This window comes from Dendrobates tinctorius, unplaced genomic scaffold, assembly GCF_039654945.1.
Source record: "Dendrobates tinctorius isolate UK_male_01 unplaced genomic scaffold, ASM3965494v1 ptg000054l, whole genome shotgun sequence".
Taxonomy (NCBI): Eukaryota; Metazoa; Chordata; class Amphibia; order Anura; family Dendrobatidae; genus Dendrobates; species Dendrobates tinctorius.
The window spans coordinates 18921277-19065455 of record NW_027361722.1 but is presented as its reverse complement, the minus strand read 5'-3'; the positions used below and the strand labels follow the sequence as shown (position 1 = coordinate 19065455).

The following is a 144179-nucleotide window of genomic DNA, read 5'->3' as shown; positions in this document are numbered from 1 at the left end:
ACAGGGAATTTAGATTGTAAACCCCAATGGGGACAGCAACGACATTGTATGTAAAGCGCTGCGGAATAAGATAGCGCTATATAAGCAAAGCATAATAACTAAATAAACCGCAAAAACAATGAACAGGTTTATTCTTTCCATGGATACAGTAATTATTTTACACGATGCAGCAAACAAAAAAAAAAAAAATAGGCACAACACTCCACGCCACGCAATCAGCGGAGAGGCGGTGCTCTGCAGACCCTGCAAACTGCTGAGTCAGAGGCAGGGCTGTGGAGTTGGTAGAAAATGGAATAAATGTTTTCATTTCCTGTTCTGTCCAGATGTCACCGTATCCCAGAATTCCAAGCGGAGGAAGTTCACCGACCGCCATATTGGGACACCCAAGTGATGGATGTCTCAATATGGAAACTGCTGCTGGTACCAGTCTATTGCGTGGTACCACCAGCGGAACACCGTCGCACCACACACACACTCACACAGCCTCTTGCGTGGTATCACCAGCGGAACACCGCTGCGAATTCTGCGCAGTGAATCATTCGGCTGATCCCGGCGGCAGATGCGTGATGTGTCTACAGGCAGAGGAAACCGGTCACATTATAGGGGCATTCCCACGAACAAAAGTTGATTTTAAAAATTGTCTGTGTCTCACCGTGTATGGAGCATACCACATCTCCTGGGAAGGGGAGGAAACAAAAGACAATGCTGATATTACAGCAGGGGATCACAGAGGATTCAGTTTGTGAGGTAAAATATTTCACTGACTGTTTTTAAACAATATTTTACCTCACAAAATGAATCCTCTGCGATCTCCTGCCGTAATGTCAGTATTGTCTTTTGCTTCCTCCCCTGCCCAGGAGATGTGGTATGTTCTGTACACGGTCAGACACAGGGGTGAGAGACAGAGCACAGGGGGGAGACAGCTCAAATGGGACAGCACATGAGGGGAGAACACAGCACAGGAAGGAGAGAGACAGCAGACAAGGGGGACAGCACATGGGGTAGAGAGGTCAAAGAAGAGAGCGCAGACGGGAGAAGTCAGCACATGGGGAAAGAGAGAGTGGATAGGTGGGTGAGCACATGGGGGGAGAGATTCTCAACGCTGCAAACCCTGCCCCCATCGTGACATTACCGCGCTCCCGATGCGATAGCATCCGGCCTCCATCTAGTGTATATATATCAGTCACCTCTTTAGACAGTCTACGTTTCTTCTGGGAACCTAATGTGAATCCTCTCCTAGACTAAAGTCTATAGACTTTATAAATATAATAAATTAATATATTTTTTATTTTTTTTTTACGTTTGCAAACAGAAAAAAAATATTTCTACACAACAAGGTGTTTTTCCACTTATACTATTAATTCAAAGAAAAAATATTTTTTTTTTCTGTCACTGGTATAGCTGAGAAAAAAAAAACAACCTTTTTATGGTTTCAAAGATTTAAAAAAAAAATTACATTTTTTTAAATTATATATATTTTATATTTTTTACTCTTTGAAACCCTACAGAGGGCTTTTTCTCAATCATGCTAAGAAAAAAAAAAATTAAACTTTTTATTTAGTATAAATTTTAAAAAAAAATACCCTTTTCATGGTTTCAATATAATGTATATATATATTAAAATAATTTCCATCCCAAATGTAATTATACCTATATACTTGTAACTTAGCAGTACTATACAAAACATCTGCAAAAAAAAAAAAAAAAAAAATGGCCATTTTCTAGTATTGTGTAGCTGTCCCTTTAAATACATGTGCGCTCCATACGAGGTCTATAGAATTGTCTAGAAGCCCCGCCTCGTTCTGGAAAAAACTGTGGCGCTTTACAACTTGCTGATCTAAAACAACAAAAAAAAATCATCTTACATCTAGCCGCCATTTTTTAGAAGACAAAACGTAATAAGAACATAAAAGGAACAGGCGTCGCCAAAATGGCACCGCAGCCGAAAGCCCGTCCAATCAGAACACAAGATTAGTGTCACATGACCAAAGAATGGCTTCCAGTAAGCGCCCACAACGACCTAAGGCTCATGCGCAGGCGCAAAAGGCAGACTTTTTTTCCCCTTTCGCCAACAGAAGCTACGCATGCGCAATAACTGTTCTAGCAACAGAAGGGTGTGAGGTGGGGGAAAAGGAGGCTGGCGAGCTGACGGTTGGTGGAGGAGGGCGGGAGGAGCTCAGGCAGCTCGGAGAGAGGGGAGAAGAAGAGGCAAGATGGAGAAACCACCTCACAGTTACGTCAGGGAGACGACCGCAGCGTGAGAAAGGGTGTAGCTAGACTTACCGTTACTCCGCGGCTCCGGAAAAGCCTGTGTGCGGCGGCTCCGGACCTTCCAAGTCGCAAAATGTCATCGGCGCTCTCCTGCCGCCGTGATTCCATCCATCTTGAATTTGACGTCATCCCACACCAGAGATGAGGTCATCGCACGGAGCGCTCGTCACGTGTGCGGCGCTCTGATTGGCTGAGGCCTCCGTGGGCGGAAGAGAAGGAGGCGGGGCCAGCAGCGAAGTGGGCGGGGCTGCACGCTGCTGTGAGGAGAGTGATGATTGTTATTGTCATCGGCGGCCGCCATGTCTGCGGGAGCGGAGGAGGAGCTCCGGCCTCAGGAGCGGGAGTGCTGGGACTTGTGGTCCTACCAGACCCCTCCATGTGTGCGGAGGGGGAGCTCCGGCCTCAGGAGCGGGAGTGCTTGGACTTGTGGTCCTACCAGACCCCTCCATGTGTGCGGAGGGGGAGCTCCGGCCTCAGGAGCGGGAGTGCTTGGACTTGTGGTCCTACCAGACCCCTCCATGTGTGCGGAGGGGGAGCTCCGGCCTCAGGAGCGGGAGTGCTTGGACTTGTGGTCCTACCAGACCCCTCCATGTGTGCGGAGGGGGAGCTCCGGCCTCAGGAGCGGGAGTGCTGGGACTTGTGGTCCTACCAGACCCCTCCATGTGTGCGGAGGGGGAGCTCCGGCCTCAGGAGCGGGAGTGCTGGGACTTGTGGTCCTACCAGACCCCTCCATGTGTGCGGAGGGGGAGCTCCGGCCTCAGGAGCGGGAGTGCTGGGACTTGTGGTCCTACCAGACCCCTCCATGTGTGCGGAGGTGGAGCTCCGGCCTCAGGAGCGGGAGTGCTTGGACTTGTGGTCCTACCAGACCCCTCCATGTGTGCGGAGGGGGAGCTCCGGCCTCAGGAGCGGGAGTGCTGGGACTTGTGGTCCTACCAGACCCCTCCATGTGTGCGGAGGAGGAGCTCCGGCCTCAGGAGCGGGAGTGCTTGGACTTGTGGTCCTACCAGACCCCTCCATGTGTGCGGAGGGGGAGCCCCGGCCTCAGGAGCGGGAGTGCTTGGACTTGTGGTCCTACCAGACCCCTCCATGTGTGCGGAGGGGGAGCCCCGGCCTCAGGAGCGGGAGTGCTTGGACTTGTGGTCCTACCAGACCCCTCCATGTGTGCGGAGGGGGAGCTCCGGCCTCAGGAGCGGGAGTGCTTGGACTTGTGGTCCTACCAGACCCCTCCATGTGTGCGGAGGGGGAGCTCCGGCCTCAGGAGCGGGAGTGCTGGGACTTGTGGTCCTACCAGACCCCTCCATGTGTGCGGAGGGGGAGCTCCGGCCTCAGGAGCGGGAGTGCTTGGACTTGTGGTCCTACCAGACCCCTCCATGTGTGCGGAGGGGGAGCTCCGGCCTCAGGAGCGGGAGTGCTGGGACTTGTGGTCCTACCAGACCCCTCCATGTGTGCGGAGGGGGAGCTCCGGCCTCAGGAGCGGGAGTGCTTGGACTTGTGGTCGTACCAGACCCCTCCATGTGTGCGGAGGGGGAGCTCCGGCCTCAGGAGCGGGAGTGCTGGGACTTGTGGTCCTACCAGACCCCTCCATGTGTGCGGAGGGGGAGCTCCGGCCTCAGGAGCGGGAGTGCTTGGACTTGTGGTCCTACCAGACCCCTCCATGTGTGCGGAGGGGGAGCTCCGGCCTCAGGAGCGGGAGTGCTGGGACTTGTGGTCCTACCAGACCCCTCCATGTGTGCGGAGGGGGAGCTCCGGCCTCAGGAGCGGGAGTGCTTGGACTTGTGGTCCTACCAGACCCCTCCATGTGTGCGGAGGGGGAGCTCCGGCCTCAGGAGCGGGAGTGCTGGGACTTGTGGTCCTACCAGACCCCTCCATGTGTGCGGAGGAGGAGCTCCGGCCTCAGGAGCGGGAGTGCGGGGACTTGTGGTCCTACCAGACCCCTCCATGTGTGCGGAGGGGGAGTCCCGGACTCAGGAGCGGGAGTGCTGGGACTTGTGGTCCTACCAGACCCCTCCATGTGTGCGGAGGGGGAGCTCCGGCCTCAGGAGCGGGAGTGCTGGGACTTGTGGTCCTACCAGACCCCTCCATGTGTGCGGAGGGGGAGCTCCGGCCTCAGGAGCGGGAGTGCTGGGACTTGTGGTCCTACCAGACCCCTCCATGTGTGCGGAGGGGGAGCTCCGGCCTCAGGAGCGGGAGTGCTTGGACTTGTGGTCCTACCAGACCCCTCCATGTGTGCGGAGGGGGAGCTCCGGCCTCAGGAGCGGGAGTGCTGGGACTTGTGGTCCTACCAGACCCCTCCATGTGTGCGGAGGAGGAGCTCCGGCCTCAGGAGCTGGAGTGCTGGGACTTGTGGTCCTACCAGACCCCTCCATATGTGCGGAGGGGGAGCCCCGGCCTCAGGAGCGGGAGTGCTGGGACTTGTGGTCCTACCAGACCCCTCCATGTGTGCGGAGGTGGAGCTCCGGCCTCAGGAGCGGGAGTGCTGGGACTTGTGGTCCTACCAGACCCCCTCCATGTGTGCGGAGGTGGAGCTCCGGCCTCAGGAGCAGGAGTGCTGGGACTTGTGGTCCTACCAGACCCCTCCATGTGTGCGGAGGAGGAGCTCCGGCCTCAGGAGCGGGAGTGCTGGGACTTGTGGTCCTACCAGACCCCTCCATGTGTGCGGAGGGGGAGCTCCGGCCTCAGGAGCGGGAGTGCTTGGACTTGTGGTCCTACCAGACCCCCTCCATGTGTGCGGAGGGGGAGCTCCGGCCTCAGGAGCGGGAGTGCTGGGACTTGTGGTCCTACCAGACCCCTCCATGTGTGCTGAGGGGGAGCCCCGGACTCAGGAGCGGGAGTGCTGGGACTTGTGGTCCTACCAGACCCCTCCATGTGTGCGGAGGGGGAGCCCCGGCCTCAGGAGCGGGAGTGCTGGGACTTGTGGTCCCACCAGACCCCTCCATGTGTGCGGAGGGGGAGCTCCGGCCTCAGGAGCGGGAGTGCTGGGACTTGTGGTCCTATCAGACCCCTCCATGTGTGTGGAGGTGGAGCTCCGGCCTCAGGAGCGGGAGTGCTGGGACTTGTGGTCCCACCAGACCCCTCCATGTGTGCGGAGGGGGAGCTCCGGCCTCAGGAGCGGGAGTGCTGGGACTTGTGGTCCTACCAGACCCCTCCATGTGTGCGGAGGAGGAGCCCCGGACTCAGGAGCGGGAGTACTGGGACTTGTGGTCCTACCAGACCCCTCCATGTGTGCGGAGGGGGAGCTCCGGCCCCAGGAGCGGGAGTGCTGGGACTTGTGCTCCTACCAGACCCCTCCATGTGTGCGGAGGGGGAGCTCCGGCCCCAGGAGCGGGAGTGCTGGGACTTCTGGTCCTACCAGACCCCTCCATGTGTGCGGAGGAGGAGCTCCGGTCTCAGGAGCAGGAGTGCTGGGACTTGTGGTCCTACCAGACCCCGCCATGTGTGCGGAGGGGGAGCCCCGGACTCAGGAGCGGGAGTGCTGGGACTTGTGGTCCTACCAGACCCCTCCATGTGTGCGGAGGAGGAGCTCAGGAGCGGGAGTGCTGGGACTTGTGGTCCTACCAGACCCCTCCATGTGTGCGGAGGGGGAGCTCCGGCCTCAGGAGCGGGTGTGCTGGGACTTGTGGTCCTACCAGACCCCTCCATGTGTGCGGAGGGGGAGCTCGGGAGCGGGTGTGCTGGGACTTGTGGTCCTACCAGACCCCTCCATGTGTGCTGAGGGGGAGCCCCGGCCTCAGGAGCGGGAGTGCTGGGACTTGTGGTCCTACCAGACCCCTCCATGTGTGCGGAGGAGGAGCTCCGGCCTCAGGAGCGGGAGTGCTGGGACTTGTGGTCCTACCAGACCCCTCCATCTGTGCGGAGGGGGAGCCCCGGCCTCAGGAGCGGGAGTGCTGGGACTTGTGGTCCCACCAGACCCCTCCATGTGTGCGGAGGTGGAGCTCCGGCCTCAGGAGCGGGAGTGCTGGGACTTGTGGTCCCACCAGACCCCTCCATGTGTGCGGAGGGGGAGCTCCGGCCTCAGGAGCGGGAGTGCTGGGACTTGTGGTCCTACCAGACCCCTCCATGTGTGCTGAGGGGGAGCCCCGGACTCAGGAGCGGGAGTGCTGGGACTTGTGGTCCTATCAGACCCCTCCATGTGTGCGGAGGTGGAGCTCCGGCCTCAGGAGCGGGAGTGCTGGGACTTGTGGTCCCACCAGACCCCTCCATGTGTGCGGAGGGGGAGCTCCGGCCTCAGGAGCGGGAGTGCTGGGACTTGTGGTCCTACCAGACCCCTCCATGTGTGCGGAGGGGGAGCTCCGGCCTCAGGAGCGGGAGTGCTGGGACTTGTGGTCCTACCAGACCCCTCCATGTGTGCGGAGGTGGAGCTCCGGCCTCAGGAGCGGGAGTGCTGGGACTTGTGGTCCTATCAGACCCCTCCATGTGTGCGGAGGGGGAGCTCCGGCCTCAGGAGCGGGAGTGCTGGGACTTGTGGTCCCACCAGACCCCTCCATGTGTGCTGAGGGGGAGCTCCGGCCTCACGAGCGGGAGTGCTGGGACTTGTGGTCCTATCAGACCCCTCCATGTGTGCGGAGGTGGAGCTCCGGCCTCAGGAGCGGGAGTGCTGGGACTTGTGGTCCCACCAGACCCCTCCATGTGTGCGGAGGGGGAGCTCCGGCCTCAGGAGCGGGAGTGCTGGGACTTGTGGTCCTACCAGACCCCTCCATGTGTGCGGAGGAGGAGCCCCGGACTCAGGAGCGGGAGTGCTGGGACTTGTGGTCCTACCAGACCCCTCCATGTGTGCGGATGGGGAGCTCCGGCCCCAGGAGCGGGAGTGCTGGGACTTGTGCTCCTACCAGACCCCTCCATGTGTGCGGAGGGGGAGCTCCGGCCCCAGGAGCGGGAGTGCTGGGACTTCTGGTCCTACCAGACCCCTCCATGTGTGCGGAGGAGGAGCTCCGGCCTCAGGAGCAGGAGTGCTGGGACTTGTGGTCCCACCAGACCCCTCCATGTGTGCGGAGGGGGAGCTCCGGCCTCAGGAGCGGGAGTGCTGGGACTTGTGGTCCTACCAGACCCCTCCATGTGTGCGGATGGGGAGCTCCGGCCCCAGGAGCGGGAGTGCTGGGACTTGTGCTCCTACCAGACCCCTCCATGTGTGCGGAGGGGGAGCTCCGGCCCCAGGAGCGGGAGTGCTGGGACTTCTGGTCCTACCAGACCCCTCCATGTGTGCGGAGGAGGAGCTCCGGCCTCAGGAGCAGGAGTGCTGGGACTTGTGGTCCTACCAGACCCCGCCATGTGTGCGGAGGGGGAGCCCCGGACTCAGGAGCGGGAGTGCTGGGACTTGTGGTCCTACCAGACCCCTCCATGTGTGGGGAGGAGGAGCTCAGGAGCGGGAGTGCTGGGACTTGTGGTCCTACCAGACCCCTCCATGTGTGCGGAGGGGGAGCTCCGGCCTCGGGAGCGGGTGTGCTGGGACTTGTGGTCCTACCAGACCCCTCCATGTGTGCTGAGGGGGAGCCCCGGCCTCAGGAGCGGGAGTGCTGGGACTTGTGGTCCCACCAGACCCCTCCATGTGTGCGGAGGGGGGAGCTCCGGCCTCGGGAGCGGGTGTGCTGGGACTTGTGGTCCCACCAGACACCTCCATGTGTGCGGAGGGGGAGCTCCGGCCTCGGGAGCGGGAGTGCTGGGACTTGTGGTCCTACCAGATCCCTCCATGTGTGCGGAGGGGGAGCTCCGGCCTCAGGAGCGGGAGTGCTGGGACTTATAGTCCTACCAGACCCCTCCATGTGTGCGGAGGGGGAGCTCCGGCCTCAGGAGCGGGAGTGCTGGGATTTGTGGTCCTACCAGACCTCGCCATGTGTGCGGGAGTGCTGGGACTTGTGGTCCTACTAGACTCCTCCATGTCTGGTGGAGCGAAGGGATGGGAGTGCTGGGACTTGTAGTCCTACCAGACCCCCTCAGTTTATGCATGAGCAGAGGGGGAGCTCCGGCCTCAGCAGCGGGAGTGCTGGGACTTGTGGCCCTACCAGACCCTTCCATGTTTGCGGAGGATGAGCCCCCGGCCTCAGGAGCGGGAGTGCTGGGATTTGTGGTCCTACCAGACCTCGCCATGTGTGCGGGAGTGCTGGGACTTGTGGTCCTACTAGACTCCTCCATGTCTGGTGGAGTGAAGGGATGGGAGTGCTGGGACTTGTAGTCCTACCAGACCCCCTCAGAGTATGCATGAGCAGAGGGGGAGCTCCGGCCTCAGCAGCGGGAGTGCTGGGACTTGTGGTCCTACTTAGACCAGTAATGTCTGTGGAGGGGGCAGAAGCCGGCACTGCTGGGCCTTGTGGTTCTCTCCCTGTTCATCATGGCTGCCCAGTCTTGCATCACTTATAATGTTATACATTTTGAAGATCTCTGCAGCCAATAAGTGGAGTCCGTTCAGGGCGCCGTCTTCGTTCCCGGTAACGTTTCTTATTTTTTGTCAGACGCCGGCTCCGTGTTGCCCGACGAGCTGTGCTCTTGATCGGTGTCGTCCTGATCTTGTTACGGTATCTGTTGGACGCTTTTAGATTTTTTTTTTTTTTATTTTCCTATGACTGTAAAAACGCTTTTGCTCACTGACCGCAAGCAGAGATCCTGACTGAGGCCCGCAGGGAAAAGAAATAGAAGATCTGCTTCAACCAAACCACTCTTTCCCCCCCCTCCCCCCCCATGAGACGGTGGATGTTTGCAGCCAGTGTGAATGGCGACATGTTAGTAATGTGACCACAACCCGGAAGGTTGGAGGGGCAGCACCGGCGCTACCCCCACAGCCGAGCCCTGGCGATGATGGCGGCACATCAGCTCTGACATGATGACATTGTGTGATCGAATGATTCAGGGGGTGACAAGGACCCCGACTACAACTGTACTGATGATGAGGGACTACCGACCAAGAGCTGTACAGTATGTATACATATACACAAGCATTTCCTGCATGTACTAGCGTCTCATCACTTATTCCAGGTATCACTATGACATCATATTAGTGGTAACATGACTATGACATTTATTCCCAGAATAAATGACATCATGACGCAAGTGAGGGGTCGCATGCATCTAGCAAAGCATCGCATTAGCTAAGCATCCAGCAAAAGACAGTTACTCCATGACAAGGAATTAACATCCACCTTCTCTCTTCACACAGGTATCCATATCATTCAACTTCTGATCTGAATCATCCTGCATGTATTTCACTCCATTCAATGTTAGCAAGCAGTGCGAATGGTAACCGTGAAATTCAACTTCTTTGCTATAATTCATCTGTTGCATTGTTCTCAGAACACATCACAGCGAGATCGCTGCTGAGTCACAAGTTTTGTGACGTAACAGCGATCTCACCAGCGAGATCGCTGTGTGAGACACTGACCAGCGACCGGCCCCCCTGCCGGTTATCGCTGATCGTCCTGGAATGGCCAGAACATTTTTTGATCGCTGGTCTGCTGGCCAGCACGCTTCGCTGCGTGTTACAGGCTGGAGACCAGCAAGCTGGCGCTGGTAACTAAGGTAAACACAGGGCTTCTAAGCAGCTCCCATGCACTTCTCACCTTCCTGAAAAACCTCAGCCCATCTTGCCCAAACACATTGCACAAAAAACCTTCTAACATTTCAAATAACTACTTGCTCTTTATGTTCCTACTGATTTCAGGGGACATCTCCACCAACACCGGTCCACCATCTCCCAACCTCAACCCTTACTCTTCACCATATCAAAACCATAATAATCTTATTAATTTTACTTGCACTCCTTCATCTCATTCTTTTAATTGTGCCCTCTGGAATCCGTGGTCTGTATGTAACAAGCTTCCTTTCTTGCACAACTACTTTATGACCAACTCTCTTATAATCTGTTGGTCCTCACTGAAACCTGGATTCAGGATTCTGACAGTCTCCCCTGCTGCCATTTCCCATGGTGGCTTACAATTCTCCCATTCCCCGAGACCTACAAACAGACATGGTGGTGGAGTTGGCATGCTCCTGTCCCCACAATGCACCTTCCAGGTCATCCCCCCCCAGCTCCATCACTCTCATTCCCTTCTTTTGAGGTCCACACCATCAGGCTCTTCCGTCCCCTCTCCCTCAGAGTAGCGGGCATATACCGGCCCCCAGGCTCACCCACCCACTTCCTTGACCACTTCTCAGCCTGGCTGCCGCACTTCGTGTTCTCAGAACTCCCAACCCTTGTCCTGGGAGACTTCACCATCCCCATTAACAGCCCCACTTCCACAGCTGCATCCAAGCTTCTATCACTAACCACTGCTCTCAACCTCTGAGACACACAAAGACGGTAACACCCTTGACCTGGTCTTTGTCCGGCTCTGCTCAATCTCCTACCTAAATAACTCACCGCTTCCCCTCTCTGACCACAACATTCTCCTTCACGCTCACAAATCCTCGCCCACCCCAGCACACTCCTACGTATCACACATTCAGAAATCTACAAGCCATTCACCCTCAGACACTTTCAGATTCCCTACAATCTTCCCTGTTCCCAATCTCCTCTTTTTCCTGTCCTGATCTGGCTGTTCATCACTACGACACTCTTAGAAGCACCTTTGACCAGGTAGCGCCCCTCACCCTCAGAACCTCCAAGCACAGAGTAAAACAGCCCTGGCTCACATTGCAAACTCGACTTCTCCAGCAATGCTCTAGGAGTGCTGAACGCCGATGGCGAAAAACCCGCACAACTGAAGACTTCATCCACTACAAATTTATGTTAAGAACCTATAACGCTGCCCTTTACCTCGCCAAACAGACCTACTTCATCACGCTAATCTCACTATCCAACAACCCCAAGAAACTCTTTGACGCCTTTCACTCCCTGCTCAGGCCAAAAGCACAAGCCCCTATCACAGACATTTGTGCTGATGACCTGGCCTCCCACTTTATAGAGAAAATAGACAATATCCGTCAGGAAATCGGCTCCCAGCCACCAAGTGCCATGAATGCCATCCCTCCCTGCATTTCTCCTGGCTCACTTCTCACATTTGATCCCATCACAGAAGAAGTCTCCAGACTCGTCCGACTACATGCACTACCGACCCCATTCCCTCACATCTCCTCCAGTCTCCCTCTCCAGTCGTCACAACTCACATAACTACTGTACAATCTTTAACCCTCTCCTGGGGCATTTTCCCATCCTTCACTCTATCGTTACTCCATTACTAAAGAAACCCGCTCAACCCATCTTGCACAAACAACTACAGACCAGTCTCCAATCTCCCCTTCATCTCTAAACTTTTGGAGTGCCTAGTCTACTCCCGCCTTACCCGTTACCTCTCCACTCACTCTCTCCTAGACCCTTCACAGTCCGGCTTCCGCCCCCTACATTCGACTGAAACTACTCTCATCAAAGTTACCAATGATCTTCTGACAGCAGAATGTAATGGTGACCACTCTGCTCATTCTTCTCGACCTTTCTGCAGCTTTCGACACTGTTGACCACCGTCTCCTACTCCATAGGCTCCAGTCACTAGGCATTAAGGACGCTGCTCTCTCCTGGTTCTCTTCCTATCTCTCTGACCGTTTTTTCAGCGTTTTGTTCTCTGGCTCCACTTCATCTTCTCTTCCTCTCGCTGTTGGGGTACCTCAGGGCTCAGTCCTTGGCCCCTTTCTACACGGCCCCAATTGGACAGACCATCAGCAGATTTGGGTTTCAGTACCATCTTTATGTTGATGACACACAACTATATATGTCGTCCCCTGACTTTACCCCAGCTGTACTACAGAACGCCAGTGACTCTCTGCAGTCTCCAACATCATGTCCGCCCTCTATCTGAAACTTAACCTCTCAAAAACTGAATCATTCACTCCCGGTATTACATGACTATGACATAATTTATTCCCGGTATCACTGACATCAGTGGCAGGAGTGTGACCTCACATGACTATGACATCATTGACTCCCGGTATCACTATGACATCATTCACTCCCGATATCGCTGACATCACACTCCCAGTATCACTGACATTGACTTCCTGTATCACTGTGACATCATACACTCCCAGTATCACATGCCTATGACATTGACTTCCTGGTATCTCTGACCTCACACTCCCGGTATCACTATGACCTCACACTCCCGGTATCACTATGACCTCACACTCCCGGTATCACTATGACCTCACACTCCCGGTATCACTATGACCTCACACTCCCGGTATCACTATGACCTCACACTCCCGGTATCACTATGACCTCACACTCCCGGTATCACTATGACCTCACACTCCCGGTATCACTATGACCTCACACTCCCGATATCACTATGACCTCACACTCCCGGTATCACTATGACCTCACACTCCCGGTATCACACTCCCGGTATCACTATGACATCATTGACTCCCGATGTTACCATGACATCATTGACTCCCGATGTTACCATGACATCATTGACTCCCGATGTTACCATGACATCATTGACTCCCGATGTTACCATGACATCATTGACTCCCGATGTTACCATGACATCATTGACTCCCGATGTTACCATGACATCATTGACTCCCGATGTTACCATGACATCATTGACTCCCGATGTTACCATGACATCATTGACTCCCGATGTTACCATGACATCATTGACTCCCGATGTTGCCATGACATCATTGACTCCCGATGTTACCATGACATCATTGACTCCCGATGTTACCATGACATCATTGACTCCCGATGTTACCATGACATCATTGACTCCCGATGTTACCATGACATCATTCACTCCCAGTATCACTTGCCTATGATATCATTGACTCCCGGTATCTCTGACATCACACTCCCGGTATCACTGACATCATTCACTCCCGATATCACTATGGCATCATTCACTCCCGGTATCGCTATGACATCTTGGTTCCTGGGATCACTGTAACATTGACTCCCGGTATCACTATGACTTCAGTGGTAGGAGTGTGACCTCACATGACTATGACATCATTGACTCCCGGTATCACTGACATCATTGACTAACTTCCTGTATCACTATGACCTCATTCACTCCCGATATCACTATGACAACACACTTCCTGTATCACTATGACCTCATTCACTCCCGATATCACTATGACAACACACTTCCTGTATCACTATGACATCATTCACTCCCGATATCACTATGACAACACACTTCCTGTATCACTATGACATCATTCACTCCCGATATCACTATGACAACACACTTCCTGTATCACTGACATCATACACTCCCGATATAACTGACAACACACTTCCTGTATCACTATGACATCATTCACTCCCGATATCACTATGACAACACACTTCCTGTATCACTATGACATCATACACTCCCGATATCACTATGACATCACACTCGAGGTATCACATGCCTATGACATAATTGACTCCCGGTATCTCTATGACATCATTGACTCCCTGGTATCTCTGACATCACACTCCCGGTATCACTATGACATCACACTCCCAGTATCACATGCCTATGACATCATTGACTCCTGGTATCACTGACATCATTGACTCCCTGGTATCTCTGACATCACACTCCCGGTATCACTATGACATCATTCACTCCCGATATCACTATGACATAATTGACTCCCGATGTTACCATGACATCATTGACTTCCTGTATCACTATGATATCATACACTCCGAGTATCACATGCCTATGACATCATTGACTCCTGGTATCACTATGACATCATACACTCCCGATATCCCAATGACGACATTGACTCCCGATATTACCATGACATCATTGACTCCTGGTATCACTATGACATCATACACTCACAGTATCACTATGACATCATACACTCACAGTATCACTATGACATCTTGGTTCCTGGTATCACTATGACATCAGTGGTAGGAGTGTGACCTCACATGACTGACATCATTGACTCCCGGTATCACTGACATTGACTTCCTGTATCACTATGACATCACACTCCCAGTATCACATGCCTATGACATCATTGACTCCCTGGTATCTCTATAATATCACACTCCCGGTATCACTATGACATTGACTCCTGATATCACTATGACATCATTCACTCCCGATATCACTATGACATAATTGACTCCCGATGTTACCATGACATCATTGACTTCCTTTATCACTATGACATCATACACTCCCAGTATCACATGCCTATGGCATCATTGACTCACGGTATCACTATGACATTGACTCCCGGTATCACTATGACATCATACACTCCCGATATCCCTATGACATCATTGACTCCCGATATCCCTATGATATCATTGACTCCTGGTATTACTATGACATCATACACTCCCAGTATCACTATGACATCATTGACTCCTGGTATCACTATGACATACACTCCCAGTATCGCTTTGACATCATTGACTCCTGGTATCGCTATGACATCATACAGTCCTGGTTTCACTATGACATACACTCCTAGTATCACTTTGACATCATTGACTCCTGGTATCGCTATGACATCATACACTCCCAGTATCACTATGACATCATTGACTCCTGGTATCACTATGACATCATACGCTCCCGGTATCACTATGACATCATTGACTCCCGTTATCACTGACATCTTGGTTCCTGGTATCACTATAACATTGACTCCCGGTATCACTATGACAGTGGTAGGAGTGTGACCTCACATGACTGACATCATTGACTCCCGGTATCACTGACATCATTGACTTCCTGTATCACTGACATTGACTTCTTGTATCACTATGACATCATACACTCCCAGTATCACATGCCTATGACATCATTGACTCCCGGTATATCTCTGACATCATTGACTCCCGGTATCACTATGACATCATTGACTCCTGGTATCACTATGACATCATACACTCCCGGTATCACTATGACATCTTGGTTCCTGGTATCACTATAACATTGACTCCCGGTATCACTGACATCAGTGGTAGGAGTGTGACCTCACATGACTGACATCATTCGCTCCCGATATCACTATGACATCACACTCCCAGTATCACTGACATTGACTTCCTGTATCACTATGACATCATACACTCCCAGTATCACATACCTATGACATCATTGACTCCCGGTATCACTATGACATCATTGACTCCCGGTATCACTATGACATCATTGACTCCTGGTATCACTATGACATCAGTGGTAGGAGTGTGACCTCACATGACTTTCATACCACAATTACTAGTGACAATAAACTCATGTGTAGAACAGACTTCATCATTGTGCGGTTTTTGTAGAATGTGAATCTTTAGTTACAGGTCTACAATGTTTTTCCGATGCTTTTGGGTTGCGCCCAGGACCTGGCACCCCTCTGGAGTCAGTGGGACATTCTTGTGTGTCTTCATGCACCTGTTCTAGTCCGGTTAACCTTCTGCAGTATCCATTAATGAACGTGACGCCCACTGGCCGATGACCCAGGGGAGGGTCCCATCCCACTAAATGAAATGTTCTCATTTGTTTCTGAGGTTCACTGCCTCCCACAAGATCGGCACACGGCTCTCCTGAAAGACTCTGTGCTGCCGGGGGACCCCGCGCCTTCCGCTTTGTAATTCAGTCTGTGATCTTCCACTTGTCCCCATTACGTCGCGTTGTCGTCATGTACCGTAATTAACCCCTTCTTGCCCCAGTCAATTTTCATTATTGTACTTCAGTTTTGTTTTCTTTTATTACTTCTCAGAACCATAAATGTTTTTTTTTTTTAAATCTGTCGCCATATGATGATGAGTTGTGTTAGGATCAATGGGGGGGTAAATATATAAGGGGGCGAAATTATTCAAAAAATGCCTTTGTCAAACTGTGGGATTAGAGCGATACTGAATTTACTTTTTTTTTTTTGTCTATTTTATTGTTTATAAAAATTCAGTTTGAGGTCGTCTTGTGGAACTAAAACTGTAAAAATATTTAGGCAGGTAAAAAATAAAATAATTGTAATTTTATGAGGTTATAGCTCCAGAGTTATAACCTCATAAAATTACAATTATTTTATTTACTGATTCACTGATTCTGAGAATGTTTTCTCGTGACATATTGTACTTCATGATAGCAGTAAAATGTCTTCAATTTGACTTACGTTTATTTGTGAAAATTTGGCAAAAATTTTGCAGTTTTCAAAATTTTAATGTTTTTATGCCCTTAAGACATGTCACACAAAATACTTAATAAAAAACATTTCTAATATGTCTACTTTACATCAGCATCATTTTTTGAAACATTTTTAAATTAAGGGTTAAAAGTTGACCAGCGATTTCTCATTTTTCCAACAAAATTTGCAAAACCATTTTTTTTTTTTTTTAGTGACCACATAAAATTTGAAGTGACTTTGGGGGGGGGCAATATGACAGAAAAATACCCAGAAGTGACAACATTCTAAAAACTGCACCCCTCAAGGTGCTCAAAACCACATTCAAGAAGTTTATTAACCCTTCAGGTGCTTCACAAGAACTAAAGCAATGTGGAAGAGGGAAAAAAAATGATAACTTTTTTTTTTTTTTTTTTCACGAAAATGTTACTTTAGCCACAATTTTTTTTTTCTATTTTCACAAGGGTAACAAGAGAACATAGAGCGTTCAATTTGTTGTGCGATTTACCCTGAATATGTCCATACTCAATGTGTGGGGAAAAACTACTGTTTGGTGCATGGCAAGGCTCGGAAGGAAAGGAGCGCAAACTATGAGAAAAGAACTATGTACCGACAAGGGTCACTCCAAAAAATTATTGTATTTGAATAATTAAAAAACAGGTGTCTGATGCAGAAGGGAAATGCGCAGACGTTGTCAAGGAAATATGCGATTGGCGCAGAGGAATATATGGTCTAAAGACTATCTGTGATGGCCACTTATGCACCTGCTTTCTACTTAGTAAGCTTCCACGCATGGTATATGACATATAGAATTGGCGCAAACATTGGGAGGAATAACGATGTCAGTAGAATTGAGTATATGGCTATAGCAACTTAAAGGTATGTGCCCACAGTCAGGAATTGGCAGCACTTTGAACACAGCATATGTCCGCTGCCGGCTTTTGAATGCAGGTGATTCCGCATGTGATCACTGAACCGTGCGTAATCACCGCGTCCTATACATTGTACGGGTGAGATTTATGTTGCGTCTCCACAAGAGAAATGGACATGCTGCAGTCTAGAAAGAAGTGCCGCATGTCCGTCTCCGCAGGTGAGCCACGAGAGTCTGAGCATGCATAGTGGAGATGGGATTCCATGAAATCCCATTCACTATGCTGTACTATCTGGCCGCTGCGGATGTACGCAGCGTCCAACCTGCAGCGTTTACTGACCATGGGAACGTACCCTAACACTATTCAGTACATTCAGATTCAAACACACATGCAAGTGGACTTTTCTCTAAATATGACCCTAGCAAGAGTGGACAATTCCAGTTGCAAAATCTTTATTACATAGTGGAATGTGTTGAGAACAATAAAACATAAAAATGATCAATGTAAATCAAAATGAATATCCCATGGAGATTTGGAAAGATACTCAAAATCAAAGTGCAAAATCAAATTACTGGCTGAACCAACTTCAGTGGAAACGTGTCAAGATTTGTGCTGAGCAAATTTGTTCGGAAAACGATCAAACATAAATTCGACGTGGGTATGGCACATACGGATTCGTGATCGGAAACGCAAGCAAAATTTTATAAAGTCGGAAAAATTCAGTAAAAGTGCGGGAAAATATTTGCGTTGCCACAAAAGTATTTTCTACACTTTAGCATCGGTAATGGTGGTGTATCATGAGCGTTTGTCACGTGTTTGATGAGGGGAGAGGGTTTTGCAGAGCTCAGAGGCACCAAGAGGCATTAAGCTGTAGAGGCCTGATCCACAGGCCACCAAAACAATGATTGAAACCGCACTTGAGTAGATAAGTAAACAGGTATGCGAGGTTATGCCAAAACGTCTGCTCAAAATATGTAATACGATTAAAAGGATGTGACTCCTTTAAATACGGCTAAGCCGTCTGATGCACCCCCTGAGGTGGGTAAACACAAATAGAAATAGCAGGGGTGCAATAGAGATTCCAAACTGACTAAACAAAAAGATCCGTTTAGCACCACTCAATGCTATGCAAATAGGGCAACATCACCCGATACCGTTAAATGCTTTAACTGGGGCCACTCAGCCAAAATAAGAAATGCCCAGCATCAGCTGTAGGGAGACATGCCTGGACCAAAGCGGTTCCTCACTTACCGGGTATGATGAGATGCCTCTGGAAAGTGGCAAAGTTGCTTGCATTGAGGTGGGTTGTCACCGGAGGGGTGTACTGCTGCAGGTTGTGAGCAGCGGGAGTGCAGGGAGGCTGTGTAGAGCTAGGGTGGCCCCGGCCGTTGGCGTCCCTGGATACCAGTTTGTAATATCTGGTGTGTTTTAGAGGCCTTATCCAGAGGCCTTCAAAAAATTCTTGTGTTCCTAGTGACATACAGTAGGGGACCTGACTTTCAAATTGTTTGGAGCATATTTTTGTCATACAGGCCTCATCCACACTCAAACAATTCTTTCTTCCGTGACTAACACGATACAGCACTCTATATTTCATCTTGGAATTTACTGTCGTTGAAATTCAGCTGTTTGCAGAGGTGGTGCAGAGTTTAAAATCTAATTTTTTGTTGCTAATACTGTACTCCTACCACACTAACTGAGAAACATGACTGGGAAAAAGTGAGGCCGTGGTGGAACGGGAATTAGGTTTGGTGTACGTGGCGTAGGCGGTAATGTTTGTGAAAGCACTAGTGAAGCAACGTCACATCCTATGCAAAGACAACTGACAACTTATGTTACTGGACAGGCTACTCCACTATCTTTCTTTGGCAGATGCACAGCGGTACTCCTTGTTGATGAAGCCCAGAAAGAACTTTTGCTCAAGTAGATGGCAAGTTCAGCTTCAAGTGTCCTCTCCGCGTTTTCCTCAACATCACACTCGGCACAGTCCACAGAGCTGGCACCCAAATTCCCTTTGCTTCCCTGTGTCCCAACTCTCCAACCGTACAACTGACGGTAGGGAACCACAGATGGGTGATTCTAAAGAGCTGTTCACACATTCTATGCCATGTTCATCAGAAGTGTACTCAAAAGCTTCACGGTCAAGAGGAGGAAATTTGCACCGATGCCCAAATTTTTTTTTTAGCTTGGATCTGGGGCAGGAAGAAGTGCAGTCCCAACAGCAACCTGACCCTCGTCATCAGACGTTAACCCTTGGGGGGGAGGTGATCCTGATGAGACTCAGATATCTGAGGCTCATGTGAATGGTATTGTGCTGTTAGGTCAAGAAGAGGAGGAGGGTAACTCCAAGGGTGAGGAATGTGATAACAGGGTGATGATGTATTAGATCCCAGTTGGCGTGAACATAGAGGCACACAGCTGATTAGGTCATCTGAGGAGGAAGACAAGGAGGTTACGTTGTGCCGTCCGTCGCCGACATTTAGTGATGCAGCAACAAGGAGCGATGCATCCTCAGCCACAACTGTGCCTGTGACCAGCAGCGTCTATGGAGCTGCAGCTCGCAGGGGTGGCAAGGGTTGCCTAGCCTGGGTCTTTTTTTTGACACTGCAAAGGATGAGCAAACTCAATTTGCCACCTTTGCAAAAAAAAAAAATGAGTCATGGTAAAAAGTGCAATAATTTGACTACTACATGTATCAACCTTTACATGAACAATCAACATGCATTACTGTGGGAATCCTACTGAGCAAAAATGCGGACCAGTGGATCTCAACCATCAGCTGCCCCATCAATCGCATCTGATGTTTCTTCCTCCTCTGTTACCGTTCCAACTATTCAGACTCAGGTCTTCGACCGCAGAACCTCAGGTTCTTTACCCACTCTAGTCACACTGACTGAGAGCCCTCCATCAGCTGTAACAGAAGCGGACATGCCTGCTGTTTTTGACCGATCTCAGAGAACGACCACACCACAAGTTTCTCAATCCACAGTAACATTTCTGCCTGCACCTCACTCACGGTCCAGCAGTTTGTCCAGTTCACCGTACTCTCTCAGCACTGCAGCCAGCCCACGATTCCGCAGTTGTGGTCATGTAAAGATTGTGTCCTACACATGACAAAGCTAAGAGGTTGAACTCCACCATCTCCAATCTGTTGGCCACGGAAATGCTGCCTTTCCACCTGGTAGATACAGATGGTTTCTGAAAGCTGATGGACAGCGCAGTCCCCCAGTACCAATTGTCCAGTCGCCATTACTTTTCCAAGAAAGCTGTGCCTGCTCTACACCAGCATGTCACGGACAACATCACCCATTCCTTGACAAAATCTCTGCCAGGGTGCATTTCACCACAGACACTTAGACGAGTAAGCCTGGCCAAGGGCGTTACATCTCGCTGACTTGGCTGTGGGGACGGGCGCCACTCCACAAGTCTTGGAATCCCCAAGGCTTGCAGGCCAAACCTCTATATTTAACACTTCCTCCTCTATTTCATCTAGGGCCGCCTCTTGTGCTCTCAATCTCTGCCTTAATGAGACACATGTTTCAACAGTGCATAACGAACCCCACCACCTCCGTAGTGTGCAGCTAGGGCTCACCGCAATTAGGCAGGATTAAAATTGATATGCCTTGGAGATCACAGTCATACAGCTGAAGAGTTGCAGACAGCTCTCCAGGCTGAGTTTGATCAATGGCTGTCTCCGCTGAACCTGCATCCAGGGAAGGCAATGTCCGATAACGGTGCAAACCTGGTGACGACCCTACGGCGAGGGAAACTCACACACATGCTGTTAGGCATCAGGTTCCTGTCGCTGCACAGCGGGAATCCCGAGCCTTCCGGCGGTCTCCCATTCCTCTCCAGCTGCAGAGGAGGTTGCTCAGCAAACTCGTCGGTCCCGACGCTCTGCCCAGAACAGCTCCGTGGGTTTGCTTGCTGCTGCCACCTCTGGCACAGCTATGGCAATGCATGCTGTTCAGCAGCGAGATTCTCCAGGGACTAAGTCCCCATGTTGGGCCACTGAGCATGTCCGTGGAGTGATCTCCCATTGGAGATCAAGGGTCACGTGCTCAGGTCCTGCTCGTGTTCGGATTGGCCCATCCGAGAAGCCAAGAAGGTCCCGGACGCTCGTGGCTATAAAAGGTTCGCATGGCCGCTCGGCCATGCGCTAGGATAGACTATTTTCAGACTATAAGGAGTGAGTGGTGTATGCATGTATGAATGTCTCTGGTGACTGACTCATGAAACCCCTACCCTTGGTACGCATGTGTTGTGCAGCCTAGCCTGCTAGCGCCCAGGCTTAGGTAGGTCAGAGTTTCAGTCAGGCATTAGCCGTGATCAGTGACTCGGCATGCCTCAGTGCCCCGTGCTCCACACTCCATAGTCAGCGTCTATAGCGGCGCTCGTGGCAGCGACACCGTGTGCTCAGTGGGCCTAGAAGGACTTTAACCCTGTGTCCTTGGGGTAGAGTTCTGTGGCCGCTTGCTGTGCGCTCTTTGGCTGGGCTCTGTGAGTTAAACAGGCTCCGGCATCCACGTTCAGCGGCTCTGTGAATTAACAAAGTCCGCTCCTGTTCACATTGGGTGACGTAACCCACATGTGACTGTTTTTACGCCGCTCTATTCTTCCGCCATTACCTAGCAGCAGTGTACCACCTCTGCACGGTGGACCCCGGGCTGTGAACACACCTACTATTATTTTATAATTTGGTGCGTTCCGCCAGTCCTAACACAAGCCTTGCATGGCTCACGTCTTCAACCCGATGGTACAGCATTTTCTCCGCCACTATCCTGGCCTGGGTGAGCTGCTCCAGAAAGTACATAAGCTGTGTGTTCATTTCCACCATTCGCACCCCTCTGAACATCAACTTGCATCGATTCAGAGGTCTTTGTCCATGCCAGTTAACAGCTTGATATGCGATGTGCCGACATGGTGGAATTCCACTCTGCACATGTTGTAGCAACAGTGGCAGCAGCAACGAGCCCTGATGCAGTATGTCATGACGTATAGGCTGGGCCAACGCAGTACGGACGGGGCACATATCACGTTTACAGAGTGGGCACAGATTAAGGACCTCTGCACCCTTCTGCACAGTTTCGAAATGGCTGCTAAGATGGTTAGCGCTGACGATGCCATCAGCATCACTATTCCGGTCATCTATATGCTGGAACACACTAGCCTGTGAAAGGAGATGTGGTTCCAGAAGAGGAGGATGAGGAAGGGATAACTTTGCGTCGAAGTTCAAGACTGTCGTCGCAAAGGCGAGTGCCATGATGATTTTGTGAGTGATTGGGAGAAGGTGCTGTGGTCAGATGAGATGACCTGAAACATACAGCCAAGGCAACAAAGTAGTGGCTTAAAAAAAGGACATTAAGGTCATGGAGTGGCCTAGCCAGTCTCCAGACCTTATTCCCATAGAAAACTTATGGAGGGAGATGAAGCTCCGAGCTGCCAAGCGACAGCCTCAAAATCTTAATGATTTAGAGATGATCTGCACAGAGGAGTGGAACAAAATTCCTCCTCATGTGTGCAAACCTCATCATCAACTACAAAATACATCTGACTGCTGTGCTTGCCAACAAGGGTTTTTCCACCAAGTATTGTCATTTGCCAGGGCGATCAAATACTTATTTCTCACTGCAAAACGCAAATAAATGTATATAATTTATGCAATGTGATTTTCTGGTTTTTATTTTTGATATTCTATCTCTCAATGTTAAAATTATGTGGGCAGCAATAAAGGACAATATACTTCAGTACCAAAGTATTGAAAATCACAGTCGATGGTTCAACTATGGTTGAAGTCTATGGTCAGCAACCTGGGTGCTTAAAGGTAGGTCCTCAACAGGGATCCTCAGTAGGCTCTCAACAGTGGTTCTCAGGCCCCCAACATGGGTCCTTAGTAGGTCCTCAACAGGAGTCCTCAATAGGCCCTCAACAAGGCTTCTCAGTAGGCCCTCAAGAGGGGTCCTTAGTAGGTCCTCTACAGTAGTCCTCAGTAGGTCTTCAACATGCGTCCTTAGTAGGCCCTCAAAAGGGGTTATCAGTAGATACTCAACAGGGGTCCTAAGTAGGTCCTCAACAGGGGTCCTTAGTAGATCTTCAACAGGGGTCCTCAGTGGGTCCTCAACAGGGGTCCTTAGTAGATCTTCAACAGGGGTCCTCAACAGGGGTTCTCAGTAGGCTCATGGCTGCTACAGTGTCACATCAGTAATCGCGTTGCAGAGGCTAATAAAAGCCGGTGCACACGCACAAATATGTCTGTCAGAGATCAGAGTTCAGCTTTGGTGCATGCTGTTAAATGCAGATGCATATATATGACATGAGTGTCACACACATTGAAAGAGAATCTGCAGCATCATCTCCCTCCTCCCTCTCACACCATGAGGGTCACACACAAAGAAAGCGAATCTGCATCATCATCTCCCTCTCACAGCATGAGGGTCACACACAAAGAAACCGAATCTGCATCATCTCCCTCTCACAGCATGAGTGTCACAATGTGAAACAGAGTTTGCCGCATCATTTCCCTACTCCGGTGTCCTCTCAGTTACTGTAGAGAAGCTATTACTGTTTTAAGCCCCATAGTTGTAATATTAGTTTTGCTTTACAGTCACACGTCCTTTTAACCCTTTGCTGCTTCTCTGCACCCTGTTTCTAATTCCGTTCTCCTTTTCTCGCGCCCGCTGTCCTCGCCCTTTGTTCTCTATTTGCCCTGATTATCTCCACAGCTGCCTTCAGACCTATACAGGTGGTGATTATACCCGCTCCACTACCTGGTCCCCCCAGGTAACGGATCCCGTCATTACACACGAGTCGTGCATGAAGGAGGAAAAACAAGTTAATAGGGAGCCCAGGGACCTGTCTTTATAAGGTGCGTGGAAAGGCTTGTCACAGCTTCTCAGCACCGAGATCCACACACTCTCCTGAAATACTCTGTGCTGCTGAGAACCCTGCTTTTTCCACAGTGTAACTCACTCTGTGATCAGCCTGCTCTTCTCTTTAAATACCATACAGTGCTGTTCCTTTCCTCTTTTTGACTCTCAGTCTGCAGCTTCCCCATAATGTTCCTCTCCTGAAATACTTTGTGCTGCTGTGGATCCAGTTCCTTCCATCATGTAGCTCCAAGTTGACATATGAACGCTTACATTGAGTATTACGCGGGCATGGAGGTTAATAGACCCTCTTGGTGGAGCCTTTGATGAACTATGAGGGGCGAAACGGTACTCCTGCTACTTATTATAAACCTGTAAATCCAAAGGGAAGACAAAGAATAAAAAAAAAAGAATTTAATTAAGAAAGTCCTCAGGGAGCCATGAAGCCAGGTTGCCTAAAACACTGCCGCTCATCGGAAGTGTCAATCTCCGAGCTGTCCGTGTCCGACATCTATAAGACACGCTGCTGTCAGCTTTGAGTTGAGCAACGGAGTCTTTTACATTATCCTGGTTGCTTTGGAGACGCCGAATAAGGACCAAATTTTGTTTTCTAGGATTAGCATGTCCCTATCAACCAGGCCGGCTTCAATTACTGGGGTATTCAGAAAAAATGTACAACTTTGTAGAAAGATGATTGTGCTATTCACTGCTCCAGCGTCAAAGTGTAACAGTCGTTTCAAAACTTGCAGCGGAATGTCTGTGTGTTCCTCTATATCCTCCCCCTCCATAGAATGTCTCTGTGTTCCTCTAGCTCCTCCCCCTCCATAGAATGTCTGTGTGTTCCTCTAGCTCCTCCCCTCCATAGAATGTCTGTGTGATCTTCTACCTCCTCCCCTCAATAGAATGTCTGTGATCTTCTACCTCCTCCCCTCCATAAAATATCTGTTCCTCTAGCTCCTCCCCCTCCATAGAATGTCTGTGTGTTCCTCTAGCTCCTCCCCTCCATAGAATGTCTGTGTGATCTTCTACCTCCTCCCCTCAATAGAATGTCTGTGTGATCTTCTACCTCCTCCCCTCAATAGAATGTCTGTTCCTCTAGCTCCTCCCCTCCATAGAATGTCTGTGTCTGTCTCTAGCTCCTCCCCTCCATAGAATTTCTGTGTTCCTCTAGCTCCTCCCCTTCATGGAACATCTGTGTGTTCCTAGATCCTCCTCTACATAGAAGTCTGCGTGTTCCTCTGGATCCTCCTCTCCATAGAATGTCTGTATTCCTCTAGCTCCTCCCCTCCATAGATGACATCTTGTGGGGCGTCAAACTCGTCAGTGATGTTCACCCAAGTGACGCAACTGTCCTGAAAAGAAGATCGAAGACAGAGAATCAGAGGCCCGACGGTGGTAGGGGAGATAATGGAAGGGGACTCACATACTGTACACCTCTCCCGTTAATGGAGGAGCGTGCGACCAGACCTGTCCATAACCCTTCGCCAAGTCAGTGACACAAATCACGTCCTCAACACATCTGTCATCCTAAAACATAAAGTGTCCAGCCCCCTCTCAGGAGCAGATGACGACTTCGGAATCCGACTACGCTTACTTTGTTCGTAGTCTGTTACCATGAAGAGGCATCATTCTATATTAAAGTTCTAAGAACATCTTTAGGACATTTTTTTAAAAATAAATTCTACTTGTAAAGTAACTTAATTTTTCATTTTAGCTTCACTGGAATAATAAGAATAAACTGATCAAGGAGGACAACAAATGGCTGAAAACAAAATTCAACAGAAGCCACCGGGGCGGACTGAATAATGACGTATCCCACCATATACTGACAGATGTCCAAGGGCTCCTCTACCTTATGTGATGACATGGGGTCCCTACTACATATGCCCATTGGCTCCTCTACCTTATGTGATGACATGGAGTCCCTACTACAGATGTCCCTGGGCACTACTACAGATGTCCATGGGCTCCTCTGCCTTATGTGATAACATGGGGCCCCTACTACTGATGTCCATGGGCTCCTCTACCTTATGTGATGACATGGGGCCCCTACTACAGATGTCCATGGGCTCCTCTGCCTTATGTGATGACATGGGGCCCCTACTACAGATGCCCATGGGCTCCTCTACCTTATGTGATGACATGGGGCCCCTACTACAGATGCCCATGGGCTCCTCTACATTATGCGATGACATGGGGCCCCTACAACAGATGTCCATTGGCTCCTCTACCTTATGCGATGACATGGAGCCCCTACTACAGATGTCCATGGGCTCCTCTACCTTATGTGATGACATGGGGCCCCTACTACAGATGTCCATGGGCTCCTCTGCCTTATATGATGACATGGGGCCCCTACTACAGATGCCCATGGGCTCCTCTACCTTATGTGATGACATGGGGCCCCTACTACAGATGCCCATGGGCTCCTCTACATTATGTGATGACATGGGGCCCCTACAACAGATGTCCATTGGCTCCTCTACCTTATGCGATGACATGGAGCCCCTACTACAGATGTCCATGGGCTCCTCTACCTTATGTGATGACATGGGGCCCCTACTACAGATGCCCATGGGCTCCTTTACCTTATGTGATGACATGGGGCCCCTACTACAGATGTCCATGGGCTCCTTTACCTTATGTGATGATGATGACATGGGGCCCCTACTACAGATGTCCATGGGCTCCTCTACCTTATGTGATGACATGGGGCTCCTACTACAGATATCCATAGGCTCCTCTACCTTATGTGATGACATGGGGCCCCTACTACAGATGCCCATGGGCTCCTCTACCTTATGTGATGACATGGGGCCCCTACTACAGATGTCCATGGGCTCCTCTACCTTATGTGATGACATTGGGCCACTGCTAAAGATGTCCATGGGCTCCTCTACCTTATGTGATGACAAGGGGCCCCTACTACAGATGCCCATGGGCTCCTTTACCTTATGTAATGACATGGGGCCCCTACTACAGATGTCACAGTCGCTCCTTGTCATACTCCTGCTTCCTCGCTGTGACTCTTCCTCACTTCCATGCTCGTTATTATGGCGCCGCGTAGAGCGAGAGCCTCAGGTGTTTGGAGGGGGTTGGGCCAAGTACATGAAATTAATGAGACCTCACGGTATGCCCAGTGGATCTCCCCTGCTGACTCCAGTCTTTCACATCGGCAAGGCAAGAAACACAAAGCTCCGTCCGTTCCACCGAACTGTAGGATTTAGTTTCTAAATTTCATTATTTCCATCAGTGAGGAAGTGCGAAAGGTCGGATGGACGAGAAGACTATCCTCTACCTGGCCCTCGTGGGCATGGCCGCAGGACTGGGCAGTGCACAGATGCTCGGTGAGTCCTCAGCCACTCGTTACATTGTATCTCTGAGTAACAGTCATTGGGGAGGGTCATTATTAAGCACATACAGCGGCGCCTATCTCAGATTCCGGAGCTGGAGGGTTTTGGGATCCTTTTTTTTCTTTATAACTTATTGGAAATTAGGGTGAAAAATTATGGTAATATTTGTTCCCTAGCCGAGAAATCCTGCCTCATCCTGCCTTGTATTTCTTCTTAAAGGTGTTTCTCTCTTTACATGGACCCAAAATGGTGTGGGCCTAAAAGGGGTGCGGGACGGCTCCAGGTTTATATGGTCTCAGTGAGACCCTCTCTTTGCTTTTGAGCTCTTCTCCTCCTCACCTTTCATGGTCTATCATTTTTTAGTTATTCCCCTCGGGGACTCAAAACTGTGTCGTTTGTAAGCTATGTTCACATGTTGCGTTTTTGGTGCATTTTTTTCCCCCAGGAAAACCTGCTCTCTTGGCAGCAGGAAACTTTCTGCAAAAAAGAACAGGTTTTGCTTCGTTTTTGTTGCTGTTTTTGGTGCTTTTTTCCCTTTCTTTTTTACGTTTTTGGCATGCTATAGTTGTCTCTTGTGCATGGTCATAAAGTTTAGTGCCCCCCCCCCCCCCCAAAAAAAAAAAAAAAAAATCTGATTCTACTTTATTAGGTTTTGGCACCAAAAACGCAGAAAAACCTGACACCTGTGTTTTTTAAGCGTTTTTTCACCACCCATTGGAAATATGCTGAAAATTTCTGAAAGAAGTGACATGCTGCATTCTACAAAACCTCAGGTTTTCCATAAAATACTGAGGACAAAAAAAAAAAAACAAGCTGTGTGCATGAGACTTCTGAAACCTCATAGACACAGCTGGTACTGTAGAACGCAGCTAATATTTGCATTAAAAAAGCACCAAAAACTCAACGTGTGAACATAACCTTAAATGTTCCATTTCCAACCGCTTAAATGCCGTTGTCACAGTTGTCAGAGGCATCTAAAGGGGTTAATGCCTGCAATTGGAGCAATTAGACGTACAACACGGACGGCACCTGTGTTATATGATGCTGAGCCCGATCCATACATTGAATGCACATAAGGCTGAGTGGGCCCCCCAGATATAGGGGGCTCTGGCCCTAACCACGGTGGGGGGCTATTAAGCACACATTTGGTAAGTAATATCTGAGTGTTACCCCGATCTCGAGCACTCATTGGTTCTACAGGTTAACTTGGTTTTTGTTCTATGTAAAATCTGCACCCTGGGAAGGGACCCCAGACCCATCCTTATGTTAGACCTCCTTTAACTCCATAAAACCCATACGGGCAGGAGCATTAAAGGGGTATTCCAGCCAAAACAATCCTCTATGCACTGCATAGGGGTTACTTGTTAGATTTGTGTGGGTCCTATTTCTAGGACCCCCACCGATTATTAAAACGGTGGACTTATGGCCAGGCGGAGTTGAATGGTGCCGATAGGTCGCGCATGCTCCCTCCAGGCTAAGTCTGTGGCACTGCAGATACTCGGAGACGGCCAAGGAGTTTCTTTATCGTTGTCATAGTCTTGATTGGAAAGATGGTACAAATGCACAGAAGAGAAGACCCCCAGTCTGGGTCTCAGTGGGCTCTCAGAGGTAGGACCCACATCAAACAAACCTATCCATTGGATAGGTGATAACTTGTTTAGGCTGGAATACCCCTTTAATGACCATTGGAATTTTCCCCAATCCATGTACTGGTGCAATGGCTATAACTTTTTTTAAGGTTATTACAGTAATTTTTCAGATTATTTTTGTTTTTTCTTTTGTTCATTATCGGTGACAATTTGGTCTGTAGTTTTGTAAACTTTTTTTTTTTTACAAGAAAAGAATAAAAAAATTTGTTTTCATGTTTTAAACAACTTTAAATAAAAAGGCAAGAAATATATATATATATTTTGCATATTGTGTGATTTATACTTTTAGGTAATACTTCAACTTGCCAGTGCTTTGTATATGATTAGCAGGCTTTGTAAAAGTACCCAAAAAGAATAATTAAAAAAAGTTAAATACAGTATGTTAAATTACTGATAAAGCATGACTGCTTTTCTCTGGAAAGAGCGCCACACTTGTGGACAGGTTGTGTCTGGCATTGCGGCTCAGAAGATGTAAACTTACTGCCTTGATGTTTTGCATCATCCGATGGGGATTTATCTAACTGGTGGATTGTCAAGTTCAGTTTTTCTCCCTAAAGTACCAAAGCTGCCAACTGTTACTATTTTCCATGATGAAATAAGGCTGCGGCTCTATTAATCCCTCTCCCTATAATGGCATTCGCATTGTGCAGACTTAACAGTTGAGCCAACACTTGAAGGAGTGGATTTATGCTATAACATACAGCTAACACACCTCTTGTTGCTTGAGATTCCCAAGGTCAAGGCCAGTATCGTTCCAGACCTCTTAACCGCCTACATGCTACGGTCTGTAGTGACTGCAACATCTAAGTGGCTGACAGAGGGAGGTAGCTCCTTCGGTACACACTTCTGGGGTGCAGATGGTTGCTTTGGCACCCAGAGACCTAACAGCAGCAAGATATAAAAGGCTGGGTGTTAGTGTAAAACTTCTATATTACATTGATCGGACCCTACGGTCTATAGAGACTGCAGCATCTAAGTGGTTGACAGAAGGAGGTAGCTCCTTCAGTACACACTTCTGGGGTGCAGATGGTTGCTTTGGCACCCAGAGACCTAACAGCAGCAAGATATAAAAGGCTGGGTGTTAGTTTAAAACTTCTATATTACATTGATCGGACCCTACGGTCTATAGTGACTGCAGCATCCAAGTGGTTGACAGAGGGAGGTAGCTCCTTCCGTACACATCTCTGGGGTGCAAATGGTTGCTTTAGCACCCAGAGACCTAACAGAAGCAAGATATAAAAGGCGGATTAAACTGAATGCGCTGGTTTGTTTAAGTGACTCCTTTATTGAAGATAGTAGTTTAACACAAAACACTTTATATGTAAATGAGCTGTTAAGATCTATGGGCTGGACTTAGATCTTCCTGGGAATCTGCCTCCAGAGATTATTATAAATTAAAATGGACACTACCAGTGTGAGACATGTAGATCAGAAGAGTGGACTGTCAGTTATTACATGTCTCACACTGGTAAACCTTACTTTCATTCAAAATAAACTCTGGAGGCAGATTCTCAGGAAGATCTACGTCCCACCCATAGATCTGAACAGCTCATCTACATATTAAGAAAAATGTGGATTTCTCTGGAATAACACATCGTATCGTGGATATCACAGTATCATTTTATTCAGCTTCCTATGACCTACATGGCCATAAAGATGACCTAAGGAGTTGATCCTATTGATAGATTCCCTTTAATATCTTTATCTTTGAAAAAAATAAGGTAAATAATTTCTCCATTATTATAGCGGTGGTCTGTTTGTTATTTCTGTGCACTTCTTCTATGTCTGCAGTTGATTTTGTTGCAACATTTGTTGTCTTCGTCATGACATTTTTTGTCCAGTAGGTGTCGATACTGGACCATTTTTCGGAGAATAGCTTCTGTTATTTCATTTAGACTGCGTAGACAAATTGTTTCAGCTTTACATCCAATAAATTTCTCTTTTTTTTCTTTATATTTGATCTGTGGTTCTTTAGTCTGTTATGGCGTGTCTGTATGGTTCTACCTATATATCACATGGCACAGCAGCCATAAATGTAGCCCGCTGCTTAAAGGGAATTTGTCAGCAAGTTTTGCTTTGTAATCTAAGAGCCCTATAATGTAGGGGCAGAGACCCTGATTCCAGCGATATGCCACTTAATGGAGAGGTGTCAATAGGACACCTCTCCATTATTAATCCTATAGTAGTAAGGGGTTAAAAAAATACACACACACATTAATTAAAAATTATTTTAATGAAATAATCACACAAAGTTTTTGACCAAATGTGTTATTCTGCTATTCCAACAGAATCCCTTGTTCTCCGGAAAAAAAATAAAAAAACAACAATATACATACCTCTTCGTTGTTCAGTCAGGTCCCCCGCTGCAATCCATCACAAGGGGTTAACTAGTTTACAACGGGGATCGGTGCTAATGCTACCGACCCCGCTGTAAACCACTGCCGAATGAATGAATTCATCTCTGTGCAGGCGCCCCGGCTGACCGGAGATAAACTAATAAGCGTGGGAAAGTTTCTGATCTTTTTCCCATGCTCCTGAGTTCATCTCTGGTCAGCCGGGGACTCCGCGCAGCCTCACTGACGTCACTGAGGCTGCGCGGAGTCACCGGCTGACCAAACGCGAACTGACAGCATGGGAAAAAGTTCAGAAACTTTCCCACGCTAATCAGTTCATCCCCGGTCAGCCGTCAGTGTGATTTTACTGTATAGCACACTGAACTGCCGGCTATTGTTAAAGGACACCGGTGCGTATTTCTCACAAGTCACACTTGTCCGTGTGTAATCCGATTTTTTTCTTGCACCCATAGACTTGCATTGGCGAGTCTTGGCCAATAATCGGTGACAATCGCAGCCTGCTGCAATTTTTTTTCAGCCCGTATAAAACGGGCGAGAAAAAAATTGGATGATGGGAGCTCAAAACTTAGATTTGAGATTACGTTTTAACATAGCCATGATGCATGTTAAGGATTGCTACATGTGTAGAAGATCAGCACCACCGTCAGTACATGAGTGCAGTGCCAGAACCACCATCAGTATAGGAATGCAGCACTAGAACCACCATCAGTATAGGAATGCAGCACTAGAACCACCATCAGTATAGGAATGCAGCACTAGAACCACCATCAGTAGATAAATCTGCATCAGAACCACTGTCAGTATGTGAATGCAGTGCTAGAACCACTATCAGTACATAAGTGCAGTGCCAGAACTACCATCAGTACATGAATGCAGCATCAGGATCAACGTCAGTACATGAATACAGTGCCAGAATTACAGTTAGTACATGAATGCAGCACCAGAATCACCACAAGTACCTGAATGCAGCTCCAGAAACACCATCAATACATGAATGCAGTACCAGAACCACCGTCAGTGTAACATTATTTGCCGGCACCTCTGAATGGTTCAGATCCCCCCCCATGCAGGGACGTCAGCATACCCACTGCACTTGCTACGTGGCGTGGTCCCAGGTGTGCTCCCTGCTTCTTTCCTGCTTCTGAGACCCGGCAGCATGCCGACGGGTCTTATTCTCATTTGCATGTGGAAACATTAGAAGCAATGGAATGAAACTGAAAGGGAGAAAATACAGATTAGATATTAGAAAAAACTTTTTGGCAGTGAGGGTCATCAATGAGTGGAACAGGCGGCCACGAGAGGTGGTGAGTTCTCCTTCAATGGAAGTCTTCAAACAGAGGCTGGACAGACATCTGTCTGAGATTGTTTAGTGAATCTTGCATTGAGAGGGGGGTTAGACACGATGACCCTGGAGGTCGCATTCAACTCTAACATTCCTCTGCTCTTAAAGGGGCAGTGTGCACACATAGTAAAATGCCCCCAGCTGGGAGGCATTTAGTAACAGAATGCACCTGCAAGACAGCTCCCAGCCAATAGCTGGGAGGCATCTTGTTTACAAGGCACCCTCTCCATTAGAGAGGGGCCAAGGAATCATTAGGTAGTCTGCTAATGAGTTCTGAACCCTATGTCTGGCTGTTGTTCGACCATGTCCTGAACATGAAATCCCTGGTCCTTGTGCGGCCAAGTCCTGAACCAAATAATCCCTGGTCCTAGTGTGGTCGGTGCCTGAACCAGTATCTGAGATAAGTGTGTCTGAACGTGTGACTATCTGAGTATTCCGTGTATCTGAACTGTTCTATCAGTCTCCAAATCAGCCCAGTCTGAGACTCTGTGTCAGTAACCATTATGCAGTGGGTCTTGAACCTTGTGGTCTGAACGGAGGCCGAGGCTGTGTCCGTGTCAGTAACCGTTCTGCAGAGGATCCAGAAACTATTAGTATGAATGAAGCTCTAGTTCTTTCCTTGTCAGCGTACCTGACCCATGGGGTCAGCAGCTGCAGTATCGGGGACGACCTAGCAGTGGTGCCTGGTACCTACTTGCAGCCAAGCCTAACTCCACCATCAGGAGCTGCAGTAAACACCAGATAGTCGCTTAGCTATGCCTCTCATAGGTAAACCTGGCCCCCGTGGCACAGTGGGACCATGAACCACTTGCGCCACCTATGTGCGTAGCAGTCAGTACATGTATACAGCACCAAGCATAGTGCAGTTAGATGTAATGTCAGGTCAGCCCCATATATAATTGTATTGCTTGAACCCACAATTCCAGAATGCCCCTAACAATGGTAAGGAGATGCACTCTGCTGACTTCCCTCTTCCCGACTTGGTGCCCTTAAAAATAAAAGTATCATTATACTGCCCCATAAATATAAATATCTCCTATGCTGCACCCCTCACTGTGCTTCCTGTACCCACTCACAATGTCCCTCTCCATAATGTCACCCCACATAATATCCCCCCCCACACTGCCCCTTTCCATAATACTCCCCACACAGCCCTTCTCTATAGTATCCCCCCACACTGAGCCTCTCCATAATATACCCCTCCATACAGTATCCTTCTCAATAATAAGCCCTCCTAACACTGAGCTTCTTCTTAATATTCCTTTCATATAGTGCCCCTCTCCATAATACCCCTACCCACAAACAATGCCCCAATCCATAATATACTCCCTGACACCAATCCTCTCCATAACATCCTCCCCCCCACAGTGCCCCTCTGCATAAAGTCCCCCCTCACCCCACTGCCGCTCGCTATACTATGACTCTTTCACAATTCTCCCCTCTCCCCCATAATGTGCCTTGATAGTAAAACCCCAATCCTCCCTTTCCCTTGGCCCCCTCATCTAAAACGATTATACATTTTATCTTCATCTCCTCCATGGAGCACTTATGTCACGTCGCTGTCAGATTCGGGGCCTGCTGTTCCGGCTTCAGCCACTAGGGTGAGCTGGTCTGGCACGTCGCCGCCAGACTCGGGGCCTGCTGTTCCGGTCTCGGCCACTAGGAGGCGCCGGACCGTCGCATCGCCGTCGGACTCGGGGACGGCCGTTCCTGCCTCGGCCACTGGGAGGCGCTGTGGTTCGCCCCTGGGTGAGGGTGGTGACAGAGAAGAGGCTCCTGCGCAGGGCTTACTGCATCGCCATTTGGCCTGGTCCTGGGGGCGGTCCTAATTACATCATCAGTCCGGGAACCTGTGAGGGATGATCTGATCCCTCAAATACCTTGGGACTGGTCTTGCAAGCCGCTGGATATATTCTTGGTTCCCCTGCGTGTTACTGTGAATTGCTATAGTTAACTCTGACCTCAGCCTGGATTTCTGATCATTCTATTGCCTGCCGTTTTTGTACCTCTGCCTCTCTTTCGATTCTTTGACGCTGACCTTTGCTTGGATTTCTGACCCTTCTGTTGCCTGCTGATTCTGTACCTTGCTGCTCTCCTGGTTTTACTGACCTTGGCCCGGACTTTTGACTCTTCCTCTGCCTGCTGATTTTGCACCTCTGCTGCCCTACGGCCTCCGACTGCTGCCTCCTGACCACGATTACGGGTTTTAGTTTTAACCCCTTGGCGGCCATCCTGCTCTGGTCAACTGCTCCACCAAACAGCTACCCCCTGGGCCTTGCTAGAATTCCAGATCCCTGTATAGGGGTTAAGGGTCTCGGGGTTACTCGGTGTGCTGTTCCTACTGCAGCCCAGATTCGCAGATGGCCGTCACATTATATCCGGCCCAAAAAACTGCTTTTTGTATATATGTCCATCATATATAAAAGCAGTCTCCTGAATTTTTTTTTCTTCCTTCTTCTTACTGAGCTGATTTCCTGGCCTAACACCTGCTCCAGAGCACAGCCTGAAGGAACACTCCCATCTTCCTATACCAGCATGCTGCAGCCTGGAGACTTCAAGGGAATTGCTGAGCATCAGAAATCCACATTCCTGGGACATCGGCCTCTGGGCAGCTCTGGTCGTGCTGGCCCAGAGGCTCAGGCATTGCCCGCAAATGCAGCTAAACTTTTGTTACTTGTCTCTCTCTCGTTTTCTAAGAAATCTCTGTGTGTGAAGGCTTATGTGGATTGTGGTTCCGCTGGCAACTTCATGGATTTTTTGCTTCCAAAGAATCTTGGTGTACCTTTGCTAAGACTTAATGCCCCTATTCACACCACTGCAATTAATGGTACATCCATTATCCAGGGTGGAGTGGAATTTGTTACTACAGAAATTGCTATGTCAGTGGGGGCATTACACACAGAACAGATGTCGTTTTTTGTTATTCACAATTTATCACATGCGGTTGTTTTAGGTATGCCATGGTTCTGCCAGCATAAACCTGTTATTGACTGGCACCTAGGGGATATCGAGCGCTGGAGTCCACAGTGTCAGAATCACTGTATGTCGCTGTCAGTGAACCAAATTAAAATTAAAACCCCCTTTATACCATATGCATTCAGGGACTATGAGGATGTTTTTTCCATAGTGGAGTCTGAGAAATTACCTCCTCATAGAGAGTATGACTGTCCTATAGACTTGGTCCCAGGTGCTGGTCTCCCTAAGGGGAGAATATTTAATCTCTCTGGTCCAGAGTGTGAAGCCATGAATGACTACATAGCAGACAGCCTACGAAAAGGTTTTATTAGACCCTCCACTTCACCTGTAGGGGCTGGGTGTTTCTTTGTGGAAAAAAAAGATGGTGAACTCAGACCTTGTATTGATTATCTTGAGCTGAACGCTATTACTGTAAAGAATCAGTATCCGCTTCTGTTATGAATGAGTCACCGTAGGAGGCAAAAACAGAAATACTAGCTAAGTCCAGAAAAACCAGAGAGGTTGGCAGCAATCGGATTGCAGACCCCTGAACCTATCCACAACAACTAGCAGTAGCCATGGGGGGGTTCCTACGGTGCCCTAGACCCCTCGATCACAGCCGGAGAACTACATAGCCTAAAGACAGAAAGGGGAAAAACTAAACTGCCCCAGAGCAGACCCCAAAGCAATAGGCAGCCCCCAACATATAATGACGGTGAAGCAAGATGAAAACACTAACACAGATAGAAAGATAGGTTGAGCAAATGATTGGGCCCAAGCTAACTAAAATAGGACAGGATAGGAAAGCTGCTGTCTGCCATCCGCAAAAACCCTATCCAAAATGTGCCAACCGACTGATAGGAAAAACAGGCCCTGAAGTCGCTAGGCTTCAAAAGACTAAATCAGCACTCAGGTATATTCTTAAGACAGAGCAAAAGATCAACAGATCAGAGACAAAAATGGAATTCAGCTCACCCCCGGCCGGGGATGGCAGAACTCCCAAAAAACAAGGAAAAACAAAAACAAAACTGAAGTGTACAAAGCAGAGCAGAAAAAACTTAGCTTTGAGACGTAGGAATCAGACTGGTCTCCAAGAATCCAGCAGGATCACCAGCAAGGCAGAAGGGCGTCGGCTGCCTTATATCTAGTCCTCAATTCCAGCCACCTAGTCATTATCTAGCTGCCCAGGTGTTTGGTAATCAGCCTCACTACCTTCCTTCACCAGACCTCAACGGTGAAGGGAAAAATAAACTCACAACAGCTCCCTACACACTTCCCCTCTCCATAATTCTCTCCACACACAGCCCCTTTCCATAATACTCCCTACACACAGCCCCTTTCCATAATACTGCCCACACACAGCCCCACTCCATAATACTCCCCACACACTGCCCCTCTCTATAATACTCCCCACACACTGCCCCTCTCCATAATGCTCCCCACACACTGCCCCTCTCCATAATGCTCCCCACACACAGCCCCTCTCCATAATACTCCCCACACACAGCCCCTTTCCATAATACTCCTTACACACAGCCCCTCTCCATAATACTCCCCACATACAGCCCCTCTCCATAATGCTCCCCACACACTGCCCCTCTCCATAATGCTCCCCACACACAGCCCCTCTCCATAATACTCCCCACACACAGCCCCTTTCCATAATACTCCTTACACACAGCCCCTCTCCATAATACTCCCCACATACAGCCCCTCTCCATAATGCTCCCCACACACTGCCCCTCTCCATAATACTCCCCACACACTGCCCCTCTCCATAATGCTCCCCACACACAGCCCCTTTCCATAATACTCCCTACACACAGCCCCTTTCCATAATGCTCCCCACACACAGCCCCTCTCTATAATGCTCCCCACACACAGCCCCTCTCCATAATACTCCCCACACACAGCCCCTCTCCATAATACCTCCCACACACAGCCCCTCTCCATAATACTCCTCACACACTGCCCCTCTCCATAATGCTCCCCACACACAGCCCCACTCCATAATGCTTCCCACACACTGCACCTCTCTATAATACTCCCCACACACTGCCCCTCTCCATAATACTCCCCACACACTGCCCCTCTCCATAATGCTCCCCACACACTGCCCCTCTCCATAATGCTCCCCACACTCAGCCCCTCTCCATAATACTCCCCACACACAGCCCCTTTCCATAATACTCCTTACACACAGCCCCTCTCCATAATACTCCCCACATACAGCCCCTCTCCATAATGCTCCCCACACACTGCCCCTCTCGATAATGCTCCCCACACACAGCCCCTCTCCATAATACTCCCCACACACAGCCCCTTTCCATAATACTCCTTACACACAGCCCCTCTCCATAATACTCCCCACATACAGCCCCTCTCCATAATGCTCCCCACACACTGCCCCTCTCCATAATACTCCCCACACACTGCCCCTCTCCATAATGCTCCCCACACACAGCCCCTTTCCATAATACTCCCCACACACAGCCCCTTTCCATAATGCTCCCCACACACAGCCCCTCTCTATAATGCTCCCCACACACAGCCCCTCTCCATAATACTCCCCACACACAGCCCCTCTCCATAATACCTCCCACACACAGCCCCTCTCCATAATACTCCCCACACACTGCCCCTCTCCATAATGCTCCCCACACACAGCCCCACTCCATAATGCTTCCCACACACTGCACCTCTCTATAATACTCCCCACACACTGCCCCTCTCCATAATACTCCCCACACACTGCCCCTCTCCATAATGCTCCCCACACACTGCCCCTCTCCATAATACTCCCCACACACTGCCCCTCTCCATAATGCTCCCCACACACAGCCCCTTTCCATAATACTCCTTACACACAGCCCCTCTCCATAATACTATATAATGTATTCCCTGGTAGTCTGGAGTATAACATGGGGTTAATACCTAGTGGTCTTAGTAATCTAAGTTAGAAAAGAGGATTTATACCTGGTGTTCAGTGGTACAATTAGGATTAATAATATATACCCTGGTAGTATAGGACAAAAAAAGAGAATCACTAGTGACACTTTTGGAGATACTGATGGAAGATATTGAGGCAAAAAAGACCTAACAGGCTCCCTTTAAAGGGGTTGTCCGGGATTTATATTTCCCCATGGATTGCAGACAAAGACGATAATAAGCACCACAATACTCACCTTCCCCAGGTACAGGGATGCCTCTTTGTTACTGCTGCAGTTTCTTCTTGACTTAGCAGTGAGTCCAATGTAGATAGCACATCTTATTAGGGGAAAATACCTCTTTCTCTGCCTTTATTGTGGGAGGAACGGCCCCATCGAGTGTCCGGGCCGGAACCAAGGGAGCCGTCATCTGGGTTCCGGGGGAAACTGTTCCCGAGGGACAGAGTTCTAGGACGGCCTGTTGTGACAGACAGATGGGCTGGGGGAGGGACCAGTATAAAGGAGGCGGGGAATCCCCGGGACAATGAGCTAGTAGACCGACACAGAAACAGCAGGAGACCGTGGGAGCAGCTGAAAGCGAAAGCAACTCACCAGTGCCAGGGAGGGCGCTCACCGAGGACCCCAGAAGGACGGTACCGAGGCAGTCATCTGGGACTTGCTGCCCCGCTCCAGCCCGCGGCCACTGTGGCCCCAGCTCAGCCCGCGGTTGCGGCCTACCCGCGGTCACCCGCGGCCGCTGAAATCTCGCTCGAGCCTGCGGCTGCGGCATGTTCCCCGCCACCCGCAGCCGCCCTGCTCTCACCAGTGGCCGCGGCAAGTACAGTGCCGCCGGCGGCCACCACTGTCCCGCTCCAGTCCGCAGCAGGGGCCGAGCCTCTGCTGGCCACGGACTCCCCGTCGCAGCCGTTAGCTGCGCAGGTGGTCTGTGATTCACCATCCTACATCGCTGCCGCTTGCCCCAGTCCAGGGACTGCGGCCCACCCATCCAAGGACTCCGCCGGGGCCTGTGGGGCTTCAGTGTCATGGCGAAGACTTCGCCAGCGCCTCAGCAACTGGGCCCAGCGACTACTACGCCGAAAGACCACCATCACGAACGGCGAGGGGCGTCTGGATGGCTAAGTTGACTATATATTTATGGACCCGTAGTCGGCCATACCGCGGCCCTATAGTGACCGGCTATTGCCGGAAGTAGTCGTGTTCTACCCGTTTGTGTTTGCTTGTTTAGAGCCCCTGCGAGGGCAACCTGTGTTACCCCTTTTGGTGATCAAGCCGTCACTGAGGAAAGTTCCCTCTAGTCTTATAAACGTTATTATAGAAAGCATCAAATTGTCTCGCGACTCGTCACTGCATCCTGCGTACCTGCAAATACCACATTATGACAATACTTCTCCTCTCTCTGACTTTTGAACCTCCTCAATAACAATAGCTAAAATAATTTTACTAGAAACAAGGGTGTTATGAATGGATCACCGAGGAGAAAAAAGCAAAACAAGCTAAGTCACAGAAAACCAGAGAGGTTGGTAACTATGCAGATTGCAGATCCCTGATCCTACCACACAACTAGCAGCTGTGGAGCGTACCTACGATGATCCTAGACACTTCGTCATGGCTGGAGGACTAAATAAGCCTAAAGCAAGAAAAGGGGAAAACTCACTGCCCCAGAGCAGACCCCAAAGGAAAGACAGCCCCCACATATGTATTGACGGTGAAACAAGATGAAAGAAAGCACAAACACAGGCAGGAAAATAGGCTGAGCAAATGATGGGGCCCAAACTAACTAGAAAGGAAAGGAAAGGAAAGACACTGCAACCTGCAAAAAACCCTACAAAAATAATGTCCAACACTTCTGATAGCAAAATTAACCCTGAAGTCACTAGACTTCTCCCACTATATCAGCACTCTGAAATATTCTGAGACAGAGCAAAAAGAGATCAAACTAGTAAGGGACAAAAAGCAAATTGGCAAATACAGATAAATAAGAGTGGAAATTCAGCACGGCCCCCAGCTGGGGCCGGCTGACCACACAAAAAACCGAATAGACCAACAAAATCAAGTGTGAACATTAGCAGAGAAACTTAGCTTTAGATGACTGGATCAGAGCTGAAAACCAAGAGCTGACAAGCCAGAAGGAATCACCAGCAGCAGAATAGGGCATCGGCTGTCTTAAATCCAATCTGAGACTCCTGAGGTCCAATCGTCATCATCATTCTCAGGTGGCAGATCTCCACCGATCAAATCAGCCTCACTACCTCCTGTTACCACCAGAGGGAGTCTGGAAGGAGAACTCACAACTGGTGAACCAGAGAATGAACTCACAACACAAGGGATTGTAATCTCACTGAAGGACCAGATTATAGCTTACTTTAAAAGTATATGGAAGGGGAAAGAGGGTGACAAAAAGACAGGTCATGGTGTCCTTTTTTTGTGTTTTATCTCACTCCGGTGCTGGATTCACAGCTACAATGCTCAGTGCTGCTGTATAATGTCCTCCATGCTGTTGCTACTTCTGAATCTACTACATAGAGACAGAGGAGAAGGAATCCCTCACCTCTCTGTATACTGTGTATGGGAGACATCTTGGCAGCTAGTCTCCACCTAGCAGCTCAGAGACAACTGAAGATTAGCAATAAAGCCTGCAAAGGGGAAAAATACAAATAATGACCATAAATAGTGTTATTCCTCATACACACACTGTGTACTTACCATTGTGAATCACAGGGAATTATAAGCACCCCAAAATTTCAGACACACCCACTGTAATACTAATTACCATCAAATTCTCCCTTTTGTGATCCATATTGCAAGAAAAAATTGTCTCTCCTGTAGAAAACTTTACATTTGATCTTTTTTTTCTCTTCTTATCTTTCAGGCGACATTATTTCTTCCTGGAGTTATCACGTCTGCAACCAAACAGTGACGGTAAACGTCTCCAAGATGGTGGAGTTTCAGAATCCGCGAGAAGAGCCGACCTGGTGCATGTCCTGGATCCCGTGGAAGCTCTGTACCAGAACCACGTATCAAAGCGAATACCGGACGGTCTATGTAGCAGAGACCTCTACGGTGAGGCGCTGCTGTGAGGGGTACCAGCCTGTGGGACACTACTGTGCCCTGTGTAAGTAATACTTTTTTTATTATTTTTTTCCTCCATCTGCTCAGTTGAATGCAATCTATTGATCCCTGTTATCAGCCAAGACCATAGCTGTATTACTGACTGTGGGGAAGTATCTAATTTATCTTCCTCTTCTGGGTTTCTCACTTCGGAGGACCCTTGCGACTGATTTCAGTCGTACCATTGTAATTCCTCATTTCTCCTGCGGGAGTGCTGCAGGGAGAACTGAAAACTTGCTGTTCCTGTACAGATTACAGCTGATCGCTGGGATTTATTTGTAATGAGCTTATAAACAAAGGTTTCTTGCAAGGCTTGGTTCACACCTTACATTATTTTGCTCTGACTACAGCTCTGAAGGATTCCCGTGTCGCACGACCAGGGATCTGTCCTGAAAGAGAAGACAGAAAGAACAGCTCCAAGTGTACATTCGACTATGACTGTCCAGGACTGCAGAAATGCTGTTCATCTTCCAATGGATCTTTGTGTGCCTCTCCTGCTCCTCCAGGTCAGTGCTGATTCTATAATACCAAACTCCACGACGATGACAAAGCAATAACCTCCTGCCCGGACATTGCAGCTTAAGTAGATGGGACTGAGCTGCAGTACCAGGCACAGCCACTACAGCAATATGGCGCTCTACCTGGTCAACAGCAAGGCAGTTAGGTTGTCCAGTGGTAGGAAAAGGGGGAAAGTTGGACGCCAACCAGTCTGATATTGGTGGTCTGTCATAAGGATAGAGAAACAGTATTATGTTCCTGTAAAAAAATTAAAGTAATTTATGTGCAATCATTTATAAATGTCTAACCTCAATTTTTTTTATTCTAGCTCTAATCAGGAACACAATGAAATACTGGTACAATGGTACAATCGTCATAAAAATGGGCTACGATCAGTTGATCCGGTTGGATGAAGATCTCGTTAATCACACCAGATTGTTACACTCAATGGTTTGTACAATAAAATGACTGCTATAATGCTGCTCCTATGCACAAGAATATAACTACTATAATACTGTCCCTATGTGCAAGAATATAACTACTATAATACTGCTCCTATGCACAAGAATATAACTACTATAATACTGACCCTATGTACAAGAATATAACTACTATAATACTGCTCCTATGTACAAGAATATAACTACTATAATAATGACCCTATGTACAAGAATATAACTACTATAATACTGCTCCCTATGTACAAGAATATAACTATTATAATACTGCCCCTATGTACAAGAATATAACTATTATAATACTGCTCCTATGTACAAGAATTTAACTACTATAATACTGCCCCTATGTACAAGAATATAACTACTATAATACTGCCCCTATATACAAGAAGATAACTACTATAATACTGCCCCTATGTACAAGAATGTAGCTACTATAATACTGCCCCTATGTACAAGAATATAACTACTATAATACTGCCCCCTATGTACAAGAATATAACTACTATAATACTGCCCCTATGTACAAGAATGTAACTACTATAATACTGCCCCCTATGTACAAGAATGTAACTACTATAATACTGCCCCTATGTACAAGAATATAACTACTATAATACTGCCTCCTATGTACAAGAATATAACTACTATAATACTGACCCTATGTACATGAATGTAACTACTATAATACTGCTCCTATGTACAAGAATATAACTACTATACTACTGCCCCTATGTACAAGAATATAACTACTATAATACTGCCCCTATGTACAAGAATATAACTACTATAATACTGACCCTATATACATGAATATAACTACTATAATACTGCTCCTATGTACAAGAATATAACTACTATAATACTGCCCCTATGTACAAGAATATAACTATTATAATACTGCCCCTATGTACAAGAATATAACTACTAAAATACTGCCCCTATGTACAAGAATATAACTACTATAATACTGCCCCTATGTACAAGAATATAACTACTATAATACTGCCCCTATGTACAAGAATATAACTACTATAATACTGCCCCTATGTACAAGAATATAACTACTATAATACTGCCCCTATGTACAAGAATATAACTACTATAATACTGCTCCTATGTACAAGAATATAACTACTATAATACTGCCCCTATGTACAAGAATATAACTACTATTATACTGCCTCCTAGCTGAGAGGTTGTGTGTCAGTGGTTCTCCTCATGTCTGGAGCAAGCCCAGGGAAGGGCCACCCTGGGCGGGGAAGCTCCCCTGGCAAGGCCCAGGCTTCCTGGCCTACACTGGGACAAGCCTCCCAGGTTTATACTAATGGGAATGTTAATCCCAAAGCCACTGTGAGACCAGTGAATGCAGCGAGTCAAAGCTGCAGCAGTTCTGTAAAGGAGGAAAAGGCTTTGACTAAAGTTTTGGGAGGAAAGCCAGCTCCAGTTCCAGCAAAGAAACAAGAAGGCAATGTGTCAGTGAGTGATGGAAACCAGCTGAATGTGAAGTCTTGTAGCTCTCCAGTCAGTAAGCAGCTCCTGCCAGGTGCACAGGTGAGATCGGCCCCAGCTGTGCAGATCACCTCTCCTGCTTCCAGGCAGAGACGGACGTCTTTGGAAAGGCAGACAATGCAGGAGAACCTACAGCAGCATGGCAGTATGGCGCGGTCAGGACGCACACGGTCACAGTCAGGTGGCAGCGATAAACCTGCTGCGGAGCCTGCATCCAGCCAAGGGGCCACAAAACCATCCGTGGTGGACCCGCACAAGACTGTGTTCAAAACCCCTGTACCCGTGCTCAAGACTAAGCCTGTGGAGCCGGCGCGTGCACCCGAGCTGCAGCTAGCGGATGAGATACCGGGACTTGTCCGAAAACTGGGTGAGTTACAGCAGCAAAAAAAAGCGCTGCAAATGGAGGTAGACTTCATCTATAGTCTAAAGACCACTAATCCTGCCAGTAATGACGCCTATGACCTATCACTGAACACACTGGGTGTACAGCTGGCGAGTGTTGTGCAGGACACTGAATCTGTGCTGGAGAGCATGGGGCCCCTGGCAGAGACCTACAGGAACCGCGAGCGGTTCGCCTCCTATAAGCAGGACTGTGCTGTAGAGGCCAGGACCCCTGATGTTCAGGACGGGACCCCCCAGCAGTGGACACGGCCAGTGTTACAGGCTGCCCGCTTCTGCTTCCAGGAGGGAAAACAACTGCAGCAGCAGGCAGCTCAGTGTGAACAGGAGCATACACTTCAGACTGCAGCAGAGGCACCACAGGTCCCAGAATGCCCCACACAGGAGCAGGACAGTGTATGTGAGACTGTTTGTGTTGATGAGGCAGCCGAGTGTGAACAGGAGCACACACTGCAGACTCCAGCAGAGGCACCACAGGTCCCAGAATGCCCCACACAGGAGCAGGACAGTATGTGTGAGACTGTTTGTGCTGATGAGGCCGAGGCTGAGGCTGAAGCACAGACTGTGGCTGGGGATGCTGTGCCCATGGGGTCGGAGGTTGGAGGGGTTTCACATTCTGTATTGGACGTCGCACTGTCTGATAATGATGCTGCTTATAATAATGTGCATGATATGTGTGACTATCCCCCTTTGCCATCCAGTCCACAAGGTGTGACAGCCCCCCCTGCTGCAGGCCCTCTCCCTGTCACTCAGCCCAGTGTGACCCGGCAGGTGCCCCCCAGGAATGCCTGGAGCCGCGGCGCCCCATCCTTCACTTCCAGCGCCAGGTATACCGGCCAGACATTCAAGCGCATTAATGTGGTGCGGTTTAAATACATAGGTGCCAAGGAGGATCTGCCACAACGCAGGTATGTGGTGAGAGAGCTGCTCTGCGGCCAGATGGGGTTTGTGGCAAATGAGATACTGGCGGTGTCTAATCTTCAGGACAGGCAGGGCTACGAGGTCAGCTTCAAGCTCATGTCTGACCTGGATAGATTCTGGGCCAATTACCCCAAGTTCAGAGATGCTGAGGGCTGGAATAAGTTTGTGTTGGTTCCTATCTCCAGGCCGGACACTGTCACAGTGAATATCACCTTCTGGAATGAGGCCGTTCCTCCACAGGACATCGAGGTGTGGCTCCGGAGACACTGTGACCTCGTCTCTGGACTCACCAAGGTCAGAGATGAGGATGGTATCTGGACAATGGGGTGGCGGGTCTTGGTGAAACTGCGGCAATGTGATAACATCACTGACCACTTACCCAACTCCTTCATTGGGAGGGAGCAGGGAAGGTGTTATTATCCCGGGCAACCCAGAAAGTGTTTCAGATGTGGTGGGAAAGGTCATCTGGCTAACGCCTGTACTGTGGTGAAGTGCAGTCTGTGTGGGGCAATCGGCCATGTCGCTGCAGACTGCCGGGATGTCAGGTGCAACCTCTGTGGTAGGATGGGCCACCCTCACAGGGACTGTCCAGACGCCTGGCACAACATCTGCAGAGTTTTCCCTGATGAGTTAGTAATGGCAGGGGCAGAGGCTCAGGAGGATGAGGATGTGGTGGCAGGGACACGTGAGGAGGAGTATTTAATGTCAGGAGAGATGTTGACCAGCTCAGATGCCCACCAGGAGTCCACTCAGGCAGCACCAGAGAAGCAGGGTGCAGAGGGGAACATGGATGTCGTCCATCAGGTCCAGCAGCCTCAGATAGCCCCCCCTTCAGCATCGCTGTCTGTATCTGATGACTGGAACCTTAATAATAAAAGGAAGAAAAAGAACACATCCTCCCGTAAACCTGAGGCAGAATATGACACTGGTCAGATTGCTAGTAAGAAGGTTCAGAATTCTGCAGGAGTGATGGTCGTGTCCAACAAGTATGGAGTTTTATCTGACTCCAATGGTGACGATTATGAGGAAGAGTTGAGGAAAGTTGATGCTGAGTGTGACAGGGACATAGAGGACCATCCCCCGCCAAAGCGGAAGCCCTTATCTGTGGACCCTCAGGTAGAGTCTGGCATGGACACCAGTGGTGGACAGAACATCTCTGACTCATGATGATGGCTGTTACTCTGCTCCTTCTATATTGTGTTGTGATGGCGGGGTTCTCATTGACAGTGACCTCGAGCAATGTGAATAGCATTAAGCTGAGGAGAACTAGACACGTGGTGTACGAACATCTCAAATATCTGGACACAGATGTCATCTTCCTGCAGGAGACACGACTGACATCTCTGGGGCTTATGAGAGAGGCTGAGAGGGAATGGCGGTCCGGTCCTTCTTTCTGGTCACTGGCTGTAGAGCCTTACGCCGGGGTCGCTGTCCTGTTTAACACCAATGATGTGACTGTGCATAGGATGACGGAGGTGGCCATGGGAAGATGTCTGGTCCTGGAAGTCACTATCCATGGGAGGCGACTCCGACTTATTAACATCTATGGGCCACAGACAGTGACTGACAGGATCCAGCTGTTTAATGACGTCAAGCCTTACCTCTTCACTTCTCTTCCAGTGGTGATGGCGGGGGACTTTAATGCCATAATGACATCAGGTGACAGCTCCTCAGGCAGGGCAGTGACCAGGGACGGTAAGGTCCTGCATAACGTCATAATGCAGGCAGGACTGACTGACGTTTTCACGCAGGGTGGGCGACAGCCAAAATTCACATATTCATGTTCCAACAGGAGCAGTAGGATAGATTTTGCTTTTGTCAGTCCTACTGAGGCTGTCGGCGCCCTGAGTGAGAAGGTCGTCCCTTACTCTGATCACCTTGCCTTGTGCTTCTCTTTGGGTTCCTCTAACCGTCCGGACATTGGTAGAGGGTTGTGGAAGCTCAATTCCAGTCTCCTGGATGATGCCTATGTTCAGAGCCGTGTTCACTCCCTTATTCAGCTTCATCTAGACAGGGTTGACTTCTATGACAACATGACCGACTGGTGGGAGGACGTCAAGGAGGATATCAGATCCCTCTTAAAGAGACTGTCAGTTAATAAAGGGAGGAATAAGTACAGCCAGTACCTAAAGCTGCGCAAAGAATTGGAGTCACTGTATTCGGTGGGCGGGGATGACAAAGTGAAGATCGACCGGCTGAAATCTGAGATAAAGCAGTATCAGTATAGCAGGTATACCTCCCTGGTTCTTGGACGGGATTATGGGTCCTTAGGGGCCCCTGATCCCTTTGAGAATTGCAGGGAGAGGGTGGCCAAAAAAATGGTCACGGGTCTCACAGACTCCCAGGGTGTATTGCAGGATTCACGGGAGGGTATCCTGGAGATGGTGAGATCTTACTATGCTGACTTGTTTCAGAGGAAAGTTTTGGATAAAGATAAGATGGCTCAATTCTTGGAGGCAACTCCAGTGCCTGATACTAATGATCTGGACTTTTCTCCTTTGACAGCAGAATTAACGGTGGAGGAAGTTAAGGAGGCTATTGATAAGTTATATCTGAAGAAGGCCCAGGTCCAGATGGTATAACGACAGAATTTTATAAGAAATTCAGAGACCTCCTGGCTCCAATTCTCGTGGATGTGTATAGAAATTGTCTAGAAAATCACCTGATGCCTCCATCCATGAGAGTGTCCTCGTTAATTTTGCTGTCTAAAGGTAAAGAGCCGAGCGACATCAAGAACTGGAGGCCGATTGCCCTCTTGAATGTGGACAGGAAGATTCTAGCAAAGATCCTATTTTCTAGATTAGTCTGTTTGTCCCCGGCACTGTTGGCAGGATCTCAGTTTGGCACAGTAAAAGGGCAGAACATCTCTGGAGCAGTCATCTCGATACGGGAGATGTTTGAGAGATGTAAAGCTCTGCGGTGTGGGAGATATGTTGTTAGTCTGGACCAGGCTAAAGCCTTTGACAGGGTTGATCATGACTATCTGTGGGCCACTTTGTCAAAGTACGGTATTCCGGGACAATTTGTGGATTGGCTGAAGACGTTGTACAGAGAGGCGGTGAGCTTTCCTCTGATTAATGGTTGGCAGGGTGACACTTTTGGAGTTGGGGCGGGGGTGAGACAGGGCTGCCCAATGAGTCCGCTCCTGTATGTTTTTGCCCTAGACCTGTTTCTGAGGTCACTGCAGGAGTGCGATTTTCAGGGGGTGCCGGTCCCCCACTGCCCGCCTCTGAATGTTGTTGCCTATGCAGATGATGTGACGCTGGTGATCTCCAATCCTCGTGAGGTGCAGATGTTATCTGCGTCCATCAGAAGCTACTCAGAGGCCTCCGGGTCTCTGGTTAACCTTGAAAAGAGCCAAGCTCTGTGGACATTAGATACTGAGCCCAGCTTTGATCTGCCGCAGTTTTCCAAAGCCTCCACCCATATTAAGATCCTAGGGGTTAAATTTGGGAGGGATGATAATGCCATGCTAAATTGGGAGGAGAAATTGGAAACCGGAAATGCAAAGGTTCAGCGATGGAAGAACTGGAGGCTGACCTACAGAGAAAGGGTCACAATGTTGAAGACGTACCTGGTCCCCGTTTTCTTGTATGTCTCTGTCGCTTTCCCTTTGCCAGAATCTTTCTCAGCGAGGCTCTTCAGCCTGTTCTTCCAGCTCTTGTGGGGGAATAGGTTGAACCTAATAAAGAGGGGAATAACGTACCTACGGCGGAGAGAGGGTGGGCTGGATATGTTGAATCCAAGGGTTTTCTTTGACTCCTTGTTTCTAAAGGTGAATTTTGGGAACATGGACTCAAACAGTAGCTCCCTGTGGGTAAATAGTATCAGGTACTGGATATTGCCTTTTGCAGAATCTTGGGTGCGAGGCGGCAGTCTCAAGAGGAGGAGATGGACAGGTGACCACCTCCCCCAGTATCTGGAATATGGTCTGAAGTGTGTTAGGAGGTGGGGACTGGAGAAGTCTTACATTGAGAGCAGTACGAGAAGAGACCTGTATGCTCGTGTATGTAGGACTTTCTTCTACTCTCCACTGGCCCTGAGAGATTGTGTCACCACCACCCTGCAGGAAAGCCTTAGGTTCCTAAACGGGAAACGACTTCCTCCTAAACTGTTTGATGTCACTTGGCTTTCACTGCATAGTCGGCTCTTTGTCAGAGGGAACCTGAAACATCTGTGTGTCTCTGATCGGAATTGTCCCCTTGGTTGTCAGCAGGAGGAAACTATGGAGCACTTTATATGTGATTGCTGGGGAGGGAGGAAGATCTGGGAGGAAGTGTCAGCTAATCTAAAAATCCCCAGACTGCGGACCCTAAAGTATCCCGACATTATCTATGGTGTCCCCTCCACTGTTAGTGACATCAACAGAGAGACGATGTACATTATAATCAGTGTCATCAAATATTATCACTGGCACATGAGAACCCGGGTGTCACTACACAATGAGCTGTTCGATCACACCGCTGCCGCCAATCAGGTTATGTCAGAACTCCGGTGGATAAAATCACTGGAAGTTGGAAGGAGTCCGAGAAACATAACGTTATGGAGAAACGTAAAATTCAGTTAGAAAAATATGATGTTTTTTTTTTTTTTTTTTTCTAACTTTCTTTTTCTATCCCCAGGTGTGGACACTTTAATTTATTTATGAATATGATCTGATTATGTAGTGCTGTGTATATATTACCTAAGTGGTTTGTGTTTTGTAATACTGGATGATTTTTGTTTTATTATAATTGTTTTATGTTTGGTTTATAATAAAAATTGCCCCTATGTACAAGAATATAACTACTATACTACTGCCCCCTATGTACAAGAATATAACTACTATAATACTGCCCCCTATGTACAAGAATATACAGTCATATGTAAAAGTTTGGGCACCCCTATGAATGTTAACCTTTTTTCTTTATAACAATTTTGTTTTTTGCAACAGGTATTTCAGTTTCATATATCTAATAACTGATGGACTCAGTTATATTTCTGGATTCAAATGAGGTTTATTGTACTAACAGAAAATGTGCAATCTGCATTTAAACAAAATTTGACCGGTGCAAAAGTATGGGCACCCTTATCATTTTCTTGATTTGAACACTCCTAGCTACTTTTTACTGACTTCCTGAAGCACTAAATTGGTTTTGTAACCTCATTGAGCTTTGAACTTCATAGCCAGGTGTATCCAATCATGAGAAAAGGTATTTAAAGTGGCCACTTGCAAGTAGTTCTCCTATTTGATTCTCCTATGAAGAGTGGCATCATGGGCTCCTCAAAACAACTCTCAAATGATCTGAAAACAAAGATTATTCAACATAGCTTTTCAGGGGAAGGATACAAAAAGTTGTCTCAGAGATTTAACCTGTCAGTTTCCACTGTGAGGAACATGGTAAGGAAATGGAAGAACACAGGTACAGTTCTTGTTCAGCCCAGAAGTGGCAGGCCGAGAAAAATATCAGAAAGGCAGAGAAGAAGAATGGTGAGAACAGTCAAGGACAATCCACAGACCACCTCCAAAGACCTGCAGCATCATCTTGCTGCAGATGGTGTGACTGTGCATCGGTCAACAATACAGCGCACTTTGCACAAGGAGAAGCTGTATGGGAGAGTGATGCGAAAGAAGCCGTTTCTGCAAGCACGCCACAAACAGAGTCGCCTGAGGTATGCAAAAGCACATTTGGACAAGCCAGCTACATTTTGGAAGAAGGTCCTGTGGACTGATGAAACAAAGATTGAGTTGTTTGGTCATACAAAAAGGCGTTATGCGTGGAGGCTAAAAAACACAGCATTCCAAGAAAAACACTTGCTACCCACAGTAAAATTTGGTGGAGGTTCCATCATGCTTTGGGGCTGTGCGGCCAATGCCGGCACCGGGAATCTTGTTAAAGTTGAGGGTCGCATGGATTCAACTCAGTATCAGCAGATTCTTGACATTAATGTGCAAGAATCAGTGACGAAGTTGAAGTTATGCAGGGGATGGATATTTCAGCAAGACGATGATCCAAAACACTGCTCCAAATCTACTCAGGCATTCATGCAGAGGAACAATTACAATGTTCTGGAATGGCCATCCCAGTCCCCAGACCTGAATATCATTGAACATCTGTGGGATGATTTGAAGCGGGCTGTCCATGCTTGGCGACCATCAAACTTAACTGAACTGGAATTGTTTTGTAAACAGGAATGGTCACAAATACCTTCATCCAGGATCCAGGAACTCATTAATAGCTACAGGAAGCGACTAGAGGCTGTTATTTTTGCAAAAGGAGGATCTACGAAATATTAATGTCACTTTTATGTTGAGGTGCCCATACTTTTGCATCGGTCAAATTTTGTTTAAATGCAGATTGCACATTTTCTGTTAGTACAATAAACCTCATTTGAATCCAGAAATAAAACTGAGTCCATCAGTTATTAGATATATGAAACTGAAATAGCTGTTGCAAAAACCAAAATTGTTATAAAGAAAAAGGTTAACATTAATAGGGGTGCCCAAACTTTAACATATGACTGTAACTACTATAATACTGCCCCTATGTACAAGAATATAACTACTATAATGCTGCCCCTATGTACAAGAATATAACTACTATAATACTGCCCCCTATGTACAAGAATATAACTACTATAATACTGCCCCTATGTACAAGAATATAACTACTATAATACTGCCCCTATGTACAAGAATATAACTACTATAATACTGCCCCTATGTACAAGAATATAACTACTATAATACTGCCCCTATGTACAAGAATATAACTACTATAATACTGCTCCTATATACAAGAATATAACTACTATAATACTGCCCCTATGTACAATAGTATAACTGCTATAATACTGCCCTTATGTACAAGAATATAACTACTATAATTCTGCTCCTATGTACAAGAATATAACTACTATAATACTGCTCATATATACAAGAATATAACTACTATAATACTGCTCATATGTACAAGAATATAACTACTATAATACTGCCCCTATGTACAAGAATATAACTACTATAATACTGCCCCTATGTACAAGAATATAACTACTATATTACTGCCCTTATGTACAAGAATATAACTACTATAATACTGCCCACTATGTACAAGAATATAACTACTATAATACTGCCTCCTATGTACAAGAATATAACTACTATAATATTGCCCCTATGTACAAGAATATAACTACTATAATGCTGCTCCTATGTACAAGAATATAACTACTATAATACTGCCCCCTATGTACAAGAATATAACTACTATATTACTGCCCTTATGTACAAGAATATAACTACTATAATACTGCCTCCTATGTACAAGAATATAACTACTATAATCCTGCCCTTATGTACAAGAATATAACTACTATAATACTGCCCCTATGTACAAGAATATAACTACTATAATACCGCTCCTATGTACAGGAATAGAACTACTATAATACTGCTCCTATGTGCAGGAATATAACTACTATAATACTGCCCCTATGTACAAGAATATAACTACTATAATACTGCCCCCCAATGTACAAGAATATAACTACTATAATACTGCCCCTATGTACAAGAATATAACTACTATAATACTGCTCCTATGTACAATAATATAAGTCCTATAATACCCCAACTATGTCTAAGAATATAACTACTATACTACTGCCCCTATATATAAGAAAATAACTACTATAATATTGCCCCCTATGTACAAGAATATAACTGTCATGATCCAAGCTGGGTTTTGTATCCTGTTTCTCTTTTCCAGTCTGATCATGTCAAGGGTTAACTTTTCTCTGCCTCGTTCTGGCTCCAGGCCGGCTATATCTCTCCACTGCATCCTGCAGGCGGTGTCAGTTATAGTTTCTGCCTACGGCATGTGTAGCTGACTCTGCTTGCCCTGATTGGTCGTGCTGCTTTTGCTGACTGTACCCGTGTCTGTTTATTCCCCTGTTCCGTTCCCAACTCTGTGTTCCCCTTTTCGTGTTTAGACTCCCTAGTATTTGACTTGGCTTGTACTCTGACCTACTGTTTGTCTTTTGTCTTTGACATATCTGCTCCTGACTGGTATTGACTCATTTTGCTTGTTTCTGAATCTCTGCTTGTTTATTCCTTTGGTACTGTGCTACAGTCTAATATAGACCCGGCATGTTTTACTTTTCTGTGATGGTAGCCTCGCTGCTGCGCTGCAGGTCTGCTCTTGCTGTGTGCTATCTTCCCTCCACTCTATTGCCATCTAGTGGAGCTTGCATCTGCCTGCATAGCAGCAGTGTGACATTATTACTGACTGCAGACAGCTTTGGTCAGGGTGGCAGAGGACACTATCATGGGTCTCTCCCAGGGTAAACTCACTGCCGAACGGTATTGCCCAGAGATTAGGCGATCGTCCACCGACGTGACCTGGGATGACTCTGCGCTAAGATGTCAGTTCAGGAGGGGACTGTCAGATCATCTTAAGGACGCGTTGGCTCTCCATTCGTCACCCTGCTCCTTGGAGGAGGCTATGACTCAGGCCATTTGTATGGATCTGAGGTTGCGGGAGAGAGGTGTAATACAGGGAGAGGTTCCGTTACATTCGGCTAACTCTAATGTGGTACCTCACATGGAACCTATGCTTTTATAGTGGAGATCACAGACATTGGATAAAGGACTGCCCCTCTTGTCCACCGACTAAAAAGCCGCAGAGTCTGGGTGATTGCCGAGGAGGTCACCCAGACTCTCAGGTACCTTTTTCCTCATTTCAAAAAATATTGTTGGAGGTGGAACGTTGTTGTGGGAGTTGCTACACGCCCACTTCAGCTTTTTGTGGATTGTGGGTCGTCCATGAACTTTATTTACTCTAACTTGGTGACCAAGTGTAAGTTAGGGACAGTTAGGCTTGAGACTCCAATTCATATTATTGCCATTGACAAAACTTCTCTGTTTAAGAATGTTGTTAATTTTGTCTCAGATGAGTTCCTCCTGAAGGTGGGTTCCTTGCATCAGAAACGTATCTTATGTTATGTCTTGGACAATCTTCCAGTGGGACTGGTGTGGGGATTTCCTTGGTTACACAACCCTGTTATAGACTGGGAATCTCAGGATATTGTAAAATGGGGTCCTAATTGTTCTAAGGGTTGTCTTTCTACTGAACTTGTGTCTTACGTTAATCTGGAGGGTATTCCGGACTACCTGAGGGATTTTGAGGATATATTTTCCAAAAAGGATGCTGAGGTTTTACCACCACACCGCCCTTTTCATTGTACGATTAATCTGATTCCGGGTGCTAAATTGCCTAAGGCCCGTCTCTACAACCCCTCCGGCCCGGAGCGGACCGCGATGGAGGAGTATATCTCAGAAAGCCTGTGTAAAGGTCACACCCGTCCCTCTGTCTCTCCTGTGGCGGCTGGATTCTTTTTTGTAAAAAAAAGATGGTGGTTTGCGTCCATGCCTTGATTTTCGGGAATTAAATAAGATTACGGTGAGAAATGCCTATCCCCTCCCACTCATTCCTAATCTGTACTATCAATGATCTGGGGCCAAGTGGTTTTGAAAATTGGGAGCATATAACCTTATCCGTATTCGGGAGGGGGATGAGTGGAAAACAGCATTTCTCACCTCTGAGGGTTTATTTGAGAATTTGGTCATGCCCTTTGGTCTCACGAATGCACCAGCAGTTTTTCAGAATTTTATTAACCATGTCTTTGCTGACTTCATTGGGCACTTTATGGTAGTTTATTTAGATGATATTCTCGTGTTGTCATCTGACAAACAAGCTCACATGGATCATCAACGTGCAGTTCTCCAGAGATTATGGGAGAACTCTCTGTTTGCTAAGCCTGAAAAATGCTCATTTTTCACCCAAGAGCTGTCCTTTCTGGGGTTTATCTTGTCTGCCAAGGGGTTTCTTATGGACCCTGGAAAGGTATAGGCCATTGTTGATTGGGTGCAACCCAGAGACCTTAAGGGTCTTCAGCATTTTTTGGGGTTTGTCAACTATTATCATAAATTCATTAAGGGGTTTTCTCAGGTGGTCTAACCCCTCACTGATCTCACTCGGATGGTTGCTGATCTCAAAAACTGGTCTGCTCCAGCAGTGGCGGCTTTTTCTTCATTAAAATAATGTTTTATGTCTGCCCATGTATTGATCCAGCGCGTGATCCGTCTGAACCATTCATTGTTGAGGTGGATGCGTCGGCGGTGGGAGTGGGGGCAATATTGTCCCAAGGACCCCTCACTTTAACTAACTTAAGACCATGTGCCTTTTTCTCGAATAAATTTTCTCCTGCTGAGAGAAATTACAATGTCAGGAATTGGGAGTTATTAGCCATAAAACTGGCTTTTGAAGAATGGAGGCACTTTTTGGAGGGGTCTGTTCATCGGATCACGGTGATTACGGACCACAAGAACTTGTCCTATATTGAGTCTGCCAAACGTTTGACTACTATACAGGCGAGGTGGTCACTTTTTTTTTCACGCTTTCATTTTTCCATCATCTTCCGACCTGGTTCCAAGAATATCAAGGCTGGTGCCTTATTTCGCAGCTTGGATTCAATATCACCACCGAATCTCCTTCCTCCATTCTTCAGCACGGGGTGGTCATTGCTGGGGTGTCCTCAGAATTGGAGCAGGAGATTCGTGAGGCTCAGGCTCTTGCTCATCCGTCTTTGACTGATAATAAGCTCTTCGGTCCTGTTCAATACCGGTTGAGAGTGCTCCGAGAGTTTCATGATTCTGCTCTCAGTCGGCATCCTGGAATCTCAGCCACCCGGAGAGCTATTGCTAGGCTGTTTTGCTGGTCCTCTATGGCCTTTGATGTTGCCGTGTTTGTGTCTACTTGTGATACGTGTGCTCGTGCTAAAGTCTCCAATAACCGGCCGGCCGGGGAATTGGTGCCATTGCCAATTCCGGATAGACCTTGGACTCATTTGTCCATGGATTTTATCACTGATCTCCGTCCTTCCCATGGTAAAGGGGTGGTCTGGGTGGTGGTTGACAGATTCAGTATGCAGGCGCATTTTGTACCAATGGCAGGACTGCCGAATGCAGAGACACTATCTAAGTTGTTTGTGGAGCACGTTGTGCGGTTACATGGCGTGCCTCTGAGTGTGGTTTCTGATAGAGGGGTACAATTTGTGTCCAAATTTTGGAGGGCTTTTCGTAAAAGGTTGGGTGTTAGCTTAACCTTCTCCTCGGCCTATCATCCCGAGACCAATGGTCAGACAGAGAGGACCAATCAGTCACTTGAACAAATTTTGCTGTGTCTTGCCACGTCTCAGCAGGATGATTGGTACTCTTCATTGCTCGTGGCTTAGTTTGCATTTAATAATCAGATTAAAGTGAATCTGTCACCTCATTTTTCCGATATGAGATGCGACCACCGCCATCAGGGGCTTATCTACAGCATTCTGCAATGCTGTAGATAAGCCCCCGATGTAACCTGAAAGATAAGAAAAATGAGTTAGATTATACTCACCCGGGCTCCCATCTTCTAGCGATGACGTCCTCCTCCTTACTTCTGCCGCGGCTCCTGCGCAGGCATACTATATCTGCCCTATTGTGGGCAGAGTAAAGTACTGCAGTGCACAGGTGCCGGACCTCTCTGACCTTTCCCGGCACCTGCGCTCTGCAGTACTCTGCTCTGCCCTCAATAAGGCAGATACAGTACGCCTGCGCAGGAGCCGCCGCAGAAGTCAGGAGGAGGACATCATCACTAGAAGATGTGAGGCGCCGGACCGGACACCCATCGGAGCCCCGGGTGAGTATAATCTATCTCGTTTTTCTTATCTTTCAGGTTACATCAGGGGCTTATCTACTGCATTACAGAATGCTGTAGATAAGCCCCTGATGGCGGTGGCCGCATCTCATATCGGAAAAATGAGGTGACAGATTTCTTTTAATCGGTCCACTGGTACCTCTCCCTTCTTTTGTAACTACGGTTTTCACCCACATTTTGGCGAATTTTCCAGGCTGGATGCAGGATGTCTGGGGGCAGAATCGGCAGTTCAACAATTGGGTAAGGTTTGGAGGGAGGTCCAGAGGAACATTGGGGAGGCTCAGGGCAAACATAAACTTTTTGCCAATAAGCGACGGTTTTTGGGACCTGTATTTCTGGTAGGCGATAAAGTGTCGTTGTCTACCAAGAACATATGGTTGAAGGTTCCTTCTGTTAAGCGGGGTCCCAAGTTTATTGGTCCTTATGAAATCTTTAAAGTTGCCAATCCAGTTGCCTTTCGTTTGCGCCTACCTCCGTCGATTCGGATCCCCAATGTGTTCCATAAGTCCCTCCTTAAGTCATTTGTACCTTCCTCTGTTGGGTCACCATCCCTTCTGCCACCTGTCTCTGTGGATGGCCAGACTGAGTATGAAGTGGAAAGGATTGTGGATTCTCGCTTGGTCCAACATTCACTTCAGTATTTTGTTCATTGGAGGGGTTATGGCCCTGAGGATCGATCATGGGTCCCTGCGAGATCTGTCCATGCTGATCGCTTGATTTGGACCTGGGAAGCCTAGGGGTCCGGTGGCCCCTCCTTTAGAGGAGAATACTGTCATGATCCAGGCCGGGCTTTGTATCCTGTCACTCTTTCCCGGTCTGATCATGGTTTGGGTTAACTTTTCTCTGCCTCGTTCTGGCTTCAGGCCGACTATTTCTCTCCACTGCATCCTGCAGGCGGTGTCAGTTGTTTCTGCCTATGGCATGTGTAGCTGACTCTGCTTGCCCTGATTGGTCCTGCTGCTTTTGCTGACTGTACCCGAGTCTGTTTATTCCCCTCTTCCCGTCCCGACTTTGTTCCCCTTTTCGTGTTTGGACTCCCTGGTATTTGATTTGGCTTGGACTCTGACCTGCTATTTGTCTCTTGTCTTTGACATATCTGCTCCTGACTGGTATTGACCCATTTGGCTTGTTTCTGACTCTGTGCTTGTTTTATTCCTTTGGTACTGCGCTACAAACTAATGTCGACCCGGCTTGTTTTACTTTTCTGCTGCCATATGATGGTAGCCTCGCTGCTGCGCTGCAGGTCTGCTCTTGCCGTGTGCAGTCCTTCCTCCACTCTATTGCCATCTAGTGGAGCTTGCATCTACCTGCATAGCAGCAGCGTGACAATAACTACTATAATTCTGCCCCATATGAAGAATTATCCAGTACCCAGGAAGTGTTAGAGAATTTCCGATTCCTAACTAATAACTGTCATCACATAATACCAATATTAATACATGAATGGTTTCAGGTAACTGGGGAATTTTGGCCACTAGAGGCAGAAGTTTTCCACATTTCCACCAAGTCTGCAGGGACCTTCTCCATTGTGTCCTCCGTCCTCATTGGGATTAATGAGTCGCTTCCACTGATGAATATTGCTGCAATGCTTGACAACATTGTCATTCGTTTACCAGAAGTAATCAGCATCAAGATAAATGGTAATTACTATGATTACTATTACTATGAGACATTCAGTTATGAACAATCTTCTGTAGATTTTGGGTGGACGTAGATATAGAGTTACCTAATCCAATTCTGACTGCCTGCAGCCACCACTAGAGGGAGCTAAAGACATAACATGTTCAATAATAAATTGTACGCAGGAAGGTCCTGAGCTCCCCCTAGTGGAGGCTGCAGGCAGTCAGAATTGCATTATCTTAGTCTATTAATGCTGGGGATTTGGAGCTTTGTGTCAGAGCAGTGGCGCTATGACCACTATCCAGTTTATGTCACATTTTCACTTCATTTCATTGTCTATTACCAGAAAACGTTTTTTTTGTGGGGGGGAGGTTATAATATGTGCAGATGGGCAAGTATTACACACAACAGATTATATATATTGTGTACTGTCATTGTCTCACCAGACTTGAATGAATGCCTTCATCCAGAGTTCAGCAGCTGCTTATCCTATCAGGAGTGTATTAATGTGGAGGGTTCCTACAACTGCACAAACAAGAATCATTCAGAGTCCGTGCAGCAAATTACAACACAACCAGGTAACTCCGAACCGCGAAACCGGGGATAAATATAAAGAACGATAGATAGATTGTGTGAGGCAGTGCGGGGAATTATAGGCTAGGGCTGTTATGTATCCCCTAGAACTTGCTCAGAAGCTGGAGAGCATTATAATTACAACCACATTTGTGGTTACAATGCAAAATAAAAGTAAGTGTGAACTTGGTCAAGTTATTTTACCATGTCAGATTTAGGAAAAAAAATGATATGGGCTTTTATTTTTGGAGAGACCTATAGGATTGGTAGTGGGGCGGGTCTCTCCCTCCACTCACGGTTTTGGAGGTGGCCCATATCCACGATCGCCATTTAAACTCTGTTGTCGGGTGTCCCAGGACAAGGGGCTCGTTCCCTGTCCCTAATGCTGTTCACTGGATTACTTCTGATGGTGAAGATGCCGGCACCACATACCTTGCCTTAGCTCCTGAATCTGCCCTCAGTCTGTACACTTACCCCACCCAGGGAAGAGGGCAGTAGTAGTGTACCATAATACACCAACCAAATTAATAATAATGAATATTTTTATATAGCGCTAACATATTCCGCAGCGCTTTACAGTTTGCACACATTATCATCACTGTCCCCAATGGGGCTCACAATCTAAATTCTCTATCAGTATGTCTCTGAAATGTGGGAGAAAACCGGAGAACCCGGAGGAAACCCACGCAAACACAGGGAGAAAATACAAACTCCTTGCAGATGTTGTCCTTGGTGGGATTCGAAACCAGGACCCCAGCGCTGCAAGGCTGCAGTGCTAAACACTGAGCCACCGTGCTGCCCCATTATCAAAGTAATATGAAAAGGGTTAGTGAAAAATACCAAATATGCACACATCAATAGCAGAAGAATGCACAGGGGAGTGGAGAATGGAGTTAAACCAAAGTATGAGAAAAAAGAGAATTATCACACACTCAAAACCTATCAACAGTCACAGATAAATCCACCAAACACCTTATCTAATAACCACCAACAACCTTCAGCCATGCAGCATAAGCTATCTCTGACAATGAGTGCTAGCTAGGACCCAGATTATATAGGAGTTGGGAGTGGCTAACAGTGCGCAGCTGAGAGCCTTAATGTAGGAAGTCTTCCAGGAGCTCTCAACTGAGCAGATTAAGCCCCGCACTGCTAAAATAAATTTACACCATTTAATATGAAGATGAAGTGCTTCTAATCCATGCAGGAGTGGGATAAATCAGACGCTACTGTCTTCTGGCTTCTCTCTGTCACAGTAAACCCATGACATCAGTGTTTTGGTTTGCAAGCTGGGGAGCAGGAGCTCTGTGCAGCACAGGTCTGTGTGACACTGAACACAGGGTAGAGCCAGAGAAAACAAAGCCACCGACGCATCCACGAGAGACTCACAGCACCGGAGTGTTATGGACAATCTGGCTTCGAACTGGAGGATAACGTTTGCCTTTTTGTTGTGAGTTGCCAAAATAAAGACTGTTAAGTTGGACTATCCTGGATCACTGCCTCTGCACCGCTCTGTGTGAACACAGCTGCACTACAATACATAGAGGGATGGATAGGCAGAAGACTTGCAGTCTACAGCAGCTGCAGGCTTATGCACACTGTTTACTTGCAGGTAGTTCCTCTCTAGTCTGCATTGTATGATATCTCAGTTATTTCTTGAAACCCTCCATCTTGTGATGATGCAGATAATGATTTCTGCTTTTCACAAGTAAGAAAACATTAAATATCCCTCAATATCTGAGTGCTGAATGATTGTACAGAAAGCTGAAATCTGCAGCAGGTTACGGATGCAGATACAAATAGTAAGAGCACAGTCAATGTAAAGTCTGTCTTCTCTAATATTCATCATGTACCAGCCTGCAGTGGCGTAACTGGAGACCGATGGACCCCTGTGCAAAATGAGGACTTGCCCTCACCACCCCCTGCATGTTGGTCAGACATATGGGCTCTTGTGTTTTAAATCTTATAAGGACATACGTGTCCCCCCATCCTGGGTCCATTCCTGGTATATATGTCAACCAACTTCATATATGTCCCCCATCCTGCTCTATATTGCCCTCATCCTGGTATATATGTCCTTCTTCCTGGGTCCCATCCTGGTATATATGTCCCTCATCCTGGTATATATGTCCCCCATCCCGCGCCCCATCCTGATATATATGTCCATCATCCTGGTATGTATATACCGTAATTAAAGTTTCTAGAAAACATCATTACTCATCACATTGTCCGTGTGTGATCATTTTGAGCCCTAGGTCCATCCCCAGTCAACAAACAGAAGGATCAGAGGGGATTTCCTGGTTCATTGTGGTTCTCCATTTTTCTCCAAGTTTAGGCCATCAATTTTATATTCTGGAAAACCCCTTTAAATGTCACACCTCCATATTAAGCCCACCATGGAAGTAATTGTGCACTCTGTCTCCCTTCTTATTTTCAGGCCCTATCCCTCTCTCTCGACCATCTCAGCCACCGCCGTTCTCCAGCCATCCTAACTTCTCATCTATAGACCCTGGCTCTCATCCATCTCACCCGCTGCTGTCCTCCAGCCATCCTACCTCCTCATCTATAGACCTTGGCTCTCATCCATCTCACCCGCTGCCGTCCTCCAGCCATCCTACCTCCTTATCTATAAACCCTGGCTCTCATCCATCTCACCCGCTGCCGTCCTCCAGCCATCCTACCTCCTCATCTATAAACCCTGGCTCTCATCCATCTCACCCGCTGCCGTCCTCTAGCCATCCTACCTCCTCATCTATAAACCCTGGCTCTCATCCATCTCACCCGCTGCCGTCCTCCAGCCATCCTACCTCCTCATCTATAGACCCTGGCCCTCGTCCAACTTATCTGCCGTTCTCCAGCAATCCTACCACGCAAGACGTGACTTATGACAGCGCTACCGCCGCCCCCTGCCGTAAGTATACCTCATCATATATTCATACAGTTGTGCTCAAAACTTTACATACCCCAGCAGAATTTTTGCTTTCTTGACCTTTTTTCAGAGAATATGAATGATGGCACCAAAACTTCTTCTCCAATCATGGTTAGTGGTTGGGTGAAGCCATTTATTGTCAAACTACTGTGTTTTCTCTTTTTAAATCATAATGACAACCCAAAACATTCAAATGACCCTGATCAAAAGTTTACATACTCCATTTCTTAATACCGTGAATTGCCCCCTCTAACATCAAAGACAGCTTGAAGTCTTTTGTGGTAGTTGTGGATGAGGTTCTTTATTTTCTCAGATGGTAAAACTGCCCACTCTTCTTGGCAAAAAATCCTCCAGTTCCTGTAATTTCCTGGACTGTCTAGCATGAACTGCGCGCTTGAGATCTCCCCAGAGTGGCTCAATGATATTGAGGTCTGGAGACTGAGATGGCCACTCCAGAACCTTCACTTTGTTCTACTATAGTCAATGACAGGTCGACTTGGCCTTGTGTTTTGGATTGTTGTCATGTTGGAACGTCCAAGTACGTCCCATGCGCAGCTTCCGGGCTGATGATTGCAAATTTGCCTCCAGTATTTGCTGATAATGTGCTGCATTCATCTTTCCCTCAACTTTGACCAAGTTTCCTGTGCCTTTGTAGCTGACACATCTCCAAAACATCAGCGATCCACCTCTGTGTTTTACAGTAGGAATGGTGTTCCTTTCATCATAGGCCTTGTAGACCTCTCTCCAAATGTAACGTTTATGGTTGTGGCCAAAAAGTTTGATTTTGATCTTGTTACTCCAAATTACCTTGTTCCAGAAGTTTTGAGGCTTGTCTCTGTGCTGTGTTGTGTATTGTAGGTGAGATACTTTGTGGCATTTGTGCAGTAATGGCTTTCTTCTGATGACTCGACCATGCAGTCCATTTTTCTTCAAGTGCCTCCTTGTTGTGCATCTCGAAACAACCACACCGTTTTCAGAGAGTCCAGTATTTCAGCTGATGTTATTTGTGGGTTTTTCTTTGCATCCCAAACAATTTTCCTGGCAGTTGTGGACGATATATTTGTTGGTCTACTTGACCTTGGTTTTGTTTTTACAGAGCCCCTGATTTTCCAATTGTTAATCACAGTTTGAACGCTGCTGACTGGCATTATCAATTCCTTGGATATCTTTTTGTATCCCTTTCCTGTTTTATACAGTTCAACTAACTTTTCCCATATATCCGTTGACAATTCTTTTGCTTTCCTCATGACTCACAATCTAGAAATGTCAGTGGCTGGATGAAAGATGCAAGAGTCTGTCTGGATCCCAGAAACTCACTCAGCTGTTATGCACACACACTGATTACAAGCAAACAGGTCACAGGTGAGGATGTTAACATTAGCAGCCATTCAAACCCATTTGGGTCAACATCTGTGCATGTTATCAGGTCAAAATCATGAGGGTATGTGAACTTTTGATCAGGGTCACTTGGATGTTTTGGGTTGGCATTATTTAAAAAGAGAAAACACAGTAGTCTGACAATAAATGGCTTCATGCAACCACTAACCATGAGTGGAGAAAAAGATTTGGTGTTATCATTCATATTCTCTGAAAAAAGGCCAAGAAAGCAAAAATTCTGCCGGGGTATGTAAACTTTTGAGCACAACTGTAGATATCTTTCATTTCCAATAGTAGGTTTTATTTTTGAAAGTTTTTCACTTTTTTTTTTTACCATTTTGTTAACTATTTTAGTATTTTTCTACAAAAAAAAGTATTACTATTAGCATTCACCAATGTAGAGCACAGCCCTAAGTGTTGGCCATTTTTGAGACCCATATATATATTTTTTCCATTAATGCAGCTGTGTAAATGCGTGTTTTTTTTTTTATCTGGTGAGATGACATTTTTATTGAATCCATTTTGGGGTCCATACAATGTTTTAATCGCTTTTTATTGCACTTCTTGGGGGATTTACTGTGCCTGGAAAAAAAAGGGCAATTCTGATGTTCTGACTTTTCAATTTTTGTCTCCACGGATAAATAAATCAATTTTATCGTTTCAAAGATCCAATTTTTCCAGATGGTGCAATATCAAATGTTTATATATTTTTGAATGAGGTGGGGTAATTTAAACTTTTAGACTTTTTTTTTTAAATCTTTTTTTTTTTTCTTTTTTTTGTCAACCTGCAAAACTGCAGTATATAGAAGAAATGATGTTTTCCTCCAGTAAACCAAAGACTAGAATGTCAATCTATTTCCACATCTAGATGGGGTCAGAATTAGTTAGCATCACCAGATCATACCACTTAGTTGCCGCTGTCAGAGATTGGCAGCAGCGTTTAAGTGGTTCAACAAAACCGATGGAAGGAAATATTACCAGCAGCGGCCCTGTATGGATCGGGCTCGACTCCTGAGCCTGCTACATACGCTCGCCCCAGCCAAGTCCTATCTATGAAAAATTCTAAAAGTTCACATTTTTTCCTCTTTCTCATTTAAGGAAAATGTTAAAAGAAAAAATAATTTTTTTTGGTATCTCTGCATCTGTAAATGTCTGATTTGTCAAAATATAAAATTATTTTTTGCCCATACTGTAAACGCTGTAAAAAAAAAATACAAAAATTGATAATATTGACACCTTATTCAGTCACCTTCCCGAAAAAAAATAAAATAAAAAGTGATCGAAAGTCACACGTAAAACTAAATAGTACAGCTCAAAAAAAATAATGGAAAAATAAAAAAAAAAACTGTATGGGTCTTAGCAAAAAAAAAATAAATAAATAAAAGTTCTAAATTTTTAAAATATCAATAAAGTAGAAAATCAATATAAATCTGATTTCCCGAAAAAATGGAATAAAAAGTGGTTGAAAAAGTCCTATATGTACAATAGATAGTACAGCTTGAAAAATAATATTGGAAAAATTAAAGAAAAAGTTATGGGTCTCAGCAAAACAAAAAAAAAAAATAAAAGTTCAGAATTTTTGAAAAAGCAAAAAAGTATAAAAACAAAGCTTTTTTTCCCTTTTTTTTCAGTATGTTAAATGGATTCTACTAACGCTTCCTGTCCTTGTAGATTGCTCCACATTCCACAATCACAGCATCTTTAACGTCACCAGCGGTGGTTTCCATCTACACTGGATCACCGACTGCCCCGAGGATTTCACGTATAATGTCCAAGTGTCAGGAAAAGGATTTAATCAGAGTAAAACCGTCATGGGAACCTCAATGGAGATGCAAGGACTGCAGGCCGGGGAGCTGTATACCGCACAGGTGACATTTAACGACTGCAATGGACTGGTACAACTGTGGAATGGAAGAGTAAAAACAGGTAATTTCATACAAATATCATATAAACCTTGTATTTTCTCCAGAGTAAGCAAGAACATACAGTGCAACTAGCTATCCACTAGAGGGCAGGCTAAGACTTTTAATGTATCATATAGTCTCTATAGTCCACAGGTCTGGTCTAGGCAACCTCTCAACTGTTGGGTGGTAATAATAACTTGCTCTGATTTCTTAGAGACGTGTGTAAGTTTTTATAATATATATATACTACTCAAAAAAATAAAGGGAACACAAACAGCCTGTTGCAAATGGAATAGTGTTCCCTTTATTTCTTTATTTTTTTGAGCAGTGTGTAATATATTCTTCTCCCCATGGACCAGTGTTTGCCGGCCTTCTCCCCATGAACCAGTGTGTGCCGGCCTTCTCCCCATGAACCGGTGTGTGCCGACCTTCTCCCCATGAACCGTTGTGTGCCGACCTTCTCCCCATGAACCGGTGTGTGCCGACCTTCTCCCCATGAACCGGTGTGTGCCGACCTCCCCGTGAACCGGTGTGTGCCGACCTTCCCCCCATGAACCAGTGTTTGCCGACCTTCTCCCCATGAACCGTTGTGTGCCGACCTTCTCCCCATGAACTGGTGTGTGCCGATCTTCTCTCCATGAATCGGTGTGTGCCGACCTTCTCTCCATGAATCGGTGTGTGCCGACCTTCTCCCCGTGAACCAGTGTGTGCCGACCTTCTCCCCATGAACCGGTGTGTGCCGACCTTCTCTCCTTGGACCGGTGTGTGCCGACCTCCCCATGAACCAGTGTTTGCCGACCTTCTCCCCATGAACCGATGTGTGCCAGTCTTCTCCCCATGAACCGGTGTGTGCCGACCTTCTCCCCATGAACCGGTGTGTGCTGACCTTCTATCTATGAACCGGTGTGTACTGACCTTCTTCCCATGAACCGGTGTTTACTGACCTTCTCCCCATGAACATTTCTGTGCCGACCTTCTATCTATGAACCGGTGTGTACTGACCTCCCCATGAACCGGTGTCTGTCGACCTTCTCCCCATGAACCGGTGTGTGCCGACCTTCTCTCCATGAACCTGTGTGTGCCGACCTTCTCCCCATGAACCGGTGTGTGCCGACCTTCTCTCCATGAACCTGTGTGTGCCGACCTTCTCCCCATGAACCGGTGTGTGCCGACCTTCTCCCCATGTACCTATGTGTGCTGACCTTCTCTCTATGAACTGGTGTGTGCCGACCTTCTCTCTATGAACCGGTGTGTACTGACCTTCTCCCCATGAACCGGTGTGTGCCATCTCACGAACTGGTGTGTGCCGATCTTCTCCCCATGAACTGGTGTGTGCCGACCTTCTCTCCATGAACCTGTGTGTGCCGACCTTCTCCCCATGAACCGGTGTGTGCCGACCTTCTCCCCATGAACCGGTGTGTGCCGACCTTCTCCCCATGAACCGGTGTGTGCCGACCTTCTCCCCATGAACCGGTGTGTGCCGACCTTCTCCCCATGTACCTATGTGTGCTGACCTTCTCTCTATGAACTGGTGTGTGCCGACCTTCTCTCTATGAACCGGTGTGTACTGACCTTCTCCCCATGAACCGGTGTGTGCCATCTCACGAACCGGTGTGTGCCGATCTTCTCCCCATGAACTGGTGTGTGCCGACCTTCTCTCTATGAACCGGTGTGTGCCGACCTTCTCCACATGAACTGGTGTGTGCTGACCTTCTCTCTATGAACTGATGTGTGCCGACCTTCTCCCTATGAACGAGTGTGGGCCGACTTTCTCCCCATAAACCGGTGTGTGCTGACCTTCTCCCCATGAACCGGTGTGTGCTGACCTTCTCCCCATGAACCGGTGTGTGCCGACATTCTCTCTATGAACCGGTGTGTGCTGACTTTCTCCCCATGAACTGTTATGTGCTGACCTTCTCCCCATGAATCGGTGTGTGCCGACCTTCTCTCCATGAACCGGTGTGTGCCGACCTTCTCTCCATGGACCGGTGTGTGCCGACCTTCTCCCTATGAACCGGTGTGTGCCGACCTTCTCCCTATGAACCGGTGTGTGCCGACCTTCTCCCTTTGAACCGGTGTGTGCCGACCTCCCCATGAACCGGTGTGTGTGCTGACCTTCTCCCTATGAACCGGTGTGTGCCGACCTTCTCCCTTTGAACCGGTGTGTGCCGACCTCCCCATGAACCGGTGTGTGTGCTGACCTTCTCCCCATGAATCGGTGTGTGCCGACCTTCTCCCCATGAACCGGTGTGTGCCGACCTTCTCTCCATGAACCGGTGTGTGCCAACCTTCTCCCTATGAACCGGTGTGTGCTGACTTTCTCCCCATGAACTGGTGTGTGCCGACCTTCTCCCTATGAACCGGTGTGTGCTGACTTTCTCCCCATAAACCCGTGTGTTCCGACCTTCTCCCTATGAACCGGTGTGTGCTGACTTTCTCCCCATAAACCCGTGTGTTCCGACCTTCTCTCTATGAACCGGTGTGTGCTGACTTTCTCCCCATGAACTATTATGTGCTGACCTTCTCCCCATGAATCGTTGTGTGCCGACCTTCTCCCTTTGAACCGGTGTGTGCCGACCTCCCCATGAACCGGTGTGTGTGCTGACCTTCTCCCTATGAACCGGTGTGTGCCGACCTTCTCCCTTTGAACCGGTGTGTGCCGACCTCCCCATGAACCGGTGTGTGTGCTGACCTTCTCCCTATGAACCGGTGTGTGCCGACCTTCTCCCTTTGAACCGGTGTGTGCCGACCTCCCCATGAACCGGTGTGTGTGCTGACCTTCTCCCCATGAATCGGTGTGTGCCGACCTTCTCCCCATGAACCGGTGTGTGCCGACCTTCTCTCCATGAACCGGTGTGTGCCAACCTTCTCCCTATGAACCGGTGTGTGCTGACTTTCTCCCCATGAACTGGTGTGTGCCGACCTTCTCCCTATGAACCGGTGTGTGCTGACTTTCTCCCCATAAACCCGTGTGTTCCGACCTTCTCTCTATGAACCGGTGTGTGCTGACTTTCTCCCCATGAACTATTATGTGCTGACCTTCTCCCCATGAATCGTTGTGTGCCGAATTTCTCCCCATGAACCGGTGTGTGCCGACCTTCTCTCTATGAACTGGTGTGTGTGCTGACCTTCTCCCCATGAACTGGTGTGTGCCGACCTTCTCCCTATGAACTGGTGTGTGCCGACCTTCTCCCCATGAACTGGTGTGTGCCAACCTTCTCCCTATGAACCGGTGTGTGCTGACTTTCTCCACCGGTTCATGGGGAGAAAGTCGGCACACACCGGTTCATGCTCATATACACCGTACTTGGGGAGCTGTCCATAGTCAATCTGCAGCCACTGTGATGGGTAGAAAGCCAAAAAATGAAGAAAAATGCAGCACCTGTGGAATCTTAAAAAACCATAGTCCTTTATTGAATTAGTTGGACAAGGTCAGCATGAGGGCTAGGTGCGTGAACAACATGCAGGGAAAAAGACTACAGCGGTTTCGCGTCACACACGGTTCAACAGGTCCAGATGCATCAATTACAACGTCATATCCTTTTATAAGGCTTGTAATCAAAAACTTACCATACAACATTTACATATTCAAATTAAAAACAGCAATGAATGCAAAATTTTTTTAAAAAAAGAACAATGCAAAAAATACATCCAATTTACTGATTATAAGTTATCAACAACTATAATAAAGCAATATTACAGGAACGCAGAATAATCTAATCTATCATTTAACCCCAAAGCTCCTTGTGCATTGGTTTTTGATAATCCACCTTGCTTCTGTGGCGCCCCTGAGGGTTAGTCGCCACAGAGGTACTGCAACTCCTCCTGAGGTGTGGTGCCCCACCATCCAGGTAAGTTGGAGGCTCCTGACCACGCTCCAACACTCGCATCCCACACAACACGGTAGTTCAGCAAAGCCACATTGCGGCTCCCTGCTTGGAGTGTAGCAGAGCACCTTTGGTGGCTCCCTGCTTGGAACACGAAACGTGCTGGGAGGCGGGTGGAGTTTAGAATACATAAGAGTGGGAAGGTTTAGGATTTGAGGTCAGTCAGTCGGAGAGTCACTCAGAGAGGAGTGAGGAAAGAAGATCCCTGAGAGAGGGATGGAGGAAGGAGGTGTTGCAGCTGCCTAAGTGATCTGAGCCAGTTGGCACGGGAAAGGAAAGAAGGAGAAAGACGATGAACAGAAACCTGATCTTCCATAAGAAGGAAAGACTAGTACAGAACGTAGGAGAAAAAGGGAACAGAGGACGTGGGTTAGAGGAAGAACCCTGCCTAGAAGTTCTAAGCGCAAGGCCGGGGCCCGATCCCCGAGGTTGTATGGATACTAATGGTTCTGCAGCAGACACCGGTGGAGTAGTGCAGGGTTTCCCAACTCCAGTCCTCAAGGCACACCAACAGATCATGTTTTCAGGATTTCCTTAGTATTGCTCAGGTGATAATTGCTTCACCTGTGCAATACAAAGGAAATCCTGAAAACATGATCTGTTGGTGTGCCTTGAGGACTGGAGTTGGGAAACCCTGGAGTAGTGGGCTGTAAATGCACTACTCCCATCTAAGACTTGGGGGCACAACAGCAACACTGATACTGAGCCGGCACTCAGGAGTAAGGAGTCCCCGAAGCAGGCTACAGCTGTCTGCCGTACAAGTAGAGTTCTTGGGAACATCTGTCAGGAGGCACTCCAGTGTAACTCAGTACTAGGAGTACTTCACACTTAAAGGCGCTATAAGAGGAGACGATCAGAAAGGGACATGTTGGTGGAGTGTTGGAAGGGAGCATTCCATCTGACCTGGAGGTTGATTGAGCCTCTGACCCAGAGGACACAGCACGGAGGCAGGCATCTGTGTGCACTGCAGACTTTGGAACTACAAGCCCGGGTGTCCTCCATTCATTCCTGCACCAACACACCTGGTACCGCTACATCTGGGTACCAGCTTCTACACCGCCCGCACCTCTCAGCTACCCCTACATCCACACTGCCCTGGGACTACTGCTCCACCTGTGGGGAGCTTCACCATCTTGGCTGCAACACACCACCAGTCCCAGAGGATCTGCATGCAGCGTCGGCTTAACATCTCCCTTACCAAGCACCACAGGTGGCGTCACGAACTATTCATCAATTCTACTACATTGTTCTTTCACCCCCTTTTGCCATGGAGCCCCAGGGCCACGGACCGGGTCACAGCTTCCGTGACAACTCCCATTGAGATCAACGGGCCCGGCGCCGAGTACCCCGATAGCCCTGGCTGGGGCGCTCCACTTCACGTTGCAATAGTAATTTATTGTGATCACCACCTCCTGGTGGGAATTTCACCACTTCTCAACCTGCAAACATCACACAAGATGGGTTAGATCCATGCGCCTCCTCCGTAGTATAAAGCCTTCATTTTTTGGCTTTATACTACTTGTGGTGTCATGCAAGCACCGGATTAACCGTTTTGAATATCACCCAGTCGCCCGGATTTCAGATATCCATATCTCCACCAGTGAGTAGACTTTACTTGAGTGCCGATTTGCTGTTTCTCTCTGTTTACTGTGATGGGTAGTCTGGTCTTGGGGGGGCACAAGGCACCTTTAGGGTATGTTATCAAAGTCAGTAAACGCTGCGGGTTGGACGCTGCGTACAGCCGCAGTGTCCAACCTGCAGCGGCCAGAACTACTATAATACTGCTCCTATGTATAAGAATATAACTACTATAATACTGCTCCTATGTACAAGAATATATCTACTATAATACTGCCCCTATATACAAGAATATAACTACTATAATACTGCCTCTATGTACAAGAATATAACTACTATAATACTGCCCCTATGTACAAGAATATAACTACTATAATACTGCCCCTATGTACAAGAATATAACTACTATAATACTGCCCCATGTACAAGAATATAACTGCTATAATACTGTCCCCTATGTACAAGAATATAACTACTATAATACTGCCCCATGTACAAGAATATAACTACTATAATACTGCCTCTATGTACAAGAATATAACTACTATAATACTGCCCCATGTACAAGAATATAACTACTATAATACTGCCCCATGTACAAGAATATAACTACTATAATACTGCCCCTATGTACAAGAAAATAACTACTATAATACTGCCCCCTACGTACAAGAATATAACTACTATAATACTGCCCCTTTGTACAAGAATATAACTACTATAATACTGCCCCTATGTACAAGAATATAACTACCATAATACTGCCCCTATGTACAAGAATATAACTACTATAATACTGCTCCTATGTACAAGAATATAACTACTATAATACTGCTCCTATGTACAAGAATATAAGTACTATAATACTGCCCCCTATATACAAGAATATGACTACTATAATACTGCTCCATGTACAAGAATATAACTGCTATAATACTGTCCCCTATGTACAAGAATATAACTACTATAATACTGCCCCATGTACAAGAATATAACGACTATAATACTGCCCCATGTACAAGAATATAACTACTATAATACTGCCCCATGTACAAGAATATAACTACTATAATACTGCCCCATGTACAAGAATATAACTACTATAATACTGCCCCTATGTACAAGAATATAACTACTATAATACTGCCCCATGTACAAGAATATAACTACTATAATACTGCCCCCTACGTACAAGAATATAACTACTATAATACTGCCCCTATGTACAAGAATATAACTACTATAATACTGCCCCATGTACAAGAATATAACTACTATAATACTGCTCCTATGTACAAGAATATAACTACTATAATACTGCCCCTATGTACAAGAATATAACTACTATAATACTGCCCCTATGTACAAGAATATAACTACCATAATACTGCCCCTATGTACAAGAATATAACTACTATAATACTGCTCCTATGTACAAGAATATAACTACTATAATACTGCCCCCTATGTACAAGAATATAAGTACTATAATACTGCCCCCTATATACAAGAATATGACTACTATAATACTGCTCCTATGTACAAGAATATAACTACTATAATACTGCTCCTATGTGCAAGAATATAACTACTATAATACTGCCCCCTATGTACAAGAATATGACTACTATAATACTGCTCCTATGTACAAGAATATAACTACTATAATACTGCCCCCTATGTACAAGAATATAACTACTATAATACTGCCCCCTATATACAAGAATATGACTACTATAATACTGCTCCTATGTACAAGAATATAACTACTATAATACTGCTCCTATGTACAAGAATATAACTACTATAATACTGCTCCTATGTACAAGAATATAACTACTATAATACTGCTCCTATGTACAAGAATATAACTACTATAATACTGCTCCTATGTACAAGAATATAACTACTATAATACTGCCCCTATGTACAAGATTATAACTACTATAATACTGCCTCCTATGTATAAGAATATAACTACTATAATACTGCTCCTATGTACAAGAATATAACTACTATAATACTGCCCCCTATGTACAAGAATATAACTACTATAATACTGCCCCCTATATACAAGAATATAACTACTATAATACTGCCCCCTATATACAAGAATATAACTACTATAATACTGCCCCCTATATACAAGAATATAACTACTATAATACTGCCCCCTATATACAAGAATATAACTACTATAATACTGCTCCTATGTACAAGAATATAACTACTATAATACTGCCCCTATGTACAAGAATATAACTACTATAATACTGCCCCCTATGTACAAGAATATAACTACTATAATACTGCCCCTATATACAAGAATATAACTACTATAATACTGCCCCCTATATACAAGAATATAACTACTATAATACTGCCCCCTATATACAAGAATATAACTACTATAATACTGCCCCTATATACAAGAATATGACTACTATAATACTGCTCCTATGTACAAGAATATAACTACTATAATACTGCCCCCTATGTACAAGAATATAACTACTATAATACTGCCCCTATATACAAGAATATAACTACTATAATACTGCTCCTATGTGCAAGAATATAACTACTATAATACTGCCCCCTATATACAAGAATATGACTACTATAATACTGCTCCTATGTACAAGAATATAACTACTATAATACTGCCCCCTATGTACAAGAATATAACTACTATAATACTGCCCCCTATATACAAGAATATAACTACTATAATACTGCTCCTATGTGCAAGAATATAACTACTATAATACTGCCCCCTATATACAAGAATATGACTACTATAATACTGCTCCTATGTACAAGAATATAACTACTATAATACTGCCCCCTATGTACAAGAATATAACTACTATAATACTGCCCCCTATATACAAGAATATGACTACTATAATACTGCTCCTATGTACAAGAATATAACTACTATAATACTGCTCCTATGTACAAGAATATAACTACTATAATACTGCTCCTATGTACAAGAATATAACTACTATAATACTGCTCCTATGTACAAGAATATAACTACTATAATACTGCTCCTATGTACAAGAATATAACTACTATAATACTGCCCCTATGTACAAGAATATAACTACTATAATACTGCTCCTATGTACAAGAATATAACTACTATAATACTGCCCCTATGTACAAGATTATAACTACTATAATACTGCCTCCTATGTATAAGAATATAACTACTATAATACTGCTCCTATGTACAAGAATATAACTACTATAATACTGCCCCCTATGTACAAGAATATAACTACTATAATACTGCCCCCTATATACAAGAATATAACTACTATAATACTGCCCCTATATACAAGAATATAACTACTATAATACTGCCCCCTATATACAAGAATATAACTACTATAATACTGCTCCTATGTACAAGAATATAACTACTATAATACTGCCCCTATGTACAAGAATATAACTACTATAATACTGCCCCCTATGTACAAGAATATAACTACTATAATACTGCCCCTATATACAAGAATATAACTACTATAATACTGCCCCCTATATACAAGAATATAACTACTATAATACTGCCCCCTATATACAAGAATATAACTACTATAATACTGCCCCTATGTACAAGAATATAACTACTATAATACTGCCCCCTATGTACAAGAATATAACTACTATAATACTGCCCCCTATATACAAGAATATAACTACTATAATACTGCCCCCTATATACAAGAATATAACTACTATAATACTGCCCCCTATATACAAGAATATAACTACTATAATACTGCTCCTATGTACAAGAATATAACTACTATAATACTGCCCTCTATGTACAAGAATATAACTACTATAATACTGCCCCCTATGTACAAGAATATAACTACTATAATACTGCCCCTATATACAAGAATATAACTACTATAATACTGCCCCCTATATACAAGAATATAACTACTATAATACTGCCCCTATGTACAAGAATATAACTACTATAATACTGCCCCCTATGTACAAGAATATAACTACTATAATACTGCCCCCTATATACAAGAATATAACTACTATAATACTGCCCCCTATATACAAGAATATAACTACTATAATACTGCTCCTATGTACAAGAATATAACTACTATAATACTGCCCCTATGTACAAGAATATAACTACTATAATACTGCCCCCTATGTACAAGAATATAACTACTATAATACTGCCCCATGTACAAGAATATAACTACTATAATACTGCCCCTATGTACAAGAATATAACTACTATAATACTGCTCCTATGTACAGGAATATAACTATTATGCTGCTATATCAGCTCCTGCTCTGGTGCGTCCAGTTTATGAACTTGTTACACATACTTTATGACCATTTTAGTTTTTTCTTCTAGAGGCGCATACTCTAAATGCAACACTGAAGATTGAAAATTGGAACCTCACAGAATCTCTGATGGACCCCAGCTCTCCCGATTACACAGCTTTTCTTCAGAAGTTTATTTCAGAGGTACAGAGACTTTATCACTTTGTGTTGCTCCTTCATTGTAATGTATGTATTCGGCGTGTCTACAATATTGGTTTAGGTAGCTCCGTCTAGTGGAGGCCGCCTGCAGCCCAGAATTTAAAAGCGCTGTCATCTTTTTCACATAGGTAAAGCGTTCCCTATCCCGCGAGATTCCTCCTGAGCGGGTGTCGGTGGAGGTGGAGTCGCTGAGTGCCGGTAGCATCATCGTTTATTTTCGAATAATTGTCAATGACTCGGTCAATCTCACAGCCACGTCCTTCTCAGCCTTCAGTGATGAGTTTCACGTTGACCCAGGATCTATTGTAGTAACAGGTAATTGACAATCATACAACACACACAAATATATACATACATAACACACATATACATAAACAATACACAATACATGGAACACCCACATAAAATACAAATAATACACACACTAAGATAGAATACGTACACATGACACATACATATAATACACACTCTCACACATAATATACGGTATGTGTACCATACACACATACACTGACACACATCACAAATACACATAACGCAAGCATACATAGACATAACACAGAGACATAGATAACGTACACACACATAATATATACCTATTACACATACATAACACAACACATACATAACATACACATTACACACAACATGCACATACACACACACAATACAAACATGCATAACATAACCATTCAAACATAACAGACATAACATGAACACACATACATAGCATACACATTACACATACAGTATATGGATGTCACAGTGTAGAAGGATCATCATTATTCTCATTTGCGCATGAAAACACGAGAAGCAATGGGATGAAACTGAATGGGAGAAGATACAGATTAGATATTAGAAAAAAACTTCTTGACAGTTAGAGTGATCAATGAATGGAACAGGCGGCCACGAGAGGTGGTGAGTTCTCCTTCAATGGAAGTCTTCAAACAGAGGCTGGACAGACATTTGTTTGAGATGGTTTAGTGAGTCCTGCATTGAGCAGGGGGTTGGACACGATGACCCTTGACGTCCCTTCCAAATCTAACATTCTATTTTTTATGATATATTACACACACATAATATACACACACATAGCACACCAGACATGCATAACATACACATTACACATGCACACATAAATATACACACATACAGTTGTGCTCAAAAGTTTACATACCCCGGCACAATTTTTGCTTTCTTGGCCTTTTTTCAGAGAATATGAATGATAACACCAAAACTTTTTCTCCACTCATGGTTAGTGGTTGTGTGAAGCCATTTATTGTCAAACTACTGTGTTTTCTCTTTTTAAATCATAATAACAACCCAAAACATCCAAATGACCCTGATCAAAAGTTCACATACCCTGTGATTTTGACCTGATAACATGCAGAGAAGTTGTCACAAATGGGATTGAATGGCTACTAAAGGTACCATCCTCACCTGTGACCTGTTTGCTTGTAATCAGTGTGTGTGCTTAACAGCTGAGTGAGTTTCTCGTATCCAGACAGACTCTTGCGTCTTTCATCCAGCCACTGACGTTTCTGGATTGTGAGTCATGGGGGAAAGCAAAAGAATTGTCAATGGATCTATGGGAAAAGGTAGTTGAACTGTATAAAACAGGAAAGGGATACAAAAAGATATCCAAGGAATTGATAATGCCAGTCAGCAGCGTTCAAACTGTGATTAACAAATGGAAAATCAGGGGCTCTGTAAAAACAAAACCACGGTCAGGTAGACCAACAAAAAATGTCATCCACAACTGCCAGGAAAATAGTTTGAGATGCAAAGAAAAACCCACAAATAACATCAGCTGAAATACTGGATGCTCTGAAAACTAGCGGAGTGGCTGTTCCAAGATGCCCAATCAGGAGGCACTTGAAGAAAAATGGTCAAGTTGCCAGAAGAAAGCCATTACTGCGTAAATGCCACAAAGTGTCTTGCCTACAATATGAAAATCAGCACAGAGACAAGCTTCAAAACTTCTGGAAGAAGGTAATTTGGAGTGATGAGACCAAAATTGAACTTTTTGGCTGCAACCATAAACGTTAAATTTGGAGAGAGGTCAACAAGGCCTATGATGAAAGGAACACCATTCCTACTGTAAAGCATAGAGGTGGATCACTGTTGTTTTGGGGATGTGTGAGCAATACACGGTATTAAGAAACGGGGTATGTAAACTTTTGATCAGGGTCATTTGGATGTTTTGGGTTGTCATTATGATTTAAAAAGAGAAAAAACAGTAGTCTGACAATAAATGGCTTCACCCAACCACTGACCATGAGTGGAGAAAAAGTTTTGGTGTTGCCATTCATATTCTCTGAAAAAAGGCCAATAAAGCAAAAATTCTGCCGGGGTATGTAAACTTTTGAGCATAACTGTACATAACATACATACACATGAATATTAGGTCTCTTCCAGGGCGGGATAGTTTTCTCTCTAGTGTCAGCTGCTGGAGGTAACTAACTTTTAATTTAAGGATAAGAATTGCCCCTAGACCTCATCAGACGCCTCTCACCCAGCCAACCAGCACCCAGCTCTGACCTCTATCTTACGTCATGTGTGAGGTCTCGTTCACTTACAGGGTGGGATCCGGTCTTAGAATTGTCTGAGAATAGAGAGACAAACTATGGGAATTACACTGCAGACATATTACCTGCACGCACCTCCATAATAGTGACAGTCCTAGGACCGCGCACAGTCTCCCTCTAGTGGTGACTTGTGTAGTGACCTCCACAGCGTCTATCATTGTATATAAAGGCAAAGCATGCTGGGAAATAAAATAATAACTTGTTCTATTCTCTTATCTTATTTGCAGATTTAGATGAGTGTCTGTCACCGGCGGATAATGACTGTCACTTATATGCAAACTGCAAGAACCTGGAGGGGTCATACACCTGCCAATGCCATCCATCCTTTGTAGATAAAGACCCCAGCAGGCCTGGGAGGAACTGTGAGGGTGAGTAGAACTCTCCTGGATGCTTATATTAGGAAGAATTACCACTTTTCATTACCATTTTATTTTTTCTAACCATGTAGATTATTCTGTGCGGAAACATTTCTTGATATATTTTTATAGAGGCCTGAGCTCCATTTTTCTCTCATACAGATTTTCAAAAAGATAGTCACAAAGATTAATGATAAAATTGTCTCTTCCTACAGCAACCACTAGAGGGAGCCGAGCAGTAATCAGTAAGCTCCTAAGCTCCCTCTAGTGGCCAGAGTGATGTACTTTTATTTTAAGTTTATAATGGGGAATTGTCGAATGTATAAACAACCTATTAATCAGCACTAATGTTGGACTTGAAAAATAGAGTTAGAAGGTGCAGATACACTGTAAATTGGACATAAATTAGCATTAGATCTTCAGAATTAATGCTCTACCAATTCTGATGCCTTAATAAATTTCATTAAGATTGTGGCGATAAGCAGCTGCCACGTCCTATCTGCATTGCTTGCCTAAACAGAAGTTCACAGGCAAAAATTCCTCCATTTGATCCTTTATTTTTAGTAATCTTGCAATTTTCACAATGGCCACTAGGGCTATTTTAGATTTGTGATTCCTGTCTTTTCAGGAAAAGTTTTCAGCAGGCTCCTTATCATCACAGACAGGTAACAACAGGCATCTATAGATGGCAGATAACACAGCATTCACCAACCACAATAGGCGCTTTCACACCTGACTCTAATACTTTTCCATTTGCACACGCTCATTAGATGCTTGAATACAAAAGATAGGGTTAGGGTCTGTACATTGTGGCTAATGTACATGTGAATTTCCAGAAACCACAGGAAGTTTCAGTCTAAAATAAGCTGTTGGTGTGAGATTAGTTAGATGCTTGATTTTTATTTTTAATAAATATTGTGATATGTAAAAAAAATGAAAAATAAAAAAAAATACAGAAACCTGATTTAAATAGATAATTTTCTGATGACACAGTCCCTTTAAAGAAGACCTATCAGTAGTTCAAAAGTGGCTGGTTTTTGCGCTTATTTTATTCCCGTTCTTCCACCTGAATAGTCTACTTTTTGTATTTTTTAAATCCGCCATACGATTCCAGAGATATGAGCCTTTTTATTTGGTGCTAATATTTATGATTTTTACATGAAGGCGTGGCTCACAGGTTAATTATGCAGAGCAGTCTATAGACACGCCCCTGAGGATCCTGTGAGACAGAATTGAAAAAAGGCCCATTTCTCTGGAACCGTACGGCGGATTTAAAAAATACAAAAAGTGGAATATTCAGGGGTGCAGCAGGAATACAGTAAAAGCTAAAAGTGTTCACTTTTAACCTAGTGACAGGTTCTCTTTAAGGCCCATTGGATAGTCCCTATATATAGTATTTTGGTTGCTGAATTTGTTGAAATCAGTCTATGGCCAGGCATTAGATATAATTTGGGTGACCCCTATTACGAATACAGAATCACATTAACTTTTGCTGCCTAAACTAGAAACAGGGCTGGGAACTGCTAATTTAAAGACCTGCGTTCTTAATAATACTCTTATGGCTCTGTTTTCTGATAAAAGCTCCCAATATACTACTGTGCTAGGGGAAGTGATTAATTGTCAAGCAGTTCCCCCAGTGAGACCCATATTCCCCCACAAACAGCACCTTAGGGGTTGTCCAAACTGTGATCTTTAGAGCGTCCATGACTCCACTATGGCAGATAATCCAACCACATGTCAGGGGAATGGGGCCGACGGCTGTCTCTCAGCATCTGCATTGACGTTATCTTGATTAGAGCTGCTTTTACTGATAATATTGATCTATTGACTATAGATGATGATATTCTGAGTACCTGCTGTCGCCACTAGAGGGAGCTCACCGCACACTGTTTAGACATTGAGCTCTATAAATGCACAGTATGCAGTGAGCTCCCTCTAGTGGCAGCAATCAGGATTGTATCATTTAACTTTATGCAGAGGATTTGGAGCTCTGTATTAGAAAAGCAGAAGCATAACGATAAAAGCGTAGTGGTTAGAAGTCAATGGATGTGATATCTCTATCAATCAGTTCAGTGTCGTATATATTTTACAGGTGTAACCGCGACTTCGGCTAGCCCTGCTTCCTCCAGCTTTGGTAAGATATAAACTATCTTCCTTTACAACTATTATTGCCGCCATTCACAGAACTCTTATCGCTCTGATACATCTCCTGGTTCCATAATTCTCTTAAATTTGGAAAATGTGTCATTCGGGACACTGGCAAAGTTTCTCTTCTTCTGAAACAGTTTTTGAAAAGTTTTGGAGAAGTTTTTATTTTGTTCCTGAAACATCTTTTGCAGCTTTTTAATTGGACACTTACTAGTCTGGAGCAGATTCCACCAGGATCCCTTTAAAAGAAGTGATATGCACATTCATGTTTTTTTCCACAAGGTTTTTTTTTCAATTACACTCCAGGATAAAAAAAAAAGTTCACAAAAATCTTTATATGAATTTTCCCAGAGATACGAATAGTATGAGTTTTGTAAGCGTTTTTGAAGTAGTTTTTGAGGAGGAACCTTTGTGCACATGGAGTTTTCTTGAGGGGTCTCTTGGAGTGGGTCTGCTCCAAAAGACGTCTGAAAAATCGCTAAAAAAAAAAAAACCCTGAAAGACTCGTTTTTTCTATTCTTTTCTGCTCAGTTCTATTGATAGGCTTTGTGCAGATGGAGTCGTTTTGTTGATTTTTTTTTTTTTTCTGGAAGAAACTGAGCAGAACCGCAAAGGTTTTAGGGAATTTTGAACTTTTAAGGAGGATTTGAAGACCTTCCTCTCAGTTTTCTCTAGGTTTCTGTTCTTTAATCCACCGTTGGAGTCTTCTTCACAAGACAACTTTCTATTTTTCTAAAGTGGCTCTGTTGGAAATTTTCTGCTCGTTTTCGAGGAGGGTCTGCCACTGGCATATTTTTTTTTCATATCTTCTATTAAGAAAGAATAACAAGAATTCAATTATTACTACTTTAAACCCTGAAGCAGTTAAAAGAAGTAACAACAGACTGAACATGTGCACAGCAAGGCTGCTTTTACATTGCGGTACATTACGTTCATTTTTTTGCTGCGCTTTTTCAGCACTTTTTCTGAAAGATTTCTGACAGAATCTGCCTTAAAAAGATGTTGTGTGCAGATAGCCAGTTTCTGCTCCCAAAACTAATTTATAAACTTCCTGTGCATGTAATTTAAAACCACTCCTATGTTCAGCATCTTGAGTTTTTTTTTTCTTCTTCAAGTTTTAAAAAATGCTTGGTAGGTGAAACAAAAGTGCTTGTCACTTATTGGGCTATTTGCATACCTACTTTTTCAAGAAGTTTTTGAAACAGAAACTGATCAGAAATTGACAAAACTCCTCGAAAACTTGAAGGTTCTGCAAAATCTCTGCAAAATGACTCCGTCTTCACATAGCCTTAGAGGTGACTCCTGATGGAAAACACTCAAAATGAATACAGCACCAGGACAACCATTACTACATGAATACGTCAACAGAACCACCACCAGTACAGGAATAACTACACAAGAACCACCATCAGTACATGAATACTGAAGTTACTAAAATCACCATCAGCACCGTAATACAAACCAGAACCACCATCAGCACATGAATACTAAAGTTACTAAAATCACCATCAGCACCGTAATACAAACCAGAACCACCATCAGTACATGAATACTGAAGTTACCAGAAACACCATCAGCACCACAATACAGAACCAGGACCACCTTCAGTACATGAATACTGAAGTTACTAAAATCACCATCAGTACCGCAATACAGAATCAGAAGCATCTTCAGTACATGAACACTGAAGTTATCCGAATCACCATCAGCACCACAATACAGAACCAGAACGACCATCAGTACATAAATACTGAAGTTACTAAAATCACCATCAGCACCGCAATACAGAACCACAATCAGTACATGAATGCTGATGTTACCAGAATCACCATCAGCACCGCAATACAGAACCACAATCAGTACATGAATGCTGATGTTACCAGAATCACCATCAGCACCGCAATACAAACCAGAATCACCTTCAGTGCATGAATACTGAAGTTACCAGAATCACCATCAGCACCACAATACAGAACCAGAACCACCATTAGTACATGAATACTGAAGTTACCAGAATCACCATCAGCACCACAATACAGAACCAGAACCACCATTAGTACATGAATGCTGAAGTTACGAGAATCACCATCAGCACCACATTACAGAACCACCATCAGTACATGAATGCTGAAGTTACCAGAATCACCATCAGCGCAGCAATACAGAACCACCATCAGTACATGAATGCTGATGTTACCAGAATCACCATCAGCACCGCAATACAAACCAGAATCACCTTCAGTGCATGAATACTGAAGTTACCAGAATCACCATCAGCACCACAATACAGAACCAGAACCACCATTAGTACATGAATACTGAAGTTACCAGAATCACCATCAGCACCACAATACAGAACCAGAACGACCATCTGTACATGAATGCTGAAGTTACGAGAATCACCATCAGCACCACAATACAGAAGCACCTTCAGTACATGAATACTGAAGTTACCAGAATCACCATCAGCGCAGCAATACAGAACCACCATCAGTTTGCTGCAAACTGCATTTGTCACATGATGGACTTAAAAGGAGAAATCCTCCCATCAAAGTTTTTATCCTCTTAATATATAGCAGTCATCATATATAGCATATTATATGTTCAGTCTTTTGAGTGTTTTTTTTTTCGCGTCAGGACTCTGTCTTCACATAGCCTTAGAGGTGGTTCCTGATGGAAAATACTTGAAACTAAGCCATGTCCAATCAAAAGGCTGCAAGAAAAAAATGCTTCAGGAAAAAAGTTTGCAAAAACTTTTGAAAAACTCTTCAGAACTGGTTCAGGACACAAAAAAAAACTCCTCCAAAAACTTTGTAAAGAAGGATTATCTCCTGACAGTATGACCAGATAAACGCGTTGTTTATGACTGCATCAGAAAAACCTCCATGTACACATACCCCAAGAAATTCTGTATGAGCAGAGCCTAAGAGTTTTCTGTTTCCACCACTTTTGCAGGTCCTTCGTTATCCCCTATGAGCGGAGCAGACCCCACAACTGGAGGACCGTCTGCGAGTCCTGTAAACACTGCACATCCTGCGACCGCCCCACATCCAGGACCCCCGACCACCGAAAATGGCTCCAAAATCAACTATGGATTTCAGCAACTCTCCTTTCCAGTAACTCCCACTACTCCCAGTGCAAATATTTCTGGGGGTCCCAGTCCGGCCCAGTCTGTATTGAGCACACCAGTACACGCAGTGGACTCAACCCCAGCGGCTCCAGTGCTCCCTACAAGTCACAAGACTGCTGCCGGAAACTTCAGTCCTCCTGTTACAAGCACCACTGCAAAAATCAGTGCACCCAGGATCAGCACAGCGTCCCAGCTGAAATCAACGCTGCCGTCCACCGCCAGTGTAGAAATAATCACCACTGCCCCCAAGTCAACGGGACCGACCACGAGTCGGGAGATTTCTTGCTCTTTTCCCATAGATGGGGCAAATGTCGGTACGTATTCTGCTGCATCCGCAGGCTGAAAACAAATACATCTACTTTTTTCTTACACGGCAGGGTTTTGTTGCAGTGTATCAGTGTAGACAATCCTGAATGGGGCTGAAACATTGCAACAAGCTGCAGCTGTGAGAGCAGAAGAATTCCAAGAGAGATTAGCTTAATAACCAGCGATCGCTCTGATTGCCAATAATTTATAAAGTTACATCATCATAGGATCCGCCAATATGACGCCGTCACCCCTGAGCGCAAAGACCACCACTCTGAAGCCTCCCGGCCTCACGCTGAAAGATGCGAGCACGGTCATCTGTAAGACGGAGAAGATCGGGATCTCTATAGAAAAGGCCTTCCTGAAGATGATGTCCATCGCTGCTCACTCTCTGTTCCTCGGGAGTCCACAATGTTCCGTAAACTGCAGCACTGACACCGCCATCTACATAGAAGCCGGATGGAAAAACTGCAACACTGATGTGCAGAGCGTGAGTGCAGCCATGTTATCAACACGTAGGAATAAGAACTTATCCACTAAGTGACGGCATAAATGGCAGCAATATGTCACATCAGATAGATAGTCACTGTGTACATACATTACATTACTGATCCTGTATTATACCCCAGAGCTGCACTCACTATTCTGCTGGTGCAGTCACTGTGTACATACATTACATTACTGATCCTGAGTTACATCCTGTATTATACTCCAGAGCTGCACTCACTATTCTGCTGGTGCAGTCACTGTGTACATACATTACATTACTGATCCTGAGTTACATCCTGTATTATACCCCAGAGCTGCACTCACTATTCTGCTGGTGCAGTCACTGTGTACATACATTACATTACTGATCCTGAGTTACATCCTGTATTATACTCCAGAGCTGCACTCACTATTCTGCTGGTGCAGTCACTGTGTACATACATTACATTACTGATCCTGAGTTACATCCTGTATTATGCTCCAGAGCTGCACTCACTATTCTGCTGGTGCAGTCACTGGGTACATACATTACATTACTGATCCTGAGTTACATCCTGTATTATACGCCAGAGCTGCACTCACTATTCTACTGGTGCAGTCACTGTGCACACACATTACATTACTGATCCTGAGTTACATCCTGTATTATACCCCAGAGCTGCACTCACTATTCTGCTGGTGCAGTCACTGCTTACACACATTACATTACTGATCCTGAGTTACATCCTGTATTATACTCCAGAGCTGCACTCACTATTCTGCTGGTGCAGTCACTGTGTACATACATTACATTACTGATCCTGAGTTACATCCTGTATTATGCTCCAGAGCTGCACTCACTATTCTACTGGTGCAGTCACTGTGCACACACATTACATTACTGATCCTGAGTTACATCCTGTATTATACTCCAGAGCTGCACTCACTATTCTGCTGGTGCAGTCACTGCTTACACACATTACATTACTGATCCTGAGTTACATCCTGTATTATACTCCAGAGCTGCACTCACTATTCTGCTGGTGCAGTCACTGTGTACATACATTACATTACTGATCCTGAGTTACATCCTGTATTATGCTCCAGAGCTGCACTCACTATTCTACTGGTGCAGTCACTGTGTACACACATTACATTACTGATCCTGAGTTACATCCTGTATTATACTCCAGAGCTGCACTCACTATTCTGCTGGTGCAGTCACTGTGTACATACATTACATTACTGATCCTGAGTTACATCCTGTATTATGCTCCAGAGCTGCACTCACTATTCTACTGGTGCAGTCACTGTGTACATACATTACATTACTGATCCTGAGTTACATCCTGTATTATACTCCAGAGCTGCACTCACTATTCTGCTGGTGCAGTCACTGTGTACATACATTACATTACTGATCCTGAGTTACATCCTGTATTATACTCCAGAGCTGCACTCACTATTTTGCTGGTGCAGTCACTGTGTACATACATTACATTACTGATCCTGAGTTACATCCTGTATTATGCTCCAGAGCTGCACTCACATATGTCCAACGTCCATAGGCCAGATCAGGCAGTGCCAGTGTTTCCCCAAACACCCCAGTGTCCCATAGTCCCACAAGATGAACCCACCACCCAACCTAACACCTACACCCAAATCTATATCCCTATATACAATATATACAGAAACAAACACTACAATAACCACAACTAACAAAGCCCAAGTTCGGCGCCTGCAGCCCTACATCACTGTATACCGACAAAACAAAAATCTACAGTGTCAGCAGCAGCCCACCACCAGGAAAGGAGATGACCTGACTAGGGCAGACTAAAAGAAAAGCCCCTTCAGAGGAGAGCGGCCCTACGTGTGCCCAGTCTCTCATACTCCAGAGAGCGCACCTTCACTAGGTCACCGAGTATGGTCCTAAACACATCGTCCACTGGGAGGATTTTCCGTTGTGTCGATACTAAGCACCGTGCGTTCCACGTGTGTTACCTAACCACTGCGCTGACTAGAAATAATGTGCAGTGGTCCCGTCCACCAAGGTCTCTGAATGCTCCGTATGCCCACTCCGCATTGGAGAGACCGGCCAGCCGAGACCAGCCAATGGAGGCGCCCACCCTGTTGTACACCTCTGTGTTGAAGGGACAATGAAGCAGGAAATGGTCCATGCTGTCCAGCATGGTACCACAATGCTCTCGAGGACAGTTCCTGTCCTCAGAGCTCCTACACTTCAGATTGTCCCTCACACACAGTTTCCCATGGAAGCAGCACCAAGCCAAGACCCAAAACTTCGAGGGGATCCTGATAGAATTCAAAAGATGCAAACCCACCCCAAGATCCCGACTTGGGCAATCCCTGAGCACCGGAGGCCTCTGGAAATGGGTCAACAGAACCCTATTGTCAAGGAGTTTCCTTGGCAGAGTCCTGATCTCCCACATTCCCAGACCCCACCGTCGAATTACCTTCAGAACCAAGGTAGCGTAAGCCGGAAGATGTCCATGTGGTGTGCGAAGATCCTTCACTTGCCCTCCTGTCTCCCATTCCTGGAAGAAAGGCTGAAACCATCCCCTACAGGAGAATACCCACGGAGGAGCCCTCTCTTTCCAGAGGTTTGCAATATTGATCTTAATGAAGGTATCCACAAGGAATACCACAGGGTTGACCATACCCAACCCTCCTAGTCTCCTCGTACGGTAAGTAACCTCCCTCTTGACCAGGTTCAGTCTATTCCCCCATAACAGTTGGAAGAACAAACTGTAGACCTGAGTCCAGAGAGACTCCGGCAAGATGCACACACTGCCCAGATAAATCAGTAAAGGGAGCAGGTAAGTTTTGATTAGGTTTACCCTTTCCCTGAGGGTCAAAGACCAACCCTTCCATTGGTTCACCTTCTGAGTGGCAATCTCTAGCCTGCTGTCCCAATTTTGTTTGGGGTAATCCCCCTAGCCAAATTCGATGCCAAGGACTTTTGCAGAGACTTTGGGTCCTGGAAGGGTGTCCGGGAGATCAAAACCAGGATCTCCTCCTCCCAGCCAGAGACTCTCACACTTATCCCGGTTGATCTTGGACCTGGATGCCTCCGAGTAGTGATCTACCTCTGACATCAGCCACCCTGCCTCCTCGTGAGAGGAAGCAAAAACAGTGACATCATCGGCATACGCCACCACCCTCAGAGTGCCTTCCGGTGCTGCCCGGTCCATCCCGATCCCGGCCAACGGTCCACGCTCCACCCTCCTAAGAGGTGGGTCAATCGCAAACACGTACAGCAGTGGGCTCAAGGGACAACCCTGGCGAACACCAGATCCAACCTCAAAAGAGCTGCCAAACCAACCGTTCACAGGTGGGAAACTCTCTGCCCCACCATACAAAGTTTTAAGCCAATCAACAAACCCCCCCGGCAGGCCATATCTCAAAAGGACAGACCAGAGGTACTCATGATTAACACGATCAAATGCTTTTGCCTGGTCCAGTGACAGCATGTACCCCTTCCAGTGTCCAGCCCTACCCTGCTCCATCGCCTCCCGGACACCGAGCACAGCACTAAATGTGCTGCGACCTGGAACAGAGCAATGCTGGGCCTCCGAAAGGAGTCGGGGTGCAAATTTCACCAGCTGATTAAACAGTACCTTTGCCTGAACCTTGCTGTCTGTCACGGCTGCGGCGGTAGCCGATACTCACCTGTCCTTGCCTCGCCGCACTATGGCTGCCTCCCCCTCACTTCCGTCCCCCCGGCGCCCGCGGGCCACGTGCGCTTGCTCTAGGGCGCGGGCGCGCGCTCTGCGGGTTCCTTAACCCTGCAGCGCCCGTCCAGAGCTCTGGTCACCAATCAGACCGCTGCACATGCTATATCAGGCGTCTCCAAGATGGAGGAGACGCCTGATTATCGTGTGCTTTTCCTGCGGTATTCTGGCCAAGTTGTAGGGGCTCTCCCTGCAACTCTACCTCTGTCCTGTACTCAGTGCCTCAGTACTCTGTACCTCTGTCCTGTACTCCGTACCTCAGTCCAGTACTCTGTACCTCTGTCCTGTACTCCGTACCTCTGTCCTGTACTCCGTACCTCTGTCCTGTACTCCGTACCTCTGTCCTGTACTCCGTACCTCTGTCCTGTACTCCGTACCTCAGTCCAGTACTCCGTACCTCAGTCCAGTACTCCGTACCTCAGTCCTGTACTCCGTACCTCAGTCCAGTACTCCGTACCTCAGTCCAGTACTCCGTACCTCAGTCCTGTACTCAGTACCTCCGTCCTGTATTCTGTACCTCTGTCCTGTACTCCGTGCCTCGGCCCGGGACTCCATTCTCTGTCCGGTACCCTGTATTCAGTCCAAAACTCCGCCAGCTCCTCTCTTGTCCCTTGAGCCGCCCCTCTTGGTTCTAGCAGTTGCGGTATCTGTCTTCCGAGGGTCTGCCCCTAACAGTGCCTGTATAGGGGTCAGCACCACCTGGCGCGCTCGCCCCTGGGAGCTCCAGTGCCGCTATCCAGAGGGTCCACTCTCGGACGTTACCTTCCCGGTTGTCACACTGTCTACATTGAGAAGCGCTATGGGACGCCAATTCTCAATGCACGATGGGTCCTTACCCTTTGACAAGATGATCAGGGCAGACCTCCTCATTGACTTTGGCAGAGTGCCCGAGGAAAGACACTCATTGAATACCTCAGTCAAGAGGGGAAGCAAAGCGTCCTTAAAGGTCTTATAAAACTCAGGTGCTAAGCCATCTGGACCAGGCGATTTTTTTTTTTTTTTGGGCAAGCCCTTCAGTCGCCAGCTTAACTTCCTCTTCCCTGATCATCTCTGTCAAAATGTCGAGAGGGGTCTACCCCTGGTTCGGGAACGGCTTCAGCCAGAAAAGCCGACATCTCATCCCAATCAAGATCCCTCTTCCCCAAGAGGTGTGAGTAGAAGGATCTGACAACCTCCAGGATCCCTGATCTGGATCGCCTCAGGGACCCCGTAGTGTCGACCAGTTCTGTAACCACTTTTCTATTCACTGACATCTTGCAGTTTCTGTAAGGGTCGGGCGAGCGGTACTTCCCGTAATCCCTCTCAAAAACCAAAGATGCGTGTCTATCGTACTGACACCTCATGAGCAAAGATTTCGCTCTGGAGATCTCCTCGCAGCTTCCTCCAGTTGAGACAAGATGCTCGAGTTTCCTCCTCAGACCCTGATACAGGCGGTACCTGTTCAGACTCCTGAGGCTCGAGAGCTGGTGGAAGAATCTCGCCACCCTTTTCTTGAACATCTCCCACCACTCTGACTTACTACTACAAAGATCCAGTAAGGGTACCTGGCTCTGAAAAAAATCCTCAAAGGACTGTCTTATATCCGCTTCTTCCAAGAGAGATGAATTGAGCCTCCAAAAGCCTCTTCCCATCCGGAGGGTCTCTGTAACATTCAGAGAAAACAAAATTAAACAGTGGTCGGAGAACTCCACCTCAACAACAGACACTGCTGAAGAGACAGCTTCCTCCTTTAAATAAAACCTATCTATTCTGGACCTACAGTTACCTCTATGATAGGTGAACCCCTCGTGGCCTGGGGTGTGTCGAATGTGGACATCCACCAGGCGAGCCTCACTAGCTATACAAATAAGGGCGACGCTATCATAAGTCAACTTGTCTCTGGAACCTCCTCTATCTCGGGGCCTCGTGACAGTATTGAAGTCCCCTCCAAAGACAACCTGCCGACTTGTAAAAAGGTAGGGCTTGATCCTCATAAAGAGACACTTCCGGTCCCACTTAGATTGGGGACCATAGATGTTAATGAGCCTGAGCTCTTGTCCCTTCATGAGGACATCTAAGATCAGGCACCTCCCCATTTCTAACTCAACCCGTCGGCATTCCACCGGTGCGGTAAAAAGGACCGCCACTCCGCTATACGGCTCGGCTGCAAGAGACCAATAGGAGGGCCCGAGTCTCCACTCCCTCTTGGCTTTGAACACATCTGCCATTTTTGGCAGTCTGGTCTCTTGCAAAAAGAAAATGTCAGCTTCAACACGGTTGAGAAAATCAAAGGCTGCAAATCTGGCTGTATTTGACTTTATGCTGGCGACATTAATGGACGCCAGCATCAACAGAGTGGGTACCGCCATCATTGGTGATTGAGTTAGATGGCTTTCATCTTCCCACTCCCCTTATCCTCTGCCTCAGAGGAGGAATCCTTCCCCCTCTTTAATGACACAGAGGTGTCCATTCCCACTTGATTTTTCTTTATGTCGTCCTCGTCTCCGGACTCTGGGCCAGTCCCTCCTTCCAAGTACCTTACATTCCCAGAAGGAGACTCGGCACCCCCTGTAAGCTCCGCCGAAGCCGGAACCTCACCCTCAGCTTCCTCCTCAGAGGAAGAGATGTTCTCAAGGACTTGGAACCGGTTAGAAAGACCAACCAGAGGGGAGTCAGTTTTTCCTTCCTTAGGTACCTTGGTCAGAGCGGGAGAAGATGTTTTATCTCCCTTCTTTCTCTTCTTTTTGGTGCCGAGCTTACGCTTGTCCTCTAGCCACTGCCTATTATCCTCATCCATACTTTCATAATGGGAGGATTCAGAGGCAGTGTCAGTTTCCTCCCTGTGGATCCTCCTGACCTCCTCATCCAACTCATCATCCCTCAGGGCCTCAGCAGCAAAACTGGCATCCAGGACAGGGGTCACCGCAGTAGCCCGGGGCTTGCCCAGCTCCCTCCCCTGTCTGCTCTTGTCTAGACGCCTCAGCTGGGCAGGCGTCTTTTTATTGCTTTTCCTCCTTGGCCCCTCAGCTCCCTCACCCCTGCTAGTCCCTTTCCCAGCAGAATCAGCCTCACGGCTTTCTCCCACCGGGGTCACGACTGCATTAGCAAAGGAGCGAGGACCACGGCTGAATGGGTGACCTAAGTCACCACACAGGTGGCACCTAATCTCCACACAAGATGCAGCAAGATGGCCAATATCCCCACACAATGCACATTTCTGCACAGTGCAGTTTGCACTAAAGTGTGTGGGGTCGCCGCATTTGTGACAGAGCTTCAGCTCCCCCTGGTAGAAGACCTGGATACGATCTCTACCCAGGAAGGCCCCTGACCAGATACCATACTCATCGCGGTTTTTCTTTGGCATTTCCACCACTTCTCCATATCTGCCAAGCCACGTCATGATGTCATAACAAGAAAGCGACTTGTTACAAGTCATCACGGTCAATTTCTTGACTTGATTTTGGCGAGACACCGCCTGGATGGCAAAGTCTCGCCAGCTCATTTTTTGCCAACTCATAATTTGACCAGAAGAGCTCAAGCCCCTCTGGCCAAACAAAGCTGACATCAAACTCAGGCGTGGAATAGGGATGTATCAAGGCGTAGATGTCAATAGCCTTGAAGCCCATCTTCAGCAGGAGCTCCACAACCTTAGACCTTGGAGGACACGCATCACTGCCCCTCCACCGAAGACGGACCACATTCCTACGCACACTAACTGGCCCGGCTGTCGGAAGGGACCACACTGTGTTTCCCCCATTTTGCTCTCGGAAGGCCCCGAGGCCATGCCTCTCTATCCAGAAGGATAGATCAACCTCTCGACCCTCTACCGTTAGTGATCTCTCCCCCTTCTTTAGCGCCTCCAGGAGATGCCGCTGCAACATGCCGTCCCCAGAGCCCAGAGACGAGGAGGACGCCCTATTTCCCCCGGAAGTGACAGCGGCGTAACTACTAACGGGTACTGCCACCACCGGGGGGGGCAACTGGACCAGTGACCACACCAACAGTATCACTATTACCCACCTCCATAAAACCCTCACTCTCCACCAAACCAGCAACCACCCCACTAGACAAAGAAATTTCCTCATCCACACCTCCCACCACATTCACTCCTGCTGGACCAGTGACAACAGGGCGTGGCATTTTGACCTCCGCATCATCAGGCACAAGGGGCTCAGTCTCCTCCACAGAACTGGAGGAGACCTCACCCCTGGACTTATGGATGCCCTCCGCATCATCAGTTGGTAAGTTTCTTTGCTTCATTAGGCGCCGCTGATCTTTTGCCGCTGTGAGGCGCCGCTGATCCTTTACATCAGGATCTTGCTGACCAGCAGCGCCAACGCAGAACAGGATCTTCAGCCCCCTCACACTGCGGCTGCTTCTCAACTAAGTGATCAGCGCCAACAGCATTCAGGGGCGCCGAGGCTACCGGAGCTGCCCCCGGCAGTGGGCTGCTCCCCCCTCCCACTGAGGAGCGCACCACAGTTTCGTGGCCTAACCGTATACCCACCGCCGGGCCGCCCTCACTGTCCAGCCTCTCGGCTGATGCACCTGCTGCTAAGTCCCCGCTACTACAAGCAGAGACGGAGCTCTGCGCGTCACTACCATGCTCTGTACTCTCCCCGCGCCTTTGCACCGCATCCACAGCAGAACCCAGGCTGGGCTGGGCAACGGGGCTTATGCAGCGAGCTGACCCTGCTGCTGACTCAAGGGGTATAGGGAGGGGGGCATATACATAACTCACCACTTCCTGGAGCTTCGGCTTGTTCTTCTTTACCCTTTTTTTCTGGTCCCCAGGTGCCTCCTCTGGTAAATCGTCACCAAGATGGAAGTTCTGAAGGCACACTGGGGACTCCAGGAGCTTGATCTCCGCCATTAGTGCCCCTCCCTGGCCGCTGTTGTCACTGTCCTCCCCAGAGCCAGCAGAACTGTGACCAGATGCCAGTGTCGCCTGTCCGGCAGGGAGCTCGCTGCACGTGGCCTACGGGTGACTTTGCAGGCTGCCAGGTGGGACTTTCTGCTGGTCGTCATCATCATCATCATCCAACTGGCTCTCAGGCTGCAGCCCCTTCTGCCTTTGCTCTCTGTTATCAGCCATTTCTCTAAATCTGTCCTCATTTATTAGTTTTTCTTTAAATAGTCCACTCCTCTCTTAGGAACGCTTTCCTCACCTCCAGCTCATTAATTTCAAGCTTCAGTTGCTTTACCTCCGCCTGGAGTTGGGTCTTCCTGGGTCTGGAGGAACCTGCAGCTTTGGCGCTTGTGCAGCGTAGCTCCTCCCGGAGCCCCCTGATGGTCTTACTCGCCTCTTCATACTCACGGAGGTGGCTCATGACCCGGGAGGCAAAGGTGGACACAGACTCCTTTGGTTTCTGCAGCCCCCAACTTTCCTCAGCGAGATCGGCCTTACCTCCGTGAGCACTCAGCTTTCCTCCGGAAGGACCGCCATCTTGCATGCTGCTAGCAGGCTTCTCCTCCATGTTGGAAGCCTTACGGCTTCTCTGGATCTCTGCAGGCCTGGGGGGAGTAGGAGCCACATTGCTGCGACTCCTAGTGGAGCGTCTCACCCCCAAGTCCTCTGATGTGCAGGCCTGTTGCTGGCTTATACTGTTCCCCACCGGCCTGGATCGGGAAACAGAAGCCTGGGACTTGGCTCCTTCACTCATCCCAGGAAACCCACACCCTCCCTGGGTAGGAGAGAGAGCAGGTCCCTGGGTGGAGAGGTGTTGATTCTCTGGGGTTCAGGAGCACACAGCAGGATCAATGTCGACCGCACCCACAATCACCACAATGAGCAGCAGCTGAGCAGAGCTGCACTCAGTATTCTGCTGGTGCAGTCACTGTGTGCATACATTACAATACTGATCCTGAGTTACATCCTGTATTATACCCCAGAGCTGCACTCACTATTCTGCTGGTGCAGTCACTGTGTACATACATTACATTACTGATCCTGAGTTACATCCTGTATTATACTCCAGAGCTGCACTCACTATTCTGCTGGTGCAGTCACTGTGTACATACATTACATTACTGATCCTGAGTTACATCCTGTATTATACCCCAGAGCTGCACTCACTATTCTGCTGGTGCAGTCACTGTGTGCATACATTACATTACTGATCCTGAGTTACATCCTGTATTATACTCCAGAGCTGCACTCACTATTCTGCTGGTGCAGTCACTGTGTACATACATTACATTACTGATCCTGAGTTACATCCTGTATTATACCCCAGAGCTGCACTCACTATTCTGCTGGTGCAGTCACTGTGTACATACATTACATTACTGATCCTGAGTTACATCCTGTATTATACTCCAGAGCTGCACTCACTATTCTGCTGGTGCAGTCACTGTGTACATACATTACATTACTGATCCTGAGTTACATCCTGTATTATACCCCAGAGCTGCACTCACTATTCTGCTGGTGCAGTCACTGTGTGCATACATTACAATACTGATCCTGAGTTACATCCTGTATTATACCCCAGAGCTGCACTCACTATTCTGCTGGTGCAGTCACTGTGTACATACATTACATTACTGATCCTGAGTTACATCCTGTATTATACTCCAGAGCTGCACTCACTATTCTGCTGGTGCAGTCACTGTGTACATACATTACATTACTGATCCTGAGTTACATCCTGTATTATACCCCAGAGCTGCACTCACTATTCTGCTGGTGCAGTCACTGTGTGCATACATTACAATACTGATCCTGAGTTACATCCTGTATTATACCCCAGAGCTGCACTCACTATTCTGCTGGTGCAGTCACTGTGTACATACATTACATTACTGATCCTGAGTTACATCCTGTATTATACTCCAGAGCTGCACTCACTATTCTGCTGGTGCAGTCACGGTGTACATACATTACATTACTGATCCTGAGTTACATCCTGTATTATACCCCAGAGCTGCACTCACTATTCTGCTGGTGCAGTCACTGTGTGCATACATTACAATACTGATCCTGAGTTACATCCTGTATTATACCCCAGAGCTGCACTCACTATTCTGCTGGTGCAGTCACTGTGTACATACATTACATTACTGATCCTGAGTTACATCCTGTATTATACTGCAGAGCTGCACTCACTATTCTGCTGGTGCAGTCACGGTGTACATACATTACATTACTGATCCTGAGTTACATCCTGTATTATACCCCAGAGCTGCACTCACTATTCTGCTGGTGCAGTCACTGTGTGCATACATTACAATACTGATCCTGAGTTACATCCTGTATTATACCCCAGAGCTGCACTCACTATTCTGCTGGTGCAGTCACTGTGTGCATACATTACAATACTGATCCTGAGTTACATCCTGTATTATACCCCAGAGCTGCACTCACTATTCTGCTGGTGCAGTCACTGTGTACATACATTACATTACTGATCCTGAGTTACATCCTGTATTATACCCCAGAGCTGCACTCACTATTCTGCTGGTGCAGTCACTGTGTACATACATTACATTACTGATCCTGAGTTACATCCTGTATTATACTCTAGAGCGGCACTCATTATTCTGCTGGTGTACATGCATTACATTACTGATCCTGAGTTATATACTGACCACTTCTGCCACTATTGGGCTGCAGGGTGAGGTGACATCATGGTTTCCTGTTTCTAGCACAGGGGATTTCGTTAAATTCTCCTTTCCCTATTAATTAGCTAAATGAAAACTTAATGAAAAGATGGATTCTGGAAGTTTACAGCCACCACTAGGGGGAGCAGTCTGTATACTGATGTATAGTTTGGCTATATATGAGGCTTATTTTTATCTCTGAAGTTTGTCTTTCTTTTCAGAACCAGACTCACATAGTTGTGAACTCAACCCTGTACATTGACCTCTCATCGACCTTTCAAAATGTGACCCCAAGAGTCATCAGCTCAATACGCTGCGTGTTCCACAACGAGATCCTGTGGTCAAGTGGATACAATCCTGCAGGAGGGTAACATATTTTGGATTGTCTTACTAGAGAGAAACCCAGGCAGAAACCTCAAAGCATTCCCACCCAGCACTATTTCCAAAGGCTCCTCTATTTCCCACAAACAACCTCTAACTTGCTTTGTACAGCGGTGCGGCTCCTGTCCATCATCCTGTGTGTAGAAATCACTTGTAGCTCTGGTAACTACATGTTCCATGGTAGTTGATGCAATCCGTGTAGTCACACAGGTGGCAGAACCACAAAGCCATCCTTTGGTCAAAAGCCACGGATTCATAGGAAATAGCACAGGAGAGGATGGGTCTGTGCCGCAGCATGCATGTCACAGGCAGTGTATAACCACACAGCTGGCACACCCCAGAAGCCGTCCCTGGCGCGAGAGTCACAGATCCATAGGAAATAGCACAGGAGAGGATGTGGCTGTGCCGCAGCATGCATGTCACAGGCAGTGTATAACCACACAGCTGGCACACCCCAGAAGCCGTCCCTGGCGCGAGAGTCACAGATCCATAGGAAATAGCACAGGAGAGGATGGGTCTGTGCCGCAGCATGCATGTCACAGGCAGTGTATAACCACACAGCTGGCACACCCCAGAAGCCGTCCCTGGCGCGAGAGTCACAGATCCATAGGAAATAGCACAGGAGAGGATGTGGCTGTGCCGCAGCATGCATGTCACAGGCAGTGTATAACCACACAGCTGGCACACCCCAGAAGCCGTCCCTGGCGCGAGAGTCACAGATCCATAGGAAATAGCACAGGAGAGGATGTGGCTGTGCCGCAGCATGCATGTCACAGGCAGTGTATAACCACACAGCTGGCACACCCCAGAAGCCGTCCCTGGCGCGAGAGTCACAGATTCATAGGAAATAGCACAGGAGAGGATGTGGCTGTGCCGCAGCATGCATGTCACAGGCAGTGTATAACCACACAGCTGGCACACCCCAGAAGCCGTCCCTGGCGCGAGAGTCATAGATCCATAGGAAATAGCACAGGAGAGGATGTGGCTGTGCTGCAGCATGCATGTCACAGGCAGTGTATAACCACACAGCTGGCACACCCCAGAAGCCGTCCCTGGAACGAGAGTCATAGATCCATAGGAAATAGCACAGGAGAGGATGTGGCTGTGCTGCAGCATGCATGTCACAGGCAGTATGGAGACACAAGCTTATTGGAGGAACCCGCTTGAAAGAGATTCAGAGACAACAGTAGACTGCACAGGACTGAGCAGATTTACACTGAGCATATGCCATAGATAGGAGATATCATCATATTATACAGGGGTTTAGGAGGGGGGATTCCCACTATCAATCCACTATAGAGGTGGTAAAATGGAAGGACTTAAAGGGAATCTGTCGCCCCTTTTTTTGAGATATCATATAATGATCTCATTCAATTGTGTGTCACATAAGGATTCTCTTGGTACTTTCGCTTCCCCCTGACCCCGCACCTTTCATGCATAAATACCTTGTTTATATCGGTTCAGATGTATGTAAACTGCCGCTGTCCGGTCCGCTGGGCGGGGCTTATTCAACTGCTCCCCCCTCCCTGTCTTGCTCTACACAAGAAGAAATGCATAGAGCAAGACGGTGTCATGTCGGACACTGTTCACACCAGGGTGTCCGGCAGACAGCAGTAATACCCTATTCCACTACAATATGCTCAGGGACTTTGTTGGGTATTCTGTTCCAGTCGGGATAGGGTTAACCAGGTTGTCATGCTGGCTGAGGGCTGGGCCACGCCCTTGGTCTTTAAATAGTTCGTCCTGACTATGGGCGTCGCCGACTATAGCTTTAGCCTAGTGCTAGCAATACCGGTCAGCAGTGGTGGTGTTGGAGCGTCTGATATCTGGTGCAGTATATCTCTCAGTTGTTCTTTCTCCTATCTGTTATATATATATATATTTGGTTGCCCTTGCACATTATTGTATTCCCTTGTGTATTAACTGTGTGGTGTTTCTTTTACCCCTGTCCATACGTATTTGTGGGGTCTGGTGTCTGGTCCCCTCACTGGGTGGAGGGTGGTGGGTTCAGCTTAGGGCTGGACAGGAGACAGGGACAGGGTGGAGGCCCAGGCAGGCACACCTTCAGTGTAAACCCTGGGTTGAGGGACAGACAGGGTTTTCCCTAGTCTGAGGGACTCCGCAGGGGTCCCGGGGTTTTAGCCTAAAGTAACCTAGGCATACCATGACAGACGGGGGGAGGGGCAGTTGAATAAGCCCCGCCCAGCGGACCGGACAGCGGCAGTTTACATACATCTGAACCGATATAAACAAGGTATTTATGCATGAAAGGTGCGGGGTCAGGGGGAAGCGAAAGTACCAAGAGAATCCTTATGTGACACACAATTGAATGAGATCATTATATGATATCTCAAAAAAAGGGGTGACAGATTCCCTTTAAAGGGAACCTGTCACCAGATCAAAAGTTGCCATTTTCTGCTTTGTTTTGCTCCTGCTGCTCCCTGGTTGTTTTTATTTTTATTTTTTAAAAATCCACAATACAGATTCAGAGATTGGTCTTAATATTTCTATGGTCTTTAGTGGGTGTGGCTCATGGGGTAATTATGCAGAGCAGCTAAAGTCACACCCCCTTGGAAAAACAAAAGTGAGATCTAAATAAAAAGTCCGATCTCTTCACAACAGTACAGTCAATCGAAAAAAAAAATTAGAATAAAAATGTAAGAGTGGAGATACTTGTGTAAGATAAGAGCAGAAACATCAGAACTTATTCCCTCTCATTATCGTCTCCTTTTACCAAAAACATATCGCCTATCTTTTCTTCAGAATTTATACCATCATAGAAAAGCTTGAAGGCGACGGAACGTTTATCCCGGAATTCCAGCTTTTTATCGGAGACCAGCCCATCCCCCCAAACTTTACACTCTCGGCCACTGATGACATAACGGTTCAGATCCGGATTAAAACAGAGGAGAGCCAATATAAGGTGGTCATCAGCGAATGTTGGGCGACTCCCACCGAAAACTCCAACGACCTCATATCGTTCCCCTTCATCAGAGACAGGTGAGGACATTCTCAAGGCTTTTACTCTTCCAGTCATTGGGATTTGTCATGGATTTACCTAACAGAGAGTCTCCTAAATCCTTCCATAGCGGCTACACATAATTTTGCAGAATAATGGAGTTTGAAGGGAAACTGTATCGTAATATTGAGGAGAAGAAAGTTGCTGATTTTTTAACAAAATGTGTTACAGTTAAATTTCACTTTTTTATTTAATTAATCTTTTTCCAAAATTAGATGTAAAGTAAATGAATGACGCGTTTCATTTTCTTCCTCAACACTTACTTTGACGTTCATTTTCCACTTACTTTTTTCTCTTCAGCTTTTTGGGTTTCTCATCTCCTTTGACTTTTCGTTATAACTTTTCTTGACTGTTGTATCTCTTGTATTTGTTTTTCCTCAATTTTTTTCCTCTTCTGCTTTTGTCTCACTTATATCTTCATCCCTTTTGAGATTTCTTTCTTTTTCTTGATTTATTCTGCTTGTTTGTTGTCATTGACTTCTTTGTCTTTCTTGAGTTCTCCTTTTTTTTTTATTGTGATTAACTTTTTTAATTAAGTCTTCCTTCACATTTTCTACATCTTGTTTGATTTCTTTCTTTTCGCTTCTTTTTTGTCCTTTATTTTTTTTTTACAGTACTTCTATTTCTTCTTCACATTGTTTGACTTTTACTTCATCTTCTCTTTGGATTTCCTCTTTTACTATTTATTTTGTTTGTCTTGAGTTTTTTCTACTGTTTTATTGTTTTTTATTCTTCTTTTTTATCTTCTTTTATTTTTACTTTTACTTCTTTGTTGTCCATCTTTCTTTATCTTCTTTGACTTCAACTTCTTTCCTGATGTTTTCTGCTTCTTACGTTTTGTCTTCTTTGACTTTGTTCTTTATTTTTTTTCACCTTCTTGACTTCTACATTGCTTTTGACTTTTTCTGATGTCTATGTATGTCTACCATGACTTCTCGTCTTTTCCAGGGCTGTGGAGTCGGTAGGCCAAACCTGCGACTCCGACTCCGACTCCTCAATTTCCCTTACACCGACTCCGACTCCAACTCCGACTCCACGACTCCGACTCCCACACATATTGCTTATATTTAAGTGAAAAATTTATTGTAGTACAATGTGAACCTCAGACATTTAATCATTTTTATGATCCAATAATCAAGATATTTAGATAGAACAGAATATATATCGGTGTACTACCCGGTTTTCATTCTTTTTGGTACAGATACGATATGGATAGACAGATATGGATAAATGGATATATAGATAGAGCAGATTTCTAATCTGCTTTTGCTATTGAAAACATTATCTATGAGCTCAAAAACCTTTCAGGTGATGCAGTTTTTTAATAAGATGATCAGCTTTTGCAGCTGAAAAACGTATCCTCAAAAAACACAGGAAAAATGCTGTGTGTGAATGTAGCCTTAGATCAGAAATATAACAGCCATTTATAGGACATTTCATAACTTTCCCAAACTCCTATGAAAAAATATTCAGCACATCCTGCATTGAATTACTGTACCCAATTTATTATATATTTTAGGAGTCGGAGTCGGTCCATTTTATACCGACTCCAACTCCGACTCCGACTCCACCAAAATGAGCACCGACTCCGACTCCGACTCCACGACTCCGACTCCACAGCCCTGGTCTTTTCCATCCTTGACTTCTTCCTTTAACTTTTTCTTTTCCTTTCTTGAATTCTTTGTTTTCGTTGACCTCTTCTAGATCGTCCTCTTCTACATCTCCTTTCTTGACTTGTTCCACTACTTCTTTGGCTTCGTTGACTTTTACTTCTAGTTCTTATTTGTTCTTGTTTTTTTTCCTATTTCCTTTTTGTTTGTTTTTTTACTTCTACTCTTAAACCTCCTATTACTTTATTTTCCATCTTGCACTTTTTTTTGCCTCTTCTTATTTATCTCATTTGTCTTCTTTTACCTTTCCCTTCTGTTTTTTTTTTTTTTTTTGCCATAATCTCTGATCTACTTTTTTTCATCTTTTTTTTCTGTCTACTTGTTTCTATACTTTTTTATTCTCTTTTTCTATTCCTTCTTTCTCTTATGTTTTGTTTTTTTCTACTTCTATCTTTATAATCTCACGTCACTCCAGAACCTCACCGGTTCCTGGATTATCACTGACGGAGAAGATACTTCTCTTCATAACGCCTTCTCTTTCTGTGTTGCAGCTGTGCCTTGACGAACACCTTCACCACCATCCACACCAATGGCATCTCCAATAACGCCACCTTCCAAACCAAGATCTTTTCTTTCGTCGATAATCCCATCGTCTATCTGCACTGCCGACTTCACGTGTGCAAGGAGGAGCCCCTCAAAACCTGCAAACCAGTATGTATAGATAGTATGCACCATGTCAATACTGGACCAATGTTTGGATGTAAAAAATTGGTCACGTTTGTCTTGAGAGACTTTAACATTTTGTTATTTCATTCTCTTTCGGCTCGGACGCAGTGTTACCACTGATGTGAATTACTTTGAATTAAGCTTTTGGAGGAAAGGTTAAAAGCATAAATTCTTTGTATTGAAGCAAACGTCTTGGTGTCCTCAGAGCTCAGGTTTTCAGATACAGTCCTTAAAATCCCCTGCATAGACTTGGAGATAAACATTAATATTTTGGCTACTTGCAGCCACCACTAGGGGGAGCTCAGGAGCTTGCCGCATACTTCTGTAAGTTTTATGTTGCCCAAAGTTACGGTGTCGTTCCTTATACTCCACAGCAGGTTTTACTAACTGCAAGAAATTTCAGAAAATCGACATGCTGACTGTTTCCATGTGGAAATACAGAATACTTCCATTTTGTTCCAGTATTTTCCCCATCTTTGGCGTGTGTCTATATTTGACGTCATCAATATATTTTTGACCCAAGCCAATTTTTAAGGGGGGGGTCCTTTCAATTATCCATTTTGTTTTTCGGATACGTAGATATGATGTAAACCGAAGGGCCAGATCATGGGGTATCACGGCCCCTCTCTATGTGTTAGAGTAAGTCAGTCCCCGCCGTGTAGCTGGAACACAAATAGTAACGCAATAAATACGGATCTGTGGCCAAAACTGGTTCTTTCTTATTTTTATAGACATGTAATGGTTTTCGTTTGGTGAATACTGGTGAAAATGTCTTTACTGGAGTCACCCGGATGGGACCCCTGAGAAAGTCAGCCCTATGTAAGTACCGAGATATCTATTAGTCTATTTCAACCTATTTTTCCCTGTTCTGTCCCTCAAAATCAGTGCTCTAATCTCCTGAAATACTCTGTGCTGCTGGCAAATCACGCTCCATCACTTTTACACTGCTCAGTCTGTGACCTTCGTGTTGTATTTAAAGGGAGCCTGTCAGCAGGATTGTGCTCAGTAACCTACAGACGGTGTCATGAAGACCCCACCACAGGCCGCCCCGGAGCACGGGCATATTATTAACTAAAAACTGCATATAAAGATTAAACAAGAACCACAAGACTGATTTCATCACCAGGTATCAGTGTAATCAGTATAACCTGACACTGCCTGTAGGTTACTGAGCACAATCCTGCCGACAGCGGCATTTTAATCTTCTTCTATCACCGTCTCAATTACACAACCCTTGGACGTGAATGGACATGTCACTGCCCCTACAAGATCAGCACGTTCCTCTCCTGAAATACTCACCAGAATAAAATACTGTTGTAACATAATCCCAAAAGTGGTGCCCTGTAGTGTCTAAATAATGCAGCTAATGAATAGTACTATAAAGTGCAACATTATCATAAAAATCCCCATACATGTAGTACTAAATAACAGTATAATAAAGTGCCAGTATAGTACCGCCCCATGGTACACAACAACAAAACAATAAAAAAACCCTATAATACAAAAAAGTGGTAAAGTTCCAAAATGATTCTGCCATATGGTGCTAATCAACAGAACCAAAATCAGCCCTCATTACCCTGCCATATAGCCCTAAACAACAGCTGAATAAGAAGCCTACATAATACGGCTACATAATACAGAATCATACCGTGCTCACAATATACGGCCGTGTCCTTATAGTTAAAGGGAATCTGTCCCCCCCCCCCACCGAGACGTGTATGACCTATTAATATGGGCATACAGGTAAAAATGTATCTTTCCTAAATAAGTCCCTGTTTTATATGAAAAGTCCCTTTACCTTTTATTTCTGATTGATTTTCAAGCAGATGATCAAGACTCGCCACCTACCGGCACGCTGGGACCTGGGTACATCGCCCTGATTGTCATCGGGGTACTGCTGCTGGTTGCGATGGTGGTTTCCATCTTGATTTGCTGGCATGAAAGAAGATCCGGAAACTACAACTTTAAGATTAAAACTCGAGACGTTGGCTACCAAGTGTTCTCCAACTAAAGAACAAGCGATCAGGACGAGCAAGATCTCTGCCCCGCCTAGTGGTCATCGCTGGTACTACAGCTTCATAATCCGCCTGTACAACGATATCTTGTAATTAGACCATTTGCTAAATTGATAAGCTGACATTTTCCTAGTTTATTATAAGCGGAATATCAGGAACTGGGGGATATGTGATCTATAATAATAGGCATAAAATATTGTACCGTAGCCTGGTGGTCATTGCCGGTATTGCAGCTTGTTACCATCATTTTCTTCTAGGATCTTATGCTTTCGTCTGTGACCTCTATCACTATATACAACCCTCATTCATATTATTGCATGACTGGACAGGTCACAAACCTGGTACAAGATGAGCATACTCGTCTCCTGAAATACTTTGTGCTGCTGTGAGATCTCTACACAAGCCTGGTGGTCACCAAAAAGTCTGCGCTAGGCTAAGTGCAAACTGACATTGGTTTGTATAGGGATTGTGCTAGGTTGTATATTAATGTTGATGCAGATTAAATATAAATATATATTACAAAAATCTGTACATTTTATAGTATGGGAGCCCACTAGTGGGCATAGCTGGAACTGCAAATATTTTTCTATTTAAATCTTATCTACTAGTGGTCAGTGCTGGAATTGTAATTTCTTGTAAAATTTTCTTTCAAATGTTAATTAATTACTTTTATTGTTTTTTATTCATTTTCTTATTAAGCCCATGGTCCTTAGTGGTCATAGCTGGCATTGCATCTATTTTTGCATTTAATTCAGGAGTCAGGGCTACTAGTAGTCACTGCTGAATAGGAATAAATATATATATATATATATATTAGTCACTTATATCCAATATTGGTCTCTTTTTATCTATTATTCATTTTAATAGCCACTCTATTGCCCCTAGTGGCCATGGCTGGTATTGCATTCATTTCAATTAATATGAATTTTTTTGGTCTTTCTTTATTTTTTTTATTTAATTCACGGTCCCAGCGGTCAAAGATGATGTGTGTGTGTAATATATATATATAATATTTGTTATGATTTACCATTAAAAATGTATTATATATAACATAGTAGTTCGATTAGTAGTGGTAATAAATGCAGCTCTGCTGTGATGCTAAATTATCATCAATCATTGGAGCACTCATTCCTGGATGTCAAATTAATCCCGAAGGCAAAATATTGCCCCTTCCCCCAGACCTCCTTTAACAAATAAAATAAAAAAAAATGCAATACTAGCTATGACCACTAGAGGCAATAGATTAAATACATAGTAACATAGTTAGTAAGGCCGAAAAAAGACATTAGTCCATCCAGTTCAGCCTATAAAACTCTGTCAGAATAAATCCCCAGATCTACGTCCTTCTAAAGAACCTAATAACGGTAAGATACAATATTGTTACGCTCCAGGAAGACATCCAGGCCTCTCTTGAACCCTTCGACTGAGTTCGCCATCACCACCTCCTCAGGCAGGGAATTCCAGATTCTCACTGCCCTAACAGTAAAGAATCCTCTTCTATGTTGGTGGAAAAACCTTTTTTCCTCCAGACGCAGAGAATGCCCCCTTGTGACCGTCACCTTCCTTGGTATAAACAGATCCTCGGAGAGATATTTGTATTGTCCCCTTATATACTTATACATGGTTATTAGATCGCCCCTCAGTCGTCTTTTTTCTAGACTAAATAATCCTAATTTTGCTAATCTCTCAGGGTATTGTAGTTCCCCCATCCCCTTTATTAATTTTGTTGCCCTCTTTTGTACTCGCTCTAGTTCCATTATATCCTTCCTGAGCACCGGTGCCCAAAACTGTACACAGGCATCCATGTGTGGTCTAACCAGAGATTTGTACAGAGGCAGTATAATGCTCTCATCATGTGTGTCCAGACCTCTTTTAATGCACCCCATGATCCTGTTTGCCTTGGCAGCCGCTGCCTGGCACTGGCTGCTCCAGGTAAGTTTATCAGTAACTAGGATCCCCAAGTCCTTCTCCATGTCAGATTTACCCAGTGGTTTCCCGTTCAGTGTGTAATGGTGATATTGATTTCTTCTTCCCATGTGTATAACCTTACATTTATCATTGTTAAACTGCATCTGCCACCTTTCGGCCCAAGTTCCCAACTTATCCAGATCCATCTGTAGCAGAATACTATCTTCTCTTGTATTGACTGCCTTACATAGTTTTGTATCATCTGCAAATATCGATATTTTACTGCGCAAACCTTCTACCAGATCATTAATAAATATGTTGAATTGAAGAGGACCCAACACCGACCCCTGCGGGTCCCCCAGGTATACGAAAATAAATAAATGCAAATACCAATATTAGGTATGACTTAACATTATATATATATATATATATATATATATATATATATATGCATTTCTTTTTGGTAATTCATACCTAATATTGTTCTTTTTATTTATGTAGTTATTTAATTTCTTATTTACTCTATTGCCCCTAGTGGTCATAGCTGGTATTGCATTTTTTTTACATTTTCGTTTTAAAGGAGGTCTGGGGGAAGGGGCAATATATATTTTTTTACCTTGATATCATTAAACATTTTGCACAGTTTGCCTCCTATAGCCTTTGCGTTGCACTGTCTCTTGCCAGCTGCAGAATGAGTGAACTGAGAATCCATCAGTGAACTCCTTCTTATGTCCAGATGGTAGAGTTTGTGGCTTTTATTTTTATCTCTCTTTTTCCGAGGTCTTCTCAACTGATTTATGAACACATCAAAGATGAATGTGCAGGGAATCAAAAAGCCAAATTTTTAATGAAATCCAATTGCAAAAAAAAAAAGAAGATTTTTGGCCCCAAGTATGTATTTTGAAAAGATAAAAATAAAAAAATAAAAACAAATAAAATTGTTCCCACAGGTGGGCAACACCTTTTAAAGGGGTTTGGAGCATCACTATGAGGAATCCTCAGGGGTTTATACATCTCTTTTCAGGTTTTTTCCAGGTCGGGGGTCCCCAGGCCTGGGGGCGATGCCTCACAAATATATAACATAAAAAGAGGGAAAAAAATTTGTAAATTTCTATTTTTACTATGAAATGATGTAATTCTGTCTGATGAATTGAAGCTGCACATGGTTACAATCCGTTATTATATGTGAATAAATATACTGTAGAGAAATAGCCTGGACGGTTATTATTTCTTTGTCTTATAGCAGTTGGGGGCCCGGGGGTCCTCAGTAAATATTCATAACCTCCTCAATCCCCTGAATATCCCTCTACTGTAAAAAAAAGTTAAAAAATGACTTGGAGAAGGGAGAGGGGGGAGATGCAGCTGCAGCTTCTCCTTCTCTGAGTGTGTGACACTGCGCGCTGTGAGAGGGGAGGAGGCGCAGCACAGAGGAGGCACTTGATTGGCTGAGAGCAAGCAGCGCAGCGTTTACACCGAACAAAGAGGAGCAAGCATGAAAAAAAAGTACCTTTATAAAAAAGTTATGAAATGACCCAAAATCTGCAGGTCGCACACAAACATTGCTGTCTTCTCTTCATCTATCATACATTTGATTTCTCCATAGACAATAGATAAAGCCTCTGCCGAACCAGACCTGTCAGTCGCTTTTCTCACTGAATCGATGGAAAGGTGCGAGGGCTTCATTTTTGCGTTTCGAGTTTGTGGTTTCTATTGGGGCCATTTTTTTTTTTTGTTGGGGAGAGTATTTCAAATTTTTATACTTTTTACTTTTTTAAAATATTTTTTAAATTATTTTTTTACATTTTATTTCTTAGTCCCCATAGGGGACGTTAACCTGCGATTGATTAACCGCTTGTATACTGCTATGCTTCAAAACGGCAGCATATCATAAAATTACTGATGTCCTATAAAGCTCTCCTGAAGGCGGAGGGGGCCCTATGGCACCGACTGAGACTTCCACGGAGCCACCGGATGGACGGGCACTCGCTGCTCCCCTACACGAAGACATTTTACACCCATCTTTGAAGCCTCTTATGATTAGCTATCCTTAGAGCAGTTCATCAATATCCGGCGGATGAAGGTCCGACACCCAACGCCCCCACGGATCAGCAGGTAGTGGCTGGATGCACAGCCCCGTACACGGGGACCTTGGCTGAGAACTGCAGATCAGGTCCCATTCACTTCAGTGTTATTAGCCGGAGCTATAAGTATCTGATGAGTGGGGGTTCCGGGTTCCGGATCCCCTCTGATTTGGTATTGACGCCCTATCTGGAGAATTGGGATCTCATGGTGTGAAAACTTGGTGCAGTTCCTGTTTTGACCCACTGGATGGCGCTATTCGCTGATACAAACTCAACATTATTCTATTCCATCCCCCCCCCAATGCGTCCGATAATTCTCTGTATATTAATAAGAAAAGGCCAGAAGGGAACTATAACAACCCCGCTATATACAGTGTAGTTTATTTTTTTTTTTTCATATTTGAAAGTTTTTATTAATATCATTTTGGGGTGCGCACGACATTGTGATCTCTTTATATTAAAATAAAATAAAATAATCTTTATTTTTCTATAGCGCTAACATATTCCGCAGCGCTTTACAGTTTGCACACATTGTCGTCACTGTCCCTGATGGGGCTCACAATCTATATTTATATTGCATTTTTTAGGTGCTGGAGATTCGACAGTAAAAAAAAGACAATTTTGGCTTTTAGATTTTACTTTTATTTACGGCATTTATTTTATGGGATACATTTTATATATTTTGATAGATCAGAATTTTACAAAATTGGTGATACTACATTTACTTATTATTTTTATCACAATTTTTTTTAATGTTTTTAAAACTTTTTTTTATTTTTCATAATTTTTTGATACATTGAAATGTTACGAAATTGGAGATAGTAAATATGTAAAAAAGAAATTTATTCCTAATTTTTTAAGGTAAGAATGATCTGAATATATTTTTTTTTTCATAAATTTTTTTTAACTTTTCTTTTTCAGGTTATTTTTTTAGCTTCTTGTTAGATACTTTTAAAACTGCTAAAAACTTTTTTTTTTTAAAGTTTTTTTTTTTTGTCTCATTTTTAAATTTTATTTTTTAGCTCGAACCTGTGATGGTTTGAACGCTTGATAATTCTGTATTGCAGTATGCAGTAACATAATTCAGAAGAATTGTCAGACAAGTCCAGGTGTAGTAGAGGAGATGTAGCAGTGTCGAATATGTGGTATAGCAATTCCACGATGAAACAAGTTTTGGTCCATGGGGGGGGCTCCTTAGGACAAATGATAATTTTTTACCAAAATGGGAACATACCCTGAAAGTAAAACAATTAGTAGATGCAATTGAATTCCTTGCAGGAGGTGTACAATGATGAGTTTCCCGGTACTGGCACTGAATCCTTTGTGTTATGGGCATGGTGGTGCTGAATAGACTGACTATGGGGACACAATGGATCATCCACACAATAGACTGCCATTATTATCACAGATTTCGGTGCCCAGCTTCTTTTCATTGGCATTGTACCCTGTGTTGAATAGGGGGTAAACACACTCCCTGGCATTATATACTCAGACTTCTTTGTTCCATTGTGGGACAGGACAGGACAATCCAGCGCACAAAACCATCCCTCATACAGGACAATGGAGTTGGGAGGTTGATTCTGCTCCTCAATCCTCTAAATTTTATCCAAAAGACACTAAATGAGTGCAAGGAGTACATATCATTTCTAGAAAGTGGGTGGTAGTTCTTAAAGGGAGACTCTCACGTGCCAAAAATATGTATTTGTGTCCCCTTCATATAAAAGCCGCTGTTCTCCTGAATCCGGCGTTGTTTTTCTTTCGTTTCTGCGCCTCTTCGTTCCCGAGATACGGCCCCTTCTTCGCTGTGCATAAATCTAGTCTATTTACCAAATGGGCGTGGTTCTCAAGAAAACACCCACAGAGAGGAGTTAAGGACCACCCACAATTAGTGAACCAGACTAGATTTATATACAGCGAAGAAGCCACCATATCTTGGGAACAGAGAGGCGCAGGAACAAAAGAAAAGCAACGCCGGATTCAGGAGAACGGCGGCAATTACACCAGGTAGAAAAATTACATGTTTATGGAAAGTGACAGGTCCTCTTTAATGGGACACCGACACTAAGTACTATCTTCTCTTACGCTATTGCAATATATTATTGCTGACCGTAAGCCAATGTGTCCATAAAATAACTTTCTCGAAAAACAGCGCCACCCCTTTACACAGGTTGTGCCTGGTATTACATTTCAGTGTTAATGTAATGAACGTAGCTGAGTTGCAGTACCATTCATGACCAGTGGAGTGCTGTGGTGCCCTTAGATAAATAGACAATGCCAAATTGACATTCTGTGCAAGCTAATGCCAGAGCATCTCATATTCTGGAACAATATTACTTCCTTTTCTAGTCCCCGACAGCATGGGCAATGGGATAAATGTGCCAGGACCCTCAATGTCTAAAGCCTCCTCCTCTACCAAACTAAACCCATGCCACATGTGCCTCTTTTGGACAATGTATTATTTGAGCTGTTTCTGAATGGCGGTATTATTAGGGCACTGTATGGCGGTATTGTGATACTGTTTGGGGTTGGTAAAAATTTATTTGCATAGGAAAGATGAGAGGGTAAGAACCAAAATCCTGCCCCAAAATTCAAATAATGCAAATAGATACAATAACGTAAGAATTGCGCTGAGCAAAAAGTTACGCCCGGGGGTTTAGAGGGACCCTGGACTGGTCCTGGTCCAAGGGTGGGCTTGGTGCACCCAGATTATGCCACTTAGAAGTCATTAGTTTTCACCATCACAGTTCTAAAATAACAGCGCAACTTACCGATTTGCCAAAAAGTTGCATGAACCCACCAAGAGTTGCACATGCGGTCAAAGTGGGGTAGAAATTATTTTAGGACTACGAGTGTAGTAATCGCAGGTACGCAGGATGCAGTGATGAGACGGGAGACGGAATGAACTTAAGATGTAACTTATATATATATTTGCCTTTAGGCTAGCTCGAGCAACCAGCAAACTAACAATGGTTATCCACGTAGGGATCAAACACAAAATTACAATGGCAAGACGAACACGACTAATCCGGCGATGACCGGTCACTATAGGGCCGCGGTATGGCCGACTACGGGTCCAAAGTCTTAACTACAAAATGTCACTTATCCTCTGTGACGTCCGGCAGAGTGATGGTCGGTACTGCTTCGGCGTTTCAGCCGCTGGGCCCAGCTGCCGAGGATCTGATGGAGACTTCGGGTGTTCCTTCGTCCCAGCGAAGTGGGGGCACAGCAGGCCCCTGAAGACTACCTCTGCGTCGCACCTCCTGATGGAGGCGGGTCGGCGCTGCCTGGGGATCGGGATGTGCAAGCCACAGCCACCAGCTGCGGGCGGGCAGCAAAGGCTGCAGGTGGCCGCGGATAGGCCGCAGCCGCGGGCGGTAGTGGAGCGGCGTCGGCCGCGGGTGGCAGCGGGCTGGCTGCAGCTGCGGACTGGAGACAAGCGGTAGCGGCCGCGGGCGGCAGCGGACAGGCCGCAGCCGCGTACTGGAGACAGGCGTTAGCAGCCGCGGGTGCTAGAAGGGCTGTCAGTGTCTGCCGCTGGGCTGCTCGGTGTCGTCCCCCTTCTGTCGGTGGTGAGTCTCCCTTCAGCCTCTCCCGTTGCTGTGCTCTCCTCCTTGCTCTGGCTCTCGCTCTCTGGCGTCCTCCAGCTTCCTGCCTCCTTCTCTCCTGCTCTTGACGTCTCCTGGCTCCCTCTGTCCCTTTTATTTTGGCTCCACCCCCGACTGTTCTGGAACCCTCTGTGGACTGTCTTCCAATTCTGTCCCCTGGGACAAGTCCCCCTAGGAACTTTGGTAACAGTCCCCTTGGTTCCGGCCCGGACACATAGCGGGGACTCCTCCTCCTACACTAGCATAAGAGCAGGAGGCGCCCATGGCCTCTGCAACGACATCCGAGCTGCTTTTTTGCACCTGGGTCCCTTTTCTTTTACGTCTACATGCCCCCCAAGACCCATCTTGAACGAGGTTGACTTCTACCCTTTCGAGTGATATTTTTAGAGCGATATCTCCATATTTCATCTCTCTGTGCAATGTGTAAACAGGTTGAAGGGCCGGGAGTGTAAAATCTTTCCCGAGGCCATGGCGGCTTCTGCTGTCAGTAGTGAGGCCTCCAGACCCACCCTGCTTTATCCTCTTCATCAAACACAAAGGAAATAACCGCAATGGGTGGAGCCTGGAATCCAGCAAATCCCCAACCTTGACTCCACCATTATGTCTATATAAATGTCATATTTTCTTTTATTCCTGTATAACCATGTGAAATATTCGAGATAAGTCACAAACGAGAAGCAGTAAATGTCTTCTGCAGCTATTAAAAAAAAAAATATGTATAAGCTCCATGATTCTACTGGACCCTTCGATCTGGTGATCGCCCGGTCTTTGCTCCTCATATCAGATCTTCTGGGTCCTAGTGCTACCAGATCAGTTCTGCCAGTGTCTCGTGTAAGTGGGCTGTTTTCCTATAATTTGGGCTCTGATGGATGAAAAAAAGGCACAATTTAAAAAAAATAAAATAAACTGTACGCTTAAAAGGAATATAATAAACATCTAACAAATAAAACGACCAGTAACATTTTTGTTTTTCCATGGACTGAGCTGGGTGAGAGCTTGTTTTTTGCGTGATGAGCTGATGGTTTTATTGATACAGTTTTTGGTTATGTACGACGTTTTGATCTTGTTTTATTGTTGGGAGGAGTAGAGACATTCCTGGTGTTTTGACTTTTTTTCTCATTACAGATCGGGTTAATTAATTTTATATTTTGATCGAGCATGTGTATTTTATAGATTTTATTTCTTAATTTTCAATGGGGGAAAAAGGGATAATTTAAACTTTTAAATTTTTTTACTTAGGGGACTCATCTGATCGCATATACTATATACTATGATATCATTGCATTGCATTATACAGTGTAAATCTCGGTCGTCTTAGAACCCTCAGCATATAGATGGGCTACCGATCATATGTTGTTTTTCAATATAGGGGATTTTAGCAGTGAAGAAGGGGTTGTCCAGTACTGTACAACCCCTTTAAATATTTCTTTAGTCCCCATAGGGGACTTGAACCAGTGATCACTTGTGCAATACACTGCAATAATTTATCTCCGATCGTTGCTGTGATCTCTGCAGTTAGAGGCAGGCGCCAGGTTTCTCATTCCTGAGCCTTCTCCATATACCTGCACAAGACATAAACTAATGAGATTGTACACCCTGGACAGGTCCTGGAAGAAACCACCAACAGGTGAACCCTCCGGTTCGGCTGGATCCAGCAGGAAATATGGTTTTATTGAGATAAACCTTTTTAAAAGAAGATGCTAATTAGAGGGTTTTCCTCTTACTCCAGCTGTACAAAAGTGACTGTCCTTAATGAAGATTTGTTACCTGATTTCACTGCACAAACCGCATATAATATTAAATACATCTCTTATGTTCACTTTGATTTTCCAGATCACAATGGCCGCTCAGTCCTTTGTGACAGGTTAAACTCAATCTCCGACCAACTAACTTCAAGAACAGTTCCTCAATCTCCCTCCTAACTGCTGCTGCCGAGTCTCTGCCCACCTTGCCTGATTGACAGTTCCTCAGTGACCCTCTTCCCTGCTGCTGTCGAGTCTCTGCTCTCCTCGCCTGATTGACAGCTCCTCAGTGACCCTCCTCCCTGCTGCTGTTGAGTTTCTGCCCACCTTGCCTGATTGACAGTTCCTCAGTGACCCTCTTCCCTGCTGCTGTCGAGTCTCTGCTCTCCTCGCCTGATTGACAGCTCCTCAGTGACCCTCCTCCCTGCTGCTGTTGAGTTTCTGCCCACCTTGCCTGATTGACAGTTCCTCAGTGACCCTCTTCCCTGCTGCTGTCGAGTCTCTGCTCTCCTTGCCTGATTGACAGCTCCTCAGTGACCCTCCTCCCTGCTGCTGTCGAGTCTCTGCTCTCCTTGCTTGATTGACAGCTCCTCAGTGACCCTCCTCCATGCTGCTCTCGAGTCTCTGCTCTCCTTGCCTGATTGACAGTTCCTCAGTGACCCTCCTCCCTGCTGCTGCTGCTGCTGAGTCTGAGCTCTCCTCGCCTGTTTGACAGCTCCTCAGTGTCCCTCCTCCTTGCTGCTGCTGAGTCTCTGCCCAATTTGCCTGATTGACAGCTCCTCAGTGTCCCTACTCCCTGCTGCTGAGTCTCTGTTTATCTTGCCTGACTGACAGCTCCTCAGTGACCCTCATTTCTCCTGCTTCTGGGTCTCCGCCCACCTCCACCATAAAATTTGCTAGAAGAACCCGAATATTTCCACTGCCTATGGGCCTCCACAGAGTTTCATCCGGCACTGATATGGAGCCCTAACCACTATCAAAATGTATGAAGTTAACCAGCACAGGATCCTGGACCCTATATATTATGTCTCATATTCATGTGCTTCATTGTATACTCACAATATACTCTCAGGACCAGTATCAGGTTCTGAGATGATCCCAGAGGTCTAGTACTATATTAATACAGGCGGTGGCACCGTTCTCATATGGATATACCTGTGCAGACCTTGTGACACTGACCAGGAAGTTTACCCTAGAGATTTCTCAGAAATTATAATGTTGCAACGTCAGAGAATGTGATGTAGTTTCTCTCATTGCAAAGGATTCCTGTGTTTCTGGTTATACTTGTGCCATTAATACTGTGGTTACAGTTAAGTCAGAGACTTTCTGCACAACTTAAAAGGGAAGACATCATCAGAATGTGACATATGGTTTAAATAAGGTTTTTGTGCTAAATGTATCGCCTTATTTATTTACGTTTCTTTCCCATATCACAGTAATTCTTAAAAATAAAATTTAGAAATCTTGCAATTTTTACACAGGCCATCAGGGCTCTTTTTTACACTTTAACTTCCAGATGTTTCAGAAAATGCACATGTACATTAGCAGCAATGAACGGATTCCTACCCTATCTTTTGTATGGAAGCATCTAATGTGCGTGTGCAAAGGTTATTGTGAAGGGAGAGGGAGCAGGGCACTTGAACATATTTTTCGGGCATGCAGAAGACACTTGCCTAGCATACGAGCATGCTCAGATAACACCTTATCCAAGCACATTTGCTCATCACTAATGCATATACATTAGACATATTTTTTTTACTCCGTGCAGGGCTAGAAACACCAGTTCATACTGCCAGTGTCTTTTTTTTAAAAAAATATTTTTAGGCTCTATGCACACAGAGTTTTTCCAGGAGCTTTTGGAGCGGAAACTAAGCATAAACTAAATGGAAACTCTCCAAAATCCTCCTCTACATCTCAAAGCTCCTCAAAAACTTGGAGTTTCTGCTAAGTTTTTTCCCCTGAATATCCAGCAAAAAGACTCCATGTGCACATAGCCTTAGTTGTTTTACTTATTTATACTTTTTTAAATTATTTTAAATTTGTTTTTAATTTATGTTACACACTATGGCCTCTATCATGCTGGTAACTCAAACACCTTCTCAGCGCCGTCCTACTCATTGTGTTCATCGCTCTGATCCACCCAGTGTCAGGCCATTGAGCTGAACTGCCTCTTCCAGATCTTCTAGCACTGCTGCATCCTCATGTGGTTGGAGGGTCTCCACCTGGCTATAGGGAGGCATTAACAAACGCTGCAGGAATTTATCCCGCTTTGACCTGCAGAGTTTTGCTTGCTTGGCCTATCCCCTGCCAGCAGGGAATATATAAGGCAGCTCCTCCCTCCACACCTACACTTTGCCTGAACTTAGGTTCTTAGTTTCAGTCCGTCTCCCGTAATCTGTCAAGGTGCATGTTTGCTTTGTCGCTCCTGTTACCAAACCCGATTGTTCAATCGTTTTGTCTGACCTCTCCATTCCTGACCCCGGCTTCATAATTTTCATCCTGTGCTGCCCACCCTGACCTCAGACTGTCTGACCACGCCTCTGTTTTTCCCTCGGTGCTACATTAGTGCCTCTAACCCTTTGGTAAGCTGCTGCAGGTCCAAGGATTGCCCTGGAGTGGCACCTGGTGACTACCCAAACGGCCCAAAAATATCCTTACCATCAGAGGCTCAGGTAGTTACGCCCCTCCAGGGTAAAATGGTGTAGTACGTCCACACCCACTGCCATCAAACCCACATAAGATCTTAAAAGACCATTTGAGGTTATTTTAACATATCAGTACATTCTTTTTACTGCTGATTTCCCCTGTAACTGGGACTTTTATATTACTCCAATTCACCGTTTTCTGTATCTACTGAGAAGTAGAGGGTAACCTCAATTTCCATGTTGGGTAGAAGTTACGTCACCATCCATGGTTTTAGGTTGCCCTAAGAGAAGCTTTACAAACTTTTGGATCTGCTTAAGGGTTTTCTAATTTTTCTCTTCCATAAACAGGAAAAGGTTGTTCAAATTACCTTGTATGTAACAACAATAATATGTGAGAAGTCAGAACAGCAGTAAAACCTGAAGGTCCTGATAACAGAAGCTATGTGGTGTCGGGCTTGGTTATAACTGGGTATAGTTGGTTTAAAGCAAAAGCTGCGTCTTGTCACATGTAGATTTTGAAGGGTGATTCTTCATATATAAAGCTTTGAGACATGCATATAATTATATTTTGTTTACATTGATTTTCTTATAATTTTACTTAACATTAACTTTGTGTTTTGGTTTTTTTTTTAACTATAAATACAACTAATACAACTATGGTATTTCACCTGAATATTGCACCACTTCACCAAATCACTAAAACCTTACTTGGACTTAAAACTTATTTCTTCCACTACTACAACGGTCACAATTGCTGCTAGGCTCCCAGAGGTGTCAGAGGACCCCAGACCGTGGCCTTTATGGGGCTCATGAGTCCTCCATGCCGGTTGTCCCAATTTTAGCGATGTCATCATCCTCGAAATGCGTCTACCGGTGAACAAAATGGTGGCTCATAGAGCCAACATTTCCATGAATGCTCAGACCAACCCCAGTAATCCGCGCTGGTTAAACGAGGGTAGGGTCTATTTAATTTTTAAAGGTCAGTACTTGTGGGGGCTATAATACTGAGTGGGGTGCTGTGGGGGAGGATCATATTGAGTGAGGGACCATTATTGGAAGTGGAAACTGTGTGAACATCATAGGCGCCAACTTTGAGGAATTGTATTCAGTGGGGGACATCAAATTGATCAGGGGCCATCATACTGACAGGCCATTATAGTATGTAGAGACCATGATACTGTGTGTGAGGGTCTGGGAACTATGGGGACACCTTACTGTAGAGGGAGGCACTGTGGGGGCATCATACTATATATGTGAGGGGATGGTGTGGTGGAATTGTATGGAGGGGGATATGATATACACTGTGTGTTTGTGTGGGTGGGGGCATTTTTGGGACCATCATACTCTATAATGGGCATGAAATGGGTTTTGTGGGTTAGAATCCTGCTTTGAGCAGGGGGTTGGACCAGATGGCCCAGGAGGTCCCTTCCAACTCTACGATTCTATGATTCTATGAATACTAAGGGGCTTAGTGGCTTCAATAGGGGGATACTACGTACATGCCCCAATGTATTGTCCCTCTCGCTGTTTATAAAGGTTTGGATAGATATGACCATGCGTAATTCTACAATTATTTTTTGGGTTGAAAGGAGGTAACTTTTGCTATGGGGCCTGTGATTTCGATGTATGCCCCTTTGGTGTTTTCAGTTTACCCGGTTGTGCTGGTTACTGGGCAGATTTCGGATCCCTATTTCATTGGTGGTTCAGAGGGGTCAGCTGTTCACGAGCGCCATCATGTGCTAGTTTTAGCCCTTGGTAGCAGGGCGGATGTTTTTCCTACAGATGTTGCTGATTGGACGGTGAAAATGGGAGGGACGGAGCGTTCCTGATAAATACCTGGTGCTGAAGGTCTTTTCGGCCAGTCTGAAAAAAATGAGCGGAAGAACAGTTCTCTCCCGCCCGTCCCCTAATTTTTTTAATTTCTGTTACGATGTTTGTTGAAGGGGTAGTATGTCGCCCAGCTGCTCTATTGTTTCATGGTTTGGTTATTTTAACTATTTATTGATTAAAGTTTGATTATTGGGTAACCTCATAAATAAATATCGCGGCCTATTCAATCCAATATTCCGGTGTCTGTGTCATCTTATGCTGAAAGGTGCGACAGGTATTTGGGCTTGGGGCTTGTGATACCATGTTTGACTGGTGGAGAAAGGTTGAACTTGATGGATCTGTGTCTTTTATAAACCTGTGTAACCATGAAACCCAGGGGATTCCTCTTCTCACTGAAGCATCCTGAATCGCTTGCTTACAGGGGAAATCCTGCAGAATAGTTTCGCGCACTGATTTTATCTTCTTATATGATTCCAATTCACATTTTTCTGGTGAACTTATGTCTTACAGGAACAACCTAGAAGTTTTATGTGACAAGATTAACAAAGAAGTGAGCGACGGATATCTTCTTAAATCTGTCAGTTTACAAAACAATTTGAGATAGTGCTTAAAGGGTATTGTGAAGGATGAGGAAGACCCCATTTTGAATTATAGGTTCAGGACATCTCACTCCACTCCTGGAATGTGCCTCCCACCCTTGGCATTCCCCAGGGTCAATGTTTTTCTTTAATTAAAACTCCAGGAAGCTTGGTGACTAGAAATTAGCATAAGGGTGTGAGTTCTATTGCAGGCACAGCCAAACTTGATTCCTTTTGTGTAATTCAGGCACTGCCGGTCACAGCAAGGCTCTGAGGTTTTGAATCTTGACAAATCACATATAATAGCATAATGCAATATCTCTGAGACTAGCCAAGCACATTATCGGAACTGGCATTCCTTCCCCCACATGCCCGTACCCTGCAGCACTCTGCATTATGGAGTTATGAAGCGTAGATACCAGGTATTACTTACGGTAGGCATATTTGGTCTCCCTGCACAGATAAAATTCAGCAGAACCCAGAGATGGCACCGCCAACCCATTTGGAACTACGGGCGGAAAGTTATGGGCCATCCATGGTTCTGCCTGGAAAATCATACAGAGGAGAGAGGTTGCACAAACCCAGGGGTGGACACATAGTGTGAAAAGGAACAGCCTAGCAGATAAGAGGCAGCTGCTCATTTTGAGTTTAGCTTTCCACTGGCAGGAGGATCCATTAGCTGACGCAGCCAGGAAATCCATATAACTAAAATTTCGACCTGTGATCCATCAGTGCCTCCCTGTGGTCACATGCTACATAACACGGTAATTGCAACCTATCTATACCCTACCCTTGTTCTACACTGCTGACTGTATAACTGTATATTGCTCTTGTAAATATATACCTGTATATTTCTAGTGCACCTTTTCGGGATTAAATATAAAATTAATCTTGGGCTGCTCTTTTATCTCGATACATGGATCCCCACTTCCGCACGCTCCATTTTTTATTATACGCTGCCCGGTTTGGTTTCTGACCTGATATAAACCTGCTGTTGAATGGGGTAATTTCGAACGAGGAACTGGTGGCAGCAAACCATACTGCTTTAGTGAGGAACTCTGGCAGTGACGGCCGGGAGGTTTATATACATATCCCCAGCCTGGACTGGTGATTTATGTCCCCCATCACTGGGAGCGCCTCATTAACTCGTACCTATAAAGGAAGCCTTTCCGGCGACTATTTGCCCTTGGTGCAGTTCCCTGACTGACCTGGGACAAGTGGTGCCGCAAGAGAGACGATCCCTGCTGGTCCTTCTCTCCCCTCCATCGAGGTGAGCGAAGTCGACACCCCCTTCCCCTTGTGATTCATCACAGGTATATCTGAGACTTTTCAAAAAGCAAAAAAATGTACCTAAGCCCTAACAGGCAGATAATTGTAACTGTTGTGCCTGGCGCCATTCTTCGCTGGCACAGAACGGTCATATACTCTCCTGCCTGGGATTCAGAAGTCCGCTCTGTAGATAGATGGGGCAGGACTTTCGAGGTCCTTCGGATTGACAGCCAGATTCCCACTGCCTAACTGGGGGAGCTGGCTGTCAATCAGACTGTCCTCGGAAGTTCCAGCCAATCGCATCAGCAGAGAGAACTGAATCCCCGACAGCAACGGTATGTGACTGCTATGTGTTGGGGAACGGCGCCATGCACAACAGGCAAGTAAGTTACAATTACATGTCTGTGAGTGCTTAGATACATTTTTTCTTTTTTTAATAGTCCCGGATACCCCCTTTTAAGAGAGTATTTTGACAATTTATCATACTTCACCTTTTATAACCAAAACGTTCCTCCTTTAGGTTATCTTCTGCATCTTTGTGACCCCAAAAACTATATATACTACTGTATATATATATATATACCTTGACCTTGGTAGAGATCTTTATTGGTCAATCACTAGTGGACAGTATAATAATGGCCATAAATTTCCTCCATTTTTGAGGGAAAAATCAAATTTTTTATTTTCCGGTTTGATTGTTAGCTGCTATGCCACCAACTTGATACATGTTTTTCCTTTATAGCATTAACTGCAACCCTTCTCCTTCAAATATACGCCTCCTATATCAACTACCACAGTAAGCTTTCCTCATATATTTACCTTCATTGTTGTGTAATCCCTCAACCTGAGACTGGTTTAAATAATTGAATATTGCTATATCTATATGCTCTGTATATGCACATGACTGCATTATGACACTATTTGTCATGTTCCATTTGAACCCTCAGGTTAATTGCCTTATCATGTAATGTCTCTGACTTCGTCACCCGGTTTGCTTATTTTATTTGATTTTAATTTAATTTTTAATTTCCGTTTGCATGACTTATTTTTGACTAGATGGAGGCCGGATGCTATTGCATCGGGAGGGCGGTAATGTCACGATGGGGGCAGGGTTTGCAGCGTTGAGAATCTCTCCCCCATGTGCTCACCCACCTATCCACTCTCTCTTTCCCCATGTGCTGACTTCTCCCGTCTGTGCTCTCTTCTTTGACCTGTCTACCCCATGTGCTGTCCCCCTTGTCTGCTGTCTCTCTGCTTCCTGTGCTGTGTTCTCCCCTCATGTGCTGTCCCGTTTGAGCTGTCTCCCCCATGTGCTCTGTCTCTCTCACCCCTGTGTCTGACTGTGTACAGAACATACCACAGCTCCTGGGCAGGGGAGGAAGCAAAAGACAATACTGACATTACAGCAGGAGATCGCAGAGGATTCATTTTGTGAGGTAAAATATTGTTTAAAAACAGTCAAAGAAATATTTTACCTCACAAACTGAATCCTCTGTGATCCCCTGCTGTAATATCAGCATTGTCTTTTGCTTCCTCCCCTGCCCAGGAGATGTGGTATGCTCCATACACGGTCAGACACAGACAATTTTTACAATGAACTTTCATTCACGGGAAAATCCCTTTAACCCCTTAATCCCATATGACGTACTATCCCGTCCATGTGCCCTGGGACTTAATTCCCAGGGACGGGATAGTACGTCATAGCCATCAGCGGCGCCCACGTGGTGAGCGCCGCTGATCGCGGCCGGGTGTCAGCTGATTATCACAGCTGACACCCGCACAATGTGTCGGGGCGGTCACGGACCGCCCCCGACACGTTAACCCCTTGCACACTGCGATCAAACACGATCAATGTGTACCGGGGGGTTAAAGGGAAGCATCGGCAGGGGGTGCTCCCTCCATGCTTCCCTGAGCCCCCCACGGCAGCGCAATGTGCAGCGCTGCTGCGAGGGGCTCCTTCCTTGCAGGCCCCCGAATCCAAGATGGCGACAGGGACCTTCGGGAGCCTGCAGGGAGCCGGCTTCCTCAGTGCCTGCAAAGCGCAGGCATGAGGAAGCCTGCAGCACTGCCTGTGACAGATTGCTGATCTGTCACAGTGATCTGTGATGTGACAGATCAGCGATCTGTCACAGGACAGTGATGTCCCACCTGGGACAATGTAATAAAGTTAAAAAAAAAAAAGTGTTAAAATAATTAAAAAAAAAATCGCCAAATAAATTAGAAAAAAAAAAAATATTCCCCCAATAAATTCATTTTTTGGAAATAAAAAAACCCAAAACAATAAAAGTACACATATTTAGTATCACCGCATCCGTAATGACCTGCCCTATAAAACTGTCCCATTAGTTAACCCCTTTAGCAAACCCCTTAAAAAATAAAAATAAAAAACGAAGCAAAAAATAATGATTTATTATCATACTGCCGAACAAAAAGTGCAATAACGCGCAATCAAAAAGACGCATATAAATATCCATGGTACCGCTGAAAACGTCATCTTGTCCCGCAAAAAATGAGCCACCATACGGCATCATAAGCGAAAAGATAAAAAAGTTATAGCTCGCTGAATAAAGCGATGCAAAAATAATTATTTTTTATATAAAATAGTTTTCATTGCATAAAACCAACAAAACATAAAAAAAAGACCTAAATGAGGTATCGCTGTAACCATACTGACCCGAAGAATAAAACCGCTTTATCAATTTTACCGCACGCGGAACGGTGTAAACGCACTCCCCCAAAAGAAATTCATGAAATGCTGGTTTTTGTTCATTCTACGTCCCAAAAATCGGAATAAAAGCAATCAAAAAATGTCACGTGCCCGAAAATGGCACCAATAAAAATGTCAACTCGTCCTGCAAAAAATAAGACCTCACATGACTCGGTGGGTCAAAATACGGAAAAATTATAGCTCTCAATATGTGGTGATGCAAAAACTATTTTTACAATAAAAAGCGTCTTTAAGCGTGCGACAGCTGCCAAACATAAAAACCGCCATAAATAGTAAATCAAACCCCCCGTTATCACCCCCTTAGTTAGGGAAAAATAATAAAATTAAAAGAAAATGTATTTATTTCCATTTTCCCATTAGGGCTAGGGTTAGGGCTAGGGTTAGGGCTGAGATTAGGGTTAGAGGTGTGCTGGGGTTAGGGTTGGAGTAAGAATTGGGGGTTTCCACTGTTTGGGCACATCAGGTGCTCTCCAAACGCAACATGGCGTCTGATCTCAATTCCAGCCAATTCTGAGTTGAAAAAGTCAAATGGTGCTCCTTCCCTTCCAAGCTCTGCCATGTGCCCAAACAGTGTTTTACCCCCACATATGGGGTATCAGCCTACTCAGGACAAATTGCAAAACAACTTTTGGGGTCCAATTTCTCCTGTTACCCTTAGGAAAATAAAAAAATTGGGGGCAAAAATACCATTTTTGTGGAAAAAAATGATTTTTTTATTTTCACGCCCGGGCGTTATAAACTTCTGTGAAGCACTTGGGGGTTCAAAGTGCTCACCACACATCTAGATAAGTTCCATGGGGGGTCTAGTTTCCAAAATGGGGTCACTTGTGGGGAGTTTCAATAGTTTAGGTACATCAGGGGCTCTCCAAACGCACATGACACCCGCAGACCAATCCATCAAAGTCTGCATTCCAAAACGTCACTACTTCCCTTCCAAGCCCCGACGTGTGCCCATACAGTAGTTTTCTCCCGAATATGGGGTATCAGCGTACTCAGAACAAATTGGACAACAACATTTGGGGTTCAATTTCTTCTGTTACCCTTGGGAAAATAAAAAAATTGGGGACTAATTGATCATGTTTGTGGAAAAAATACGATTTTTTTATTTTCATGCCCGGGCATTATAAACTTCTGTGAAGCACTGGGGGGTTCAAAGTGCTCACCACACATCTAGATAAGTTCCTTAGGGGGTCTAGTTTCCAAAATGGGGTCATTTGTGGGGGGTTTCCACTGTTTAGGTACATTAGGGGCTCTCCAAACGTGACATGACACCCGCAGTCCATTCCATCAAAGTCTGCATTCCAAAACGTCACTACTTCCCTTCCGAGCCCCGACGTGTGCCCATACAGTAGTTTTCTCCCACATATGGGGTATCAGCGTACTCAGGACAAATTGGACAACAACTATTGGTCCAATTTCTCCTGGTACTTTTGGGAAAATAAAAAAAATTGGTGACTAAAAGATCATGGTTGTGGAAAAAATAAGATTTTTTTATTTTCACCCCCGGGCGTTATAAACTTCTGTGAAGCACTGGGGGGGTTCGAAGTGCTCACCACACAACTAGGTAAGTTCCTTGGGGGGTCTAGTTTCCAAAATGGTGTCACTTGTGGGGGTTTTCACTGTTTTGGTGCATCAGGGGTTTTCCAAACGTGACATGGTGTCCGATCTCAATTCCAGCCAAAAACGTCAAATGGCGCTGCTTCCCTTCCGAGCTCTGCCATGCGCCCAAATAGTGGTTTACCCCCACATGTGGGGTAACATCGTACTTAGGACAAATTGCACAATATCTTTTAGGGTCCTGTTACCCTTGGAAAAATAAGAATTGAGGGTGAAAAGATCATTTTTGTGGAAAAAATATGATTTTTTAATTGTACGGCTGTATGTTATAAACTTCTGTGAAGCCCTTGGGGGTTCAAAGTTCTCACCACACATCTAGATAAGTTCCTTGGGGGGTCTAGTTTCCAAAATGGGGTCACTTGGGGGGTTTCCACTGTTTAGGTACATCAGGGGCTCTCCAAACGCAACATGGCGTCCGATCTGAATTCCAGCCAATTTTGCATTGAAAAAGTCAAACGGCGCTCCTTCCCTTCTGAGCTCTGCCATGCGCCGAAACAGTGGTTCCCCCCCCACATATCAGGTATCAGCGTACTCAGGACAAATTGCACAATATCTTTTGCAGTCCAATTTCTCCTGTTACCCTTGGTAAAATAAAAAAAATTGAACCTGAAGTATTTTTTTAGTGAAAAAAAGTTAAATGTTCATTTTTTTTTAAATATTCAAAAAATTCCTGTGATGCACCTAAAGGGTTAATAAACTTCTTGAATGTGGTTTTGAGCACCTTAAGGGGTGCAGTTTTTAGAATGGTGTCACTTTTGGGTATTTTCTATCATATAGACCCCTCAAAGTGGCTTCAAATGTGATGTGGTCCGTAAAAATAAAATGGTGTTGCAAAAATGAGAAATCGCTGGTCAATTTTTAACCCTTATAACTTCCTAACAAAATAAAATTTTGGTTCCAAAATTGTGCTGATGTAAAGTAAACATGTGGGAAATGTTACTTATCAAGTTTCTTTGTGTGCCGTATCTCTGTGATTTAAGGGCATAAAAATTCAAAGTTGGAAAATTGCGAAATTTTCAAAATTTTTGCCAAATTTCCGTTTTTCTCACAAATAAACGCAAGTTATTTGAATTAAATTTTACCACTAACATGAAGTACAATATGTCACAAGAAAACAATGTCAGAATCACCGGGATCCATGGATGCTTTTCCAGAGTTATTACGTCATAAAGGGACAGTGGTCAGAATTGTAAAAATTGGCCCGGTCATGAACGTGCAAACCACCCTTGGGGCTTAAGGGGTTAATGTGACCGACTTCCTGTAGACACATCGTACATCTGCCACCGGGACCAGCTGAATGATTCACTGCGCCTGAGCGTAATTTGTGCAGCTGCAGTGCGACGGTGTTCCGCTGGTGGTACCGCGCAAGAGGCTGCGTGAGTGTGTGAGTGTGTGTGGTGTGTACGGCATATAGATTGTATGTATGTATGTGTGTGTGGTGCGACGGTGATCCACTGGTGGTACTGCACAATAGGTTGGTGCCAGCAGCAGTTTGCATATTGAGACATCCATCACTTGGGTGTCCCAATATGGTGGTCGGTGAACTTCCTCTGCTTGGAATTCTGGGATACGGTGACATCTGGATAGAACAGGAAATGAAAACATTACAAGGCAATTATTTAAATAGATTGTATATACTCTATGTCTGTACAGCACCTTATTTATACATTTGACTCTTATGGGATATCTAATGCATACTGTTGATTGATTCCCTGTGACTATTATAATGTTCACTTATACTGTTTTCTTTTCTTGCAGCAACGTTGTGATAAAGACCCCGATGGGGTCGAAACATCCTTACTTTGTCGCATATTTCACAGCCACCTTGTATTTTGTCTTCACAAAATAAAGAAACTTGCATTACCAAAAACAGAGTGTGCGGTGAATCTCTCTCGCCTTCGTCGTGGGGTCACAGGTCCCATTCCACCTGCACCTCGACACTTTGACCGAGTGCATGCCAATGTTCCAGTATCTGTTCCGTTGTCTTGGCTGCTGCACCAGTCTCCCGATGACGACTGACACGTTTGCCTACGATACTTCTGCAAGTAATAATTTTTTGGCCCTAGTGACGAATTCAAAAGAATTTCTCAAAACACCTACTCAAGACCCCTCAGAACAAGGGATTACAAGAAAGAGGAACGAAAGTTAATCTACTATGATTTTCATTGTATTTATTACTCTCTCCGAGTAACACAGACAGAATAGGATCTGCAGGGGACTCAGGAGCCATCTAAATCCAACCCTTTTGTCTGACATCCAGGAGTACTGTGAAAAGTTTCAAAAAATATTAAATAAACGCTCATTGGACATTATTATCCTCACAACTGAACAACTCCAGAAAGCCATCACAGAAACACAAAAGAGAATGAAGCAAAAAGCAAAACATTGATCATTTCACACAAAACTCCAAAAATGGGCCAGACAAAAGTATTGGCACCCTCAGCCTAATACTTGGTTGCACAACCTTTAGCCAAAATAACTGCGACCAACCGCTTCCGGTAACCATCAATGAGTTTCTTACAATGCTCTGCTGGAATTTTAGACCATTCTTCTTTGGCAAACTGCTCCAGGTCCCTGATATTTGAAGGGTGCCTTCCCCAAACTGCCATTTTTAGATCTCTCCACAGGTGTTCTATGGGATTCAGGTCTGGACTCATTGCTGGCCACCTTAGAAGTCTCCAGTGCTTTCTCTCAAACCATTTTCTAGTGCTTTTTGAAGTGTGTTTTGGGTCATTGTCCTGCTGGAAGACCCATGACCTCTGAGGGAGACCCAGCTTTCTCACACTGGGCCCTACATTATGCTGCAAAATTTTTTGGTAGTCTTCAGACTTCATAATGCCATGCACACGGTCAAGCTGTCCAGTGCCAGAGGCAGCAAAGCAACCCCAAAACATCATGGAACCTCCACCATGTTTGACTGTAGGGACCATGTTTTTTTCTTTGAATGCCTCTTTTTTTCTCCTGTAAACTCTATGTTGATGCCTTTGCCCAAAAAGCTCTACTTTTGTCTCATCTGACCAGAGAACATTCTTCCAAAACGTTTTAGGCTTTTACAGGTAAGTTTTGGCAAACTCCAGCCTGGCTTTTTTATGTCTTGGGGTAAGAAGTGGGATCTTCCTGGGTCTCCTACCATACAGTCCCTTTTCATTCAGACGCCGACGGATAGTACGGGTTGACACTGTTGTACCCTCGGACTGCAGGGCAGTTTGAACTTATTTGGATGTTAGTCGAGGTTCTTTATCCAACATCCGCACAATCTTGCTTTGAAATCTCTTGTCAATTTTTCTTTTCCGTCCACATCTAGGGAGGTTAGCCACAGTGCCATGGGCTTTACACTTCTTGATGACACTGCGCACGGTAGACACAGGAATATTCAGGTCTTTGGAGATGGACTTGTAGCCTTGAGATTGCTCATGCTTCCTCACAATTTGGTTTCTCAAGTCCTCAGACAGTTCTTTGGTCTTCTTCCTTTTCTCCATGCTCAATGTGGTACACACAAGGACACAGGACAGAGGTTGCGTCAACTTTAATCCATGTCAACTGGCTGCAAGTGTGATTTAGTTATTGCCAACACCTGTTAGGTGCCACAGGTAAGTTACAGGTGCTGTTAATTACACGAATTAGAGAAGCATCACATGATTTTTCGAACAGTGCCAATACTTTTGTCCACCCTCTTTTTTATGTTTGGTGTGGAATTATATCCAATTTGGCTTTAGGACAATTCTTTTTGTGTTTTTTCATTTAAGACAAATTAAATGAAGATAATAATACCAAAGAATTTGTGTTTGCAATCATTTTCAGGAAGAAACTGAGTATTATCTGACAGAATTGCAGGGGTGTCAATACTTTTGGCCACAACTGTAGCACCGAAAAGCAGGATCCCACCGCTATGGCTCTTTCAGCTACGGAAGCGGCACTTTAACTGGATAAAGCAGACCGCATTTGTTACCGAAAGGACAGGTGAGGACACCACGGAGACCAACCCGTAGATCTACCCACAGATCCAGGAGATTGACTGGACTACCTGATCCCATGTAAGCCTACTAATCTGATTGTGAACATTTCCAGTTATACCATCTCCCATTCAGAACTATCTACCTTAGAAAAGGCAATATCCTTCTGTCCAAAACCAACCTGGAACTATTTCTATTTGGAGAAGGACCTTTTTACCGCATGATACAGTATGTCTGAAAACTCATTTGGGTTTGTCTATTGAGACCTCCGCTAACAGAGTACCTCCTCCAGCGGGCACTTCTGTTCCGGATCTCTCTACTTCTCAAATGGGATTACACAACCCCAGTTCGTTCAATCCATCACATACCAACCATGCGGCCGAGACCCTCATTAACCTCATTGATGGGGATGTAAAAATACAACTCTACCGACAGAGCCTAGGGCTCTTTCCTACACACTAGAACCTCTCCCCTGATGAAAAAGGTGCTATTGAGTCATTAAAAAACAAGAACATCATTATAAAACCTGTCGACAAAGAGGGAGTCCTAGTGGTCATGGACTTAGCAGAATACCATAAGGCAGTAAACCGCCAATTGTCTGACACCAACACCTCCAGAACAATTGCCAGGGACTCCACCCTGGATATAAGATCCAAAATGCAACAAATCCTTAACACATACTTGGATAGAAAAAAACAATTGACCAAAAAACTGCCATTTTTCTGACCAATACGTATCCCATCACCCCAGTTTTTTTTAAATTTTACCTAAGATACACAAATCATTAAATCATCCACCTGGCCACCCAATAGTAGTATCTACAGACTCTATCCTGTCACTGCTATCAATATTTTTAGAAAAGATTCTCAATACACTAACCAAAACGACACGTTCCTTTTTGTTAGAAACAGGCCACTTTCTTCAAATTATCAGGAATCTCACCTTGTTACACCTTGACAACATTTTGGTCACATTTGATGTGAATAGTCTTTACACCTCCATTGCTCATGACAAGGGCATGACGCGGTGACATATATGCTATCCAAATCCACACTAGACAACGTCTCTGTACATTTAGCCTCAAACTAGTACTCTATGAACATTTTTTTCTATTTGGTGACATCTTCTATGTTCAAGTGTGCGGCACTGTGATGGGCTCGAACGTGGCTCCAGCTTATGCAAATTGCTACATTAGACTTTTTGAGGAATAGCACATCTACACTAATGATCTATTTCAGCAACATTCCACATGTTAGTATCAACAATATCTTCTGAATCTGGCATGGATCACTTGATTCACTTGAATCCTTCTTTTCCTACCTCAACCAGATTAGACCTGAGCTACAAAAACCAGGGGAAGAGTCTTGAGGAGATCATTTGCATATTCCCAGTGCCTTCTGGGATAAGTGAAGAGTCTCCGCGAGCTCAACGATCACTGGGTTTTGGCCGTTGCAGCTGAAAAGAGGAAATCGGAAAACCAGGGGAAGAGTCTTGAGGAGATCATTTGCATATTCCCAGTGCCTTCTGGGATAAGTGAAGAGTCTCCGCGAGCTCAACGATCACTGGGTTTTGGCCGTTGCAGCTGAAAAGAGGAAATCGGAAAACCAGGGGAAGAGTCTTGAGGAGATCATTTGCATATTCCCAGTGCCTTCTCGGATAAGTGAAGAGTCTCCGCGAGCTCAACGATCACTGGGTTTTGGCCGTTGCAGCTGAAAAGAGGAAATCGGAAAACCAGGGGAAGAGTCTTGAGGAGATCATTTGCATATTCCCAGTGCCTTCTGGGATAAGTGAAGAGTCTCCGCGAGCTCAACGATCACTGGGTTTTGGCCGTTACAGCTGAAAAGAGGAAATCGGAAAACCAGGGGAAGAGTCTTGAGGAGATCATTTGCATATTCCCAGTGCCTTCTGGGATAAGTGAAGAGTCTCCGCGAGCTCAACGATCACTGGGTTTTGGCCGTTGCAGCTGAAAAGAGGAAATCGGAAAACCTGGGGAAGAGTCTTGAGGAGATCATTTGCATATTCCCAGTGCCTTCTGGGATAAGTGAAGAGTCTCCGCGAGCTCAACGATCACTGGGTTTTGGCCGTTGCAGCTGAAAAGAGGAAATCGGAAAACCAGGGGAAGAGTCTTGAGGAGATCATTTGCATATTCCCAGTGCCTTCTGGGATAAGTGAAGAGTCTCCGCGAGCTCAACTATCACTGGGTTTTGGCCGTTGCAGCTGAAAAGAGGAAATCGGAAAACCAGGGGAAGAGTCTTGAGGAGATCATTTGCATATTCCCAGTGCCTTCTGGGATAAGTGAAGAGTCTCCGCGAGCTCAACGATCACTGGGTTTTGGCCGTTGCAGCTGAAAAGAGGAAATCGGAAAAACCGCGCGCCGGGCTCATCTTTCATCGTTTTTAAGAAATCTCAAGATGGAAGAGGCCAGGAGCCATTTGGTGAGCTGCATTTCTTGCTACATGTTCACAGACTTACCAGTGGAAAAGCCAAACTTCACATGCCACAAATGCAAGCTTGTGTCCCTGTTGGAGGAAAAGTTGCAAAATCTCGAAGAGAGGTTAGCTACGTTGAAGATCATTAAGGAAGGTGAAGAGTTCTTGGACAGAGCAGAATTATCTCTTCATGTTACAGAAAGAGAAGAAATTCGAAGTGCACCTGAAGAAACAGAGGAATGGAGACATGTGACCCAGAGAAGCAGGAGGATCAGGAGGCAGTCAGCACCCATACTGCTCAGAAACGAGTACCAGGCTCTCACGCAGGAAAACAATGAAGAAATACATCAGGATAAGACTTTGCCAACAAGCAGCAACCTTGTACGCCTTCAGAGTCCTCCTGGATGGAGAAAGAAAAATGTTGTGAAGAAGAAACGGAGAGTGGTGGTCATGGGGGATTCCCTGTTGAGAGGAACTGAGGCCGCTATCTGCAGACCGGATATAACTTCAAGAGAAATGTGTTGTCTTCCAGGTGCAAAAATTAAAGATGTGTCTGACAGGATATCAGGACTCTTCAGACCTACAGATGACTACCCATTCCTGCTACTACATGTGGGGACAAATGACACCGCAAGAAACGACCTGGAAACCATCTGCAGACACTTTGAAGACTTAGGCAAGAAAGTGAAAGAACTGGGAGCGCAGGTGGTCTTCTCTTCCATCCTCCCAGTGGATGGCCATGGAACAAGGAGGTGGAATAAGATTCTGCAGGTGAACAACTGGCTACGTCGATGGTGCCGTCAGCAACGATTTGGATTTCTGGATCACGGAGTGAACTACTTATACGATGGACTACTTGCTAGAGATGGGGTGCACCTTACGAAGACTGGTAAGCATGTATTTGGAAGTCGCCTTGCTACACTTGTAAGGAGAGCTTTAAACTAGAACAACATGGGAAGGGAAGCAAAAGACCAGAAAAAGCCATACACCTGACAAATGCTATTGAGAACTCTGCTATTAGAAGTGGAAAGGAAGAACAAAGACGAAAGAATCTAATTAATAAAAATATTGGAGAAAGAGAAACCAATCACAAACTAAAATGTTTCTATACTAATGCACAAAGCATGGGCAACAAACAAGGAGAATTGGAACTACTAACACAGGAAAAGAAATATGATGTCATTGGAATCACTGAAACTTGGTGGGACAATACACATGATTGGAATACAAGACTAGAAGGATACAACTTATTTGCAAGAAACAGACTTGATAAACGAGGAGGGGGTGTCGCATTGTATGTTAGAAACGCGTATATCTGCACAGAGATTGAAGCTTCAGAGACTGGGAGTTCTGTGGAAACTGTTTGGGTAAGAATACAAGGACAGAACAATGGAAAGGACACCATTGTAGGCATTTACTACAGGCCGCCTGTGCAAGCTGAAGCTATGGATGAACTCTTTATGCATCAAATGGCCAAGTTCTCCAAAAAATATGACATAGTTGTCATGGGAGATTTCAACTATCCAGACATTTGTTGGGAATCTCTCTCAGGCAAAACTAACAGGTCAAGGAAATTCTTATCCTCTCTTGCTGACAACTTTATCTTCCAAAAGGTAAGGGAGAAAACAAGGGGAACTGCTACCTTGGATCTAATCCTTATAAACAGGGAGGAAATGGTTGAGGAGGTAAAAGTGGCTGGGACCCTAGGAGGTAGCGACCATGCTATTTTAGAATTTTGGATAACTAGAGGCGGAAGACCTGTGAAGACTCAGACGTCAAGGTTAGATTTCAGAAAGGCAGATTTTAAGGGATTCAGAAAGAGAATTGGAGGGATCCAATGGCTGGATATCCTTAAAGACAAAAATGTCCAGGAAGGATGGGAAATCTTGAAAAATGAAATTCTCAAAGCACAGTTGTTAACAATTCCGAAAAGAGGGAAGAATAGGAAGCAGTTAAGGAAACCAGGATGGATGAACACAGAACTTAAGCACATGCTAAAAAGGAAGAAAAAAATGTTTATAAAATGGAAAGAGGGAGGCATATCTAAAGAAGAATATAATGCTGTCTGCAGAACCTGCAGGGCACAAATCAGATTAGCTAAAGCTGAAAATGAATTGAGGCTTGCAAGAGATGTCAAAAGCAATAATAAAGGATTTTGGGGATATGTCCAAAAGTCAAAGATGCTATAGGATTTTTACAGGATGAAAATGATGAAATGGTAAGACAGGATGTTGAGAAGGCTGAACTTTTAAATTCCTATTTTGCATCTGTTTTCTCTCAGAAAGGAAATGTAACATCAACTGTTATTCACTGTCCTATTAAGGGAATAGAAGAATCCAGGATATCTATAAACAGAAAGATAGTGAGGAAACACTTAGCTAGCCTAAATGAATTCAAGTCTCCAGGTCCAGATGAATTACACCCCAGAGTACTGAAGGAGTTAGCAGAAGAAATTTTTGAACCCCTCTCTATAATCTTTGAAAATTCTTGGAGAACAGGAGAAGTGCCAGAAGACTGGAGAAGAGCAAATGTTGTTCCTATCTTCAAAAAGGGGAAGAAGGTGGACCCAGGTAACTATAGACCGGTGAGTCTGACTTCTATACCAGGAAAGATCTTTGAACAAATTATTAAACAACATGTATGTCAATACCTGGATAAGAATGAAGTGATTAAACAGAGTCAGCATGAGTTTGTAACTAATAAGTCATGTCAGACTAACTTAATTTCCTTCTATGACGGTATCACTGATTGGGTGGATCAAGGAAATGCTGTAGATATAGTATATCTTGACTTCAGCAAAGCATTTGACAAAGTCTCTCATACAATCCTTATTGAAAAAATGATTAAGTATGGAATGGACAAGGCAACTGTTAGGTGGATTCATAACTGGCTTAGTGATCGGACCCAAAGAGTGGTCGTAAATGGCTGCACATCCAGTTGGAAGAATGTCTCAAGTGGGGTACCACAGGGCTCTGTCCTGGGCCCTGTATTGTTCAACATCTTTATCAACGATTTAGATGAAGGAATTGAGGGTAAACTGATTAAATTTGCTGATGACACAAAGCTAGGAGGGATAGCTAATACTAGAGAAGAGAGAGAGAGGATTCAAAAAGATTTAAATAAACTGGAGAAGTGGGCAGCAACTAACAGAATGGTTTTTAACAGGGAGAAATGCAAAGTACTACATCTGGGCAATAAAAATGGAAAAAGCATATATAGAATGGGAGGAATAGGGCTAAGTGACAGCACATGTGAAAAAGACTTGGGTATACTAATAGATCACAGACTGAATATGAGTCAACAGTGTGATGCAGCAGCAAAAAAGGCAAATGCAATTCTAGGATGTATTAACAGAAGCATACAGTCTAGATCACGTGAAGTCATTATTTCCCTCTACTCCTCTTTGGTCAGACCTCATCTGGAATATTGTGTCCAGTTTTGGGCACCACATTTTAAAAAAGACATCAACAAACTGGAGCAAGTTCAGAAAAGAGCGACCAGAATGGTGACCGGTCTGCAAACCCTGTCTTATGAGGAAAGGTTGCAGGATTTGGGAATGTTTAGTTTGCAAAAGAGAAGACTGAGAGGAGACTTAATAGCTGTCTACAAATATCTAAAGGGCTGTCACATTGTAGAAGGATCAACTTTATTCTCATTTGCACAAGGAAAGACTAGAAGCAATGGGATGAAACTGAATGGGAGGAGACACAGATTAGATATTAGAAAAAACTTTTTGACAGTTAGAGTGATCAATGAGTGGAACAGGCTGCCACGAGTAGTGGTGAGTTCTCCTTCAATGGAAGTCTTCAAACAGAGGCTGGACAGACATCTGACTGGGATGATTTAGCGAATCCTGCTTTGAGCAGGGGGTTGGACCAGATGGCCCAGGAGGTCCCTTCCAACTCTACGATTCTATGATTCTACAATTTACATTAAACCATAGCACAAACCAGATCTGATTCCTGGATACTTAAGGCGGCCGGGGTAGTAGTCGTGGCAACGAGCTGTAGTGTTCCCACACCCTGGCGCCCCACAGATGAAAAATAATGTCCCTTCCGCATGTGCTGTGTGCTCACCTGAACACTCAAATTTAATGTCAGAGTCCCCTCTGGTTCTGTCACTCCAGCTCTGGATTTATAAGCTCCACAAACAATGCTGGAAACAATGTCCTTTCTCAACAGTTCAACTTTACTTATCAGTAAGGCTTCCATCACAGATGCTGCACAGTGTGTACAGAGTAATGTTCCTAAGACTTTCCTGTCTTCCTAGCAATCTCTGCTCTTCCTGGACAATCTGTGTCCTGTCTTAGCTATATCTGCTCTTCCCGGACAATCTCTGTCCTGTCTTAGCAATCTCTGCTCTTCCTGGACAATCCCTGTCATGTTCCAGCAATCACTGCTCTTTCCTGGAAAATCTCTGTCCCTTCCGTGCCTTTAGGCCCACCAGCTTCCTGCCATTCCCCTTGTCACACACCTGCTTCTCAGCACGTGACTTGGGGTTGCGCCTGCAAGGGTTAATCTATCACCTCTCACTCAGTCCAGCATTTGACCTCTGTCCTATGCTGCAATGGGAGCATAAATCACACCCCGACACAGCTCATGCACCCCGCTTCATACACGCTGCCACCACTCACCGAACACACAGGCGATGAGTCCCAGAAGTACTTCTACTACTGTCTGCCACTCACCAGGATCATACACTCTAAGGCTGTGGATTCTTTTAGAGCATACAAGGCTCAAACTTATTAAAGTTTTAAGCTTTAATAGAAAAGGTACAGTGCTTACAATAAAAGGATATAAAAATGTGGAAATAAAAAGTGACATACAAATATGCAAAACAGTTATAAAAATAAAATGGAGAAACTTGCAGATATATCTAAACTTTGTAGTCTGGTATTCTGCTTTCTGGGGGGGATACGAAATGGATCACATCAGCTTGGCTGCCACTCAAACTGTTAACAACTTTCTTTGTGTAGGGCCTAATTTATAGGTTTAGCCCGGAGATCAGATTTCTAGACGAGCCTCTCATGTTAATATTCCAATTCCTGGTTTGTTACTGGACCATGGCTACTTTACCAATGAATACATTATTTTTCTAAAGGTTCTTGTCTTAGCTTTTCTTTCCCATAGTAAATAGAAATTGTCAGGCTTCAAGGCATCAGGGTTGTGAAATGTTTCCAATTTTGTGTGTTCCCAGGAAAGCACCCTGGGGTCCAAGACCAGGAAAACTGCCTTTTCTCAGGATAACATATGTTATCACCTTTGTGAGACCTGCAGCCTAAGGACAGATGCTAGTTAACTGCCGGCCATACATCGCCTACAAATCCATATTTCCACTACACCCCTGGTCCGGCTTCAAAATTAAAGGTAACAGGCTCGCCGTCTTAGCTTCATCTAATCCTTGGTGTAAGCTTCGGATCCTCCTCGGAACGGTCCTGTTTAAGCTGGTGACCGCCTGCACGGCACTCAGCCTTGGACGCACTATTCTAGCTGCCACCCAAATTAACCTAAAACCAGCCTCCCTCGCTCCCAATTCCAAAGGGTTTCTCGTATCTTGAAATAGACTAGCGTTGAAACGCATAGATCTGTCTCACTTGTCCCACATGGAGCTGTAACTGCCTGCATGCTTGTTTGAAAAATGTTTTTCCCTTTTAGTAACTAGTAATAAAGTAATTTTTTTACCTTTTCACTCCACGCTGGATTTTTTCTTTTTTATTGCACTTTCTGGTTGCTCTGCCTGATCCGTGCGAGGAATTGGATTGGAACTTATCTACAGACATTGGGGTAAGCTAACTTTTTTTTGTGTGCCATATTTGCTCTATGGAGATGCAATTCAATTTTAGCCCTGAGCACCTCCGATACATTTTTCTATAAATCATTTATTGATTTTTACTGCATCCTCCCATACCACGTACTCCCATTATATGCCTGAACTCCAAGTAGCTATACTCCCTATTAGGGTCACAATTACAGTCAGATGGTTTTACTACACATATAGCAGCGCCGTGGCTCCAATAGCAACGGCCATATACAAACACACCAGATCGGTATATCATGTGACCGCCAATGGTGCCTCTCCCGAAACCGGTGAGTGTCTTTGCTCCCATGGCAACATGCACAAAGACACATCCAGTCAGGCCGCACATGCAGCGTCACCGCGGGTGACATCACTTCAAGTGGGCGTCAACTCCGTGATGCACTTCCGGTCCGGTGGTACACGCCAATATTTAACCAGGCTATACAGCCCCAGATGGCAACCACCCAGCAGACAAGCATGACAACGCAGGTAACTACTGCAGGCCGGCTTAATTGTTAGCTGCTATGCCACCAACTTGACACAATATACCGCTTCTATTTCACCAACCACAGTGAGCTTTCCTCATATATTTACTAACCCGAGACTTGTTTAAATTGTTTAAATACTTGAATATTGCTGTATCTATATGCTCTGTATATGCACATGACTATTTGTCATGTTCCATTTGAACATGTGATGTCTTTGACTTTGTCACCCGATTTTATTATTTTATTTATTTTTTATTTCCAGTTTGCATGACTGTTATTTTGGCTTGCATATATTATACGTTTGTATAGCACCTTATAGTTTATTTTATTTTACTCATTTATATAGCACCATTAATTCCACAGCACTTTACAAGCGTTATCAGCACTGTCCCCAATGGGGCTCACAATCTAGAATCAGTATGTCTCTGGAATGTGGGAGGAAACCGGAGAACCCGGAGGAGGAAACCCACGCAAACACGGGGGGAACATACAAACTCCTTGCAGATGTTGTCCCTGGTGGGATTTGAACCCAGGACGCCAGCACTAGTTGAAACCAGAATTTTCCATCCACTATATAAAAAGACACATCTGCATATTTTTCTCAATAGCTGGCATGAAATCAGAATAAACCTTTCCCGTTTTAGGTCAATTAGGATTACCATAATTATTAATACCTGCTAAATGTCAGAATAATGGGAGAGAACGTTTAAGGCATTTTTATTACTTACTGCAAAGTCAAAACTTTACATCCATTTCATTAGTATTTGGTACCATTGTCCTTAAACTACAGGACTTGGATCAAAAATTTGGGATCTCCTTCCACAAGCTTCTCACAATAGTTGGCCGGAATTTGGACCCATTCCTCCTGAAAAAACTGATTTGTAGGTCGCCTTGCTCATACCTGTCTTTTTAGCTTAGCCCATAAATTTTTAATAGGATTGAGATCAGGGCTTTGTGATGGCCGCTCCAAAACATTGACTTTGGTATCCTTAAGCCGCTTTGTTACTATATTGGCAGTATGCTTTGGGTCATTGTCCATTTGGAAGAGTCATTTCCCCTCAAATTTAAACTTCCTGGCTGATGTCTTGAGATGTTGCTTCGGTATGGCCACATAATCTTTTTTTCTCATTATGCCATCTATTTTGTGAAGTGCACCAGTCCCTCCTGCAGCAAAACAACCCCTCAACATGATACTGCCACCATCATGCTTTAAAATTGGGATGATGGTCTTAGGCTTCTAAGCTTCTCCCTTTTTCCTCCAAACGTAACGATGGTCATTATGCCCAAAAAGTTCAATTTTAGTTTCATCAGACCACAGGACATGTCTCCAAAAATTAAGGTGTTTGTTCCTGTGCGTATTTACAAACATTAATCTGGCTTTTTTATGTTTCTTTTGGAGTAATGGCTTCTTCCTGGCAGAGTGGCCTTTAGGCCCATATTGATACAGTACTCGTTTCACTGTGGATATTGACAGAATCTTATCTGCTTCCACCATTATCTTCACAAGGTCTTTTGCTTTTATCCTTGGGTTGATTTGCACATGTCGGACCAAAGCATGTTTATCTCTGGAACACAGAACCCATCTCCTTCCTGAGCGGTATAATGGCTGGACATTCCTATCTTGTTTGTACTTGCGTATAATTGTTTGCACAGATGAACGAGGCACCTTGAAATTGTACCCAAGGATGAGCCAGACTTGTACAAATCCATAATTCTCTTCCTGATATAGTGGTTGATTTCTTGAGACTTTCCCATGATGCTACACAAAGAAGCAGTGTGTTTCAGGTGTGCATTAAAATACATCCACAGGATTGTCTCTAATTAACTCAGTTGTTTCCAAAAAATCAGAAGCTTTCAAACACATGACTGTCATGATTCAGGCCGGGGTTTATTTCTTGTTATTCTCTCCCTGGGCTGGTCATGCGGGAGTTACCTCTCTCTGCCTCGTTTTGGGATCTGTTTGGCTATTTCAGTCCGAGGCTGTATGCAGGCAGCGTCAGCTATAGTTCCTGTCCCTGTCTTGAGCGACTGACCCCGTTACACCCTGATTTGTCCTCTGCCCATTTACTCAGTTCCAGGGCTTTTCCATTCCTGCTACCCCCTTGTCTTGGTATTGTCTCCCAGTGCTGTGACCTTAGTATCTGACTTGGCTTGTCCTCTGACCTGTTTTACTGTCTCACGTCTCTGGCATCTCTGCTCCCGACTGGTTCCGTCTTCTCTGGCTTAAATCTGACCACCTGTACTGCTGTTTCCTGTCCATTCCTGACCCGGCTTGTCTGACTTCTCTCATGCCACCTGGTGACGCCTGCGCTGCCTCACGGTGGTGTTGCGCTGTGAGTGCAATCTTTCTTCCCTCACCAGCACCCCTGGTGAAGGTTGCGCGATACTGTGCTGTGGCAGCATTACAATGACATCATCATATGGGCAGTCCAGAATTGTTTAAAGCATAGTAATCTTAGTGTATGTAAACTTTTCACTTTTTGGTAATATAAATGAGTTAAAACATTATCTTTTTCTTATTAGTCTGGCATTTAGAAAATATTAATACCGTAATTATGGTAATCCTAATTGACCTAAAACGGGAAAGGTTTATTCCGATTTTATGTCAGATATTGAGAAAAACATGCAAATGTGTCTTTTTATATAGTGTATGGAAACTTCTGGTTTCAACTGTATTTATACATTTCAATCTTATGGGATATCTAATGCATACTTTTGATGTCCTGTGACTATTATAATGTTCACTTATACTGTCTTCTTTTCTTGCAGCGACATTATGATAAAGACCCCAGTCCGGTCAAAGCGTAAAATTTTATGAAGCACCTGTGGTTTCAAACTGCTCACCACATGTCTGCATAAATTCTTTGAGGGATCAAGTTTCCAAAATGGGGATACTTTCCACTGTTTAGGCACATTAGGAGCTCTCCAAACGCAAAATGATGCCCGCAGACCAGTCCATCAAAGTCTGCATTCCAAAACATCACTCCTTTCTTTCCGAGCCCTGTAGTGTGCACAAACAGTAGTTTTCCCCCAAATATGGGGTATCGGTGCACTAAGGAGAATTTTGTTCAACAAGCTTTGGGGTCCATTTTCTCCTTTTAATTTTTTTAAAATAAAAAATTTGGGGCTAAAACAACATTTTTGTGGTAAAAATGTATTTATTTTCACGGCTCCACAGTATCAGCTTCTGTGAAGTACTTAAGGGTTCAAGGTGCCTACCACACTTTCAGATAAATTCCATGAGGGGTATAGTTTCCAAAAGGGGCTCTCCAAATGTAACATGGCGTCAGCTCTCGATTCCTGTCAATTTTGCATTCAAAAAGTCAAATGGTGCTCCTTCCCTTCTGAGCCCTGACATGTGCTCAAACAGTAGTTTTTGTTACCCTTGTAAAAATTTAAAAAATTGGGGCTAAAGTAATGTTTTTTGCAAAAAAAAGTAAAATATTTATTTTTCCTTCCACATGGCTTTAATTCGTGTGAAGAACCTGAAGCATTAATAAACTTCTTGAAAGTGATTTTTAGCACCTCGAGGGTACACTTTTTAGAATTGTGTAACTTTTGTGTATTTTCTGTTATATTGGCTCCTCAAAGTCAATTCAAATGTGATGTGGCCCCTATTAAAATGGTTTAGTAAATTTTGTTGGACAAATTACAAATTGCTGATCAACTTTTAACCCTTTCTAACAAAAAGATTATATTTAAAAAATGATTTAGAGATAAAGTAGACATGTGGTAAATGTTATTTATTAACTATTTTGTGTGACATGACTCTCTGGTTTAAGGGTATGAGCTTGAAAATGGCTAAATTTTCGACAAATATATTTAAAAAATAAATAAAAGTCATATAGAAGAAATTTTTACCACTATCATGAATTATCACTTATTGTAGACAATCTAACAATGGTAGACAGGTACAGAGGGAAGAGGACCCTGCTCTTGCGTGCATACATTCTACAGGATGATGGAAAAGGAGACAGTAGGTCGGAGGTTGCAGTAGCTCCGATGGTGTTGAAGTAGCAGCATGGTCATTGCAGGTTGTAGGATTTCTTAAAGAGATGGTTTTTCAGATTCCGTCTGAAGGCTCCAAATTTGGTGGATAATCGGGCGTGTTGGGGCATAGAATTCCAAAGGTTGGGGAATACTGGGGAGAAGTCTTGGAGGCGATTGGGTGAGGAACAAATAAGTGTGAAGGAGAGAAGGAGGTCTTGGGAGGACCAAAGATTACATGAGGGAAGATATTGGGAGATTAGTAGAGACGTATATGGAGAAGAAAGGTGGATGGCTTTGTAGGTCAGTGTTAGTAGTTTGGATAAGGGGGAAATTGGGAGCCGGTGAAGGGATTTGCAAAGAGGGGTAGCAGGAGAGTAGCGAGGAGAGAAATTAATTATTTGTGCAGTAGATTTAGGGACAGATTAGAGAGGTGTGAGAGTGTTAGAAGATAAGCGACAGAGGAGGCTGTTGCAGCAGTCAAGGCAGGAGATGATTAGGGCATGTACAAGCATTTTAGTAGATTGAGGGATTTGAGCTGCAAGTGACAGGAGGTGGCGAGAGCTTGGATGTGCGGATTGAAGGACAGGGCAGAGTCAAGGGTTACTCCAAGGCAGCAGATTTCCGATGTAATTTATTGTGATAGATAAATCAGGTAGGGAAGATATACAAGATGAAGGAAGGATAATTAGTTCAGACTTGTCAACATTGAGCTTGAGGAAGCAAGAGGAGAAGAAGGAAGATATGGCTAATAGACACTCTTGGATTCTGGGCAGCAGAAAGGTGACATCTGGGCCAGAGAGGCAGATCTGAGTGTGATCAGCGTATAGATGGTACTACAAGCCATAGGAGTTTATTACTTGTCCCAAGTCAAGGGTATAGATGGAAAATATATGCTAAAAAATGCTCCCAAAAAAAAGCAAAACTAACCCTGCCATTCTAGAATTTAAAAAGTTATGACTGTTAATAGAGTTGAACAAAAATATTTACAAGACCCCAATCTAGCAGCCCTGAGGACCTCCTCCTACCTGGCGCCTGTTGCACTACAACGATGACGTCATGGAGGAACTACTAATCAAAAGAGGCTCCATGGATTCCGGCAGATAGGAAGAGGTCCACAGTGCTTTGATCCTGCGGCCACAAACTATTGATGTGGCCACTGGACCAGTGTCCTGAGAATCTTTTTGATTAACAGTTGTTAAGATGCATTGTCAGTAATCGCCTGGCAGCTCTAAAAATGTCTAAAATGGCCAGAGATAGTGCAAGTCACTCCTTTTACCAGATCCCAGCAGTTGCCATGGCCTTTACCCTTTTACCTCTCTACATGCATCTGAACTTACACAGGTGCCCTTCAGATCTGGTAAGTAGAATGGCTTGTGCTAAGTCTGTCTGTGTTAGCCTTTTTTAGTGCTGCCAGGCGACCAGTGATAGGGCGCCGTAGCAATATCTGATAAAGACATAATACAGCCATGTGCATTAACTCCTTTTCAACATGTGGCAAAGCAGTATGCACGTGTTGGATTCCCCCTGTTTGGTGAGGGCTCCGTCACTGAGCACCTTTCCGGGCACATGACAGCTGACCTATACAGCTGATATGTACCCGCAACAGCCGCGGGTGGAATCGCAATCCACCTGCGGCTGTTAGCTAGTTAAATGCTGCTGTCAATCCCTGACAGCGGCATTTAACTCACACTTACAGGAAGCATATCACTAATCCTGCCTATCGGCGACCACATCACATGATCGCAGGTTACCGATGGTTGTCGTTGCCAGATTGCTAGATAGCAAGTGAGCATTTCTGCTACACAAAGGCGATTTGATCATCGCCTGTGTGTAGCAGAGGCGATCAAAGTACTGCAACTTCTATTGAAGCCTTCAAAAAGTAAATGTTTTTAAAAATGTTAAAAAAATAAAAAAAATTAAACGTTCAAATCACCCCCCTTTTGCCTCATTCAAAATTAAACAACAAAAAGATCAAATATACACATATTTCGTATTGCCTCGCTCAGAATTGCCCGATCTATCAATACAAAAAAAGAATTAACCCGATTGCTGAACGGCGTAAGAAAAAAATTAAAAACGCCAGAATTACATTTTTCTGGTCCCCACTACATTGTAATAAAATGCAATAATGGGCGATCAAAAGATCTTATCCACACCAAAATGGTATCAATAAAAACATCAGTTCGGCATGCAAAAAATTAGCCCTCCTCCAGCCCCAGATCACAAAAAATGGAGATGCTACAGGTCTCGGAAAATGGCGCCTTTTTTTTTTTACCAAATATGAAATTTTTTTTAACCACTTAAATAAAAAAGAACGTAGACATGTTTGGTATCTATGAATTTGTAATGAAGAATCATGATGGCTGGTCAGTTTTAGCATTTAGTGAACATGGTAAAAAAAAACAAAAAAACAAAAAACAACTATAGAATACAACTATTGATTTGCGCTTTTTTTTGCAATTTCACCACACTTGGAATTTTTTCCTGTTTTCCAGTACTTGATATGATAAAACCAATGGAGTTATTCAAAAGTTAAACTCGTCCCACAAAAAAACAAGTCCTCACATTGGCCATATTGACAGAAAAATAAAAAAGTTATGGCTCTGGGAAGAAGGGGAGCAAAAAACAAAAATGAAAAATGGCCTGGGGGTTAAGGGGTTAAAACTGTAGTTAAAGGGGACAGAAAGTAAACTAGCTGTATTTCTCTAGGGGCAAGGAATTAAACAGGACTAATGTATCACTGTCTCGCGTCGCCCATAACAAAGGTGTGCTGCACCGGCCAGTGACTGTAGTGGAAAGAGCGGGGATAGGTACCGGCCTGGATGCTACAACTATAAGGGGGTGGTAAAGAGATGGTGCATTCAATCAACATCAAACAGCCCCTGCAAGTAAATGCCACCATCTGCTTGTTGAAGTGGACAGGCAGGAACTGAAGGATGGGGAGAGTGTTCCCTGGCGCAGTTGTCAGGATAGTGAAGGACAAGGCGCCAGGATGTGAAAAAAAAGACACATGAATAGTGTACCAAGCTCTTAGTCACCCCCGCAGCAGAACTACCTGAGAGTGACTTGAAATTGGTCGGTCAAGCACCAAAGCCAAGATTTCGCCGGTCAAGCACCAAAGCCCTGACTTTGCAGGTCAAGAGCGAAGGTTACACACTGATCTTCAGATGGCGAGGAACGCCTGTCATGCCATAGAGACATTCCGAGTGGATTAGGTCGTTACTAGAGTTGAGCGACTTTTGGTTTTTTAGGGTCGCGTTTCGTTTCGTGAAACCCGACTTTTCCAAAAGTCGGGTCGAGCAAGATCGTCCGATTATAGGGAAAAGTCGGGGTCGTCCCGAAACACGAAACCCAATGTAAGTCAATGGGGAATAAAAGTCGGCAGTGAGAGGAGGACAGGAAACACACCAACAGTGCCCATTTGAATGCCAAAAGCATCAATTCTTCTTACTTAAGCTTGTCAACCTTAATTAACTTCATAATACAAGTTACGCACTGAAAAATGGGGGTTATTTGGCTAAAGTTGTGGGGGGGGAGGGCTGGCTCCAGGTTTTCATGTGCCCTGGGCGAAAGAGCGCCCCTTTAACACATACCACAACTCATCATGCTCCGATACGGCAGAGAAATAGCGGTATAGTACAATGAAAAATACTTCACTTTTTACATCTCATGACGAGGCCCATCTATTTCTCCATACAGAATCATTGGTCCCATATAATGTTTGA

At 45.3% G+C, this 144179-nt stretch overlaps 2 protein-coding genes across 3 annotated transcripts in view; one reads left to right on the top strand and one right to left on the bottom strand.

Annotated features, from left to right (window-relative positions):
• ZBTB21 (zinc finger and BTB domain containing 21) overlaps positions 1 to 2437 on the bottom strand; it is a 6483-nt gene extending 4046 nt beyond the window's left edge. Inside the window, exon 1 of one of the 2 annotated variants that reach the window (XM_073577206.1) lies at positions 2284 to 2437. The gene's annotated coding sequence lies outside the window, so the exon portion shown is untranslated. The remainder of the gene's footprint in view (positions 1 to 2283) is intronic. The other variant, XM_073577205.1, reaches the window with a different exon arrangement.
• Positions 2438 to 27353: 24916 nt separating this feature from the next.
• UMODL1 (uromodulin like 1) lies at positions 27354 to 106050 on the top strand. Its single transcript, XM_073577223.1, has 19 exons — positions 27354 to 27426; positions 41550 to 41792; positions 42139 to 42294; positions 42615 to 42736; positions 58768 to 58954; positions 59381 to 59512; positions 61942 to 62415; positions 65482 to 65736; positions 75591 to 75703; positions 75847 to 76033; positions 78534 to 78674; positions 80755 to 80796; positions 83766 to 84254; positions 84474 to 84736; positions 96266 to 96411; positions 99189 to 99425; positions 101606 to 101765; positions 102512 to 102599; positions 103607 to 106050. The coding sequence occupies exons 1-19, from the start codon at positions 27354 to 27356 to the stop codon at positions 103789 to 103791; spliced, it is 3693 nt and encodes a 1230-aa protein (XP_073433324.1). The 3' UTR covers positions 103792 to 106050.
• Positions 106051 to 144179: the final 38129 nt, after the last annotated feature.

Bases quoted from the DNA above. Each gene is read 5' to 3' on its own strand.
- UMODL1 (XM_073577223.1), top strand. From the start codon at position 27,354: ATGGACGAGAAGACTATCCTCTACCTGGCCCTCGTGGGCATGGCCGCA. The intron at 62,416-65,481 runs GTAAGTATACCT...CTGTCCTTGTAG, and splicing joins CGCTACCGCCGCCCCCTGCC to ATTGCTCCACATTCCACAAT. The intron at 99,426-101,605 runs GTGAGGACATTC...TCTGTGTTGCAG, and splicing joins TTCCCCTTCATCAGAGACAG to CTGTGCCTTGACGAACACCT.